This window comes from Struthio camelus, chromosome 5 (assembly GCF_040807025.1).
Source record: "Struthio camelus isolate bStrCam1 chromosome 5, bStrCam1.hap1, whole genome shotgun sequence".
Taxonomy (NCBI): domain Eukaryota; kingdom Metazoa; phylum Chordata; class Aves; order Struthioniformes; family Struthionidae; genus Struthio; species Struthio camelus.
In genome coordinates, this window is record NC_090946.1 from 41,624,188 (window position 1) to 41,765,779 (window position 141,592).

Here is a 141,592-nt window from a genome sequence, read left to right on the forward strand (position 1 = left end):
TTCATTATTCTTTTAATTCCTTCAGAAAGGTATGATACAGCAAAGTTACAGCCAGATACAGATACAGGTTTTACTTATTATGATTACTGAAAGCACTTGCACCTATATAAAAATGAAGATCAGCCTTCAGGCTGTCAACAGATAGTCTTAAACACACCGTTAGTGAACCTGGCTCAGAATGAATTTGTACAAAATGGAAACTCTCTTTCACGTTGAAAATGCTGGACTGAAAACATCTCCCTTGGCTGTAACACCTCCGATGAGCAGTATACTGTTCCTAAGATGGTGAAGTCGAAGACTGTCCTATTTTAGGTCTTTGAGCACTTATTAGAAAATAGGAACCACCAAAATAACGTGAATCTGCTCAGTTAGACCGACTGACTAAGTAGCCAAGAGTGACCCTGATTCTCACCTTATGATTGGACATTTTTCTACCAGCTGATTCTGGTGCAGGTGTTTCTCTTGCGTGATACAAGAACGTTGTGGCTGCTAGGCCTGGCAATTTGAGTAGATACTATCATTTCATCTGATAGCTGTAGGTGGCCCTAGCAGGAGGGATAAATGGAGCTGCTCTTAATTATATCTGTAGATTCCCAGAAGAGGAAAGAGACTCTCAGGAGTGTTTGGAGTGCTTTTCATGATTCTGCCCTGCCAGACTGCAGTTCATCCACTGACATAGCTTTGCTTTGCATTCCCTAAAGGAGCTGGAATGAAATTAAAGTTGAACCTAGTTCAGGGAGAGTAGTAACTGCTGAGAAATGCAATGCCCAATTCTCCATTTCACTGAAATCAACTGTTACCCTGCCATCAGCATCTGCCACTTAGTTTTACCATTCTTAGTTTCTGCTGGGATATTCTATTTTGGGATGGAGGAAACCATTTGGAATAATTGCTCACGTTGCTTGTAGGGAAACCTCAAGAGCAGCAGTTTCTAGTACTTTATCCATGAGACCATCTAACATTGCTAGTAGCTGAGGACTCTCTTGCTCCCACAGGTCTGGCTGACTGAAGTGAGAAGTTTTAATGGTCCCTTTGGTGCCTTGCTGGCTTCAGTGTATTGTTGCTTGTGGGTCAGCGAAGGTCCTGTAGGGCTGCTCTAAAATCTATTGAAATCAGTGGATTATGCCTCTGCTTCAGACAAGAAGTAGAACTTGGATTTTAGATTATTGCACTGTTTGTCTTTAGACTGGACAAGACAGCACCCTTGATTTTACAAAAGGGTTTGGCACTTACAGTGGTGTGGGTAGAAGACCTTTGGCCCTCTGAGGCTTTGCTCATTGTGGAACTTGAGAACAATTTGCCTTTGACCCTGATGAAGACATTTGGGTTGTGTTGCCTGCATATTAAGGCAGGGAAGCTGTGGTGTATGTTAACTGGTTGTACTGGCATATGTTTGGATTAAATGTTGAGGCTGTTTACAGGTGTTTACGAGTCTGAGCTGGACGGCAGGGAATATAATAACTATCTGTAAGGTTACTTTGACCTTACTAATCTCATTAGTATGGAAATAATGTAAATTAATTACTATTTATCTGGTGGGAAAAAAAAAACTCTAAAGGTATTATAGAATATTTGACCCTATGTATCTTTAATTGAATAAGTAAATAAAAAAGCTTGGGTCATAAAAGGACTTATTTGACGTAAGATTCATTGGAATGGTCCGCTATTCATCTTTTCCTCCTAGAGCTAGGAGATGTGCGTATGAGATACATAACCAATTGCTAGCAAAGTTTTGCTTTGCCCAAGCACTTCTCTGATTCTAATCATAAAAAATGTTAACATTGTCTCTTACTTTCTGCTGAAGTAAGCATGTACCTCTCTGTAATGTTTCTCATGTGCATGCCCAGCATTGAACCTTGCAAAAGTAACAAGTGTTATTTGAGTTGTTTCTAATCTGAAACTAATCTGAGATTCAACAAAGCATAACTGGTCAACATCTGCAGAGAGTAATCCTATCCTCAGAGCCCAGTGGTGTTCAAACCTAACAGCCATAAGAATTTTTCTTCTCTAATTTCTCTTATACTGACTGTACAAGTTCTGTAGCCACACAGAGTGACTGTTAGTGTGCATTTGAGGTGGACAAGTAATCTTTTTCATCAGAAAGATATAAAAATATACGCAGAATATATTCAATTTTAATTACTCCCAGGCAAGAATACTTCCTATCAAAACTGCCAGATTGTATGCATCTTTTTTTTCCACTACATTAATTATTTACCTTCAGTTTTAATAATACAGTCAAAGGCACTATATATAGCTTATGCTCTATCAATAAATCATGCTTGTGCGTCTTCATATTTATCCTATAAATTGTAAGTACCAACACACTTGCATGGATCTGCTAGGCTAATCTAGCAAAGGAATTCCCACTAGAGCATCTGTAAGAGTCATTGGAGGTGAAGTCAAACATTCCTCACTTAAGGAGAGCTATCTTACAAGATTTTAAAAGCTCTTCAGTCACATCACAAGCCCTGACAATCTCCCTTATGCCCTTCTTCTAGCTTGTCCCCAGCCCCTAGATTTACATACCTTTCTGGTAGATGTCGTTGGTCTTCCAAAGCAGAGTTGAGTATGACATCCTAAGACCATATGCTTTCTCTTTGGGTTGTAAAATGGAAGAGATAAGAACAACAGAGACATTATGGCAGTGGCCTCTGTCAGATTAGAAACGGTAAATCTGTAAAGGCACCAATATTATCTATCCTTTGTCCAAGAGACCATCTAACATTGCTGGTGGCTGAGGAATCTCTTGCTCCCACAGGCCTGGCTGACTGAAGTGAGAAGTTTTAACGGTCCCTTTGGTGCCTTGCTGGCCATTGCAGAGATGATAAATAATAGGATGAGTTGTCTAAGAAACAGGTGGCCAAGGAGGCAGATAGTCTTGGTGGTTTGTTGCGGGAAGACAGAAACTGAAGTCGAGAACAGAGTAGCTAGAGAGCAAGGTGGTGGGCAACATACAGGTTTGTTCGGGAATGGAGAACAGATGCTAATATGGGACTAGTTCAGGATAGAAGTCCTTACATATGTTCTCTTGTAAAAACGATAAGGCAAAATGTTCAGTCGTAAGTTGTCACCTGTGCTGTAGGACAACTCTGCAAGGAACAGCCTGAAAGTCAGAAGGAACAGTAATATATCAGCCCTCAAAGGAGTGGTCGCACTGTATGTCAGCACCAATCTCTACGTGAATCCAACCAGAAGAGTGAGAGCTCTGAGCCAACAAAGCAGGGAAATACACGCAGTGGTATAATGCAAAGCATGGGAGGAGTCTTCAAAGAAGTTACATGTGTTCTTAAATGTGTGTGCATGAGATCAAAACTGGATTGTGAGTAATCAATGGCAGCTTTCTTGCTGTTTGAAGAACGTGATAGACAAGCAGAGATGGTGTGTGTGCCCATATATGCTCAGAGATCAACCCACAGAGCTTTGGATGGCTTTTTTTGCAACTCTGGTCTACTTTTGGGGTGAAACCCTGCAATTCTGCAGCAAGAGCAGTTGCAACGTTCCACTGAACAAAGGCTGCTGTGGATTCCTAGCCCATGTGAACCAGGGATATTTTAAATCAAAGCTTTACTTGCTCACTGATAAAAAGCATGCATCCATGTTCAATGTGAATTGATTTAACCATGTAAGTGAGGGGGAAGGGTTGTGGGTTTCAAAAACCCAAGAACAGCAGAATATTTACTCATCTCTAGCAATGCATCTGCCAAACATGTTGGTTCTTGAGAGTTAGCATGGGACTTCCTCTTTGTTGTTTGTTTTATCAGTTTTTTCTATAGAAATGCCATTTTTATCAGACTAAATGAAAATATTCTGAAATAATGCACATCTTCAGTGGATGAAGACATTTCTCACTCAGCCTATGTAATGTATCCCTATCACACTGGGTTTTTCTCACCTCATTACAACCTCGATATAAAATCCAGCTAAAAATGAGCTGACATACAGCTAAAACTCCAGAGGACAGACTTCTCTGGAAATTAGACAGGGCATTCAAGCAAAAGTGTTTCGCAAGTCAGGTCATTCAGACATTACATCTAGAGAGTACTGCAGGTGAAAATCACTGCACAGGTGGTGAGTGCCCTGTCATTGGCATTGGCTGGTTCACAGGAGGCTTAAATGAAGATAGTCTCTGACCTGACTCTGGCTGGCAATGCCCCCTGCCCCAAATACCCGAGGGAAAAGCAAAATTTCTGGAATTCAGCTTCTTTGGGCTGAGGAAAGTGTCTCTAATGGCTGCTGTTGCTGGACTTGTCTGCCAAAATCTGAGCAATGCAGCGGATGCATTCAAATCTACTGAGGTAGATTTTAAAGGAAGCCTGTCAAAGAGCCTAAGACTGATATTTCACACACTTGAAGACAGTTTAAAGCACTGGATGTGCTCAGATGATTATCCTCTGGAAGACCTCCTGAAGAACTGGCTGTTTTGCTGGCATGTCAGAATGTGTTCCTTTCTTCTCTTCAGATTATTTCCTGTTGCATCATGGGGGAAAACCATATCTCTCTACATCAGAGCACGATGAGAGTGATGCATACAGGCTTTATCCAAATCCCGTCTGTACTAGCCAGAATATATACCAGCAGAAGTGCCTAGAGCATTCTCCCAGGCTGCAGCTCCCACACACTGGGAGCAGAAAGCGTAGCCTTTGCCATGCGCTCAGGCTTGGGAGCTCAAGATTCAGCATAAACCCCTGCATAGCAGCTAGCTTGTATTGCCAGCAGACTTGAGCCTTAAGTGCTTAGTACTTAACTCTAAATGGCTATGCTAATGCTGCTAGATCTGCCAAGAGTTTTTAACAGTGATGATCATGATGTCCTGGTAATTTAAGTGATCTGGCAGGACTAGCTGCAATTGCACAGAGTTGGATTTTCGCTTTCATCTTTGAAAACTTGCAGGGGCTGCAGTGGGCAGCTGCGTCTTGTCTTCACGGAGTACTTGTCCATGGAGCCTTATTAGGCCTGAGCTGGTTTCCTGTCTCCTCAGGGATGGTGTGAAATGCTGTGGGCTCTCAGAGGATTGTGCTAGTCGTATGCATTTCTCCTCAGTACATGGGGTATCTAGACATGGTGCTGCTGCATAATCTCAGCAGAAGTAACCAAATACATCAACTACACTAACATTTAAAAGCCCTCTCCTCAGTAACACAGTTACAGATAAAAAGCAGAAATCACACCAACAGTTGCTCAGTGTCACCATGTTGAAGCATTGATTGCTCAGATGCATGCCTGCACCTTTTCATTTTGGTTTGTCACTGAGGGCCATGATATTTAAAAAGTCTGTTTGGCACTGGACAACAGCTCTGAGTGCTGGCAGGCTGCCTTCTAGAGACGTACAGCAGCAGCAGCAATGGCCCAGCTTTCTTCCCATAAGACAGCACTGGGAACTCTCCAAATTATCGACTTGGCTCCAAAATGGCACTGCCCAGATGGCTATTTCTGCATCAGAAGCCTTGGGCTATGAAGGTCAATGGTAGGATGTGGGCTGCCAGTTTTAACTTGGGAAAGAAGTTGGCCAAGCCACATGATAGTTAGGCATTTCCTGCTAAGGACCAGAGATAGGTATTTACTCTACCTCCAGTGAGACATAACTTATTTGGTGCTTGGAGCCGCTGGTGAGTTGCCAGCCTAGGGTTGCTTCTCTGGTCAGTCACTGTGTCTAAAGGGCTCTCTTTCCTACCGAAGGTAACAGAATGTTGTCAACACATATGAGCAAATTCTGTTTCCTCTCTCTTCTTTCATTGCTACCCTTTGATCTACAAAGCCCTTCAGCACTGAGCAGAGATAATCCAGGGGCTAAGATTCCCCTTAGTTATCTGCAGCAGCCCATTGAAACTTAGATGTCCTTACAAAATTTGTGAAAGAGCTTTTGTCCTTGTTTGCTTCAAAACGTTATGCAAACACAATCTGGGTAGCACTAAGTTGAGCTACCAAGCCCTGCTGGAAATTAGGGTATGTCAGCTCAGGCTTGACGCAACACCAACAAAGTCATCGGCCTCAGAGAACTGCTGTGGGCATGCCCTTTTGCCCCTGCGTGACCCTCAGAGCATCTGTCTAGTTTTATGCAGGTATGTTCAGCATTAATGGAATAGGAAATGTCAACATCTGCACAAAACAAACCCCTGTGCACAGAGAAGGTCCCTCATGCTGGCCCTCGTGGCTTCTTATGCTCTTCCTAGGGCTGAGAGGACAGTCTCTGCTCTGTCTCTGTCTTTGGAGATTGGAGATGTCCTCCCTCAGCAGTTCCGAAGAAGAGGGGCAACAGTTTGAAGGAGCAGAAAGGAGAGAGATTGGAGGCTGCTGCCATACGATTACCAGAGGAATAGCCTTTGCTTATTCCTAAGTGCTTCTTGGGAGTGACTCAGTGGTGCAGCTCGTGGTGACAGTGATTGGGACAGAGCTGGGAAGGTTTCTCAGGACTTAAAGACTGAAAAAGCAGGGAAAGAAGTTGTGTGTGATGGTGAATGTTCAGGTATTGGAAGCAGCATGTCAGAAGGAGCAAGATAAGGGAAAGATAGAAATAGGAGACTGGGGCCAAATGTTGAAAGGCATGCACCAGAGGAGTAGAGAAGAAGGGAGAACATTTCATTCAGAGAGGAAGGAGCAAATGCCAGTGCAAATTCTGAAGAAAGGGCATATCTTCATGGGGCAATAACATTACAAAGCCTAAAGCATGAGAGCAGGCATCACTGCATCAAGGAAGGAGGCAATAGGAGGTAGGATAGGGACATCTCAGAGCACGGGAGGGAGATGGTATGAAAGAAAAACCTGGAAGTTGACTAATGAGGAGAAGACGGTGAGCAGTGCCAGGAGGTGATGATGGCATGAGGTGACAGGGAACGAGCACTTTGCGCCCCTCCAGACAGGGCACTTGTGATGGGCCTCACATCTGCGTGGGCGGCACCCAGGCTCTCCAGCCGCGTTGGGTCCCCCGAGGTTTTGTGCGGTGGATATTAAAACCCAGGCCTCTCCGCCAGCGAGGGGTCCCCGTGCTCCAGGAAAGGTACCCACACCCCCAGCTCATTTCACGCTCTTCACTGGAAAGACACCACACAACAACAGTCTGGTGGTTCTACCCCACTGTGCTGCCTGCCGCCGTGACCGTGACACCGAGAATCATTTACATTGTTTGAGTCAGAATACCCCCTAAATGAGGCATCCTTTCTCAGCACCAACACATTAGAGTATGCAAAGACTTTACAAAGCAAGAGACAATATTGCCTTTGTCCTCTTTTGCTCCAAGAGGCAGCAAACTACAAGCACCAGAGGATGTAATCCAAGTGCTAATAAATTATTGATGTTTCCCTTCAGCTTTTTATTTACTAAAAGGATATCGAAGCTCATTTTGTGAATGGTCCAGACAGATTCTCTTTTGCTATATCCACAATTTAATTCACAAATATTGCACTAATATTGAAGCAATGCAGTGTTCTCCCTTTACAAGCTTTGCAAAAGATAATGGACATTTTTCGGGCTATGCAAACTCGTAAACAAATATAGTGAAGGAAATGCCACTTGTGACTCAAAGAGATGTTTGGATTTGTAATTAAAAAATAAAGAGCTTGTTATTAACTAGAAATAAATGTTTTAAATACAAAGGGCCTGATCCAAAGCCTGTTGAAATCACTGGACGTAGTCCTGACAGATAGACTGTATAGTTCTTTGGCAGCTAACACAAGTCATGGAACAGTATGACTTACTTTGTACTTAGCAATAGTTCCTCTCTTCTAATATGTCTATTTGCATAAGTCAAGTTAAAAACCTTCTGTATTAGAAATACTCTGTCCGCTACTGTCAGCTTTGGGGCAGCCTGTGGCATTTCTTTAACAACATCTATCAATTCACACTATTTTCTGGAGAAGTAATTTGCAGTTGTAATACTGCATTTTCCCTAGTAGGAATCTCCCCTGGACGGAGCGCTTAATGTTTCTCTTTCAATAAAGTGCTCTGCAAGTTTTGATGGCCATAAGCAATCAGGATCTTGATAGCTGTCTCAACTGAAAGACAGACAACAAACTGCGTACTTGAAGTGGTATCACACCTTTGCAAATTTAGCCCAAAAGCTCTTACTAAAGAATAGAACAAAATTCGGCCTGATAAATTGGTGGAAAGGCCCAGCCAAGCTTAGAGAAAGGATTATCAACGTTTTACTGAGGCATGCTCTGAGTGACAGAGAGCTGCTTTTAAGCTGACACAAACTGCAATTCCTGACTGCACCAGTTTCTTCTTGTTCTGAATAGAGGAGCCAGTACTATAAATGCGTATTGTCTATGTTCTTTGCTAGCCATTTAGAAAGAGTGAGTGACCAGGCACAAAGCCCAGAAAAGAGAGCTAATTTTTACAATATGGTATACATGTTCTGCAAGCCAGCCTGCAAACTGCTTATCACATTTTTGGTGCTATGTACATAAATATTCATAATTAATGTGTGTTAGAATAGAGGGAAAAGCTTCTAAAGAATAAAAATAGCCCCTTCAGGCAGCTCACACCAGTGACACTGATCCTCGGCGTTTCTGAAATTAAAAAATGAGCTGCTTTGCACAGATTTTGCAGTACTTTCTAGAATTCCAGCTTCCTTTTTTTTTTTCCTGTTCCTTCAGGTTGTGAAGGCAACCTTGATAACAGAGATTGATGCACTAAATCTGGAGCTAGAGAGGTGGAAATAAAGGTACCAAGTCAGAGAGGACATTTCCAAAGCTTAAATCTCAGGGACAGCAACCTTCATTTTCTCTCCTCCAGGACTTCTTCATCTCTAGGTTTTTTTCCATGTTTCGGTTTCAGGTACCACCAGAATACCAGGTAGGAAGATGTGCAAGCCTATGCCTTTCTGGTCAAAAGCCCAAGCACAGCTGGGGACTACATCCCCCAGGAGACAGCATCATCCCTTAAAGATGGAAGGGCCAATTAGCCAGTCCGTGAGACTGCTTGCAGCCATAATCCAAGCATCAGCCAGGAGTGGCTTAGATTAAATAAATCACAGGTTATTCAACATCAGAAGTAAAGTGTATGTGGAAATGAAAGTAAATTAAAAACCTTCATGAAGGTGTTTAGGCTGCCCCAAAGCCCAGGGGGTAATTAGATGTATTTATTAAATAGAGACACCTATTCAGTATGGGACGGCAGACAAATCCGGCAGACTGAGCTCAGCCAGGTCTTTGTTTTCTGTCCTTGTCTGACTCAGCTTTTTAATTTGATGCCCTTTCTCCTGGGCTGCTTGGCTTGCCTGGCTGACACCTTTCCAGCTGCGCAGCCTCTCCCTGCTGTGTGTCTGCAGAAATGGGCTCCCCTACCTGGGAAAGCTGTGAACCCTTTCTGCCTTACCAAATGGGGGTGCTTCTTCACAGCTGCTTCATGGCACATTGAAAACCACTTCTTCTGCCTCCCTTCATTGCCTTTAGCTGTTGTTTTTTAACAGTTCCTACAAGTAAAATTTGGCGCTAGTATAACGTTCATTCCAGCTTTCTCAGCGCAGTTCTCTGGCTCGGCACGTTTATCCGAGCGCAGCACGCCCTCACGTCCCAGCACTACCACAGGCACCCTTGGTATAGCGTATGCACAAACTCACTGAAACCACCTAGACAAGCACACACAGGCTAACCATGCAGAACAGGTTTTTAGTTTCTCTCTTCCCCTGTACTTCTTTGTGGGGAAGTCACAGGCACTCCTTGTGCCCTTGGTACTGCTCCTTCCTGTGTCCCAGAGGTGATCCGATCCCCGCACATCTTGCTGATAACCTGTCCCCAAGAGTTCATTTCCCGTTGTGCCACTTACAGAAAGGAAACAGGGTATTTTAAATGTGCCTTTTTGTGTGTTTTCTAAACCTGCATTCCAGGTCTACTGTCTTCCACTACGTGCTACCTGCAGCTCCTCTCCAGGGCTGACAGGAGCAAAAGCCAGACAGACTACTTTGTACATATCTGTTGGATGCAGCCAAAAAAGCCGTTCCTGCCAGGAGTAGATGTGAGCAGGAGAGGAGAAGGCAAATGAGACTGTAGTTATAAAGGTTATGGTGTAGTTAGTGGTTATAGTTAGTGTGGTGTAGGGCTTACAGTTACAGTGTAGTTATAGTGTATGCACTGCAATGTGATCCAAAGCCATGGGAGCTGAAGAGAGTTTGTCAATTGTCTCTTACGGACTTCCTTCACCTCCAAAACAGCTGGGTTTTCCCATCCTGGATCAGCTAAGGTTTGGCCAATGCAATGAATGTCCTGAAAATTCAGCTTCAGCAGACTCCAGTACTTCTAGAAAATCCTGGCTTTGGGACTTTGTTGTATACAAGCATACATACCAATCACCGTTCCCTGCTTTACAGTCCTCTTGACCGAACCCTTGCACAGCCTGAGTGCCTTTAAACTGGAGTGGTGTTTTACAGAGCAGTATGCCTGAAAAGCAGCACACATGTGGCAGGAGTTGAGTGCAAATATTAAAGCTAAGGTTGATACTTCAAGTGTTCTCGTTTGCCTGTTTGCAAGATTTTACGAAGCATTTAAAATATATACTCCTCCAGGGCATAGAGAGAGAGAAACAAATCAGATGAGATGAGCCTCACAAGGCAAAGAGTGTAATGAAACATGAAGCAAACATGCAGAGATAAGATGGTGCAGTACACCAGCCCTGGTCAGCGGGAGAGCAGATAAAGCCTGGATGTGCTGAGCTCAGGATGCAGGCAGGAGGAGGAAATATTGACAGTGCAGGGAGTTTGCAGGAGGCTGCAGTTGTGCGGGGGGGGGGAGGGGGGGGTTGTGCTGGAGACAGATGAAACCGTTAAGAGAGGCTAAGGCAGCGGGGAGGGGAGGAAGAGCCAGGCAGGAGCACGGTGCCTCCATTTCCTCTGCCAAGTTGTCCTCCGGCGGGCGGAGGTGAAGGCGGGCAGCAGGGCCGGGGTGCTGCAGCAGCTCCGGCAAACAGCCCTGTCCGCGGGGCTGGGCCGGCTGCTGCCCGCGGGGCGGCCCCGCTGCCCCCGAGCCGGGCCGAGCCGAGCCGAGCCGAGCCGGGCCGGGCCGGCAGCTCCCGCCGCCCCGGGCAGGGGCGGCCAGCTGCGGGGAAGGAGGGCAGGAGCGCTTTCTGCAGGCGGCGCACGGGGAAGTTGGCCCGACTGCTCCGTGCGGGAGCCCTGTCCCAGAGGCAGCCTTCCTCCCTCTCCTCCTCCTCCTCGTCCTGGGCCATGTCCCGCCGAGCGGTGCCACCGCCAGCCGGGGCGAGGTGCGGCCGTTGGCAGGAGCAGGGAGAGGTGGCCGGGGCTGGGCTGGGGGCGGCGAAGGCTACAAGGTGCACTGGCGGGCCGCGGACGGCGAGGGGGCACGCCGGCAGGGGAAGGCGCACCCCGCAGAGAGTGGTAGGGGTCTGGAGGTGCACCCACCCCGGCGAGAGGGCAGAGGTAGGGGGATACTCCCGCCGGGGAGGGCGCACCCCGCCGGCTCAGCCCCCCGCAGAGGCGCGCCGGGAGCCGGGCGGTCGCCTGCCCACCTGGCGGGGCGGGGGCGAGCGGCGGGGGCAGCCCCTCCGCCTCGCCTTTCTCTCCTCCCTCCGCCGCCTCCCCGCCGCCCGCCTCCCTCCCCGCCTGCCTGGGATGCTGGAGGGAGCCGGGCGGACCCGGCGGGGCGGCCCTGGGCGCGGGGGGCGGCTCGCCCCGGCCCCGGCCCCAGCCCCGGCGCGGGGGGCGGCCCGCGGGGGACGCGCCGCCTCGGGGGCTCGCCGCCGCCGGCGGTGATGGCCAAGGATGTCCTCGGAGGTGGAAGCCGAGGCGGCTGCTGAGAGCGAGCCGGGCAGCGCCCCCGCGCCGGGGGCCGCCGCCGCCGCCGGGCGGGAGGAGGTGAGCGGCGGCGGGAGCAAGGGGCGGCGGCGGGCGGTGCGGTGCGGGGCGGTGCGGGGCGGGGGGCGGTGGGGCCCGGGCAGCTGGCGGCGGCGGCGGGAAGGTGCCCCGGCAGCCGCGGAGACGGGCGGGTTTCGCCCGCGAAGGGGAAGGAAGCGGTCGGGAAGCGACAGCGCTGCAGCCCGGCCGGGCTACCTGCAGCCCCGCCAGCCGGGGAGCCGCGCTGCCGCGGTGCGGTGCGCGGTGCGGTGTGTCCTGTCCCGCCGGGGCCGCGGGCGGGAGCGGCCGTCTCGGCGCCGCTGCCGGCCGGGCTTCCCCCGACGGGGCTCTGCTGCCAGCCCTGCCCGGGCGCTGGGCGAGCAGAGGTGGCGGCTCCGCGCAGGCTTGTGTCGCTGCTGGGGTCCCCTTCTGTTCAGCCGGTGACAAATAGCTCCTGGCAAGGCCTGGCCCTGCGAGAGCCGCGGGGAGACCCTCGGGTGGCTGTCCTCGCCCCTTGCCCACCCTCAACCGGTGCCCGTCGTCGCCTGGTGCCGGGCAGGCACCTCGCCTGGCAGGCTGGGTGCTGGGCTGGGTGCAGCTTGCAGCTTTGGTGAGTGGCTCTGCGCTGAAATGATGCAGTAGAGGAAACGGGGCCTGTCCAGTGGAAGTTTGTCTAAATTAACACCTCCGGTTTTGGCCTGGGAAAGCCTTCTGCTGCGCAAGGATTTTTGAAATGGTCGAGACAATTGCAGCTGTCTGAGCTGCTGGTGTAACTTGCGTGGAGAGGCACAGGGTGCACGGGAATGGGTCTGTACCCGGAGGCTCAGTGGCTTCCAAATATTTGGGGCCAACGGGCTGAGGTCCTCTCTCCCGTTTTCCGTTGGGATCCAGGCACTCCCGTGCCCAATCCGCAACAGAAAACACAGTTGAAAGCATGGCTTAATATGGTTCTGCAGATCAGCTGTGAACGCTTACCGGCGGCCTTGCAGATCATAGACGGGAAAGGACTGATGCGTCTGAGTGTTGACACAAAAAATATTGAGCCACGAGGCCTTGGCTAGACTGAACTACAGGGCTCTGTGGCAGTAAATGACAACTCATTTACATTGCTATATATTCGGGACAGCAAGCTGTCCTGCATTAGGAAGGCCTGAGATTTTCTTCTACACCTAATGCAGCCTTTGCTCCCAACTGTTTTGACAGGTCTGCCATTTACATTGCATAATCCATGTGTAAATCATGGAAGTGACAGACCTTTCTTCATACTATGGAATTAAAAACAAATGTACAGTGCTCCCAGGGATGCAGAGAGCAGCCTTAAAGTAGCCAGAGAGAACTGAAAAGAGAAGTGAAGGCAGACTTTCATTCATTTAAGCAAGTCTGCTTAATTCTTTTGTTAATAGGCCCCATGGCTCCTCAACAGTCTCCTGGTCCTGTAGCCGAAATACAGAAGCCTCAGTAAAGCCCAAGTGAAGCTGCAGTATAGTTAGGTTAAAACCAAACGGCACTTTTTAAAAACCCATAAGAGAAAATTGACTTTTCAGCTCGGGTTGAAAAAAACTGTCCTTGGTGGGTGAAAATTAAGGTTGTCTTCTCTCCAGTTGCTTCTTAAACACCTGCAACACCATTCACCATTAGGAGCTGTGGCCAGCTTCAGGATAGAGCTGCCAATAACGGTAGAACTCCCCAATGTAATTACAGCCCTGCAGAAGATCAATAGATGGTTAATGCTGGAAGGGATTTTTTGATTTATTTGGTCTATGACCATGAGCTACAGAAGGCTTTCCAATATATTAAGCTTACCATAAAAATGTCTAAGCCATTTCTAGACATGAGAGCACTTGATCTCTCTCCTAAGCACATTTTATCTTGCTTCACTCATTCTGTTCTCAGTTTTTCTTCAGTTCTAGTACAAACATTTCCGCATATGAGTCTATATCTCAAATGCCCATAACAGTGATGTCTTAATACTGCAGTCCTACATCACTGGTATCCTCTTCTTGCTTTCTCCACTCCGTCTAAATAGTCTTTTTGTGCTGGGCCTGCAGTTGCTCTTAAACGCCCAGTATTAAATGCGCATTTCATGGGCTTCCCTATTAGTCTTGTCATTTACGGATTTCACTTAGATCAAATGCATGGAATTAAATCTTGACAATGGCTGAAAATTGCCTTTATTGGATAATAAATCAATGTGAGATAGAATCCTGAGTGAGTATCAGAGAAGGTTTTTGAAGAGTAAGTCGTTCATCTCGAAAACAGCTCGAGTGAAGATGCAGCTGCAGAGCAAGGGGGAGGAGGCTGCTCAGTTCCCCGTTCCAGCCCTCGTCCTGTTCTGCGAAGGGCTACGTAGGTTTACTGCTGACTTTGCTGAGTGTCAGAGCAAGCCCTTGGACCATCTGATGATATTCTGTATTTTTTCTCTTGAGATTTCAACTGCTAGAGCTGGATGACCTGGGACAGTCATGATTTTGGTGATGTTTTAGAATTTTACTGTTTCATCAGCTGTCGTAAAAGAATGGCGATCTTTGAGGGGAGGGAATGGAAGAGAGATGTTTTTCCAAACATTTCAGAAGTAATTGCTGTAGATTGATTCTCTGGGCATGTTTTCCTTTACTTTCCTCCCTGAGTTAGCAGAACCTGCTGCTCTGCACTGTCCTTGTTAAGCTGTGGGCTGGCTGTTTTTCTTGTCTTAATTGTTACTGTGACAGCCTACACCTACACTGGAGTTGCCAGTGACTTTTATGCATTTCTGCCAGTTTACACTTCAGTCAGGAAATGGTCTTAAATATTTCAGTTTTTAAAAGTTTTTGGCTGATTTTTGTTTTCCAGCAAATTAAGGTTGGTACGCACAAACACCATTTATTTGCTACCAAAACTAAGTCATCACCAAAGACAGCTGAAAGCAGCAGCTGCATGGCATTTTGAAATATTTATTTGTCTGGTCTGTATTGACATAGCTAAACAGCAGTTGTCCGTGACTGCTTTTAACTTGTCTTTCATGTTTGAGAACTTTAATTGGGCATGACACAGTGTAATCAGTTAAGCTATCTAAATAAAAGAGAAAACCACAAGAAGCCATGGGTAGATGTTCCTGAACTCCATGGTCGTCAGGCTCCGTGATACAGTGGAGATGTTACAGAAGAAAGAGACCTATTAAAGCTGCTACTTGCTGCCAATGCAAAATGAGACAGGAGATCGTTTCAAAAGTGCTATTTGTGGTCACAACAGCACCAAAGGGTGATACAAGTTAAGAAGAGATAAATATCGCTTGCTTGTAGGCTACAGGTTTGCAGACTCTCAGAGTCAAAAGACAGCTGAGTCCTTTCCTCATAAGCATGCCACTGCACCCACTACTTGGGGCACTGACTATGTTTAGCTCTCCAGCTTTTTATCTCTTTTTCCTAATATAAATTTCAAACTCATTTTATTTGTCAAGGCTTATTTTATGGCATCAGAAATAACCTACGTAAGGTCCTTCATAGCTTGGCCTTGGTATCTTTAAAAGTCTCCTTGTGTGGGCTGCATCGTAGTCGTGGATGGCTGAAAGGAGGTTGAGGGGCTAGCAGGTGACTCTGAAAGAAGGTGGAGGGAGAAAGCAGGCGACCCTCGCAGAGGGCTCAGGCCTGCTCTAGGGGCCTTCAGCTTCCTCAGCCAGCAGATCCCCCTGCTCCGGTGAAAGCCTCCCCTCACAGGTCCACTGGAGACGTTTCTTCCCTGACGCCTCTCGGCTGCCTCCTTTTCCTGTAGTGGCTTATCGTCATGACGAAGATTTCTGTGCTCTTCACAGCAGAGCCAGGAGCAGAGGACAGAAAGGAGAGAAGGCCCAGGGGCTGGTAAGGATGAATGTTGCTCTCAGCTACCTTCTAAGCAGGAGCTTGGGAAGGACCACTGGGTGCCAGCCTCCAGAGCGGGGATGTTTCCCTGGTTAATCTGTCCCTCACAGAACTGCGCAGAGCCCTGATCCGACGGCCCCGAAACATGGGTCCTAGCAAAGCGGTTTTCCTTCCCTCAGCTCTTCTGAAAGACCTGTTCCTGTAACACCCTGAATAATAGTTGTAACTTAACCTGTGCCTTTACAGCATTATTGTCATCTTTTATTTTATATTATAGCCCTCTCCTAATGCAGTGTGCTGCGTGGTTTGGTTTGGGCATGGATTTTTAACCTGGATGCTCCCTACTAGGATGATATTTCCAAAATGGGGTCCTCCCATGTTGCTTTACTAAGTGGTTATGGTGGAAGACTGTCACAGTCCCAAGTGAGCTGGATTGACCATACTTTCTGTTTTTTTTTTTTTTTTTTTTTAAACAGTGCAATAGTCACCCTCTTGAGTGAGGGTCAAAGAGGAAAAGCCCTTTCTCCCCTTCCTGTCCACTCATTCAGCAAACATAAACCCTGGAGTGCAGCTCATTTCTTGATACGAGTTGTCTCCCTCGTAAAGATAAGGGAAAAAGTCAACAATAGTGGCATCACAGGAAGTGCAAAGCTTGCTCTCATGATTCCATAGTTCCAAGAAATATTTGCATTGTGGATCCTCTCTTAAGAAAATCTCTGCTGGGGTATCACATCTTCTTATGTTTTTGTTCTTTCCTTTGCCTTCATTCATCTTCTGATCACATGTCTGTTCTCAGTGCCCTGAGGTTGGCTCTCTTCTCTGTACTTTGCACCAAAAGCTGCCGAGAGTTTAAAAAAGATAGATAGAAAACATCAAATGGACGTGTCTGAGCTTTGAATGGCAGCCTGGACTTCAGCTGTGTGGGCTTCTGAGGGCAAAATCCGTCCTCCTCTTCGACGGACTGCGCTCCCTCACAAGCAGTGGCCTTGGCATGCAGGCAGCCTGGATCTCTGTGGTGGGGCTTTGCTGAAAGTACCGCTAGGAAATGGACCTGGGAAACAAGCGGGCACAACCGTGTGATCAAAGTTGTGCTCACTGTAATAAGCAGTGTTCCTTGTTGCTTCAATTTGGCTTATTCTGGACTAAAGTTAACTGTTCCTTCTAGCTGACTTTCCAAATTTTCTCCAGCAAGGGAATTTTTTCAACGGAGCAGTAGACGAGAGCAGTTGGGGAGCTTGTGGAGCTCCCCATCGTTGGAGGAATTTTTTGTGGATTTTAGGGATAATTTAGGCAACGAGCTGTTAAGTACATAGATGTTGCTTCATGAGAGTAGGAGAGACAAGGTGATCAGATGGTAGGTCCCCATCCAGGCCTGGTTTCTAACACGTTGCCTTCAGGGGGACAGGCTCTCAGCTGATACCAGCCGAAAAGCAATAGGTCTGCACACTGCTCTAAAGTCCCAAACATTTTCCTTGTTCTCCCTTTTCCGCATCAGAGACCCCAGATGACAATTTCCCTCCAGAAGGGAAGAGTGGACGTCAAAGCTGCTTTTCACCTCGGTAGAAGCCATTGCAAGATGGAGGTGGGAGGTGTCTTCTCCCTGGGAACAGAGCACAAGACTCCTTTTCATCTTTCTCTACACCTTGGAAGAAAATAGTTCAAGTCTTTACCAGCAGACTAGGGACATTGCAGAAATGGAGATTAAGAAGAATGAAATGTCCCAAATAGGCCATAAGGAGTAGGGCTGGTTTCTGGGTATATTCTAGCACGTTAGTGAGTTAAGACTGAAATATTAGATGCCGGGCTATCAGCACTGTAAGGTCCTTTCAGTTGTTAACAGTGACACTGTTGTGACACTATAGATAAGGCTGTGTTTGATCTTTCACTTAAAGCAGGAGTTCTACTTTTTGGAAAAGCACGGTTAAGTTGTTAATTAGCTTTTTAACTTCTAATCAAGGAAAATGTAGTTCACTGAAGAGTTGGCTTTCGGAGTATAATCATTCATCAGGCTCCTCAGAGCTTAAGATCTATAAAGTTAAAAATAGCTCATAGTAAAACTTTGTTGAGGCCACAGTTTTTACAGTGATGCTGTTAAGTAGCCAGAAGTCAGATGAGGTGACTTTATTTATGCAGCAGTGCAGAGAACAGCCCATCAGCTCCTACACCTGGGATACTGCTGGCAGCAGAGGCTGCAGGCTCCTGGTGAAAGAGGAGCTCCATGGTGCAGTGCGGGGGCAGAGGCTCCCTCTGAGAGCCGCCCCGGCGGGTGTGCATGCCACGTTGCGCGTGCGCTGTGACCTCTCTGCCCACAGCACATCTCATCCCAAGCCACAGAAGCAGGGAATGAAGGTGCCTGAACCTAACTGTGTAACAGTTTCCACTTTCTGTTCTTCCCCCACAAATACCAGCCCTAGAACAACTACCGTATGCTGCAGACAACACCTATCGCAACCTTAACTCTGCCCCAGCAGGGAGACCAGCTTTGAGCCCTCCTTGCTGCAAACACGAGCAAGCAAGATGTTCCAGGGATGGGCAGGAGCAGATGGTGAGTGGGAAGGCTGGAGGAGCCTGGCTGCGCGCCGTGCCGGGAGCTCGGCAGCCCCGCCAGGCTGGCAGCCTTCCCGGAGCAGAGTTAAGGCTGAGAAGAGGGGTCTGGTGTACATCGTTCTCATGGTGCTGTACCTGTCTCCGGGGAGAGATGGAGGGGGTTATGTCCCATGAAATGCCTGGCATTTTCACTTCTGTGGCTTTACAATAGGTGAATCCTCTCACATACACCGTTTTTATACGGGCAGTATTACACATCCTGGTTCAGCATCCAGCCAGCAGAGGCCTTATTAAGGAAAAAGCAATAATATTGGGCCTTGGGGAAGAGAGAGGCTGGAAACAGCTGGCCGATGAGAGAAGGGACCTGCAGGGTGGGAGCTGACAGCAAAGGGCAGAGAGCAGGTCCCAAAGGGTCCCACCCCTGTCCAGTAGGCTAATGGTAGGTAATCTGGGTAACTTGCAAATTTGGAGTCTGCATAGCATGACCATACCAGGAAAAGGGGTGGACTCTGTCGGAGACTCCTAGAGGTCACAGCATGTCTGGCTGCTGGGAAGCAGTGATTTGTGGCCATGCATTTATGACCAGAGGCTTGCAGGATGCTTTATTCATACCCATGCAGTTGATCGCCCTTAGGAGCTGGACTGGGAATTGCGGAGTACTTGATTAGTGTGAAGCTCCCTCTGAGGACCCAAAGGAAAGCAAACATCTCCCTGTGACTGCCCAGCGGTGAGGTGGCCAGCCAGAAGTGCAAGTACCTGGCGGAGGAAGCTGGGAGCAATGAAGGCACATTGTGAGAAGATGAGAGTGACAGTGTGTCTCCAGGTCTGAAGCATGCCTTGTTGCTGGCTCAGCCAGGCTCTTCAAGAGCAGGGCTGCCTTTTAGCAGGCTGGGGTGTAAGTTACATCCCGTGACTCCCACCAGAGTGGCAGGCTGTGACAGCTCCCAGGCAGATCAGCTGTCTTCCCAGAGGGTGCTGCTGTGATGCTCATTTGAAACCACTTCACAAATACTATTTTTTCAGGGTCTTCAGGAGGTATAGAAAGGTTTGCTGAAGTCATGCCATGGGTCAAAGTCAGACCAGGAAATAAAATCCAGGTGTCCTGGGTCCCGGGCTCCCTTTTAACCATTAGGTGTTTAAATGAATTTCCGGTGAAGTTTTCACATGCTGTGTTGTCACAGGTTATTGCAGAAGTGAGAGAGAAGTGATATTTATAACAAATTCTCTTTTCTCATAGGGGAGCATTAGCTGCTAGGATACGACCTCATCCTAACAGGAGCACCACTATAAAAAAATCTTACAGTGCTGAGGTCCCAGCTGTGTTGCAAAAGGTGCAGCAGGGAAATACACTCCCTCGAGCTGAGCTGCCCCTGCCAGAGCAGCTGAAGCCTGAGCAATGGCTGGGTGTTACTGTGAGGGATGCTCTGCTTCGCAGCGTGAGGGACCTGGCATGGCCACAGTCTGAGCCAGAGCAACCGAACACCCTGCTGCGAAAAGGTCCTTTGTCGCAGTCTGGCTGGCAAGGTCTTACTGGGAGGACACTCGCTTGGCAGGTGTTATGTAGGGGATGGGAAGGCAGGATATCGGGAAGTCAAGCCAGAGAGCCACATCGTTCTAGTTTTACTGATATCTGCGTAGGTAAACGGATGGCATTGCAAAAGAGCGAGAATAAAAAGAAACCTTCATGGTTCTGGACAAAGCTTGATTCACAGCTCACTTTGAAAGAATTCCAGACATCACCAGAATTTGGATCAGTTCTGTATGACAATTCTTCCGAGAATTTCAAAGATGCTTTCTATTTCCCATTTAAATCTCAAGGTGTTCCTTTAAAGTAAGGATTAAATGGTACTAATAATAATGAACTGTTTTTCTCATTTGTGAAGGCTGTCTAAATGGAGGCATTAAGTGACTAGACTACAAATAGCTAGTGAGGAACTAACAAGATCATACGCACAGCCTTGCAGATTTATCTTCTTCAGTGCTGTGCAAACAGCTAGCCTGCAGTAGAGGATGTGAGGGCCATAGTTAGGGCCATCGGGCTACTTGCTCTCTCTTCTCTTCCCTTAGAGAGCTGCATCTTGTGAGCCAAGGTGGGTGCAAAGTAGGTATTATAGGATTCCTGTTGAGACCAGCTAGGACTTTGTCTGCCACAGAGTCTAGCAGCTGACTAGTCTCCCCTTGTCCGTTTCCCACCATCCCTGTCCCTCCCAGTGCTCACAGGCAATGGAGCTGGTCCCACCAGTCCTCCTGTTCGCCCTTGGCTGGTGGCCGGCTGCCCCTTGCTCTCGTAGACGTTGGGCATGACAGAGCAGGCAAGTAGGATCCTGTAGGTGCCTCTTAGTGGGGCCTCAAGTCTGACCCTTAGGGGTCACTACTTCCCCTTCATTTTCTCTCGCACTTCAGCTGCCAAGACAGTAACTGCAGGGTCACCAGGGTGATGGGTCAAGCTGTTCATGGCTTCTCCAAGCCAAGCAGGAGGCAGCAGGGTCACTAGCAGAAGTGGTGGCCTAGCAGCCCCGCTTGTAGGTCTCACACCCACAAGAAACAAGCAGGCCAGATTGCTTGGCCTTTGCCAGGCTGGAGCCATTTGGCATTCAGGCCCTGAGCACCTTCCCAGGTGGGCTGGCACAGACAGCAGTGCCAGCAGGGGATCTGCCTCAGGCTGGAGCACGCTTTCTCCTGTGTGATGTGGGGGTAGCACATGGTGATATGCATTCTGGCCACAGCAAAAATGCTCTCAGGGAAGCCTGTAGCTGTGAACCCCATTCTATCTTCTCCTTGTCCACCGCCCAGGTAGCGTGGTTCAAGAATCTGTGAGGACCTGTGCTGCTCTGCAGTGCTCCCTGGAGCTGCAGCTGAGCCTGCCAATGGGGAAGGACCCCAGATGCCTGCCCTGAAACTCCCCGTGCGGTGGGGCCAGCCTCCTGCAGCGCCTGTGGGAGGCGAGCGGCAGGCTAGGCATAGGGCAAACTGTAAAATACTGAGAGGCACAGCCAAAGCTCCTGCCAGCACAAAAGCGCTTGGCCCTGCTCCTCTGGCAGCGATCAGGAACTTCACCCTAGGAGCTTTCCTGAGGATATGTGATGCTTTTACCAGTTGACTGATAATAACTGTTGGTGTAAGCCACATTGTTACACTAATAAAGCTTACCCTGTGTGTGTGTACTAGGAACCACCAGTGCTCAAGGATGAGGAGTGGGGAATGTGAATTAAGTCTGATAAGTAGGTCTGCTGAGTCAGAAGCCAGCAGCAGCAACATCAGCACTTTTTGGGAAAAGGGGTAATTTTGTTAGTGTAGTGTTCTGTGAGCTTGTAAAAAGCTGCCACTAAAATAGTCCAATTTTCTGTTTTGCAAATAGTGGCCACTTTGTTGCTAGGATTCCTTTGCTCTGAAGCTATGTAAGCGCGTGGCTTTTCTTGCAGCAGCGTTCGGGTGCATCACCAGAGGGTGGGGCAAGGGCCAAATTCTCCTGGCCCTCTCATCCACAACCTTGTATTTTAGGGGGCAATTTTCCCATCCTGCTGCTAATGTGCTGCATATATATTGGCTGGGATCCAAATGCCTTTTTATTTCCTAGGATTTCCTTTTTTCTGCTCGAAGAACTCAAAAGTACCCTGCAAGAGCTATTGCTGTATCTGATAGTTTAGAGGGCTGGAGGCTCCTTCTGTCCCAGCCTCTGCTTTTCTCTTCGTCAGATGCAGGCTTGAATGCTTGCATTCGTTAGGGTGAATGGTGTGAAGTGATACACTGGCTTTGTATGGTACTTCAGGAGGGTCCTATCATCTGAAATTCAGGCAAATCAGGTGCCTTTTTTGCAGTCTGTCATGTCCTGTGATAGGCTCTGCTGGGCAGAGAATGTCATGCCATTTCATTCTGGTTTGTGCACCTTTCCCCCCTGAGACGTTGCCTCTGACAGCTCCGTCTGACAGAAGGAAGACAGAAAGCTCTGCAGAGATCGAAAAAATCAGAAACCAAGCAATCCCTGTCCACCACAGGAGGGCTACCACAGAAGCAAATGCCTCCATGTTGGCGACACTTCAAAGAAGCGGAGTGCATGCAGGTTACTCTTTTTTTAAACCAAATAAAAGAACGTTTCTGCTCGGCATTGGCATTAGAGCCCCCTGGCATGGAGTTTTCATTCTGACAGGAGTTTCATGGCAGAAGAGCAAATGGTGTGTTCAAAACATATATGCAGAAACACATGCATGTTCAGGGGCTAGAGGGAAATTCTCCTTGATGCTAAATGGCTCTTTCCATTATGTTCTGTCCCTTATATTTCCCTTTCCATCAGTGCTGGCAGCCACGCCAAGAGCACTCTCTATTGGCTCAACATGAGGCTTCTTGCAGTTCAAGATGGATGGAAGGAGAGATTTTATTTCAGGCTCTCCAGGAGGGGATTTATGAGGTGACTATTGTAATATCTCTTTTCCCTCACCAGGCCTTATTATCAACGCCTCATGCAGTGCCCAGATGGGGTGACACAGTGGAGGAGTGCTTCTTCCCATCGCACACCAACATTATGGTTGAACACAGCCCTGCAGGCTCCTTCCTTGATATACTAATGAGTATCTGGCATAGCAGTTCATTTGGCACTGGAAGGCAATAAGAGGTTGTGCTCTGTCTCCAAATGCTTGATAATCAGTTTTCTTCTCCCTGGTCATCCCAGCCTCCTTGAGCCAGTCTTCACCAGGATCACCCCAGGACATGGAAGATGATGTCTGCACCCACACCTGTTGTGGCTGCTTGTGGAAAGGAGGTAGAGATCTACTTGCTGAGCTCTTGTTGCACAGCCCCCATGTTAACGGCACAAACAGTGAAGCCTTTCTCAGCACACCAGAAGTTGGTCCTGGTGCCCCTGAGGTCCGAGCTCACCTCAGTTATGGTTACTAGCACAGCCTCGGGCTTGCCTGGCAAGGACTTGCAGGTTGTCCATGTGTTATGTCCTGCCATGTCCATCAGGAGGTAAAACATTTTCCACTGTCCTCTCTTGACCAAGATGGAAGAGATCTCAGAGCCAAAAATCTACTTTCATCCAGGCAGGTCACCATCTGCCAAAACGTGTGATGTGTGGCTATTGATTATTCTATCCCTTTCATTTATCTCATTGAGAAACATTATCATGTGCATAAATCCACCCAGGCAAATGATTGGCATTAATTTATGTACTATTTTTGATTCTTGCTGCTCTATTTTCATTTCTTTTCTTCCATTCGTATGCCAGTTTTGCCAGTTTCTGACCCACTTTTTTTCCCCCACCGACAGGATGTTCTGACTAAAAAAGAATCTGGTAAGATAGACTCATGGCTCACATGAGCAATCCTGAGTGGGGTCATTTTGTTGTTGAAAAAGGCCATGAAGTCACCCTGACGCCCTGAAGTCAGATCTCAGGAGAGCAGGAGCAGGCTGTGATGCCAGACCATTGTGCACATCTATTCTTGCTGAGACACAGCTGCAGCGTCAGCAGTGCAGTGCGGTGTTACCACTGTGAGAGTCGCTGCCCGCATTGAGCACAACCTTGTCCCGCCACTCCAGGATGTGGGGAGGAGTTTATGGAGCTAGGTCTTTTTTTTCTCTCTCTCTTTAAAGAAGTTCCCACAAGTGAGAAAGACAGTCGTTCAGGAGTAGCTGCTTTCCAGATATAGATGGGCTGAGGGGACTGCTGGCTGATATGACACTTTGGTGCTGTCAAACTCAGTGCTTCCCCCCATTAATTCTTGCACAGGTCCTGTATCTGGGCTTAGTTCCCCTCTACTCTTGCGCAAGCTAGCTGCTGTCCTTGCTTGCCTGCCTGCGCCATTCCCTGCCTTGGTGGCATTTGCATTCGGAGCATGTCTGGGCTATCCTTTTCTCCCTGCCGCTTTCCTCCCCTTCCTTTCTCCTGTGTTTCCCTGTCATTTTTCTATTTCCATTCGGGCCACGTCTTCGTTACCCTCTGTTTTCTCTCATTCTTTCATTTTAGACATGATCACATTTTGCTTCAGCAAAATTGCAGCTCTTGAGGTCAGCCAGCAAGGGCGAACACATTTACACGTGGGGTTTAAAAGGACAGGAAATGCTTCTGGCGTGATATCCCTGAAGGAGAATTTTAATGCTTTTGATGCTTTTGGGGAACCCAGATATCTGCCTGAGAACCAGACAGAGACAGTGAAACTTGGGCCCCAAACTGTCCACAAAACAAATATTACAATACATTTATGCTATTGCAGCCTATTTTCTGCTTATACAGCTCATGCTGGAGTTCTCAAGGAGACTGATGCATGAAGTCTGGCAGAAGGGGAATAAGCCATTCTGTCAATAGAGAGCTGCAAAAAATTGTAAACATAAGGCAAAATTACGCATCAAATTTTGCAAGACTGTAACTCAAAAATCGTCGAGTCAGTTTCCTTTGAACTTTTCGGACTATTCCTCCCCCTCTATCAGGGTAAGTTTGGCAGCTTTTGGTTTGAATGTCTTTTGCCAATCAAAATTAAGAGTGGACAAAATATGAGGTTTATGATTGTCACCTTAACCATTTTCATGCCATAAGCAATATGTAGGCAGGTAGAAAAAGAAGAAATGCTTCTAGCCCACACTGCCATACAGCTACTTTTGGAGAAGAATACAACTACTGATTAGTAGCACACAGCAACAGAAAACTAGATAGTAATGTATTCCAGTGAAGCTGTGGGAGGGTTTGTGGCATAGCGTTGTATCTAGAACTGCACAAGGTGATTACACTTGGAGGTGAGCAGTGAAAGTGTGAGGAGCACCTCAGTGTCCACGTGAGACTCACAGCTTTGTTTTTATAACTGACCCTTCGCTTTATGAAGACATTTGTATTGCGTAAGTTAACAGGCTCTTCAGCCATTACATTGGTGGGGTTCTGCAGGAATCGTTACTAGACTTGATACTATCCACTGGAATTAAGTATAAAATCACTGCTGGTAATATTTACAGTAGGCACAAACATTATCAGGCGGGTATGTAATGATGAGACGAGAGCACAGTCATTCGAAGGGATCTGCTTCATTTGGTAATTCTGTTGCTCAAACCAAAGCCAAATCTGAGGTTACACATTTCAGGGCGGAGAGCGCAGCCAAGCCTGTAGCTATCCTCAGGAATAGTGGCTCAAAAAGTACCTAGGAGCAAAGAGGATGAATAGTTTAACATGCACTCCTAGGTAGGTGCAGGGCCAAAATCTGCTAACGTAGCTCTTGGAAATACAAAAAGGAGGGAATGGGAGGCAATGGGGAGGTGATTTTACCTTTTTGGTTCAATGCCAGTGAACTAAGTGCAGAGTCCTGTATCCATTTCCAAAGTACACCATTGAAGGAAGATCTCAAGGTGCTGGAGAGAATACAGAGCACAAAACAATCGTTTGAGGGCTGGAGAAGAGCTCTGCAATGAAGAATTTCCAGACCTGGACTCATTTAACTTGTCAAAAAGAAAACTGAGAGGCGTCCTCATTAGAATGGAGAAGTACCTTCAGAGAGAGAAAGCAGTAGTATGAACACAGTCTTTCTTCACATAGAGAAGGGATATCCACATTCCCACGAATCAGGGCTGAAGTGAGATGAAGTTACAATGCCAATAAAATTTCATCATCAGAACAAATTTCAAAGGGCATGAGCAGTTTCTTCATTTCCTCCTGTCTACTAAAAAAGCATCCTGTCTTTCGGGAAGATGAGCTTTTACCAAGCACCAGTTACTAGGCTGTACCTAGGACAGTATAGTGAAAATGCATTGCCTGTGAGATATAGGAGGTAAGGGGAAAGAGCCTAGAGTCTCTCCTGCTCTTAAGATCTAAATGTAGCTTGTGTTGTAACAGAAGTTCAAGCTTCCTGACCCAGAATAGCCTTGCAAAGTCAATAGGAGAGATTCCTATGACTGTGCGTAAGTACTCAAGAACCATTTAGCTGGTTATTATATCATAAAGATCCCAACTAATCATCTAGGAGCAGCCATGTGATTAGTGAGCAAGTCCTACTATCAGATATGCTCATATGCAGAAGTCAGCAAAAGCACTGAGCCATGTAAAATTGAAGGGCTAGAGTTTCAAGTTAGGGACGCAAAAACTTGGGCTTGTAAAATCAGTCGGGGCATCCAAGAGCATGGCTCTTCCCTTCTCCTGCCGACCTCCCGGTTTGCTGCAGGGAACGAGGGTGTCCGGCCAGCCCAGGCCTGAGCGCGGAGGAAATTCATTGGTTCTTACGTACCTGTCAGGAGGAAGGGACCTAGAGACAAAAGTCCTGATTTGTTCTGGTTCTCTAGCTTCAATCTTACATTTCAAATGTGCCTTTCAAAGAGAAATCAGGGTTTGGGAGAGGGAGTTAGGGTTTGGGATTTTTCGCCACCCTCAATGCAGTTGCTTGTCAGCTCACTTAGGATGGTTACAGCAAGTTACAGTTTACCTGCCTGCATTTTAATGCTGGTCAGTCGCAGGGATGAGTCTGAGTGCCACCAGCCCTGGCCATAGGAGCACCCTCCTTCCAGCAGGGAGAGAGTATGGGTCGGGCCGTGCTCTGCCCCTCTGCTTTCTTTCCACCCCTTTACACTATGCAAGAGTAACAGCCCAACTGTTACTCCATGCTGTTGCAGCACAAAGTGCTTTTTAATTACTTTAATTACTGTTGCTGCAACCAGCACCCAAACTGGGGCCAGAGGTGGGTGTGCCTGTGGGAAGGAGCTCTTTGGCCATACCTGCTTTTCGCCTTGGGGATCTGCCATCCTAGAGTGACTCTGAAGGCAATTGCTCTTTCAGTCACAGCTTGGGTATTTTGTCCTTTGCAAATGAAGTTTTGAACCAAACTTTCTTGAAAGAATAAAAATCTAAACGTTGCCAGCCTGGAAACTCCTGTCTGCTCTAGGTGTTAGTTGAAGTTCCTGTTCTCTGTCTGCAGTTAGGGCTTTCCAGACTACTTTCCAGCAACTGTGGCAACAAATTAAATAGCATGTATCATTTTGTGTCTTGGAAGACTTCACACCACCAGACAACAAGCAGACTAGGAGAGGGTGTGGAGCTGGCTGACAGATCCTGAGCTCTGTCTGTGCTTTTGGGAAATGACAGGACAAAAAACCCCAGCACAAATGCACCGAGTCCTTCAGTTGTTGCACGCTCTGCACGCCCTGCAGCTGTGTCGCCCCTTGCCCCCGCGCCACCTGCGCAGCCTGCGCTGCCCGTGCAGCCCCCGGCCCCTGCCCACGCACCCACAGCCCTCCCCAGCACCTGCTCGTGTGCCCCTCTCACCAGTGGTGGTGTTTTCCTCATCTTCTCTAAGAAGTGCTAAAAAATTTGGGAATTTTTCTTGATTTTTAGCTGTGGAAAATTAGAATGAAGTTTTGTTTACTAATAATTTGGGCAAGAATTAGCAGGAAGTTCAAATCCAATTAGATGAGGTAAGAAGTCAGGCCTCTGAATGCCGTTCGGCAGCGTGCCATAGGCGTAGTGAGACATTATTTACAACATATATTTTTAACCCACCTTGAAATTCATAAACAATAATAATGACAGCTCCATTGTGCTTCTTCATAGCATGCTGCCCAAAAACTAAAGATTTTTGCAATTGATACTGTCAGCAGAGCTGGCAGGAGCTTTTGGATGACACATTTGATTTGCCAAAGCCGTCATAGAAACAACGCAGTCTCATTTAAACTTTTGTCAGGAGATTTCTCAGATCAACGCTGGGCTCTCTGCTCAAAGCCAAGCCTCCAAAAAGCGGGAGTGGAAGGACACCTCACTTACTTTGGGTTAGAGACCCAAATCTGTGAGTCCTAGCTCTCGGGCAAAATGCCTGATGACTGTATTTTTGTCTATTCTGGGACAGTTTCTGTTTGGCTCTGACTTTCTGTCTTGGCTTTCCTCAATTATGTTTCTCTATTAAAATTTTCCAGGGTTTATTATTTTGTTCCACATCAAAACAACATAGAACCCACAACATTCCTCACTGAACGCAACTCTTGTTCTCTGACTAGCCCAAGCTATTGTGGAAATTGTTAGTTTCCTTAAGCGTTTATTGTATTCATCCAGAAATACAAGCTGACCCTGTTTCAATCCAAAATATTATGCGCAGAAAGGAGAATATGCCGCATAGTACCACAAACATCATGCTTGCAGGAAGGTGGTATGCTAATTAATAAAGTCTGAGAGCCTGGTTTAACATATTAATGAATTTGTTATGCAAAGAAAGATGGAAAGATACATTTCCTTATTAGATGTTATGTGTGTGATGCTTTTATCGTAATTATTTGTGATGCTTTTATTGTAATTATTTGTTATATTTCATATCTTTCTTACAAACACTGTCAAAATGCTTTACCATGTTTCTAACAGGATAACTGTATTAGATAATTCTTTCAGCAGAAGGAAGGAGCAATAAGGGGATATAGGCTGGATGAATATACTCAGAATTTGAGGTAAGATGGACAGCTGTGTGGGTAGGCACTAGAAGAGGGACCCTTTTATGACTGAGGACCTGCAGAGGGTGAGATCTCATAGCAACAAATGAGGGTATAAGATGGTGAGTCAGAAGGGCCGGAAGGAAAGAATCATGTTTTTCCCAAAGGGTTTTGAACATGAAGACCCTGCTGAAGTGGATTTCAGTGTGAATAGGGGGTCTCCCTGGAGTGGTCTGACTGTAGGCGCTACGGCTGCATGTCTTTGTTAATGCAAGGAGAGAAGAGATGCATTTTTCTATATGCTTCAGTGAAAATAGCGGAGGTACTCTGGCTTGGGAAGATCAAGCCTTTCCCGCACTGTGGGCTGCATGCTGTTTTTGAGGTGCCTCCAGAGGACACCTGCAGTAATGACCTGCCAGGCCTGTGAAGCTCGCGGCTGCTACCAGCCCAGCCCAGCCGCTGGTCTCAGCGTGGTGAGAGGGGAGCCACCTCTTCCTGCAGAGGGGAGGTGGCATTTCACAGCAAGGAGCACATCAGGAGGCATTTGCCAGCTTTCAGGCTCCAGTATGGCTGGTGATAACCCTGGGTGGGTTGAATCAGCCCTTGGGCAGGATCCAGCCTGTGGGCCGTGAGTTGGACGCTGGTGCTGCAGAGAGCCGAGAAGGTGTTAGTCAAAGGCCAGCGAGAGAAAGGACAGGCGGAGGCTGCAGCGCCTTGGGCAAATATTGCCTTAACGATCACGGGGCAGCCCTCGCGCACCGCTGTGCGCCGCGCCGGGCTGAGAGTGCCTTGAATACCTGAAGGAAAAGGTGGAGGTTCCCAGGCCTGCACGGAGTATTTCGGTGCACGCCTTACATTACAACCCCTTCAGGTCAGACCCCTTTAGCTGGGCCCACTGCGATGCTTTAGAGTATTTACCATGGGCAATTTTACATGAGAAGTACGTATGCAAACCTGCTGACTCAGGACTTAGTTCCCTTGGTAGAATATTGCCCAGCTGTTTTTTCTGCACAGTCCTTATGTTTGGTGCAAAGGTATTTTCAGTTTTAGAGTTTTCTTCATATGAGAAAAACAACCTCCAGGGGAAAAAAAGATGGATGTTTGCAATTCTTCACTACAGTGTATATTTTAGCATCACTACAGCACAGAAAAACTCTAGCTCCATACAAAGACCAGACAAGAAACAAAACATAGGTATTCCTAGTGCAGTTCCCAAGCGTCAGGAGAGCCTGGGGCTGTGAGCTGGGGGCAGTGTGCGGCCGAGGCAGAAGCCTGCACCAGGACAGTGACGGCACGCGGACAGAGCAGCAGGTATTGACAGAGTGTGCTGAGATGAAACTCTTCATGGCTGCAGGTAGCTTCAGGAATACACCCACAAAAGTCCTGCAGTTATTGTTCAGCTGATTTGGGGGCTGGCTGAAGCCATGTTATTGCTTTCCTTCAGGTTTTCTGGAAAAGGCTATGGAAAACAGCCTTATTCTTACCCATGCTCAGGTCTCTTCACTAACCTGCCTGCAGAAAAGGTATTTAACATGCCCTTTATAACCTGCTTAGCTTGTGTATACCCATTCGGCCACTGTTAGTGTGAATGGCCTTAGGAAGTAGAACTCAGCTCAGTATAATTCCTCTTTATTCCAACACATAAATATATATAAAATGTTTGCGATAAGAATGTGAATTCTTCAGAGATTCCTTCTGGAAGCATCAAGAGCCGGATCCTGCCCTTAGTCACTGTAGATAAATACTGGTGTAGCTCTGTAAAATCAGTGAAATTACTCTGCATTTACAGTGTCAGATTTGAAGCTATGAAATCAAAACCTAACCCCATGAAGTCTAGTTTGGCAGTGCTCACAGAGAACCATAACAACCTCTACAGTTACTTAGAAGTGGCTCTCTGTCCCAGAAAAAAAGCGATATTAAATTCTGATCTTATAGCTCTGCAAGGTTAGAAGCCAATGCTTCCACCTCATTGAGAAAATAGTAAACTTCTCTCTAGTGGCGCTGGGCTATTATTTCCTGGTCATAAGATGATAGTCCTTAAATTCCTGGCAGGCCCAAGTTTACTTACTGAATATTATGTGTAGTGGGTCTGAGATAAGCTGTATTGGGGGAGAATTTTATCCTTGCAGAAAGAAAGAGAAAACATTTCATAGCATCTGTTGGCATCTACTGAGTAGTTTGGTGCATTAGAGGTGGCCTCCTGGGAGAAAGAGTAACAGTGTGCTTCTATTTTTGCACAGAATAGGGCTAGGCACAGGGATAATGCATGAATACCGGTGTGTAGCTGGTCCCTCACTTATCATTTTCTCAGTATAAGGGGGAGGCAAAGGCTGGCAGTGACAAGCAGGAAGCAGACAGCCTTCAGCAATACCTGCCAGGTGGGCTGGGGGTCTTGCTTCGTGTACTTTCTACACGCAGATGGCTGCTAGCCAGTACTCTAAGTGATGCTGCTGCTGCTCTTTGCAGAGGGACAACGCTGTTTCTGCTAGCTGCTTGGCTTGATTTGGCCTTTTTTATTATAGCCCAGCATAGCATGACAACGCAGCTGATTCACTGCAACATCACGGGGGTAAGGATTGCAATCACATCGTCTCAGGAGAGGCAGGGGGAGGGCAGGAGTGCGAACTCCCTCTCTACTGCTCAGCCTGACTTTTGGGACTTGAAAGAAGAGAATTTGCTGCATTTTAAATATTCACGTATATACCCTTAATTTCAACACTTAAACTTTTTAGGCATTTTAGATAGGCGCTAGTCTTCTAGCCAGCCGGAAGCTATGCTGCACTGTACTGTAATCCTGTCACATTTTTAAATAAATATGCTTGAATTTAGTAATTTTCCTGATGGCTAGCCTCCAGCAAAACAGTGTCAGTCACTTGGTAGGTTTGAAGATGGGTCTGAGTCAGCTCTGAATCAGGTGGCAGCTCTGGCTCCACATGACACTGGTCCCCTGTGCTGCGCCAGGAGGACGCGCAGCCCCGACGTGGGAAACGGAGCTGGTGCTGTGCCCTGCCAGCACCCGCATGGCCAAGGCAGGGGGGGAGGCGGTAGCAGGCAGAGCGCGACTTGGCCGCTTTCTCACCTACGCCAGGGACCTCAGTGCAAAGGGAGCAGGGGCACACAGGGTGATAAGCTGCAGCAGCTCACTCCCGCTCAAAGGACTTCTCTCCCTGACGCAAGGAGGAGCAGGGAAGGACGTTTGTCCAGAGAGAGATCTCTGTCTAGGGTGCAGTGTTTCTGGGAAGGCCACATATATTCATATTTATATGGAACAGGGTGGTGTCCTAGTCCTCAGGCTGTCAGGAGCAAAACTAAAGTCTCAAAAGCAAAAGTTGTTATGTATGTTATGTAAAACAGTGAGACTGACAGGTTCTTCTCTCTCCATTTCTCTTTCTCTCTCTCCCCCGTTCCTGGTGGTGTGATTCAAAGCAACGCCCTGTGAAGCAGTCCCTGAGCGCTTGCATGTGCAGAGAGTCCCACTGGAAATGCCTCCTGCTCTCCGTCCTCATGTACGGCTGTCTGGGTGCGGTGGCCTGGTGTCAGTTGGCTCGGGTCACCAAGCTCAGCTTCGATAGCTCCTTCAAGGGCAAGTCCATGATCTACCATGACAGCCCATGCTCAGATGGCTACGTCTACATCCCATTGGCCTTCCTCTCCATGCTGTACGTGGTATACCTGGTGGAGTGCTGGCACTGCCACGTCAAGAGAGAGCTGCAGTACAAGGCCGATGTGGACAGTGTCTACGAATGCATCAACCGTATGCAGCAAGCCACCCCGTGCATCTGGTGGAAGGCCATCAGCTACCACTTTGTACGGCGTACCCGGCAGGTGACCCGGTACCGCAACGGTGATGCCTACACCACTACGCAAGTCTACCATGAGAGGGTCAACACCCATGTGGCTGAAGCTGAATTTGACTACTCTCACTGTGGATATAAGGACATCTCCAAGGAGCTCCTGGGCCTGGAGAGCTACACAGCCACCAAGCTGAGGTTCACAAAATGCTTCAGCTTTGCCAACATTGAGTCTGAGAACTCTTACCTGACTCAGAGGGCTCACTTTTTCACAGAGATCGAGGGGCTGGATGACTACATGGAAGTGAGGGAAGGCATGCAGCTCAAAAACGTGGACTTTAAGGAGCTTATGATGGCCTACGGGGATCCAGATCACCTCCCGTGGTACGTGTCCCACTATGCTTTCTGGGTGGCAGCTATCTTGATGATCTCCTGGCCACTTAGGGTACTCATAGAGTATCGGACTGCTTATGTTCACTACCACGTGGAGAAATTGCTAGGCCTGGAGTACACAGCACCCGCCGCAGCAGAGGAGCCCTTGTACAGGTACCGCATGCCCAGGGACACCACTCAGGACAGCACCGAGCTGGAGTGGCACATCTGCACCAATCGGCAGCTGATCCCCAGCTATTCGGAGGCCATGCTCATGGATCTGACGGACTCCCCAGCGTACAACAGCTATGCGGTGTGTCAGTACAGTGAAGCAGCCCACGGCTGTGAACGCTGCAACCACGCCTCCAGCACCTCGTCCATCTTCTCACGCCACGCTTTTCACAGCTGCAGCGGCAACTCCCGCCTCTCCCTCAACACCAGCCGCTTCTCCCTCTGCCGCATCCACGGCTCCCACAGGACAGGCCTTTGGAGGAGCCATAGCAGCAGCATTGCTGACCGGGGCTGCCACGATGAGCAGTGTTGCTCCTACTCCAGCCAGTTGGCTGTCAATGAAAACCCCCCAACCTACCATGACGCCCGCTTCTTTCCCGTGTTAATCGTGCACAGGCCTGAGGGGCATGACAGAAGGCATTTCTACATCAGACGCTCTTCCTGTCTAGAAACATCGCTGTGATCGGTCTGTATGGTTTCTTGGCTCCTCTGTCCTGGGACAGCTCCACCACAGTCTGCAGAGATGCCACCAGCAGGGATCCTGTAAGCTTCAGACTCCACAGTGGGTCTCCAAGACAAGTTTCTGATCTCAGTTCTTCTCCCTGCCATTGCAAGAGGATATATTCACGCTGACAAATAACTAACTTCATTTCCAAAAGCTTCTCTGCCTCCTTGAGGTGATCTCCTTATTCATGCTTTCCCCCTCCTCCTTTCATTCTTTTATTCCTCACCTTTTCTCTGTTCCTTGGTTCTCTGCCTCTCCTCCCATCCTGCTCTCAACCTTCTCCTTTACTTTAGTCCCAGTATTTGACAGCTGTTTCCACTGGAAGATTTTTAAAGCCTTTGCTTTGCAGCGTATTTGCTCTCTTGGATGCCCTGCAAGGTAAGAAACTTAGATACAACAAGGGCAAGTGAAACGCTGAAAGACGCATGGCCAGTCACTGTCAAGTCAGAAGGAGATTCAGATCTGAGTCACCTGCTGTAAACCCCAAAGTAGGCTTTTTTTCTCTCTTAACAAACTCTTTTTTCATCTTCTTCTCATTTATTCTTTCTTTTTTCACTTTCTTCTCTTCTCTCTTTACCCTCATCTTTCTTTTTTGGTTTTCTCACTTCTGCATTCCAATTTTTCTTAATATCTTTCTGGGTTTTCACCAGTGAGGGCATTTTTCAGGGCATAATTGGCTGCCATTGGCCAAAAAGAAGGTATTTGCAGCACAGATTTCACTGGCCACTGGCACAACCACAGGTAATGTCCCTGGAAAGTGCTGAAGACTTCCACCGCAGAGTAACAAAATGCACTGACAAAGCAAAAAGCATACCCTTTTCTAACCTTGCCCTGCTTGGCCTACAGTGGAGACAGTCTGCAACATTTCCAGCTGTAGGTAACCTCATTCTGCTCCACCAATGTCAGCAATTGTTGAGAGCCACTATGTAGATCAGTGCCCTGTTAGCACCACTGTTTTTAGGACTATGGGCCTGATTTGTGGTTATTTCATTCTTATCGCTCACTCAGAGCTGCAGGGGCTGGAAGAGAGGAGAGAGGCAGGGGAAGACAAGGTAAATATGGTATTAACCCACCATAACGTACCCACTGACAGTCTGGAGTTGTCAGGAAGATCTTCCACCCAGAGTGTATATGAGAGCAATCGCAGGACTGCTCTACTTTACCTTCCACTTCGTTGTGCCCCGGGGAAGGAGTTTTGGCTTGGAGCCTGCTGTTCCCATCCCACTCAGGCCATGGGTGCCCCTGGGGCAGGGGGCACAAGCCAGGAGCCAGCCCAAATGCCGCTCCTGCAGGGCTGCCCTTGAAGGAGGTGCAGAGCCTCCAATAAACTATTAGATTAGTCCCAGCAATGTCAAATCCAGAATAAGCCTGGTGCTGGCAGAGCAGACCTGGTGTTAGGCGGCGGGGCAAGCGCTCTGGACTCTCTCGGGGCCCTCCTGCCCCCCGGCTCTGCAATGTGGCATAGCAGGAATATTCCCTATTCTGGGTGCTAAGGACCAGCCCAGGAGCTTATGGCCATGCTCGGGACCTGCTAGGGACCTTGCAGACTGCCAGACCTGCATCCAGCAAGGGATAGTCATACGCTGAGCGAGCTCTGTGCAGTTTCATTGCGTGGATGGCAGAGATTATTAGCAATCATGACTCGCAGGAGAATGCAATACAATTGCCATACAATAACTTTCAAAACAAAGTGTTGTAACTCCCTACAGCAAGTAGGTAAGAAACTGTGTCCCCAGAGGAGCTGGCAACAAATGCTTCCTCCCAAGTCAGTTTTGTGTGTATCTACATGTAATATGAGATTTGTAAAGTCATATTAGTTTGTGTAGATTACATGTAACTGTGCATACTTATATGGTGATTTCTTATGGCATTGACTGTTGCACCATGTTAAATATATTTTGTTTTGGTTTGATGACTCTGTTTTGATGTACTGTATTTATTCCAACTCCAGAAACATAAACATTATTTCGCACTGGCAATACCTGGCTGACCTGCTGCAAATGACTGCATCGTCAGAAAGGTTGTTTAAATTTTTCTGAGTTGAACTTTTAAAATATAAATACTTTATGTAGGATTTATGTGACATTTTCATTCTGACAGCTTGGCATTTACTGCAAAAGATAGATAACACATATGATGTGTTAGTTTATCACCTCTAAAAAAGAATAACCTTCCCAGACATGCGGAGGAGCCATGTTTGGGCTTTGGGTAAGGTTTATAGCTAGACTGGGGCCAAAATCCTAAACTGGATAAAGGTCGAACCTAGAAAAAATACAAACTTAGATCCACCCTACAATGATCAGGTCACCATCCCCCATCCAAACTGTGCCTCCTACCACCCTCAAGTAGAGCTGAGAGAATCTGGGAACAAGGAAAGAATTAGATCTGAGCTCAAAGCTCAGACTCATCTCTAATTTACCTTTATTCTTAAAATGGAGTAAATGCAAGTCTTTAATATGGTTCCCTATCTTTACACTCACTCACATAGAAAGTTAAAACCAGCACATATGGAAGATTTCAAGCTGGAGGAGGCTGCAACTTCAAGAAACAGAGAGGCTGGAATATTTCAACATGATTTCTTATGGAAGGAGGTGGTAGGGAGGAAGACAAACAAGAAAGGAGAAAGGACGACATAGTAGAAAAATATCTGTTGAAAAAGAGCAGAGTTTAGATGCTGCTAAGATAATTCTCAAATGAGCAGCATACCTCAATTATGGCAGGCTTATCCCAGACGCAGGCAAGATGAGTTTCACGTCTTGTTGTGTAGCTGCTGCAGCCACCTGTGACTTGAAATACCATATCCAAAGTTTGGCATGGTTGGTTTGGCCCCACATGCATTTCAAGACTGTGTTATATCTGGGTCCTTAGAAGCAGCTGCACTAAAACAATGTTATTATCTGATGTGAACAAGCTCTAGCGATCCCATATTATGATGGGCTGGGCAGAGTATGGGAGATAGTTTATGCCAAGTCAATGAATTTAACCTTCTCGGTGTCCTCGAAAGCCACTGTAGTATCTGCCAGCTCTCAAAGGGTCCTTGGCAGGGTTTGAAAAGTCAGAGGATTTCTGCTTCCTCTCTCCTCCTGTTTTCACCTGGCTTTGGGACATATATTTGAGAACCCATCCCCAAGCTGTAAAAGCCCCCCCCCACACACACACACATAGGATAACCTTCGGGCTCCCTCCTGTCCCTTCGAGTATCTGATGGTGGTAACTGGAAAGCTGGGAGCAGCTCCCATCCTGGCCTGGGGCTGAATATGCTGTTTACAACACATTATCAGCTCAGGTGGCATATGAGCAGTCACCTGGGTTTCCTACATAGCAGAGCAGAGCTACTCCTGCGACCCTTGAATGTCACTCCATTGTCCCTCTTGCCATTACTTCAGCCTACTAATGCAATATGACAGATCTGTCCTTTCATGATGGAGGGAATAGCACTGCTCTTTGAATCCAGCATCAGAGAACAGAGAGGACACGATTCTCAAATTTGAGTGCAAACATGGCAGCTCTATGAAAAACACCCTGTACAAAACAAGGCGATTTTGCATCCCATTGCAGACAAACTGTTTCAGCAATGGAGTAGTGGGCACGAGCAGCTGTTGCTCCGCTGTTGCTGAGCTGTTAGGGTTCTGCTTCTGATGTACAATACGGGCACTTTGGGGTGCTTTCTGCGGATAACCCACCCTTGTCCTGTAGGATCTCAATAATTAGAAAAGGCTGAAAATCAGAGGAAGGTGAGGAAGTCCAGCAAACACTTTCCTCCTTCTCTCCTGTCCTTCCTCCTGACCTTCCTCCCTTCCTTCTTTCCTTTCTTCCCTTTTCTTTGTCCCCATCTAAAGAAATCTCCTATCACTGGGAATTCACTGCTGATTATTGTGCAGCCCTTTAGGCGTTTCCTAGGACGTGCCCATGCCACCCAACAAGTCCAGTGAGACATGACAGCACGCTGTCGCAACAGAAGAGGTACGGAGAGGAGGAAGGCACCAAGTTATTTATGAGCCACTACGCCATGTCCTTCGTCTGTGTGCAGAGAGCACTGTCACTAGTAGCCTGGCCGGGAGAACAAAGCTGAGTTGCTTCATTCAGTGACACTAAAGGCCAGGAGAATTTATTTGTCTTCAGCTCCTAAAAGCATTTCAGGATCACCAGTTCCTTTGATTTCTGCATGGTAATATTGCACTCCTCCGTAAGTTTTCCCATAGTAGTTTACACTCCAACTGGCAGTGCACACAGGATTTCAGTCCGATTTTCATGTGGTAAATGAAATGCCTATCACTTCCTGCCTATCACTGTTGACATAAAGCCCTTCTCAGAAGAGCTGAAGCCAGGATCCCTGCTAGTGAAAATTCACATTGTTCTACTGCTTCCAGCAAACCTGTGCTGACTTCTACCAGTCCAGAGCATGGCCTGTGTCATGCTACACAACCTTCCTGTCACATACTTCTCTTTGCACACAAACAAGCTCTTGTTGGTGTTGGATTCTTTGGTTTGCGTTGGGGCTTGGGGAGGTGGAATTAAAGCCAGTAATTAAAGCCAGTCAGAGGAGAGGAATGACTCTGATGGACATTCTCTGCCTTAAGAAATTTGTTGGCCTTTTAGCTGAAATTATCCTTTCTAAAAAATGGCGTGAAGGAAAGAGAGTAAATCACAGAATGAAAAGAAAGCCTTTCCTTATTCAAATAGCCATAAAAAGGGGTGGCACTCTCAGCACGAGCCTTACATTTGTCCTGTGAGGTTTGCTTCTCACTAATTAAATTCACAGCTGCTACTCAGGGACAGGGTAGGCAGCACCTCTGGGCTGTGCTCTAGTCTCTGTATCCCATGGAAAAGCCAAACAGGTTTACATGGAGGTTAATTCCCTAATATTGCAAAGCCCTGCCCTTCACTTCCCTTCCCACCTTTGGGATGATCATACATGACATTGGCATGAAACATAGCACGTTCCTTGAAGCACAGGCAAGCCCCGGGCATGCAGCGAGGAGTCGAGTCTCTCTCTCTGCCACTGACTCCCTGGATGGCGCTGGTCAAGTCCCACCACTTGCCTGTGCCTCCCCTTCCGTCTTTGCAAACTTGAGCTTCTCCCGAGCCCACAGGGCCAATATAGTGTAGTAAGCCTCTGTTATTGTAAGGCTGCTTGAAATCCTCAGATGAAAAATGCCACAGAAACACTGTTATTATAATGGTCACCACTTTGCTCATGAGGCAACTAAAATCTAAAAATGTAGCTTCTTTCTAGAAGCCACTATGCACATGAGTAAGTGCAGAAATAGGCAGCATACATACATGGATGAGTATATATGGGCACACGGGGGAGAGAGAGAGAGCAATGACAGTGAATGTGCTTTAAGCTTTTAGCAAACATGCGCAGAGCCTCGCAGCCCAAGAACCACCATGATGGCAGTGAAAGGTGTGTCACGACTCCCTGTCCCCCAGAGAACGGAGGCCTCCTGCGAGCTCCCAGGGGAGGGTGATTTGTCACTGTCTCCTCCTGGCCTCTTCATTGCAGCTTGAAGAACTGGGGAGGGAGTGACATTTCCATTCCAGTCATGAAATTTCCTTGGCATTGCTCCAAAATCCTAGGAATTCCTAGCAGAAATGCAAATGGCGGGGGGGGGGGGGGGGAATCAAAGCCCAGGACTTAGGATGGAATTATGTAATCGTGTTGTGCCTCGGTTTCTGCAGTCATCTAATGGGATCGACACCATTTTGCCACGCTCCTCAGCTTGCCCAGGTGTCCAGAGTACGGCAGGAGCCGCTAGGTAAGAGTCATACCCTCCCCGACTGCTACGGCAGGCCTGAAAACTGCATTCTGGTATAAGGATATTGCTCCTTGTGGTGTCTCTTCCAGCAGAGACTCTCACCATGTTCTCCATGGAAGGAGAGTGCCAGGAGATTTTGGGGGGAGGGGGAGTGAGGAGGGGGAAATTATTTCTCAGCGACTTTTTCCACCCCGTGCTAGCACCTTCCCAATAGAGGCTGGAAGCAGGCACCTCCTTCGCTCAGACCTCTCCCTACTCTCCCACACGCAGAAGAGAGGGCAAAGGCCAAGCGGCTCCTGCTTGAAGGACACCGGCTCCAAAGGCGCCTCGCCTCGGCTCCTGGCCCAGTCCCGCCCGCGGGACCCCCCCCCGTCCCCCCCGCCCCGGCGGGGCTGCCGCCGCGGGACTGTCGTCACTGTCCCCGGGGGGCCCCGGGGCGGCCGCTCCGGTATTTCCCACTTTCCGCCACGTCCCGGCGGCGGGCGGCGCCCGCGGCTGCATATTCATGAGCCGTGATGTCAGAGGGGCCCCGCCGCGGCGCGGCCGCCACATAGCGCCATTTCTTCCTCGGCCGAGCGGGGATCAGACCGAGCGGAGCAGGCGCCGAGCGGCCGCGCGCCGGCAGGGGGAGACCGTCCTGCGGCGCCGCCGCCGCGCCGGGACCGGGACCGGGACAGCGGCAGCGACCGGGACCAGGATCGGGATCGGGGCCGCCCCGCCGAGCGCGCCCTGCTGCCGCTCGCCCCCGGGGCCGCGGCCGAAGTTGTCGCGTCGCCGCCGCCGCCGCCGCCGCCTCCCGGGGGCTGCGGCCGCCCCCCGAGCCGGCGGGAGCTGAGGGGAGGATGGTGGAGCGGGAGAGATGGAGCTGAAGCGGAGCATGGCGATCCCGCGGCTCCTGTGGCTGGGACTGTGGGCTGCGGTGCTCCGGGACCTGGCCGCCGCCGCAGGTGAGGCGCTGACAGCCCGGCGGGGGGCGGCCGTTGGCCGGGGGCGACCGTTGGCCGGGGGGCGACCGTTGGCGGGAGGCCCCCCGCTGAGGGGCGGCGGCGGGGAGGGGGGGACCCTCTGCCGCGCCCGGCGCCGGCGGCCGCCCGCCCCGCGGGGCTGCGGTGCTGCCGGCGCCGCGGGGCCGGGGGCGGGGGGCTCGGCCCGCTCGCCGCCGCCGCGGCTACAGGTGGCCCGGGCGGGCGGCGCGGCGCGGCCTGGCGCTCGGTGGAGGCGCGGGGTCCCCGGGGGCCTGCCGGGGAGGCCGGGGGCGCCGCCGGCCTCCGTCCGCCGCGGGACATGTGGTCCCGCGGAGCCGCAGCGTGGGGGCTGTGCGCTGCCCCTCGGTACCCCCCGGCTCGGTGCCGCCGGGGAGAGGGGCCCGGCGGCGGCGGCACTCGCCTGCGTGGCCGCGCGGCGGGGAGCGGCGGGCAGCAGTCAAAATACTCTTGTCTCGTTGTTTGCAGAGGCGTTCTAGTATTTGCTTAGCTCAACGCGCCACGGAGGGAAGCCGGGCGCTAAGGCATTCCGGAGTGGCTTTTCGTTGGTTTTCCTTCTTAACTAATTCTCCGAAGTTTCACCTCTGAGTGGAGGCGGAAAGACGGGATGTGAAAGCCTTTCCATGCCTAAGCGGGTCTCCCACTGACTTCACGGGCAGTTCAGGCTCTGCGTTGCATGTGGAGCAAAATATGTGAAGGGACTTTGCTTTGGAAAGATTGCGTGATGAGTTTGATTGCTAGACTGGAGTCCTGAGACCTTTCGCTTAGTTTGCGTTGGTAGACATCTTCCTCTCACCATTCCACATATAACTTAAAAAAAAACCCTACTTCTGTTCCTGGTAATCAAAATATTCAGAGATGGCAAATCGAAAAAAAAAAAGTATGTTGCATATTTTGACAACCAGTGTGTTCAAATGCTGTCAATTCTGTCTGACAACTGGTTGATAAGGAATTTAATATAATTTTATTTCCTAGTAGTCAACTATGCATTTCAACTTCTGCAGCAATTACAGGTAGGCTTGGGGGAACCTATGTGGATGAGATTATTTCTTGCGCTGGCAAGAATGTTATCAGATGAGAAATCAGGAGTGAGAGAGTCGAAGGAGGGAAAGGGTGGAAATTAAAATCCATATTGATGTCCTGTGTGCTCCTTCCTGATACCTGCAGGAAAAGATGCTTCAGCTAAGACTAAACTTTTTTTAAAAATGTGTGAAATTTAGTAAAGATTCCTGACTGGTATTTCTTCCTTTCATTTAATCGTGATGGAGGGATTATAGCCGGGCAATGTAGAGAATTACAACCTAGGCTGTACATTTGTACTCTGTTTTAATTTCCACCCTCATTAATTTGTATGGGAACTGAAACCACAAAGACTCTCTAAAGACACTTCGTTGTTTAGTTTGTGGTTAACTCTTTCGGCAGAGCAGTCTAAGGAAAGCAAAGTAGTTTGCTGTTCCATTAAGGCACCTGTAATCAAAGTGTCTGTCAATTTTTGTGTGCATTTAGCATGCTGGCTGTGTTAGTCTTCTCTAATAAATACAGAGAGCACTGCTATGAAGCTTTCATGTTTTCTTCCAATGTTGTGAGTGGGGAAAGGGAGGATGCTTTCTGGCACACACTGGGACGTGTAATTTGTGTTACAGATGAGTTAAGTAATGCAAGGTTAGATCATCCTCACCCAAGGTGATTAAATCCTTAGCCCTGCAAAAGAGGTGCAGCAGCTAAACTGAAACGATCATCTTACCAGTTTTTCCATGTTTTTAGTGAATTTGCTAAGTTGGTAACAACAGACAGACGGGCAAAAGGCTGAGTGTTGGAAAACAGCCGTTAGTGGGCTGGGGGAACTCATTAAAAGAAGGAGTAAGGTCCTTCTGCTGGTGTGCTGCGATCACTCCCGAGCACTTGCTGCTGGAGACAGAGTGCTGGCTGGTCACTCAGTGCAGGCTCCCCCCCCCCCCCTCCCCCCGTCTCCCTGTTGTTACAACAAAGCTGCAAATGCCCTCAGCAGCTGCCGTACCCTGCAAGGCATGAGCACAGTGGCTGCAGGAGGGGATGTGTTGGCAAAGGGGAAGTGGCACAGCAGAACATCTCTGTATTCAATCCCGGTTCAAACTGTAACAGAGTTTGAGAAGAACAGGGGTGCTTAGTTCACAGCACTCTGGATTTCACAAGTGGCATTTTTCCATCTGGTTTTGTAGGCTAGCAAGATATCCTGTGGGAGAGCTGACCAGCCGGTGAACTGCATAAAGTTGTAATGTATTGTGATATACAGTTGCACGAAAGCAGTGGAATGATGGAATCCTTTTTTTTTTTTTTTAATAAAGGATGTGGAGGCCACTGCCAGCACTTATTATTGAACCAGACTAGACCTGTTCTGGTCTGTCAGTCCTGTACCACTGCATAGGAAATGGCCACTCTCCCTAAAAAAACTAGCTTTACATTTATTTTCCACCTTCCTGCTTTCCCACGGTCTCCTTTGATCCCCTCGTTCTTCCTTTGTATGCCCGTCTTTCTTAAATATACTTACACAGTTGGCTTCCGTGTTTTCTCATGGTAATGTGTTCCATATATTCACTTCTGCTTGAGGGAAACACTCCTCATCCACCCACGCATGCAACAGTGCTCTGGGCCAAATTCTGATCACTTCTGTGTCAATGTAAATCTGAGCAGCTCCACTGGCTCCAGCCCTGCTGCTTCAGAGTCACAACTACGTAACTCTGAGCAGAGCATGACTCTCTGACTGGGCTGAAGGATCAGGGAGGCTCATGCAAGCGTATGCCCACATCACGCAACAGAAGTATGTGTTCTGTAAATAGTTTTGCTCCTCTGTGAGGTGTGCTGTAAAATAGGCTTTGCTTTCATGGGTTTTGTAAATTGCAGACATGCTTTCTGTAATGCAGAGGAACAGGGTATCCTGAATAACGTGGCATAGTTGATTCTTTCTTGTATTCCTGCTCTTTACAAATGCACACAACAGAGCAAGCATAATGATTTCTTAGCAGCGCGGGAACACCCTAGATGAAATTTAAGCTGAGGGAGAGGGAGGTGTGGTACTGTGTTGAGAGGACCCAGTTAGCACTGCTGGATCGCTGGCACAGCGACGCTCCCAGCATTTCTGACCGGCTCTGCCTGGGCACTGCTCTGTGGAAGCGTACTGTGCTGCTGCATGAGTGAGCGCTGAATTGAAAAAAGCCCCAGGTATGGGCTGAGCCTCCACCTTTCTCTGGCAATTGTAATTTCAGTGCTTGCCTTGGATTATCACTTAACAAACACGGAAGAGCAGTGATGAGACTAGTAGACCTCTGTGCCATGTGTGCTGTTAGGGTATGTAATTCTAGACCACCAACCTAGAGTAATTTGCTGTACTCCAACCCCCCTTCTTCTGGGGGTGGGGCGGAGTAGTATTTTTTTTTTAGGTATGAAATTTACAGGATCTCCAATCAAATTAAAGGTGTCCCAGGGTCAACCCGTGAAACTAAATTGCAGCCTCGAGGGAATGGAAGATCCCGAGATGTTGTGGATCAAGGACGGAACAGTGGTGCAAAGCGTAGACCAGGTGTACATTCCAGTAGATGAAGAGCACTGGATCGGCTTCCTCAGGTACAACAGATGCAGAGAAGGAGGAATATCCTGGAATATAGAGTGTTCTGCTGTCAGCTCTATCTATGCAACTGCAGTGACCTCAGCAGGCCAGGGTCCTTAGGGTCTGCAGTTCAGAGTGCTGCATGAATATAACTGAGAGCAGAACTGAAGCCACCCCGGGCTGAGATTTTATGCGCTGGAACCTTATTGATTTCTTGACTACTGCAGTGACAGGTGCTTTGCTAATGCTCCTGATGCTTGAGACGTGACTTCAAGGTGAAGGGATGTTCTTGCCTTGTTTGTTCAACTTGTACTGCCGTGCAGCAGGAAGACTAAGATCTGACTTACATAAATAGGTTTTCTCTCTCATGCTCATTCAGTTTTCCTACTCTCCCTCTCTTGTGCTCTCAAGTCTGACTAAAGAGTGAGGCTTGCTAATTGAAATGAGATTCCCAAGACTACATCCCCTTTCTTAGGGAGGAGTGTTTGTCACCTGAACCACTCCTGAGTCATTTTTGTGAGAAACTTTCCTCATATATATACTTCACAAAGTATCAGGCCTGCCCTACTCAGAGGCTCAAAAACTCATTTCTGCAAAGCAATCTCTATGCCTTTATTTCAGCAGAAGTGGATGCCACTTAGTTCTGAAGGTACCAAGTTAAAACAGACCCCAGGTTCTGCTCTGGCCCTTTCTATACATAAAGAGAGCTTGTACAAGCAAGTATGACATCAGTGTGAGGGCTCGAAATGGCTAACTGACTGAGAATCAGTCATTTGTGAGCTCAGGCTTCATCCCCTCTTGGGCTTCTTGGACTAGCGTAGCTTGGAGTCCCTGATTCCAGGAGCCAAAAGTCTCTGTGATAAAGCTGGTCTCCAGTAAGCACTGATAATTTTACTGAGCACAGATTTTTCCTGCCTTGTAACATTGTTGTGGAAACAGTTCATCTTGAAACTGTACTATTTATCATTTACTTGAAACTTTACTATTTATCTCCTCTCTGTTCTGCTAGTTAAATCTCATTGCCTCTTGGAGTCTCCCAGTCTGATCTCCTTTCTTGCGTCTCATTTTCCTGCACTGAGAATTTTATGCAGCACCAGGGCTGAGTTGGGGTGCTCAATCTAGAGGTGTCCATATTTTTCTCCTTTTTCCTTTCTCCTTGTAAAGTGATCTTTTCTATCACCCACTGTGTGACTTTCTCCTGCGAGCGCTGTATTTCAGAACATGCGGCTGGACGGGCAGGACAGCTGATGCCATCTGAAGGTACAGCTCTGAAAATCAGGCTGTAGTGGGACCATTTTGTGCATTTCAGCAAGCACTCTCCCTTTTCTGTCTTCCATCCTGAGACATTCTCCCCCTTCCCCAAGACAGACTGCTAGCGTTAGAAGAGCGGGCATCAGATCTGCTCAGGATCCCTGCATGGCAGCAGACGCATGGCTGCACATCCCAAGGGGGGCAATCAGCATATGTTCATCAACAGATTCTCGAGTCCCACTGGTGCCTTTGGTAGCTGAGACCTTGCCACTTTGGGACCGAATTCTGCCCTTATTTACCTGTGCATAAGGCTAGCCTAGTGTTATTAAAGGCAGTGGAGCTACTGCAAGTTTATAGTGCTGGAACAAAGAGCAGAATTTCTCCCCTGAATGGGAAGCCTAAAACTTGAATACTAATCAGTCCCCATGACTGCCTTCACTTGCTTGGCAGTGTGAACTCCTCTCGGAAGAGGAGTTGTTGCTGAGCCAAAGAGGACACAGAAGGGTTCGTGGGGTGAGGTCCTGTGCTGGAATAGGCTAGCATAACCCCTTTGAAATCATGAATTGAGAGTCAGGCCCAAGAAATTTTGCCACGTGAAGTGCTCTTAGGAGGGTAACACTGAGTGCAGTCGGACTGCACTCAGTCCGACTGAGTGAGGGGAGCCATTTCTGACCCGTTTATTCCAGCGTGAGGCTGTTACCAGTCCTAGCCCCTAACCTAAGCAAAACTTGTTAGAGGTTTGTGATTTGGAGTTTCCTACTAGCTCAGACATTGTAGGCCAAGCTATTATTCTTGAAGACCAGCTAGAATCACAGTTCCAAATCCAGGAGATGAGCAACCCCTTCCTGTTTTCAGAGAACACAAATTATGGGTTTTCTGCGTGGATATTTCTGAGGAAGGCCTATCTGCTCTACTAAGGATTCCCTCCATTCACTCCAGAGAGGAGCCTCCTTCCTCCACTGGTTTGCTGCATGCTTTGTGCTGGTTGGCTGTTGCCCTCCTCCCCAGAGCTGGCTGCATTTCAGTGGGTGTTGTCTGTGCATCTGGTTGGCCAAACACTTGGAGGGTCCTTTGGGGCAAAAACATGCTTTATCCACGTAAAATATCGATATGGCTTTTGACTTTTTTCAGCTTGAAATCCGTCGAGCGGACAGATTCTGGGAAGTACTGGTGCCAGGTTGAGAACGGGGGGAAGAAGGAAGAATCACAGCAAGTGTGGCTCATAGTGGAAGGTAAGGAGGAGTAGTGCTGGTTTCCTTTCAGGACTGACCCACCGATATACTCTAGGTGGAAGCAGCGGTGAGAGCAGATTGCTCTGGCGACAGGCTTCATAGCTGTTAACCATTGCTGATGCTGCAAGGAGGCAGCTACAGAGCAGGAGTAAGAAATGAAGGGAGAGTGGCTTCAAGGAGAGGAGCTGTCAGTTTATGAGCTCTCTGGTTTCATTTATGCATATTAAGTAGTAAGTGGACGATCCTTTCATGCACTGATGTTTCTTCCCAGCCCCTCAATCCATTGTTGCTTTGGTGTCCAAATAATTCGTAGAATCATAGAATGACTTAGGTTTGAAGTGACCCATGGGGATCAGCTGGTTGAACACCCTTCTCAAAGCAGGGTCACAGGCTGGTTCTGTACATCAGCCAAGCAGGTCTTTGAGGACAAGGTCTAGTTTTTAGCCCTTTTCTCAGAGTTTCAGGGGAAGCACTTCATAGCCATGAATATTCCATGTGGCACTATTTTGCCCAAACGGCCTTCTCTGATGAAGAATAAGTTTTACAGAGTTGCCCAAAAATTGCAGAAGGCAGAGCTGATTGGTGGCTTCTTATTGCCTTATTTCATTTCCCTTGAGCCGTGGTCCTACCAGGCTCTCAGAAGCTGGTAGGAGGAGGATGGCTTAATATTTGGTGAGGAAGTTGACAGGAGCAGCGTATTTGGAGCAAGAACTGGTGTTTTGGACATAATTGGTAACATTCGTCTCTTTCGGCCAGAGCTGAATCAGCGCCCCTAAAAGGGAGGGTGGGACCGTGTGGCAGGAGATGGGGTGGGGTGGGTGAAGTTTTACAGCAAAAGTCTCAGCTGCTCAGAGCCATGAAAACATTCGTAGCAGTTCTCATGGGAAGAGCAACGCTTACCTGCTGTTCTCCTGAATTCCAGGGTTTTGTCCTCCTAAAATTTCAGGTGCAGTTTCAACTGGAGAATATTGTTTACAGTTTAAAATGTTTTCTATTGTGCAGAGTTGCTATTTCTGTTCCAGTTACTGTGGTCTGCTCCAGAGGTGGCTGTATTTGCATGGTGGGTGCTGGAAGAGTAATTGGTTAGCTCCGTGTGCTAAGCAATCTGAAAAACAAAGGAGCCCTTCTGGATATTACAGGCAAAAAATGTCAAAGTCAAAAGAAACAGCTGCAGCTAGATAAGGGGGAGTGATGAGAACGAAGGCCAAAGCTGACAGCAGAATCAGAAGCTGCAAAATGCAACTAGTCATTTTTTTATAAGAAAAACAAGTATGATAGAAGCTAGTTAAACTTGAACTGAGCATGTAATCATGTGAAATGGGAGTTAATGGAAAAAAACTTAACAATTAACAAGTAGTGGTAAGGAGTGGATTTTTAAAAGTATGTCGGCTGTTAGCTTAAGAAAATGCGGAGGAATCAAAAGCATATCAGTCCCACTGGTAGCTCCATACCTATTTCCTGCTTGGGCCTACCAGCTTTGTCTAGAAGCAGTTTACCTTAATAATAGCAATTGTTATATCTTCTCTCTTTGGTGAGAGAGGATCTTTATTCCGATCACATATGCAGTCTTCAGTAGGTTTTGATGTCTTTCAGTATGAGATAAAATACAAATGTAGACCACTGGTGATCTATTTAAAAGCAAGCTAGAATTGATTTCTATGCTATCAAATATCTGTTGCTTGAGATCCAGTTATGTCGTCCTTATCAGGCAGAATTTGTGTTGATGGAGTTTGACTGTGTCTGTAATACAGCTAAAGTGTTTGATCTGCTGAAACTCTCCTCAGAACTTACAAAGACACAGTGACTTTGAAACCAGTTCCAGTTTTGAAACTAGATTCTGGCCTTGTGGAAAACATGATAGCATTTGATACCTGGAGAAGTAATCTAAGAGGCATACTGCTGAGTGTGACCATCTTAAAAACTAGGATAATGTTTCTTCCAGAACTGTCCTGTTGAAATCACACCTCTCACTATGTGGCTGTTCCCCATGCTAGTCCCTGTTGTGGTTACAGAACCATTGCCCCAGCCAGTCCTGTGTGGACATGGCCCCTTGAGTTAACGCTGTCTGAACAATGAGATGTAGAAGAAAATTGGCCCAGTAGGACAGGTATTAACTTGGAAGAGGGACTACACTGGCTCATTTCTGGCAGTTGACTGCTCTGTGCGTCTACTGCGCAGCTGTGGAATGAGGGTGCCCTCTCTTCCTTCCCATACTAGGGACTTAGGCAGCTAAGTGTGTCATGGACTGCGCAGCACCCAGACAGCATTGCTATGGGGCGGTGCATGTGCCTGAGCTGCATGGATCAGCTGCACTCCCTGTGCCGTGAGAGTTAGTGTACTCACTGCGGCCTTGTCTGATCTGCACAATTGCTCCAGAAGTGGGAAAACCTGCTGCATGGGGCAGCATTCTCTTGAAGGCTCGCTCAAAGGGACAGCAGGCAGGAATCCTGCCCATGGGTAGAAGAGATGGTAACGTTTTCTCCTCAGAAAAGGAAGGCAAAGTGGGCGGAGGTGTCACAGCTAGTATCTGGAAAGTTTATTCACTTTTATTGTTTATATATGATGGCAATAAAAAAATAAAGTAATACATGTAAGCAAAAGAAGAACAGTAAATCATGATGATGGGTATACCTGTCCTGAGCATGAACCTTTGCACAAACAGGCATCATCATTCCTTTTCTAAGCAAAAATATTAAGTGACCTATTTTTAGGCCTATTTTAGTTTGTTCATTTACCTGCCACTCTAAAGAGGTGTGTGTAAAGGTGGAGAGGAAAACCCAAAGAAACTGTCACCTAAAAGATACAAACAGTGACTGGATGGTCAGCAGAAGACTAAAGACATTGCTTTCATTTGGGATGTAAGGGAAGTGTCAAGCATTAAGCTTCTAAATTTGTATTTAGACACTTATATTAATCATCTGCTTTCAGAGGTGCTCAGGATCTGCCATACTGACGGGAGCCACTTAAGGCTGTTGTCTTTGTGGCTAAAGACAGATAGTGTAAATGAAACACTCAAATGCACAATATCATTGGTTCCTCTGTTTCTCTGAGGTACTGTATCAACATTTTCAAAACAGTCTTTCCCCAGCTGAGAAAACTTTATCTTTCATTTTGGTGCAGACACAGTCAGTAGCTCGAAACTGAAAGTTTTGAGTATAAAGGGGACTCAGCATTGCTGTGGGCCTTCGGCTCTTCCACGGGTCACCAAAATGCACGACTGCAGCTCTGCAGGGTCAGCGTCCACTCTGGTGCCCGGTGAATTTTGTGTTGCTGCTCTGGAGCAGTAAAACCACAAGGGGTTTGGCATCGCCTGTGAGAAGAACCACATCACTTGCTGTGTTGAGTTATACTCAGCTATTACCAGTTTAGAAATGACCCGAGGCAGTGCTGCTGCATCTGCATTTTGCTCTGGATGGCTCTGATCTAAGGCCTGTTGTACCAAATCAGAATCTTTCCACCACAGTGAACAGATACTTATCAAGAGAGCGGTGTCCCTGAATAGCCCTCAGCTCTGTAACAAATTATCCCTAATTCCAAGGCAGCCTGCCTCTCTCGGTGTTTGGAGCATGCTGGAAGGTCATTCAATTAAGCTGTGAAGAAAGTACTGTAAATGATGCCTGTCTCACCAGGGGAATTCTTTCCTCCTTCATGGGTTTGTTACAGCAGCTAGTTCAACATGTTTACAAGATTCATTTTTTAAGGCATGGCAAGAAATATCTGGAGCTAGATTAGGTATCTTTTGAAAATGGTGACAGACACTGCTAGGATTCCTGGCTGTTGCCTGTGTAAACCCCAGTTTCTCCAACTGATAGAGAATAGAACCAATGCTGCCATTAAAAGCTCGTTTATAGGGGAGTTTTGAAGGAGACTCATTCAAAGTCAGATTTTTCAAAGGCATTTTGGAAAACAGGAGCGTTTCTTTCTCTGACTTCAGTGGCAGTGGTCATTCATGTCCTGAGGTTATGTAGCATATCTGACTGAGTATTTTTGTGAAGGGCTTGGAGAGAGTCAGATTAGGCGTAGGGGCAGATGGGTGTCCAATGCCCAACACTAGAGGAAATAAACAAGAGAGAGAAGGAACCTTTCCAGTTACTATCACTTGTCTGTTGCTTTTCTAGGTGTGCCTTACTTTACTGTGGAGCCTGAGGATGTGTCCGTGTCCCCTAATGTCCCATTTCATATGGCCTGTGCTGCTGTTGGTCCCCCTGAGCCAGTGACAATTGTCTGGTGGATGGGAGACTCTAGAGTGGGGCTTCCAGACATCTCCCCCTCCATCCTAAATGTGTCAGGTAAGGCTGCTGCTGATGCAGGAGATCTCTTGGAGTCTCAGGAGCGTGGAGAGGGAGAGGAGGAGAGAGTCTCGTTTCAGTACATGCCCAGGGACACTGGGTGGCCACATAGTGTGAGAATGGTCTTTAGCTTTACACTGAAGGCTGAGAGATTACAGTCTCATGCACAACCAGGTCACCTCCAGGGTTGATCATTTCCCAGTGTGTTTTGCGCTGGCATGTAGAGCACAAGCTCTTCAAGAGCCTGGGTGGGGCTGGCACTGTGATAAAGCTGCTACTGGAGAGGTGATGCGTGGTCACATTGACTTTTGTTGCTCCACCTCATGGAGGCTGATTTTGTTTTATTAAATGATTCTGCTGGTGACATGTGGCTTAGGAATCTAAAAGTCTGCACTTGTAAGAGGTGCTACTTCTTCCTTCCGTGCACAGCCATGACACATGCTGCTTTCCCCTCTTTCCTCTCTCTTCCCCCCTCCTCTGTTCTTGCAGGCACCTGGCCGCCTCATGTAGTTGTTTGACGCTTCTAGAGTGGCTGTATTGATGCTGAAGTGGGCTGATTGGTAGCCTCAGAGAACAGAGTTTGTTCCAGAGTGGGCATTAGGTGCATAGTTGGTAAGACTGCCTTCCGCGACAGCGTCTGCTGAAGTACTCAGGAGCCAGGACATGACTGTGCCTCTCTCCAAGGCTGCTCTTAGAGAAGGGACATGCATACCTATCAGGACCTGATTGCCCCTATTCTTGTAGTTGCCTCCTAAAGGTAACTTAATTCTAGTTGCCCAACAGCTATATGATGCTTCTTCTCTCTGCTGCTGTTTTACTATACTCAACAGCCCCAAGCCAAAGTTGAACCAGCAATTTAGAAAGAAAAGGTTTTATGACTCAGATTCATCTCTGGGGCCTCTTCATTAGTGTTAATACAGTTACACTCAGGAGGAGTTTGTTTCTGTACATCTTTGACCATCCCTTGAGCCACCCAATCCCATTAAGCCTTCCCTTAGAACCTAATTTATATGTAAATCAAAACTTGGTTTGTGATTTGCAATGGTTTTATCATCTGCTTCCTCTCTTGTGTTACCTCTCTATGCTGTTCCAAGTTGGAAATGAAAATTGCTCCCTTATGATATAATATCTGCCACTTGAAATGGAAACGGAAAAGATTGATAATCCAGAGGGGAAAGACAATAAAGAAAAGTCTGCCTTCCTCCACTGAACTCATCCCATGATGCCTCACAGAACTTTTGTTGTTGTGGGGCAGTGATACAGGGACCTGACAAAGACTCTTAAAGTGAGCTGCTGTTACATGTATTTTTCACTAGCATCTTTCTTTGCCCTTTTCTCTGCCGCTCCAAACACACAGGAGGCCTTGCTCATTCGGGATAACATTGTTCTGAGAGTTAAACTGGAACATGTCTAGCTATTTCTTGGCTGCAAGGGAATCCATGCATCTTCTTTTTGCACACAGCCTCAGTGGGTAGGAAGTTAGGTGCTGATGGATCTGAGATACCTAACCTCCGTTACGCAGAAGAGTGCACAGCTCTAATGCACTGAGGTGCTGGCTTTTTTTTTTTTTTTAACCAGGAGGAAGATTATAAAGTTAATAATCTTCTTGACTGGAAACTCCATTCTGAATTGCTTAGAAAATTGTCTCTGTAGCGTTCTTTGGGATTTCCTTTGAGTGGACCTTGTTTTTGCAACATAAAACATGTAACGGGGCACAAACTGGGTGGTCAAATTGCCAAAGCATGTCAAAAAAAGCCTATTGGTAGGAAAGCAGGCATTGCTGGCAAAAGAAAGTATCAACTTGTGAAGAAAATAATGATAAAATACTAGCTAGTAAGCAAATGTTTGAAAGGTTCGGCAAGCAGTTGGTTTGCTAAAAGGATTGCTGCGTTTGGAAAGTGGTGCTGACAAAAGGTGCCAGAGAGCAAGGGGATCTTGGTATATAGTGTGTTTTGCACCTTCTTCAGGGCTGGATTGCGTTTGGTTCAGTCTTTGGGATGTGCCTAGCATGTCAGGTGCTCCTCTGCTCTGCTGCCTTGCCTCCAGCCAGCTGGCATGCTTCTTCAACTCTGGTTCACTCGGGCTAGTGGAAGGAGCTACAATGTTTTGCTCTCGCTTTATAGCAGGCCCTCCTCTCTTCACTACGCCTTTTTTGCAATGCTATCAGTCTAAGGTACTTGGAAGATGAATCAAATGGCGAAGACAGACGCTGTGCAAGCTCCTCCATGCAGCTTTGAGAAAGCTTTTCCCTCCTAAACTGCGTGCCCAGCTAGTGTTTCCTGTCACTAACTTTTCTCACATAGAGCTCCATGAAGCAACTGAGGGCCGAGTAGAGTGAAGACAGATGCTAGATATGCTTTTCCAGGCAGCTTTGCAAATGCATCTCTATTCTGATTAATTACCAATACCACTTTGCATCTTGGAGCAACCAGACATCGGTATGATGCCATAGTCAGGCTCTAAGAGATAGCAGGTGCTCACTGGAGACAGGAAGCGTAACCCTCTCTTGTACTGTATGATCACTGGGAGGTGCCTCCATGCTGATGCAGTGGCATTTTATTTTTACTTCCATCGTGTGTTTGCAAAAATCAGATGCAAGGCAAGGGACAGGTGGGCATTACCTTGAAATGTGCAGCCTTTACTTGGAACCTCACTTGGGTTCGTAGCCCAGTGAGAAGATGGTTGTTGCTCAGGTTGTGGTGGTGCTCAGGTGGCAGGCTGATGTCTGGGTTGTATAAACGCCATTTATTTATACAGGCATTGTATAAACATACGGTGCAGCACAATCCTTGCGCCAGGGGAGCTCACCAAAATGGAGTGCAATGACCACCAAGAAACAAGGTGGAGGCTGAGTGCTGCAGTAATGAGAAATGGACATTCACTAACCAAGCGCTGTGATCTACTCTTCTGCTAGATTCATCCTTCTTTTTTAGTGCTTTCTGAAGCTCCGATGGAAGCTCTCCTACACTGTCACATTCTCTCCATTAAAAATGTAGTTGGCACATTAATTACATTCAAATCCACGTGCCTTTGATTGGCACCCTGCTCAGCCCTCCAATTGCCTGTATGGCATGAGCTGGATGTTGTACATAATTGAAATTCTGCTGAAGGTTTGAAGCTGGATTATATAGCTGTTTGTGTTTCTTTTCCTTTTCTTGGCTGATCTCCAGGTATTAATCAAAGCACAGTTTTCTCCTGCGAAGCTCACAACGTAAAGGGATTATCTTCATCTCGGACAGCCACTGTTCAAATTAAAGGTGAGCGAGTGCAAGAGCATGGGCAAAGGAGGAGGGATTTGCCCTGTGGGGAGGGAAAGGAAGGCTCCTTAATGCAGGGGGCTGTATCAGAGCTGCTTGTGAACAGCACTGGTTCAGTCGAAATGATACAGAGTGGTCTAATGGCTGCTTCCTGCTTGCTATGCAGGGCTGTATCCCTGTGGTGAAATTGGCTATTGAAAATAAAACACATCTGATTCAGGAATGGAAACATGATGTCAAATAACAGATTCTCCTCGAAAAGGAGAGAGTCAGAGCGTTGAAATTGTTCATGAGAGATGTAGCTGGATATGATCTAAACAGTAGCTGGGGAAATCTTTCCTTCTTGGAGATAGATGGGTCTTGTTAGAGCTAAAGAGGCCATTACGTCTGCTTGCTTCTACTGGCATCACGTTAGATGCTGAAAACAGACAGGAAAGTTGATCACCAGTGGCCAGTAAAACCCACCTATCCACATTGGTTTTATGGATTTTTTTTGTTCTTTGCCCTTTAGAAACTCATGCAAAACAAATAATTCCTAGCGCTTGTATGAGCAGCTGCCATTCTGAGTCCTTGAGCCGATGTCACATTTCCTCTGCTCAGCCAGGTGACTGAAACAGTGGGATAATCAGAACAGTCCTTCCCCTTCTCTTTGTGTTGGGATACTTCTGCATTTGAATTCTTAGTCATGCTTTAGTGTGCGTTACATGACATGATTATCAGTTCTAGGAGAGACATGTCACAAAAATCATTTGTTCCAAGTGGTAGCTTGTTGCTCAGCCTGAATAAGAGCAACCATTTATGTCTGTACCAGAACTCACAATTGTATTAGCTAATATGCATTAAAATATAGTTTAAAATCCAAGTGTAGATCTGCCGTTTCCAGGATGTATTTTTCTTCAGGACAAACATTGTGGTTACTGCTATGCCAAGAATGCAATACGCTGGATTAGTATGATTTATAACTTAATTTTAAAACATTTAGAGTTGTTGCCTTAAAGGCTTGTCAACACAGGGGAATTAGTTATTGTGGAATATATCTTCTATGGATATTTTTATTCTGGGATGGAGTTTAGTTCACAAAGCTATTATGCTTTAAATTCTCACCAATCCATGATCAGAAATAACATTTAGCATAAACAAGCATTTTTTCTTTTTTAATGTTAACACAGATTTTTAACCATTAATAAGATGATGGGGCAAAGGCCTCGGAATTCTCATATATTTCCTAGAAATTACATTTAGCCAAAAATGCTCCAAATGCTTCAGGGTCAATCATAGCTAATGAACCCACACAACCCACTTGAGAGAGACATAACCATCCCCCTGTTTTAGAGCTGAGGAGAGTGAGATTAAGTGATTTGCCAAATGTCACATCAGGATGTGACATCTCCTAGAGATTAAAAAAACAGGATTTTAAATGGCATGTCCTAGGCTGCAGTTACAGAGGTTCTAACCGTAATACCTCAAAGACACCTTTAAAAGAGTAGTTATAAACTTAGGGAAGTGAGGACATTCTTTTAAAGAACAGGAACTTGGAGATCCTGTCCAACTCATGTTAAAATTAAAGCAAAGCTCTCAGGGATGCATCAGTGGGAAGAGGAGTTGGCCCAGATAGTGCTCATTTAGTCCTTGATCCTATAAACATATGGAGACTTCAGTGGAATTACTCCTGGGAGTAGCTGTCTGTACATGCATGATCAGGGCCTTCCTCTCTTACACAGATTAATGTGCTAATGAGGACTCTGAAGTCTTTCTACAATTTATTAAACAATTTGTTTCTTCTGTGTTTCCAGAGGCAAACATTTTTGCTAGGACACTTTCAAACTGTTAACATTTCTTCAAGTTTGCTGCTGTTGTTGTTCATTATCTATTCTCTGTAGTGCCCACAATGTGCTGGGTGTACTCCAAGGAGAAAATTACTGTTATTGTAGCCCACAGTCCCTAGTTGTGTACAAAGGCCCATTGTTCCAGGCACTCTACAAACACACAGGAAGTTAACTGAAATTATCTTAACACTCAAGCTGCTGTTTTCGGACTGGCTATGCCCTCCTTCATGTGTGTGCCTGAGACTTTTAGGATCATAGCCCTTGTTTCACAGCACAGCAGAAAACACAGACAGTGAGAACTTTCTCCAGCCCCCAGTGGGGAAATGTGTCTGTCCCTTCTACACATAGCACAATTGTGAGAAGATGCTAGCAAACTAGCCCTCTTTAGGGGCTATGTGCGTTACAGAGTGGATGTGTTAGCAGTTGATTATTTGTTCTGGCGGGCATTATAGCCCATACCTCATTTGGGCTTGCGGTCCAGTGTTGAAGAGAACTTGTCACTACACTCGCAAGCTGTGAGTGTGTTTGCACAAGACTTGAATTAGGGGCAATATTTCAGTGATATTCAAGTTAGCATAGCTGTGAAAGTAAGCCTAAAACCAGCTTTTTTTTCTCCAAAGAGATTACCAACCTAAATACCCAAGATCAAAACGGAAAGAAATGAAACAACCCAGAAAAGCCTATGTTAATTCACAAAGACCTTTCACTGAAAGGCAGAGAAATCACTGCACCTCTCCTATCCTAGACCAGTGCTCCTCTCCCCTTCCGTACCGTGCACGCATGCACACACACCTCCCCACACCCCCCCCACCCCCCCCCACACACACCCCCACACCGAGGCACGCACACACACGTATACGTGCACACTAAAAAAGAACCAAAAGGTGAGGAGAGAGGTTGGTATTCATGAAGCTGGTAATTTTTTCAAGAGTGAGGTGGACTAAATCAAAAAAGAGATTCAGGAGTGAAAAAGAGATGTTGAGAAGAGGAGTAGATCAGGAAAATACAGAGTAACTGTGTGGAATTACAGTGGGAGGGAAAAGAGCAGAGGGAAACATTGTGGGATTCTATCAGTGAGTCAAGGAGATTGGATTAATGCAACAAAATCCTAATGGCCCCTGCAGAGATGGAGGTACCTGGACAGAGTGAGAGCAGAGGAGCAGCGCTTGGTGCTGCTGTGTGGCAGTACGAAGCGCAGACGTTTGATTAAATGGTCCTGACTCTGCCATTAATTTGTGGTGTGATACCAGCCACGTAATTTATACTCCCTTTGCCTCAAATTCCCCCTCTATAAAATCAAGAGTGCTTTCTGAGTTAGTCACCAGCCTGGAGAAAGCAGAGCTTTTAATTCCAGCTCTGGCCCAAAATGTTCTGGGAAGGGTTTGTAGTGGACACCTGGAGGCAGCAGTTTCACAGTCCAAAGTGGTCGGCTGCAAATCCAATTGGAAGGTATTCTGGTCACTTCAGTAAACCACCCTTCAGTTTGTGCTGGCAGAGCTGTTTTGGGGGCTGGACTGAGAGCCAGGGGAGGGATTTTGAAGCCCTAATTTGGTTCACAGTTTAGGTCCACAGACAGCCATGTCAGCAAGGCTGGGTCATGCATTGCAAGGTGTAGGGAAGAGGGCTGAATGGTGAAGGTGCAAACATCACACAAGAGCATTGCTATCAAAGAGGTCAATTGCTGTCTCTATGTATTGAGCAAGTGTGCTGGACTCCTAAAGAACGGATGCAATACTTGTTCAATGTTATGATAATAGTTTCATTCACAACACTCAGGGACACTCTCTGAAGATGTTATATTGCACCAGTTTTGTTGCTGTTTTCATTACCTGATTTCTAGCCTCAAGGCTCTGTCCATTTCCATGTGAATACCTGCTCCCTTCTGTGTATGCTGAAAAGCTTCTTTGTTTCCTTTATAGCCATGCCTCTCCCCCCTCTCAACGTAACTGTAAGCCAAGTCACCAGCAGCAATGCCAGTGTGGTGTGGGTGCCGGGATTCGATGGCCGCTCTCCCCTCCTCTCCTGCACTCTTCAGGTATGGGCCCTCCATGCTGCCCCTGCCCTGCAGGGAGAGCGGGACTCCCCTGACCACATCGCTGCTTGAGCTGTCTGTCACTCTCTTAAACTGTTTTGTAACAGCATTCAGATTCTCATTCCACAGTTTTAAAACACAGAAGCTTGACTGGATGCAACTTAGGGCGTGTGCAGCTGCCAAACAGCAGCGCTAGCTTTGAGCATGAGCTAACCAGCTAAGGTTTGAGACTGGCCTAATTCTCCTTCCCAGCAAGTTATCACATCAGTTGGTCCGTGGCAGCTGCTGCTATGCAGAGTCTCACACAGCAGCACATATAAAGCACATGTCACCCTATGGAAAGTGACTTTGCGTGGCTGCAGGGTGATTGCACGTTCTGTTGACTTGGAGCAACTAGCTCATGGTAACTTGTTCCAGTGCAGTGCAGTCATCTGAGGTGTTGTGCTACCTCAGCCCTGTGCTTTGCAATGCCAGAGGAAACGCTGGGATCCAACCATACTAATGAGCACAGGGGATGAGGACCTTGAGAATAGAGGGCCTGATACAGGGAAGATGGGGATGATGGAAGCAGGAGATAAGTTGAGCCCTTTGGAGACAGTCTGGCATATTTGCGTGTTTTAGAGCCCTGCCTCTAAATCTTGATTGGGTTTTACATTACCCAAGACCAGTTCTGCCCCAAAAATTCAAGGGTGATGAGATGCTTTAGCTCCAGCTGGTGCTGAGCGCCCAGCATTTCTGAAAAACTGCAGCACTTAACTGAGGTTCCTAGAAACAATGATACGTGTCCAACTTCAGGCAACGTTTGTTTCTCGCGTTACACACTTAACTGTAAAATCAGATCAAACGGCTTGTACCCGAGTCACAAAAAGAAATGGTGATTCCTGAAGCAAGCGGAACAAGGAGAGCCAGGCACATTCCCAGTGGGTTTATCTGTCAGGTGCCAGTAGTGGGCCCCTTTGCTTTCCCTACCTGATTACAGCACTAATGTGGGCTGGAGTGGAATTTCTGCGGGGGTGTTGCCAACTATGTAGACAAGGAAGGATTATAAGCACAAAATATGCTGGAAGCAGCCAAGCTAATTTACTTGCTCTCCTCTTTTATTGGGGGAGGTGGGGAGGAAACCAGAGATTTCATGCTCTGATGTTTATTCCCTTTCATAAGTAAAAGAAACCATCATCTTGATTTAACTCTCTGGCAGAAAGAATGCCTGAATATAGCTGGCCCCAGTCTCTGTTTTTTGTTGCTGCTTCTGTTTGTTTGCTGTTCAAAATGGTTTTCTTCCTCTATTTTACAATGCCGAGTTAGCTCCAGTTGGAACAGTCTATTCTCCCCGGTTGTCATGCTCTTCAGCTTAAGCAATGCTAATCTCCTGTGTTTTGAGCGTCTCCTCACACTTTTTTGGGCAGGGAGGAGGTACAGATGCAAAAGAGGCTGAATGAGAGCAGCTCAGATTCTGCCCGCTCAGCAGTCTCTCCCCCTTTTCTAAGGCACACAAACTTTTTCCTTCCATTTAGGAAGGATGAAGTGCCCGTGTTTGGATCTGGGGGCAGGTTAACTTGGCACTAATCCTCCATTGACAAAAAGCTGTGTTCCTTGTGGTGGTCTTTGGCAGCTTAAATGCCATGGTTCATCTTCACTGTCTCTCCCATGGCTCTGTTTCTGTGAGAGTCATTGACCCACATTTCCATGTGAAAACGCACATGCTCCTGGCTCCCAGTGAGAGATTGATTGTACTTCTGCTAGGAGCCCGCAGAAAGCCAAGGGGGTGGGGGTGAGGCTTGGCGCTGGTTCCCTGGCACTCAGCAATTGAAGCAGTGTCCCAGTGCAGCCCATGTTCAGATAGGCAGATTACCTCTGAGAGGGACAGGGTAGAAAGTCACCGTGTTGACTCACCTTTTGCACAAGCTGTATTCCAGGGAATAAGGGAGGAAGACGTAAGACTCCTGACAGAAGCACATTATCAAAGCGACAGAGTTGTATGCTAAAATCTAGTTGCTTTTTCTCTGCTTCGGATGACACTGATTGACAGTGAGAACAATATGTCTTTCCATTAGGAAACTTGAGATTCTTCCTTTTTATTAGCCAGATTAATCAGTGGGTCAAAGTATGTGTGAGAATGAGCAGAAGAACGGTAGGGAGAAAGACTGCTATAGTCTTAGAGAATAGAAAGTCCACGTGATTGTTTCACTTTTGTCAGTATACCTTGCCTTTACTCCCAGCTCTGCTCTTTCATATGCACTTCAGAGGAGAGAAAGGCTGAGTCTGGGAGCTATGCAGGAGACTTTTGTTCTTGTCAGTACAAAAGGAGGTGGAAATTGAACCTGTCTGTGCATTAAAAGCACACAGTGAGATCAAATGTAAGGTAACATTCATATCACTTAAAAATTCAGGTTTAAAAAAGAAAGGAAGGGTTGCAGGAGTGATAGCAAGTTTCTTTTCAGTTTAATTTGAAACAGTTGGGGTGAACCAAGCTACCTGTATCTGCTGTGTCTGTAATCCACTGTAAGACTGTACAAATATACAAACTTCTGGAAAAGGAGTTCAGAAAAAAAATGACAATAGGCAACAGGGAAGTTGATCTAACAATTTTCATTGTCCAAGCTTAGACAAGCCTAAGATGCAAACAGCCTGCACTCAGAGGAACGAGTACTTTTTTTTTTTTTAAGGAAATAATAATGTAGAATTTGCAACATAGGTAAGGGAATGTTTCAATATATGGAACCAAATTTTCAGCTGATAGAAAATCACTGTACTGCCAAAGCCAGAAGAGAGATGTCTCTTAAATGAAACAAAGGCATGGCTTGCGATTCTTAGTTTGACAACTCCCTTTCCAGCATTTTAAACACCACCAGTGCCATATCTGTTTTTACATGTTCCTGAGCTAACCGTGAAGCAATTATGGACCTATTATTCATATGGCTAATGGTAGCGACCTGCTCCCTTTCGCTCTTGGTGCAGGTGGCGGAGTCACCAGAAGGCTGGGAGGTCTCCATGGAGGTGTCCCCAGTGCCTCCCTTTGCCTACGGTGTGCAAGGTCTGAAGCATTCCACCAACTACAGTGTCCGCGTGCGCTGCAGCAATGAGATGGGCAGCTCTCCTTTCACAGACCGCGTGTATTTTCAGACTCTGGAGCTTGGTAAGCTCATAGCGGACAAGAGAAGGAAAGCAGATCTAAAGCTGACAAAGAGCTGATGATAGACTTCATAAACTTGTTAATTCACAAATGCAAGTCGTGTTGCATTTGCACTGTCAGACATGACACTGTGGGATTACCTGTCTGCTCTAAGGGTCTGCTAACACCCTGCCATTCTTATTTCTCTTACTGTGGGTGAAGCTGGGAATGGGGCGTTGTAGTCTCACATTTATTCTTTCCCAATGGCTTCCAGAACAAATTTTAGAAATTTGTAAGTAAAGACTTGGAAGGTATGAACTTCACTTAGGACCTAAAACCAATCATTTGGGTCAAAGACATCCTGATAATTCATTTCTGGGGTATCTCAACAGGCATCTGTGGAGTTGTCCTATGAGTGAATCAGACCCGTTTTGTTCTCTTTTCTGTCTTACCTTCAGTAAAATAAAATAATAATCTGTAGTCAAATGTGGTTAACAGCATGATGCATAAGACAGAAGTTGATCCAGCCACGGGCCTTCTAGGTGCTCTGTGTGTGTCCCATTGGGTCTGTGAGATCCTTGGGAAGAAGAGATAGCAGTCTTGGGAAGAAGAGTCTTGGGAAGAAGAGATAGCAGTCAAACAAGAGATGCTGGCTTAACCTTATTTTCTCCACTTGAAGCAAACATAGTGATTGGTGGCTTGCAGAAATTGTTTTCCCCTCTCACACATTCTCCTCTGGCTGATCTCAGGAAAGAGGGTGAAGTTGTCTTTTCAGCGATTTTCAGTGTGGATAGTACCTTATTTTGCTGCACTGAATGATTATGTTCTGTCCTCTGCCTTCAGCTCCAAGCAGCACCCCACAAAATCTCCATATTATCCAAAAGGAACCTGGTCTGATTTTGGAGTGGGAAGGTGTGGCTCCAGACATGCTGAAAGAAAATGTCCTGGGATACAGGCTGGAGTGGATTCAGGATAATGTAACTCAGGTAACAGATCCCGAGGGGAGCTCAGCCACTGAGCACAGAGGTGGAGAACGTACAGATTAAATCTTAAAGGTGCTGGGTCCCTCATCCCCTACCGAGACCAGGGGGCTAGGTTCCTGGCATTGCTTTTGTACAAATAGATCTATTCTGATTTGCAGCGCTGATGTTCTGGCCTCAGATGTTTGGGCCCAGTTCCACGTTCCTTGCACATTTAAAATGCTTTGCTTCGATGTTCATCTGCAGTCAGATCAGTTCCCAGCTGCTCCTGTACAGCAAGGACAATGGAGAGAGAGTTCAGTTCATTCCTCCCTCTTTCAAGTTCTGTCCCAAGAGCTGCTCAGACAGCGTGACAGGATCTGCACCTTCTCTCTCCTGTCACTTAGACTTGTGTTTTCAAATCCTAGCAGCACAGGTGTATTTAACAAGTGCAGGAGTTATACCGTAAATCACAATAAAATGTTGTGGATTCCTTTATTTCATTTACGATATGGAGGGAGCTTAAAGGGGCTGTGTCAGGGGAGAAGGCCTTTCATTTGTTCTTCAGTATTGACCTTTCACAAGTATCTGCCTTTGAAGTTCACAGCAATATTTCTTACGGTTTCTCACTTTTTCAAGGGTGTTTCACCGGTGATTATTAATGATGGAGGAGCCTGTAATAACAAATAGCTAGAGGGAAAAGGGACTTCCTTTCCTGCATGACCCGTTTCATACGAGGTCAGCCTCATTGACTCCCATTATAAATTCCCATTGAATTTACATTGTCAGCAGTGGCAACCAAATCTTCATGGGTTTATTGCAAATGACTTGTATCAAGAAGTTCCCCTAAATTACTGAAAATACGTTGGTCTTGTCCTCCTAAGTGAAAGTTGGCCATAAATTTCAGCAGCAGTTTTGAGTTTTGGTCAACAAGTTAAAACAGGCAGGCTCTTTCTTCGGATGAAAACTGTCAGATGCTTTGCAGTATGTTAGAGCATCTTTGTGTTTAAAACAGAAGCAGGAATTGTGTATTTTAACAGGAGGAAAAAAAAAACATTTCTATAGCAGCTTCCGTGGAAGGATCTCAAAGCAGGAAATCATTAAACCTCATATCTTCCCTATGCTCTGGTATGCTATTAGCAATCTTTGAGAAGAGAAACCCAAGATGACACCCCAAGGTAGCAGCAAAGCCGAGACTGGAACCTAGGAGTCAAAACTCCCAACCTGTTCTTTAGCACCAATAAAGTACGCAGTACTGATTTGTTTTAGCTTTAAAGTGAAGTTTTATACTAGATGCCTTTTAAGACAGTTTATTGTTTGTTGCTATTTGCTTTCAGGGGGAGATGGTCGTACAGGAGACAAAAGCTAATCTCACAATGTGGAATCCCCTCAAAGACCTGATCATCAGGGTATGCGTGCTGAACTCTGCAGGCTGCGGGCCCTGGAGTGAGCTCTTCCTGCTTGAAGCCCAGGAGGTTATGGGTGAGTTTTCACTGCCTGCCCATCGCCTTGGGGAAAAAAAGTCAGAAGTGCTGGAACTGCTCTGCTTCTCTGACTCTGCTCCTTTCAGCACTCACATCTGACTGAGCTGTGTGGCGTTGTACAACAACACATTTCATCAAGTAGAATGAAAATTAAATAACGTTTACAGAGCTGGTATAAACAAAACAGCTTCTAGTCACTGTTGTGTCTTCTTTAACAGGCTTTTGCTGTGCTTAGTGCAGAGCAGGATGAGGGGGGATGCAATAGAAAAGATGATACAAATGAAGTCTTGATATCCATCATTTGGGCTTAAGACACACACATTTACAAGAGTAAATGTGACAGAAAAATCCTCTAATGTAAATTCTCTTCTTTGTCTTAATTTGAAGTCATTCCTGACTAGTTTAAGCTGATTTAAAACATGGCCATGCAGCTTTTTGCAATGGTTTTACTGAAAGTGTTTATATTAAACCAGTGTAGCTCTTTCAGTGGAAAAGCCGAACTGCTGGTGTAAGTGTGAGATGACGGTACAGAAGCCATACTGTACAATTTGGACCCTGCAGAAGGGTGTGTTGGGAGGGAAGAACATGCGTGTGTGGAGAGCAGTCCTGGTAATAAAAGGGCAGTTAGGTCCGTCTGTGTTGATTTACTTGCCGCTAGAATTTCACAGTGAATGGGAAATAGGAGTCTGGCTAAAGAGAAGGGCAGGACAGTATACGGGGAGATGACTGGAAGAGAGGGAAAAATACTGATTGTGAAGGAAGCTGAAAAACAACTGAGAGGAAGAAGTTCAGAAACAAAATACAGATTAGTGATGAGAAGGCAATGAGATGTGAGTCTGCAAAAATCCCAAATCTGAGGTTCGGCTCCCAGCTGCTGTCATGGGGCAGGAAGCAATCTCTGCCCTCTGGTGCTGATCCATCTGTCGCTACTGCTTTCTCATGTCTTTTGGGGAATCGTGTGGACTTTGATTCCTCCTAATCCCTCCATGCTTGGGGGTGGTGGGCGGAACCTGGGCTGGGGTTCCCAGGCCAGCATGAGGTGGGGAAGAGGGGCAGAGTAGCTGGGAGAGAATGCAGCCCTAACTGCAGTAGTGCGTCTAATGGCAGTTTTGATGAGTAAGTTACTCAGAAAGGCCCTTTGGCCACTCGGTTCTTGTGCTGAAGTTACTAATGATGGTTATGTGTGAGCTCACAGTCACTGTGGGATCAAAGTCCCCAACTTGTTTAAAGCAGAATAAAGTGGTGCAGAGGTCCAGAGCTGACTCTTCTAGAGGGTAAGCATCCCCCCAGTTGATGTGTTTCTCCTGCTTTTTGCACAGGTATTATCTGTGACACCCAAAGTCAAAAGAAAAATACCTGAAAGGACTAGAAACTCTCTCTAGAAAATGGCCAACGCTGACAAGGAGCTCCAGGGAATGTATAGGGCTTCCATTTTACAGGGAGCTGGAACAGGGTAATCCTGAAAGCACAAAATGTTTGCTTTTGTTTGCAAACTCCTTCAAAAAAGTAGCATCAGGAGTGATGCTTGCTTTGGCCGAACACTGGCTGAAAGCACGTACATTTATTCACAGGCATGACAGCCTGGAAATAAAGGTTCACTGTGGAAAAGCTGACCGACCTTAAACAGCAGAGCTGCAGAAAGACTGTGGCTTTGTTTCAGGCCTGGTAGAAAATATAAGTTGCTTCGGTTCCTAAAATAGCAAGCTGGCACTAGTTGCTTTATGTGAGAAATGCCAGGGGTGGTTTCTGACCGGCTCCCAGTGCGGCAGTAAGGATGACTAAGCCTATATAAACTTTTAAGTCTTATTTGTCATCACAGCAAGCTAGTAGGAGCTCCACCCTGCATATGCAGAGATGTTGTGCACTATTGCAAAGATTATTTTAACATTTTCAGAAGCAAATGCTTTCATTTCTGGGAGAACTGAATGGTCTAATGATTTTTTTTTCTATCTATAATTTTTACGATCATACGCAGGAGAGGACTGTTGAATTATGTTTTTTTGCACACCTTGTGATAAAAGAACTGCTGCGGAAATAAAAAGGGTTGTCTCATCATCAAAGTACTCCTAACTACTCATTTAAGTTCATCTAATAATACTGTCTTCTGTCTGCTTTGCGCAGTCTTAAGGCATATGTTGTTGGAAGGGGGGAACACAAGAGATGGGAAAAAGACAGAGCTGGGGGAGGAGAGGCAACTCGGTCCTTACTTGGGCTGCAAGCCGTCCTCTCTAGTTCAGGGAAGAGTGGGAAGCAGTGATCGGTCGGGCAGAGGAAGAGGAGCAGTAGATTTCAGCATTCTGCTCCATTTCTGACATGCCTGTTAGAAACTGTGGGTGGCGTTACTTGGGCTCGATTCCCAGCGGTTTAGAGAGAGGGAGAATTGTTCTGGTTTGTTTTTCATCCATCCTCCTTTTGGAGGACTCCCCCCTCCCCCCAGAAGTGACCTAAATCCCTGCTATCTCACCAGGCCAGCTAGCAGAGACTGGGAAAACAATCTTTATGAAAGAGGTTTGTCTCACTGTAGGGGGAAGGGAAGCTTATCATTAACTATCAGAGAGGACCTTTTACATCAGTGCTGTTAACTGTTTCTCCCCTGATTGTTTGGCAGGAACTGCCCAAGTGATCAGCTGGAGAATTGTGGAGAGGGTTGGAGTTACCTTCCATTGTATTTTAGTTGCACTTCTGTTTCTGATCCCTTTCTGTCCTCACTGGCAGCCTCAGAGGCCAGGTCAAAAGGCACAGTAAAAAGTACACAGGGCCTGTAAAACCTGGGTGGGAAGAGATAAGTATGCTGACAAATGGGTGCTAGTGCTCTGATAGTTTTTTGCGAGAGGAGAAGTACTCGTTTGCTTCCTCAGTGGACTACTGTATTTGTGTTCTGTTTCCTTATGTTTTACCTGTCTAGACTAGTAATGCTTAAAAACTGGAATGACATGGCTTGAAAATGCAACTAGTAGTCAAGCCTTAGAAGCCCTTTGCCAGCCAGGGCTTTTCCAGCAAGAATGTCTGACTCCTTTTCACCCAGCGTATATCTAAGCAGAAGCTCCTCCAAATCTCAGCCCATTAACTGACGTCTCTTTCAAGAACCATGTGATAGGATTACTTACATCCTCAAAGATGATTCTTCCTTAGCTTCTAGTAAAGCACAATCAACTGTTGATTGGCAGCATCTTGATTTCTTCTACAGAGAAGAGAGTTTGTAGTCAAAAATATATATGCTTTGGAAGCAGATAATAGACTGGAATTGGAGCCTGAATTTTGGGCAGTTTCCTTCTTGACCAGTTGAGGACTTCTGAAAAATCAAGCTCCTCTCTGGTAGGTCCTACAACATTGAGAATCTTCAGCCTATACCAAGTTCCACAGGGTGCTTCTCTTTGTGGGAGAGGTGAGAGGGGAAATGTAAATATTTTCAACAGATTGCCATCAGGAGCTATTGTCTTTCAAAATGTTATCTGTATGGGAGTCAAGCAGCACCGTGTAGCTCTTTCACCTTGTCAAGACTCCCCTGACTGCCTCTGCTAGGGCAGAATGAAACCTGCATGCAAAATGCAACATTTCTGTCTTGAGACTCCACCTGAAAGAGCCCCATGTAATGATCTCATGTAAAATAATGTAATCCGGAGCAGCGTCTTTTACTTTGTTGGTGCTCAAAACTGAGAATAGTGTCTGATGACTGGATGCATCTGCTCTATTCTGTGAAACAGTTATTTTTCTGATGGTTAACTGAGTAGCTGTTTATGTCACGTTCCGGTGCGCAATGATCCATTGTGCACACCAAATTCAGCAGGATGGCTTTTCTGTTGAAAAGCAAAAAGAAGAAATAGCCCAGTACAGTCTATTTGCCACTGACAGTCTTCTGCTTTCTGACTGGTGGTTTCTCCTCCATCTAGGTGGCCAGAGACAACCTCCTTATGGGACATCCTGGGTTCCTGTGGCACTGGGCATTCTCACAGCCCTGGTCACAGCTGTTGCCCTGGCTCTTATTCTCCTTCGAAAGAGAAGAAAGGAAACTCGGTTTGGGTAAGGGAAGTTCTCTGTGTACCAGTTAAAGAGGTTGTCTCTTTCTCCTCCAGTATGGTTTCTGATTGACTGTTTTTCAGGAAATGTTATGGAGTAAGTGTTTCTTGTCCTTTCTTTGGATAACTGTTCACAAATATTGGGGGGTGACCCCGGGTTGGAGTCTGGCAGGAAAGTGCCCTGCCTTTTCTTCAAACTGAGAAGACCAAAAAACAGTAGAAGAATTGTCACCTTAATGGCTGGGCTTTATTAGAACACAGAAATATAAATTAGATCAATGTAACTGTTTAGGTACTTAGCACTGCTGCATAAGCAATTCAATGAAAAAAGACCTGCAAAGGAATCCCACCTTATCTTCTGTGCTCTCAGGGGTTGGGTCCTTTATGCCATGCTGCTTTCCAATCTAGCAAGGTTTGTAACTTCTCTGACTGCCCAGAATCCTTTGGACCCCAGGACAGTCTCCTTCTTCCATCACCTCTGAAGCATGGCTGTGGATTGCTTTCTGCTGCAAGCGAGGCTTTCCTTCTTTCCAGAGTCTCCCTGACCTCTTGCAGCTGCTTCCCTGCTTTTGCAGCTCTTGCAACCTGCCCCAACCTGCAGCTTCTCCCAGGTCCTCCCAGAGGAGGAGTGATTGACCCGCTTCCGAGGGTCCCATGTCCTCCAGAGTGCACCAGCAGGGCAGGGCAGTTCCCTCTTTCCACTGACCAGCTACACCCTTTTAAACAAAACAAGGCCTGTATTATTTATACAGCAAGTAGAGAACGATCATCATACCCTTTTAGCAGTGAATGGCTCAGGTCATCATGGCCCTGTGTGTCTTTTTTGCCTTCTAGCCATGCCTTCGGCAGCGTGGTTGGCCGAGGGGATCCAGCAGTCCATTTCAGAGCTGCCAGGTCTTTCAACAGGGAGGGTCCAGAGCTCATTGAAGCAACCTGTGAGTAAAATGCCCTGAGTTATTCTGCCTGAGAAGCCGTGTTCATGCTTGTACTGTGCTGTCTCTCTGTTTTGCCTAGAACTGATGTTTTTAGATCAAGAACATGGGATTAATTCACAGTGAGGCTCAGGCACTCTGTGCGTGGGTGGTAGGTGTGATTCGTTTAAAAATTCTCATAGCTAGTGAGTGCTCACTCCTTCTGTTATCTAGCCCGGGGAAGCGACCTCTCATAAGGCTGAACTGCCTTGTGGATGGATGTCCGTTACAGCCTAGACTGAAGCCATCCTGTTGCATTTGAGCTGTGGCTGACAGAGGTGAATGGGCAGAATTGCCATTGCCCTACCAGATACATAGTGCCGTTTGACTTGCCGTTTACAGCTACTGTCATAGTATATTTTAGTGCAAGGCATAAATTCAGCACTCCCTTGCTCCAGTGTCTGCACTGTCCCCTACAGTAGGGGACGGTGTAATAGTGAGATGGATATTACGTAATAATATGAGCAATACAATTTAAACTCAGTCTGCTGAACAGTACTGCAGATGTGATGAACCAGCTGATCAGTCCTGGGAGGCCAAGAATTGGTAACTTCTCAAATAGGAGATTGAGTCCCAGGAGTGTTCAGAGTTACGATGACACACTTCTGTCTCCTGGTTCGGGGAGGGCATGGCTCCCCATAGCAGTGTGGCATGGTGGGTTAGGGAGATGCTCCTGCTGTCTTGGACTTTGTTCTCCTAGGTTCAGAGATCTCTCCATTGATCTAGTGACCATGAGCTGTTGGATAGTATGTTGCCCATTCAGCCACGTACTGTATTTTAAATAATCTGAGGGCCAGTTGCTGAAAACTAGTATAGCTCCATCAACTTAAATGAAGCTGTATGAGCCCATGTTCTTCCAATCCCTTCTGGTCGGATTCTGTCTCTTCAGAGTTATTTACAGCAGTTCTGTATTCTAGTTGCTCGTGGTGTGGTTAAGGCAGGTGTTATGACAGCATCTCCCTTTCTGTACTGTTGGTGCTGAAAGAGACATTTTCTTGTGGTTGAAAGTTAGCGGCCTCTTATCTCTGGTAAGGCTAGAGGACGTGGAGGGGAGCTCTGCCTCTTTCAGATTTGCCTGCATGCATTAGGGGAATAGGATTGGAGATGGAGATTAGGGGGAAGGACAAACAGGGAGCTCTTAATGTTATAGTAGAGCATTTAATTATCTCTTATTTGACCCTTCTTTTCCTTTTTTCCAGTGGAGAGCGTGGGAATCAGTGATGAGCTGAAGACAAAACTCAAAGATGTGCTAATCCAGGAACAGCAGTTCACCTTGGGAAGGATGTTGGGCAAGGGTAAGAACCAAAACCTGAACAAGACTTTACGTTAGAAGTCTCCTTCGTATTACCAATACTGCTGAGTGGGGAAAAGCATTATAAGCAGTTTGTTTTCTCTCCTTCTGCTTGTAGATGGCAACTGAAATGGTACTTTCCCCTTCTGCTGGGATAAAACAGTTCCAAGGTTTGGCATAACTAAGAGGATATTGGCTAAGCCATACCTATAATGTGGCTCTACAGAGTCATGAGCTGTAGTGTATGCTCAGCTTTCCAAAGTGCTGTTGATTCATTGGTATGTGAATTTCTTTCAGAGGTTTAAACAAAGGAGTAATCAGTTAAACTTCCCCTGTTCTTTCTGCTTACCAAGTAGTGCTATGGGATTCTTTCCATTTACACAAGCAGGCATTCAAATGGCCTGAGACAATGCAGAGACAGAGATGATCCACCACAAACACTCCAAGCCCTCAAAATGTGTTGATTCAGTTTCAGATATTCTCAGTGTATGCGGTGGTTTGGCTCTAGATTGTATTTTGGGCTGTTAAAGAGGCATATTTAGAACAGGTGCTGAATTTTTCTGGCATTTATCCTCATTAGTTCATGCCCTTAGGTGCTCTTCTTACTAGGGTAGCTGGATCTCCCACACAGGTGCCCCTAACATTTCTCTGAGTTTTTTGGATCAGGAGGATGGGCAGAGTAAAGTTAGGCTCCTTGCCTAACTTTAGCTAAAAGGTTGGTCCAGAAACTCTCTTTGAAAATAGGGATTTGAATTTAGATTTCCCAAAATGCAGACTAATGTACTAGTTGTTGAATCATCTTTCTCTGTTTCTCAAGCTGTAGGCAATCTCTAGGAAGAGGTAAAAGCGTTTAATGATAAAACCAGTACCTAAGAGAGGAGCATAGGTCATAAGCAGGGGACCTGAAGTGCTTGGCTTCCTTTTTCTTTGTAATACTAGTTTTAGTGCAGTTCTCTGCACTAAAGTTCTCTGCTCCCCTGAGAGCATTCTTCCGCTCCAGCCCTTCCAGAACGAATGTGTTCCTGAAAGTCTCTTTCACAGCAGGAAGGTTGCCTTCCTGCAGAAGAGGTTTCGGAGTGCTTAACAATGCTAGGTGATTAAACAGTGTCAGCTCTTGGCCAGTTCCTGCTCCAGCCCTTCTGGGCTGGCCCCACGGCAGGTAATGAATGGAAATGGACTGCAGTGGCACCTTGGGGGATAGCTGTGGTGTGGGGATGCTGGCTGGTAGGGTCTGCTCTGTGCTGTCAACTCCATGCCCCCAACCCTATGCTCAGCATTCAGGTTAGAAAAGGCCACGGCTGTATTATCTTGGTCTCAGATGCAACTGAGCAACAATATGGAAGCAGTACAAAATGGCTTTGCTCCTTCGCTTTCTCCTCTTTTGCGGTCTGATCCGCTGCTTGTGCTTATTGTGTAATAAGCACACGCCATGCTGCAGCGAAGGACACTGGTGAAAAGCTAGTGGAAAGATAATGCTTTTGGGGTAGGTGTCATGAGCGTCATGTTTTGCTTCTTTCTCTTCAGTACCGTAATCCCTCGTATTAATGCACTTTGAATGGGGTAAGTAGTTACAAAATTAGAGAGAGAAAATCTAGAGTCAAAATTAATGCAAAGAGGCTTTTATGCCGTTGGTATAAAGCCACATCGGGCTAAAATAATTTGAAGAGGGTTTGGCCAGTTGCACTTCTTCTTGTCTCCCTTAGAGAAGATAGAGGGGTGAACACTTGCGCCAGTGAATTAATATACCACTCACGCACAAGTAAGTGTTTTATCTATTGTCTGGTCAGCAGTGAGTCATGGAAGTCATTCTTCAAATTTAGAGAGGCAAGGCCTGATTGTGTCTCAACTGATTGAATCCTGGCACCATTATTGCACTGTTAGCTGTGATAGCTGCCATTTCCTAGAGCTGCCAGTGCTGAGAACTTCCTCAGCCAACACATCCACTCACTGCTCCATCTAATAGCCCCCTTTCTGACCAGGCCCTCACTCAGCTGTATCCCTCACAGTATAGCTTCCCCAGAAATGTCTGCCTGGGATCCCAGCTAATGCACTGACTCTGCATCTGCAGCTGGTAGAGGATTGATGTCTCTCTCCCTTGTTCTCCTTTGCCTTCTAGACTGCCAGCACAGTGGCCTCTGTCTGCTGGTTCTGCTCTCTCTTCTAGGCACACGTATGCTAACAGCTGCTGGCTGGAACTGCAGAACAAAAAATGGAGCTGGAAACTGCATTTCTTATGGTTGTTCAGCTTCTTTCTCAGTGACTCCCAGAGTGAACCTGCTGTGAATCATACTTTCTTTGCTAGAAACTTTTCCCTCACTGCTTGCTCTGGTCATTTCACAGGGGAATTTGGGTCAGTTCGAGAGGCACTACTGAAGCTAGATGATGGCTCTTTCCAGAAAGTGGCAGTGAAGATGCTGAAAGGTAAGTGGGAGCAGGGCTACCTGAAGTATGTAAGAGGAAAGAGCTTGGAACGATTAAACACTGTCTGTCCTGTTCTCCAGCAGACATCCCCTGATGTTCTTCTTTGCTCCTCTCTGTGCTTCCTACCCAGCCACTTCACCTGTGTTCTCTGTCCCATCCCTTTCACATCAGTCTTTCAATCATGTAAGCTTTTCAGGGGAGAGTCCATACCGCCTTAGCTGGTCGTATAGCACCTACTACATGGAGAAGGTAACCAAAAGCAAGTTATAGCCACAGCTTCTTCTGTGTACAGAGGATCTCATTCAGTTACTCAATTCAACATAACACTGGATTCCTATGGTGTATGCAGCTCAGCCAGATCTGCTTAGCCCTAATAATTCAGCAGTGAAGGACTGTATTCGTTCAAGCATATATGTTAGAATAAACAGAAGAGTGTTTGGGCTGAATGCATTGACAAACAAACTTGTATCAATTAGGTGTAGGTGACAATGTAGTCTTTAACTCCCATCTGACCTGTCATTTGGTGAGTGTACATAACAAGGGCAAGTAACATGTTCATTAGGCCAGAAGTCTGTAACAGGAAGAATAATTAATAGACAGGCATAAGTCAAAGCAAATATGTGTATATATGTATGTTAACCTATGTTACTTCACCTCTGTTGCCCATAGAGCCAAAATTAACTGTGAATGTGACATAAAGCAAAGTCATACTTGCTTATCTCTACAGATGAATTTGGCCCCCACAGGATACAAGTTTGTACTAAATACACTAATACCACATTACTGTAAGTTGCATCATTCATTTTCTCCAATTTCAACAATAATTCTGATCAGTTTGCAAGCCCCTTTCTGGGTAGTCAAACTGTCTACCTTCAGGCATCTAACTTGGGAACTCTATATCGCCCTCCAGAGGTATCTTCCTTTCTCCATTGACTGTGAAAAGGGAATTTACTTTCATCCCCTGAATCATATTTAAATTACTTGCCTAAAGCAGATAAAGTGAATTCTCCCCTGTAAGTGAATCTGATCTTGCAGCAGGACTGGAGGACTCCCACTGAATTCAGCAGCAGCAGCAGCAGCAGCAGGGGAAGTAGCCCCCCTGGGGTAATTCCTGATTATATTAATATACTTCCATAAATCTGAAGTAGTAGCAATGAGAAATAATTTACGCCAGATTTATGCCGATTTATATCACTGCTGAATTTTGTGCAAGCTCTCCAGAACTGTGGGTACTTAAGAAATCTTAGCTCTTGCACATTAGAAGAATCAGGCATGCTAAGAGATGTAAAAGCTTTGATCTTTCATGCTATCCTGATCATGGATTAAATGGGTTCTGCCATGCTAGCCTGGGATTCCAGGCCATCCAGTCAGTTTCAACATTTTCTTTAATTTTGTGTGCTGTCTCCTCTCCCCCACCATTATCTTTTAGCTTCTTTTAGCTAATTAATTCTTACATCTTTAAGCCACATGCTTTCCAGGGCTTCCAAGGAAAGTTGTTGCTGAGAAAAGAGCTGCTAATCGGCAGGTCTTTTTTTCTGGCAAGAATCAGTTCACCAGATGTCCCTGATACATGTTTACTGCTGCCCATCGCAGGAGAAAGTGTCAGGCTCTGCTTTGTTGTAAACTGGCGGATCCAGCTGTAGGTCTGAAAGGATGTGCTATGCCTCAAAGAACAAACTTCCGATGATGATTATCTGTAATGCCCCTTGGAGCCGCTGACAGAGGTTATTGTCACTTCTTTCCAGCGGATATCTTCACCTCGACTGACATTGAGGAGTTCCTGCGAGAAGCTGCATGCATGAAGGAGTTTGACCACCCACACGTTACTAAACTGATTGGTGAGTGAGCTGCGCTGCTCTGTGGAGCCAAAAAGCATTTCCCATTCTGCAGGATCCCACGCAGCCTCACATGCTCACAGGCATTGCTGGCCAACAGCAGTGTTAGTGCAGGCACCTCTGGTACTGTAGAGAAAAAACACTTAGCAGGCTGGAGTCCTGTGTGTATCAGTGTTGCCCCTCCCGAGGCCTGGAGGGAGTTGGAGTGTGCAGAAGTGCTCACAACATGCACATGCACTCCTCATACACCTGTAATCAACCTCTCTTGTTTAAGCCATTTCTCTGGTTCTTACAAATGCTATGTTTGACTATCTGAGAGAGGTCTAAACTACTGTGAAATGTGGAGATGTGGACTGGTAGAAAGTAAGGGGACGGGAGATTTGCCCCTTCTGAAATACTGGGTAAGAAGCAAGACATCCATTGGGTGAGCACTGTGGAACATGGACAATCTCCAGAACGTGGAGATTGCTCTGCTGACCCAGGGGTTGGGGGCAGTCTGGTCTGGCGTGATCCTCGAAACACTTGTAGCCGGTCCTGCAAGAAGCTGAGAGGCACCGGGCACTTAGTGTTCCCTCTGAGGTGAACTGGGTTAGAGGTGGCTCAACGCCTCCTGGCATGAAGCCGTGCAAAGGAGCTTAAAGCATGGAATCTACCCTCCAAAGAGGCATATTTTCCTCCAGATTCTCAAGAGAAAGGCACGGCAGTCTGTAAGATTCCCCTTGGGACTGATCTATTTGCTAAAATCGCTTTGTTCTGTGTATCCTCATCAGGAGTCAGTCTACGAAGTCGTCCCAAGGGTCGGCTCCCAATTCCCATGGTGATCCTGCCTTTTATGAAGCATGGAGACCTTCATGCTTTTCTGTTGATGTCACGAATTGGGGAAAACCCTTTTGTAAGTCTTCCTTATTGTAGTATTCCTTCTGGGAGGCTGTACATTTTCAGAGGTCATACTTAGATCAGTTCAGGGTTGGTGTCCCAAAGCTGTTGGCAGATGACCAGACTCTGACACCAGTGGAAGTTGTGATTGGGATATGATGTGACTATACTTAATCCTACCCACTTTGAGGACCAACTCCTCCTTTCTGTCCCCTCTCTGTAGCACCCTGTTCCTGCTCAGTGAGCTAGCAGTAAATGTTGCAGTTTTGCCATGAGTTTCCAGGAACAGAATTTAAACTGTTATTTCTTTCAGAACTTGCCTGTTCAGACACTCCTCAAGTTCATGATTGACATTGCCAGTGGGATGGAGTATCTGAGCTCAAAAAACTTCATACACAGGGACCTTGCAGCTCGGAACTGCATGTAAGTGAACCACGAGCTTTTAGAGAAAACAGAGACTGGAGTGGCTGAGAGAGGGGTGAGAAGCCTTTTGCAGGACAGAAGTGGGGAGGGATCCTGTCCCAGGATGCCAGTCCTTGCATCTAAGTGATAGGCAGAGGGGAGCCATGGCCAGGCATGGCGGGGGTAGAAACTCCTAAGCCCCAACTGAGCTTCCGGATCACCCCTATTTATAGGGAACTATTCCAGCACTGGTTTGCACATGTGTCCGTAGGGTCCACTGCTGTATGTGTTTGTAAGTAGTCGCTCTGCTGTTTGTGTGTCAGCAGGGCATATGTGCTCCATATCATAAGGTAGCCAACGGGAGAGAATGGGTTTTGGCTGTGGTAGGAGTAAGGAACTTCCAGTAAACCCCAAAATCTGTATTCCTAATATCCATTATGTATTTTAGGACTTGATTATCACAGTGTAAGAAATGTAGAGATTCCCAGAAAGTAGGTGAAGGACTGCTTGCATGAAGAATGTATTCTGAAATAATTACATGGCTAGCACATTGTATGATCCCATACTGCTGCTCATGTCCCCAAACTGCCTTGCCTGCTTTGAAGAGAAGAAAGATCCTTTTTTTGTCCTTTTTCTCTGCTTCTTACCTGAGAATGGAGTGAGGAACAACCCATTATAGCAGATAGAACTCTGCCTCTGAAGAGAACCACAAGAACGAGTAAAATGTGGAATGAGACACCGGTTTCCAATGGCATTTAAACATGCAGATGTGCAGAGAGGAACCTGATAGTCATAATGGAAAAGGATGGGTTAGCCTACTTTGGCATTTCAGAGAAAGCCGTACTGATTTCCTGTTTTTAAATATTTAAAAATTATGTGGACCTCCTTTAGAGGAATCTGAGTGCCTCTTTCGTCACATCTCCTTTTGGGGAAAACAGGAGATCCTTTATGAGACCTGGGAGTATGAAGTCTGTTCCCTGAGGTAGCCGATAAATGCCTGCCTTAGTCGTTAAAACTTTCCCTTAGGTTGGATGAGAACATGAATGTGAGCGTTGCAGACTTTGGGCTTTCTAAGAAAATCTACAGTGGAGATTACTACCGTCAGGGCTGTGCTTCCAAGCTGCCAGTGAAGTGGCTTGCCCTGGAAAGTCTGGCTGATAATCTGTACACGACACACAGTGATGTGGTAAGTTTTGCTCTAATGCATTTGGGGCCTGCTTGTATTCCTGCAGAAGTGAAGGAATCCTTCTGTATTCACTGAGAATGGGAAAAGGCCCTGGTGATGGGAAAGGGACTTTGCCTGGTATCTTGTGTTTGAGGGACAGTGCCACCTCTGCTGTGGTTGCTCTCAGAGCTCAGGACCAAAAATATCTATGCCTGGTTTATGTACGGCACAAGAGATGAACCCCTTTCTCCTGCTCCTCTTGTGTTTCAGTCCTTCTTCATTCCTTGGTTCTTACCCCCATCCCTTCCTTCTGCCTCTTCCTCCTCCTTTTCCTCTCTCTTTGTGCAATCTCTTCTTACCCTTATTCTTTTTTCTTTCTCTTCTGCATTACAATTTGAAGGTGACCTGATCTCACACGCACATAACTTTGCTTTCATTTGTGCCTGTACATTCCCAGTAACCCAGAATCTGGCTCAGTGAATTGAGCAACTGATCTGTGAGCCTCAAAGCAAAATCTTCATGTAGCTCATACAGCACAAAACCCATACCACATACCTTCAAAAGCCATAAGCGAGAGATCCTTGGGAGAGGCTTGCAGGCAGGAGACAGCAGTAACTCTGAGAGGTCCTCCTGCTCCACTGAAGGGTTGCTCTGGGCAGGGCCTTCCGCTGTCTCCTGAGATCAAGTGTGAGCATCAGCAACATCTGCTGAGTCTTTTCTTTTTGTTTTCTAGCTAGAGTTTGGATAGCCCTTGCACTAGCAAAGCCCCATTGCTGCTCATGTGACATTACCCCAGGCTGGGAGGCACATTTGAAGTGTGCAAGAGTCACAGTCTGGCCCCACGCTGAGCATACCAAAACCCTACCCCAGCAAGCAGGGAACTGTCTGCTCACTAGCTCTGTTTGCTGTTCCCTTTCAGTGGGCGTTCGGGGTGACCATGTGGGAGATTGTGACCCGCGGGCAAACCCCTTACGCTGGCATTGAGAACGCAGAAATCTACAACTACCTCATCAGTGGGAACAGGCTGAAGCAGCCACCGGAGTGCCTGGAAGATGTGTGAGTACTTCCTCTCTTTGCTGACATTTGATTCCCTGAGAAGTTTGGCTTACTGGAAGGAAACAGGAGCAGCTGGCTAGGACTCTGAACTCAATCTATCCGCTTTCCAGTACACAGAGGCATTCACTAGAAAGTCACTGGGTTAGCTACCAAATATTCTGTGCTGGCACAGCTCCCTGGAACCTGTGGTAGCGTCATGAGGAGCTAACTTGGCTCAAGAGCATGAACAGTATCAACATCAGAGGCTCTTGGCTTTGTGGAAACTATAACTCCGTTTCCAGAAACTCACTGCTCCCTACGTCTCTCTCAAGCCAGCATCTAAGAAAAGAGATGAGTTTCGTGGCACATCCTGAAGGCTTAATGGACAAACAATCTAGTGAGATGATGAGGAAAGTAAATTGCAGAGCCAGTGGCTGGCACGTGTGTTTCAGAGCTAGATTTGTTTTTCAAAATCACATCTGCTAATCTCACCAAAAACAGCAGGATGAAAGAGAAGGGGTGGGGGGGCACACGGGGATCTAAAGCTATGTAGATCAGTGTCCCACCTTAAATTACAGGTGGACACAAAACCATGACAGTCTTTGGATATTGGCTTCAGATAGTTTCAGACTTGCAGGAAGGTTTCGTACAGCCACCTGGGGAGCAAGCAGGCAGCTCTGTGCTGCAGCCTCTGTGGCCTCTGAATAGTCAGGCCCACACTCCTGCCTTGCTGCAGCTGAGCACGTGCTCTTTGTCAGCAGGTGATGCAAAATGTTTGCTCAGGAACCACCGTTTCAAGGGTTGTGGCTGGAATAAGAATCCTAGAGTACACCCACAGGACTGAAATAGATGCCTAAACTGCATTGTCTGCTTTGATACTGCGGTAGCCTTTATATTTCCTTATCTCCATCTCTGAGAAGTCCTGAACAGTTTCTCTCTGTCGCCTAACTGAATCTGGAAACTCACAGCTAGCAGCCCACGCTGTCATCTCCCTTAGACCCAGGGAGTGTCATCACAGCTTTCCCAAGATAAAAGCTCGTCTATTCCAGACACGGTGAAATCATTTCACTGACTGCCCATCCAAGTCTCTATTTCCTCTGTGGCCTGTCCACTGCAAAACGTATCTACAAACACTGGCTTTAATGGCCTTTTCAAGCTATTCCTTGTGTATAGAAGGGACACGTGGAAGCACCCTTTTCCCCCCTTCCTCCTGCTATGATGGTGGAATATTTTATGTGGTTTCCTTTCTCCAGCCTTGTTTTCTATGTGAGGGAATAATCTGTAGTCCTTTTATTAAAGCTGTACACTTTTGTCTTCTCAGCAGTTCATTTTAACTGTTCCTAAACTTAAATGAAAATATCAATATACCACTGCTTAAATTCTGTAAGACTGTATCTCGACTACTGTGAGTAGCTTTGGCTCCAAGTTGTGGAGTTTATGGACACAGGATGTTATAGATGACAAAAATATAGAAGAGATTCAGAAAGCTACTAGGCATTGAAGAAAAACACATCAGAAATTACTGAAAAAAAAGAAAACCTCCACTTTGAGAGGCCCCTAAGCTCCAGATTGTGGAGATCTGAGAGGCTATGCCAGGAAGATCTCACTGTAGTGCTTGCCTTCACCTTATGTGCTTTTCCCAAGCTTCTGCTACTGGCCACTATCAAAGGCGGGATATTAGGGCAGATGAGCTTTTGGGCTGATTCAGTACAGCCACTTGTAGTTTTCTACCTTTTCCCTCAACTGAATTTCTGCTGTTGGCAGTGAGGGTTAAAGAGCTTATTTACTTTGGTGCTGCAGAGTAGAAAGTTTATATTTTATGTGGAGTGTTTTGAGTTATTTCTACCATTTCTGAGGGTAGGAAATCAGGATTAAGACAAGTGAAGCATTGAAGGTTTCTGTAAAACTAATGTGAGATCAAAAACAGGCTTACAAAGCTGATATCAGGCAAGGAACATAAAAGTAAAATAAAAGCCATCGTGAAATAAATGCTTTATTTCCCAGCAAAGGCCATATCAGATATTTTCCGTTTACAAGTCTAACTGAGGTTTGTTTGTCTGTAGAGCTTTTCAGTGCCAGCACTGTGAGATCGTGCTTTGTTCCTGTTCCCTGCAGAACTGGCAACAATAAAGAAGTAGGAAAGCAGCTGCCAATTTTGAGGATGATGCACAGAGAGGAAGACAACAGGCCTGGCCGGGCTCCAGCAAAACGAGCCCTGGAGGGAGGCCGGGCTGGCTGGAGCCCGGCGGAGCGCAGGCGCTCAGCTGGGCGCTGATATGTCGCCCACGAGGGCGGCGAGCAGAGGAGCTGAGCTCGTAGCCCCCTTTCCCAGCGCAGGCCGTCTGAGCCAGTGACTTGTCCTCATGCTGGCGTTCGGTCAGCGACAGCTGCAGTGACCACAGCTTCCAGCTGGCGTTTGTCCTCAGGAGAAACGTTGCCTATGTAACGCGGCTGCAAGTACGGCCCGTAACAGCACTGAGCACGTTCACTGCATTGAGGTGGTGTGTCTGTAGTAGAAGGGCCGTTTTAGTGCATCTCATCCAGCAATGAAGTTGCTCTCAGCCCCTTTGCAGCCCTTTACGCGAATCCGTTGTGCCGTTTCCCAGTCGCGCTGGCACTCTGTCATCCCGCAATAGCGGCATTATGCCTGGGGCCTTGACTTAACACATTTTGAGAAAGAAGGTTCTAGAAATAACTTGCGCCTCTTACAACTGGGTCTCTGCAGCATTTGCAGTGACAGCCTCAGCTGCAGCAGAGGTTATAAACTGGGACTTTTCTCATGAATAAATTCAAAAAGTATTACTAGCTGGTGTTTTACGCACAGTCCTATTCAGGCTCTCCAGAGAAAATGGAATAAGGTTTTTCCAAAAAGTTCAGCATCCTTTGACAGGATTTTTGATATTTTTGGTACCTTCTAAATTATTATTTTGAACAAAATTAGAATACTTCTGAAAATGGGAAGGAACAAGGAATGAGATCCGCAGTAACAGCCCATGTCCTGTCTCCTGTGCAAGCCCAAAGCCAATAAGTTTGGGGGAAAGTGACTGCGCTTTTCAATTGTCACTGCAAAAATACTGCATGTCTCTGAAGGTCTGTAATACCTCAGCGACATATGCAATCTAATTTTAAAAAAATAAGCACTGCAAATTCCAAGCAAATACATATATGCCAAAACTAGAATTTTTGCCAACCTCTGTTTTCTGTGCTCAGCCCACCCTTTGCCCTGAAGGAAGAGAAGATTAGAGCCTGTTTACCCAAGTTGTATGCGAGTCTCCCTGCAGTTAGGGATTTTGGCGGTCTGCAGGTAGCACTGCTCCTCCCTGACGCCGCTGGAGGGGTACCGAAGTGCACTAGCGTGGTATCGTAGGGGCAGGACGGAGCCCTTTTTCAGCACTGTTGCCTCTCTCTATTGCAGCTACGATCTCATGTGCAGATGCTGGCATCCTGAGCCCAAGCTACGCCCAAGCTTCGGGGTGCTCCGGTCCCAGCTGGAAATGATTCGAGGGAGGATGTCCGCGCTGTCTTCCAGTCAGGATCCTCTCTACGTCAACATTGGGAAGGACAAAGAGGCCCCTGCGAGTGACCCGGCCCTGCACACCTCCTTTGGGGATGTGGACAGCGAGGAGAGTGTGGCTGGGGCAGCAGCCGCTGTCACTAGTGACTATCGCTACATTATGAGCCCCCTGTGCCTTGGAGACGATGCCGAGGGTGAAAGGCATCCAGGTGTGGCGGAAGGGGAGGACAAAAGCCTTCTGTATGAGCTGGAGACAGAAGGAGAGAAAAGTTGCTAGTCTGTACATAACGGTGACGCTCTGCTTCCCTGGGACGGGATGTGTGCAGTCGCAGTGCCGCAGCGCCGGAGTCTCTGACGCCATGTCTGGGATGGCTTTGAGCAGCACAGAGTCCCCGGGCAGCTGCTGCAGCTTTCACCTTACGTGTGGGCTGCAGGGGTGGACAGCTCGGAAAGACCTCAGCCCTAACAACCCCGCAGATGTGGGGAACGAGAGCAGTAGGATTGCAGGTTGGTCGCATCCCACTGAAAGGAGTTTAACGCTAAGGCAGGTGGTCGGAGTCTGTGCTCTGCTCCTTCTCGCTGACTGCTGGAGCAGAGCCGAATGTGCCTGCTGTTCAGTCAGTGCTCGCTCTTGTGTAGATGTTGTCTTTGACCCTGGCTGCATGACTTTGGGACTGGTACCTGTGAAAACACCAGTGGGTATTTACAGCGTCATTCAGGACAGCAGGGCAAAATCCCTCTCGTGTTAACTCAGCAGTACTGCCTAGATTTGCTGCCTACCTCAGTGGTTCTCAAACTGCGATCTGCGGATCTGCTTCTCTCCAGCAATGAATTTGAACATTTGGTATTTTTCATGCAGTGACAGTTGCTGCTTCCTCAGGCCAGGGCTCTTTTAAGAGCTTTAGTGAATGCTTTGGTGAGTGATGAACTTAGAAACAAGGAAAATCCAGCATCCGTCTTCAACCCTTGTACCTCTTTTGTGTATTTCTTTGTCTCCTGTTTGATGCCAATTCAGGCCTGGGCAGACTTGCAGCTGGCATTAAAAAGTGAAGGGAGGGGGAGCAGCTGGCTTGTGTGAGGACAGGATCCAACTTCAAAGGAACTGAAAGGAAACAGTGTAGAGGAGACTTAAAAGCCGAACTGGGAAACAGTGCTGCTTAATGCGAAGTGCTGCCCTCCAGGACAGGAAGGAGACAGCCTAGACACAGAATGGCAGCCTGTAGACTTGCATCAGATTCAGTGGGAGCAGGATTCAGCATTTGCTTTAAAATAGGATTACTTTAATCTTTCACTTTAGTTGTCCTATTACTTTTTCAAATAACCACGTGCTGTAGCTGCTGTAGTGAAGGTGCGAAATCCGGTTTGTGAAGGTGTGTGTGCTGGGGGGGAAGGGATCCGCTTTGAGATCTCTTTCTAAAGAGAGGGTCCTCATTATGAAAAAGCTTGAGAACCACTGGCCGTCCTATTAAGGAGGTCTTCTGGCACGCTGTAAAAGCCACATGAGATCATAGGCTAGTATCACTGCAGCCTTCCATACAGGGCAAAATTAGTGTGCTTGCTCTTTGGGTTTTGTTTTGTTTTCCAGTCAGCATGTCTGACTCACTATAATTGCAAATGCTTGTATGGTTTTTAATAATTTAATATTTTAATGTAAATCAGCATTTTTTTGTGCAGTGGTTCTCAGCACTTGCAGTGAAGTGCAGTTACATCTTACTCTAATTATCCTAAATATTTGCTCGATCTTAATTTGTTTTTTTTCCAAAGCCCTGATAACTCAGCAGTAACACATGACTTAAAATTCCACATTGCTCTTCCTTAGAAGCAGATACCATAAATGTCATAATTTGCTGAGTTGTCAAAAGTGGGACCAATATGTTAAATTAGATGGTGGACTTTGTATCGGAACACTCCATGTTTCAATGCCCAATATTTGGTTGTTGACAGCTTGGGGGCTAACTACAAAATTCAGGTCCGATTTCAGCCCTTATTGTGAACACTTCCTAGGGAAGGGAAATTTCAGCCTGGGGTTTGGGCACGGGTCCTTTCTGTAAAGTTTCCTACTAAAAAACGATGTCCTACAGATGTCTGCAGAAGTTAGGTACAGTTTCTTGGTCACATATACAAACTGCACCTTCTTACACCCCAGGCAGTACAGGGTGTTCTCTTCTTTTGGCTGGAATGATGCTGTAAACGCAGGTGAGAAGATAACACCTAACAAAGCGTAACAAAAACCTGTGCCAGGGCACATGTTTGCCGGGAGGGTGGAAGGCTATGTTCTCTGCAGCTGCCTGGGAAGTGCAGATGTACATACAGACTCTAACTTTGGGAAGCATGTCATTAGTTTTTATGCATTTTTTTAATAATAAAACATGTACTGTGTCCGAGTTCCAGCTTTTTATGTGTGACGGAGTTTGTGGTGATGCTCTGGAAGGATTTTCTCACTTCCTGGGATCATTAGTAAAATTGGTTGGTCTCATAGTGAATCTCTCAGCCCCAACTAAAAGCAGTCTTTCTCCCTTCGTCACGCGTGATTAAGCTACTTCTTGGAGGCAGAGAACGTTTCTGGCCTTCACGGGTGGCAGGGTAATGCTGCATGGCTTTCACCCTGAGACTGTGAAGCCCCAACTGCAGTGGGCACTGGTGCTCCCCAAAGCACCAGGTTCTCCGGCTCCAGCTGTGCAGGAGCATGGGGAGAAGCCTTTACTGGGAAACGCTTCAACCTACACGGGAATGGAAAAACCTCTTTGTAAAACCTGTCTACACCCATCCAATTACCAGCAACGCTCTCTGTGGAAGAGTGGTTTGGAGGCGGTGGGTAAAATTCAGCTGCTGAGTCAAATGTTCCAAATGCAACATAAAAGAGCCCCTGGATTTCCAGCTCACTGAGAAGAAAAGGTGTACCTCACGCTTCTGTTCCTCATCAGCAAACAGCACATTGCACGCCCTCTGCCTGCCAGCTCACACAGAGAGGAAGAGCGATGGTAAACGGTATGAGCGCTCACCCCCCATCTGCAATGCAGGAAAAATGACTTCCCAAGCACCAAGTGGCTGATTTTGTTATTATTTTAAGGTTTCATTGCCCAGTGCTGTCCCTTGGATCTGGTTCAAATGATGATTTAATGCTTTTGCATGCTGGCCTGGTCAGACCAGGTACAACTGAGGCTGGGCTGTGGGTGGGAGAAGCAGCACCAAAAGAAGAGCTAGTGAGAAAAGAGAGAGGATGGAAAGAAATTTTGAAATGGGCACAGATAGAATGAGCTGCAAAAACAGCAAATGAAGGATTCATAAAGCAGAAACAGGGTATTTTTTATAAGGAGTATCAAAACAGAGAAAACATTGCCCCAGCTTGGACCAGGCAGGGTTCTGCGGCAGCCCAGGCACACTGCCTCTTTCCGCAGAGGCAGCCTCTGTCCCACGCAGGCTGGTAAGCCTGACCACCTGCCTCCTCCACCCACACCTCCCTAATGATGGGACACCATCTCCTCAGGCTCAAGCCCCTCAGGACAGTTGCCAGCCCGCCTGCAAGGCAGAGTGACCCCACGGTGCCCAGCGAGGGCATGGCACAATCTCGCAGGGCGGCCTGCGTCACGTACAGCTGGTCAATATGCGAGGAGAGGGGCTCCAGCACCAGAGTGGACTGCTCAGCCCCCGGCTGTGGGCAGCACTGGCTCCTCAGGCCAGAGACACGGGGATGCTCCAGCCCAATGTTTTAGACCTGGGCAGCGTGGGGAGCAGAGCGCTCTGCGCTGATTGTTCCGGAGTTGCTTGCGGTGCACGGACGTTCCCCAAAGCTAACGCACAACTATTACTGTACCTATGGCCATCTTCCTTTACCTGCGTTTGGATGGAAATCCAGCAGCCTTTACTGAGTAAAAAGACCCCCTCAAGTGAAATGCAATTAATTGGGAGTAAAAGTTTGCGTTCAGTTGAACAATGCAAGGCAGAATATTTGCACATAACATATTTTCCTGATTTACCTTCCAGTCATTTGGCACTATTCATTTTTCTCTACTGCTCAGACAGCTGCCAGCTTTTGCAAATTTGCATATTTTTTTACCAGGAATTTCTCTTGAGGCTATGCTGCGATACTTTCCAGGGACCGCATATAAAGTCCTAATTTTATACTGATTTCTTATTTAATATCCACTATGTTCCAGTTAAAATAGAAAGTTGTTTTCTTTGAACCCTTGGAACTAAGGAAGCCTGGTCTTTTGTGGATTTGCATCCCACTGTTGATTGCAAGTCCCAGATGAAGCTTTTCCCCAGTTGAGGCACTTTGAAGAGCTTTTCCTTCTGTGGATTTCCTGGCGTCCAGTAAGAAGTGAGCAAATGCTGCAGTTCTAGCTGTGGTGAAGGCAGTTACGTGGCGTTAATAGGGTCTTTCACATAGAGGCTATTTTTAGAAAACTTGTAGAAACTTAATTATCCTTCAGGCCTCTGTCAAATGTGACTGAAATTAGCTAGTGGATTCAAAAGTTACTAGGGACAACATGCGCAGACTGAGATCGGAAAGCCTTATTACTATAGGAAACTGGGCTAAATATCAATTGCTTGGTCCAAGAACAGAAAAGACTGATAGACATGATTTTTTGTTGCGTTTGCTTTTTCGTATAAAAGGAACTTGGCGTCAGTATGAATCAGACCTCAGCGACTGTGCTAAGGTCTAGTGACAAAACAAAGATGATACAGCCCTGGCTTACTCATTTCTCCACGGATCCTCAAGCTTGAGGCAGGCCAAGCCCGTTCACTTCTAAGTCTGAGTAGGCTGCAGAAATGTAAAATCTTTTGGTCATGTTCACAATGACACTGAAATTAGGAGAGGAGTATTTCAGCAGCGCTGTCGCCGTTCCCACTGAGCCTGGCTTTTGGGGCGGGCGGACGCACTCTGATGAACTTCCAGCCGTAGCTGCTAGCAGGCGGGCTCCAGCCGTGGCCTGCAAAGTAGCTCACCAGCTTTTGTTTCCTCCAGCTTCTGTTCACTAGCTTAAAACAGAACTAAAAGAAATGATTGACCTCAGGAAATGGATTGCACTTGTTAATTTAAGCGGTGGTGAGTTCAGTAGGGATTTAATGAGACTAGAATAGTTTCCAGAAGAGCCTTTATAGGAGCTGAATCTTACCAGGCTGCTGTGAGAGGAAACAGGAATTTGTGACAAGAAAAGAGGGTTTGTATGCATTAAAAAATCCAATTGGAAATATAATATATTGCACTACATCCTGATGAACACACAAAGCTGGCAAAAACTGGGAGTTGAGAGAAACTGTGGGACATTGGAGGGAACAGCGTTCTGTACGCAGCAACATGACAATTAGTGCAGCAAATTCAAAAGGTCACTTATTTCTTAGTTAATATATAAGACACCGATCCTGGTTGCTACCCTGTCATTAACCAAACTGCGTGGGAGACTGCTGCTGGCTCTTTACTTCTGCTCAGCCAATGAATGCCTTTGCAGTAGCTGCTCTTGCTTGCGGGATGCTGGTATCACCTAGAGCTGAGAGCACTTTGGTCACTCACTGCTGGCTCTCATTGTTTCTACTTGTTCGTTTACATTAAAAGAAGCTAAAAATAACAAGGGCCAAATCGCGAAACAATGTAAATCTGCATGGCTCCACTAACATCAAGTGCGGTTCAGGCCTAATAAATACATTTTCCAGTACTATTTGTCTACGTTATTCCTCCTCTTGCACAAAGATTTATAAATAGAAGCTGGTACAGAGATAGTTTGCAGATGTGTGGCTGGGCCTATGAGAAGCAACTGCGCTTTAATAGCTTTTCAGTGCCCGTGGACCTTGTACCTGTAGCAGTCTCTGAGGCAAAGGAGGACGCAAGCTGCAAGGTCGTGCAGGGATCTGGACTGAGCTCTGGGACGAAGCATCTTCCCACCGACCCACTGCGTGCCGTTACACAGCAGGGCTCAGACATGGGTCCTAAGCCGTGGACAAAACTGCGGTACTACACGAATTGTGTCACATCCAGGGCTTTGACCCGCATTTACTTAGCAAACAGCGGAGGCAGTTTAAAACGTAACCATCTTCCGAGTATTCGTTCACTCCCCGCCGTTGGCATTTGGGTTCCTGGCAGCCAGGACTGGCGATGGCCGGGCTGATCAAGGTGGGCTGAAGCGAAGGCAGCAGACGTTGCACGGAAGCGGATGAGGCATGGGCCCATGTTTCTACCAGCGCTGCTGTGGGGGTGGAAATCTCTGGCGGAGCAAGCCAGATAACTTCTCACACTCCCTCCCCCCCAGTCTGATTCACTCGAGCTTGTCTGCCAACACTCGCAACTATGCCAGTGCAATTCCATTGAAGCTGATACACAGGGTTGCACCTGAGGCAAAGATTTGGCTCGTTACTTGAAATATTTTCCATATTATTGAGGAAATTCCTCTGGGTCACCGCTTAAAATCCCCAGGGCTGTTGCCCTGCCTGTGGGCCATCTTCTTCTGCAGGCATGACTGGGCAAAATCCCAAATGAGAAGAGCTGAACCTGTTTATTATCAGAGAATTATATGGCTTGATATTTCTCTTTTTTCTCTCTTAATATACTCAGGGAAATATTCCCTGGCTGCTTGGTAAAGCAGTTTTGTAAAGCTGCAGTAGGGGGCTGCAATACTGTAATTGAAGACAACAGCTGGCCCACAGGGACTTTATTTGAGATTTATGCTCTTGCACTTGAAAATCACCGTATCACTCGAGCAGAACTTACACTAGAGGCCTGCTGCACAAAATGCCTGATTTTCCTTTTGCTTATACAGGTGCAAATCAATGAAATCATCCGAGAGAGATCCACAGAGATCATCGGAGGTTGGTTTCCCGGCACAAAAAAAAAACCAAACAAAAAAAAACAAAAACCAAAAACTATTGAGAGAAGAATTCAGCCTGTAATCTGGAAATTCACCCCATCTGCCTTCGTACCGTGTTCGGCCCTCTCTTGTGTGAAGATGATTTGCTGGGCCAGAGTCAGTTTTTCCTCCTCAGGCTTGCGCACCTGCTGAGGCGTCGTTTAGCACCAGCGAGCCCTGACGCCGACGGGGCAGCAGGGTCAGGGAGCAGCAGCTCCGCGGAAGTCAGTGGGATGATGCCATCACAAGACTGGCAAGAGTTCAAAATCGTGCTTTACAGCTTGCCTGTTTCTAGACCAAATTTTATTGGCAGGAGAAATCTGTGACTGTAGAAAATCTGCACTTGTCTCTGTTCCAAAGAGACTCTAAACTTTCATTAGAAAAATTAATTGATTTTTTTTTTCTCAGTAAACATCCTACAAATGGTCTGGGCAACAGAGCGTCACTGACAGTGAACTTTGCAAATAAAGAAAAAGATGTCCGTAGCTCAACGTTAGGGAGAACGTGGGTAAAATCTTAAAGAAGACAAGACTTTATAGTCTTCCCATGCATTAGCAGGGTGAGGTGTTTCCCCGATACCTGCTTTTAACCCGGACCTGTTAGCGCAGCTGGAAGCAAGGTGCTGCCCTGCCTTCAGCAGGTGTTGCGGAAGGGCAGGACCTACCTTGTCCTTGGCGCAGGTGCGCCCGCAGATAAGGTTTGCCATCGGTTTTCTTCCTGCTTGAACTTCTGGTTGCAGAGAGGATGTTGGAAACAGCAGCTGAACTTGCTGCACCAACTTTTGTGCTGTGACCCCCTCTGTGAGTATGCAAAGAAGCCCTAGGCCAGCGGGAAGTTGCCAAAGTTTCACTCTGAGGATGTTTGGGATGAAATTCTGTTCTGGTAACCCAGGGCTGGCTGCGGAGGGCCAAGCCAGGCAGCGGGGTCGGAGGGTGCAGGGCAAGAGCTGGGAAAGCTCAGAGGGGGCAGTGAGGGGTGACGAGCCCATCCGGGACATCTCTGCAGCATAAGATTTCTGTCTCTTATGAATGGCTGTCTGCCCTCATATAACAGAGGTTGGAGAGGCTCTAGAGATGAGGCCGAGAGCAGACTTTGCCCTGGTTTTCAAAATCCTTCACGTTTCATTATTTACTTTCCTCGAAAGTGGGCCTATAAATACAGTTAAATGTGGGCTTTTCGGATGTCTGAAGACATTCATTTAATGATCTGCAGATCTATATGTGATTTATATGTGGTCCTCCACAGTTAGCCAGTGGGTTATTTTTCCCCTGCGGATTTCCCCTTCCTGGCTGTTTGTCCATGAAAGCCTATTCTGCATGTAATCTGAACACCTCCCCTCGGTCGCGCTTTCCTTTCTTCTGCTGCCACAGCTCTGCCACTTTGGCGGTGTCACGCGGAGAGCTGCGGATCCTGCCCTCCGTGGGCCAGACCCAGCGCCAACGGCAGTCCCTGGCAGGGCTCCCAGGGCCTTCGGTGGGCTTTCGCTTGGCCCCGCGAGCCTTTCCATCCAGCAGGAAGCCGCACGTGCCTGGCTGGCACCCGTGCTTTGGCGACCGCTCACAGACCTTTCCCGGGATGCCCCAGTGGGTCTGGGGCGGTTTCCCGCGGGCCGGCCCGACGCAGCAGCCTCGCTGTCCTGCCGGCCTCACGGCGCTGCTCTGCTTAACGCGCTTGCCTGAGAGCACTGCATAGTAATCCTGCTTATGTTTCCAAATATATTTTTTAACACACTTCAGTTGTCAGTAAGGAACAATTTGATCATTTCTCTCTCTGTCATAACTGATAGAGAGAGAAAATTCTAGTCTCTGACTCCGCATGGTTTGAAAGCAGGGAGATATTCCTGGCCACACTTTTACTTCTCCTTAGTTATACTTGTCGACTTCTGCAAAACTATGGGAAGTAGCTCAAATTGGAATTTGGCCCCAAACTAGTCATTTTGCTTTGCGTTCACATTTGGTGCGTAAAAACTGAAGAGGTTTCTAGATGTGCAGTTGGTGGGTTCCTCTGTGCGGCCACCAGGGAAACAGGCTTGGAAGGGAAGCAGAAATGCCTTCTGCAAGCGCCAGCTTTCAGGCTGTGCACTGTTTGTTGGTTATTTACTTCCTCGGTTGTTTAAGCGGTTCTGTGATGTGGTTATGTTGTTTATCGGCAGCATCTCTGGGGAGGTTGTTTCACGTATTTCTTTGTTTTTTGGTGGTTGCGTTGTCTGTGCCATATCACAATGTCTCTGGAGGCATTTCAAGGAAATACGTAGCATGCTGAATAACGCTAGCTTTAAGTGGACGCCCTGGAGAACATCTGTATTAGTTTCCTCTGGCAGCAGGTTGCTTCAGGTAATAAAATTGCCCGTCCTGCTGCTTCATGTTGCCAGTGCCAGGCTCCTGGAGCCATGCCGGGTGCCGCTGTGGAGGAAGGCGAGGAGGGCGAGAGCAGGCGGCTGCCGCTGCTGCCTAAAGCCCCACATGGTTTAGGGCTCCAAAAGCTGTTTTGCATGACGATATTGCAGCATGAAAATTACTGGCTTCCCACATCTGAGAAACCATCAACAATTCCTATTTCCATGGAAATAATTCTAGGAAGCGACGAGCGGCTTTGGCACATGCAGAAAGGGCAGCCAGGGGCGTTTAGACAAGGTACCTCAGAAGCGGCAGCTCCTCGTGCACGGACGCTCGCCCACGCCGGCAAGCCGCTTCACAACCAGTGCTTGCAGCGGGATCTCCAGGGCAGCTCCTCGCTCCTGCGGGTGAAAAGCAAACGGCAGCGCAGGGGCCCGCGGCGGCGTCCCGGCGGTGCCCCCCTCGCGGGGCGGCTCCGCGCGTGGAGGACCAAGGCAGCGGCACGGCGAGGGGGACCGGCCCCGGGCCGTGCCGGAGGCCACCAGCGGCTGCCGGTACCCAGTGGCACGCAAAGTCTGCCTCTGCCTGCGCCGGGGGCCGAGGAAGGGACCCCCATCGCCGCCGGCATCCAAGGTCCCCCAGGCCGGAGCGGGGAAGGAGGAGGGAGACAAGCCCCAGGCGAGGGGGCAGCAGGCGCCTTCCCGCAACCAGCACGGCCGAGCTCGCCTGCAGCTCCTCCTCGGCTGCCGCAGCTCCCTAACCGAATATTTCAGGAAAGGTTTATTGCCCCCCACCCCCGCCTCTCCGCCGCTCCGGTTTATTAAAAGGTCTCCGATTTATTCTGTTGCGATAAGGATCTGCCCTCAGGGAATTGCGCCTGCAAGGAAGCATAATCCCTTTTTTTTTTTTTTTTTGCAGCACTGCATTGCTGGAGGAAGGCTTAACCCCTCGCTCTCAGAGTCACCCGTTACTTAACGAAGGAGCAGCACGAGGCCGTGTTTCCTGGCCCGCGCTGGCCGCTCAGGCAGGAAACGGTCTCTTTGGCCGCCCTGCCTTCAAAACGGAGGAGCAAAGGTACGGGGCTTGGCCGGGCTTGTTGCAGCTGGGGACTACGAACCTCCAGCGAATAAAGCAACCGGGAGAAGCGGCGGCGCGGTGCTGGGACGGCTGCTCGCCGGTCCCTGGGGGAGCCATCCTCTCCGGGCAGGAGCTGGCCCGCAGCGAAACCTCCCACCACAGGCGCGTCCCCAGGACGCTTCTGCCTTAAAGAAGCACCCGGCCGGGGGCCGAGCGGCGCGGCGAGGCGCTGCAGCCAGAAACTCGCCTCGTCCGAGCGCCGCAGCGCGGCTCCCCTCTGCCTTGTTGGCCCCGCGGAAGAGGCTGAAAGGCTGCCCCGTTTCGGCTCTTCCTTCTCGGGGCTGGGCAGGGCAGGGGCCGACGGACGCGGGCGCCTGGGAGAGGGGCTGCCGGGGGGAGCCGGCTGGGGACAAGTGAGCTGCCGGCAGGCTGCACTAAGCCCATGAAAGGAAAACGGCAACAAAGCTAGCGACAGGCCTTTCAGGGCGCCCGCCGCTTTTCGTTGCGGAATAACTGAAGAAGATCTGGAGAGGACTTCTTCCTGCCCTTGCCGTTCGGGTCTCAGCATCGGATCCCCGGCCTCAAGCTCTGGAAATAACTGCCTTTCCCTGCTGTACAGCCCCTGAGCTGCCTTTGCAGCTCCAGCGCTAGGCGTGCGGGGGCAACGTTCAGGCTTCGGGCGTGATGACGCTGCACAGCGGCAGTGGCTCCACGTGTAACCAAGACAACTGATCTTTCTCACAACTTTGCCCAATGAAAATAACATTAGGGGACTCTTAGAGAGGGACCCCCCCCCCCCATCTGTGAACCCTTCCTTCCTCCCATATCGTCAGATAAAGAAGCCCCTGCTGGGGATGCAAAATCAGCCCTAGAAAGGGAGTAAATGCCAGCTTTACAATTGTCTCCCATGTGCGTAATGCTGATTTCATGAAATATTCACACATTATTTTCTTCATATGAGCCTGACTCATGCAGTGCCCAGGAAGTTGCATCCTTAATTCTGACATTTTGTAGTCTTTCAGTGATTGACTTAAGAATTCAAATAACATACTTCAAGCATAGAAGGGGTGCTTGCTGTTAAATGCAATTATTGTTGTTCAAATGTAATTATTTTTACCTTATGACTAATTATAAATGGATGTTATTAATGGAAGAACAAAATGTGTTTATCAGGGTTTGAATTCTGCAGTCACTGGGAATAAACACACCAGGTAATGAATTTGGCAATAAAAGGCCAGCCTTAAGCGTAGACCAGATTTAGCACCTCCCTTTCTCATTGTATCATACTTCCTTCCTCCCACTAGTTCAGCCCACTCAAAACCTGTATAATTTCTTCCTATAAAAGGACATGCCTGTTTCTGCTCAGTTCTCTGAAGCATATGCCTTTATTTCCTAACTATGTTCCTCCGTGGGAACTCTCATGATGGGTTTATAGGGAGGGGTCAGAACGGGAGAGCTGAAGAGGTTCCAGTTTGGTGCAGAGCGAGTGGAGGGCGCGAGGTGAAGGAACAAATGCGTCTGCGAACAGGAGAGCAAGCGGAGAGAAACGGGATAATGAGTGGGTGCCTCTGGAGGAAGTAGTGATGGGAAAAAGCAGCACGTGCCCTGGGCAAACAGATCCATAGAAGAACAGGTACTGCTCTTCCCCAGTTTCCCCTTTTACAGATGTACTCAGGAAGGAAAGGAGTGGGAAAGGAGGAACACTCTTTTTCTCACCTATTCAGCTCCCTGATTCTCTCGCTAACTCTGCTGTCCCAACACTTAGCTTTCAAAAAAAGTCTGATTCGCCAACAAACAGAAGATAGTTTGTAGGCAACAAAAAGCGGAATGAGCAGCAATTTTTCTGCAAAACGTCACCACGTAGTTTGGTCATCTCTGCTTTAAATTGCATCTACCTTTTCAAAATGAAGATTTCCAAATCTGAATGGCGCAGGAAATTTTTCAGCAGAGCAATCCTAAGCTCTGGCTTCCTCTGATGAAGGAGGCTTTCTGTGCTTGGAGACCAAAACAACGCTTTTTTTTCCAGCCATACTGCATTCTTGGCTCATTTCTATGACATTCACAAACACCATAAGATTTCCTTCAAAACTCCTACATTCAAAATGTCTTTTTTCTCTGAAATAAATATCAATGATCTATTTCCCCTGCACGTATTATCTTTCGCTTGTCCATATCCCAGCATTTTTGGCTGCCTTTGTTTTTCTTCTTTGGTCTTTTTTGTATTTGCAACATCATTAAATTTAACGTCAAATTACAAATTTAATTTGCTTGCTGCTTTCTCTGTTTTTCCTGTTAACTAAAATGCATCTTACATCTAGGAATTGGGCATCGCATCTCTTGTTACAGTAGTAATAATTTCAAAGAAATAGTTGAAACTTGGTGGTTCCTTGACCTGCTCATGAACTCCAAATATACAGGACCTAACACCACCAGTGCTTTCTAATCTAGCTCCTAATGCTAACCTAACCCAAATGACTCCAAACGTTGATTATAAAATTGCAAAGACTCCACAAAGGTTTAGCTTATACTTGAATACATTTGTAAACTGTTTAAAAGGATTCCTCAACAAATAGTTCCCTAATAGGACAGAGAAGATACTTGCAAGCATCTCAGTGACCTAGCAACCAACCCCTCCATTCTCCTGAAATTCAAGTATAAACTAATGTTGACTAGAAAGGAAATTGAAAGGCCAGATTTTGCAAAAGTGTAAATGTATGCCTAACTAGATACTTCCCTTTTTACGTTTCTGGTTGGTCTCCTAAGTCGTATTGGCACAAATTCTCAGCAGTATTACGGTACCCAAGGAATGGTGATTCCTACGGTGACTAGGGACCTTTCAAAGCCTTGGCCTTCATCCCAGAAACGTTAGTCTAGGGCTGCAGACGCTCCTGCAGAACACATTGCAGTGCCTTTTATCACACCTTTTGTTTACAGTTTAAATTAGCTTTTGTTACATGTGACCTGCCTATAACCAAGTCAATCTGAAATGATTTTGCAAGATTTTGCAAGATGTTTAACTTTTTTTCATTAACGTATAGTTACCGTACTTTTTGTTCATTTCAGTTTTATTTACAATTGTCATCAAGTTCATCCAGTACTATCTATCTTTATGTACTGATGCGGCTTATAGCTCACGCTTTCTTCTCTGCTAAATGTTTACTTTTTTTTTTTTAACATTTGTTCCACTATTTCGCTATGGACTGAATATACATTTCCTAGATGGTAACTTCCAGAATCACTTTTTTTTCACCTACAAAAAATACAGGTGTTCTGTTTAGAGGTATTATTGAATACCTCCCACACTGAAGGTCATACAGCCTTTATTTGCTAAACTCTTTCAGCTTATGAATAACCACAGGCAACTTTGTGTTAACTCCGTAGTGAGCGCGAGTACAGTTCTACTCAACAAGCAAGCCTCACTGCAGCAGTCCTCTTGAAGCAATGAGGTTGTGCCTGAGAGACGCTGAAGAGGTACAAAAGTGTTTAGTCACGTGCAACGGCGTTTCACTTTGGGCAGTGGCTTTTTAAGTCAGCTTGATGTATGGCTGTTACTCCATCACGACCGACACATTATACCTTGGTGCAAATGAGTGCGTTTGTCTGGCCTTCGCAAATACCACAGAAAGTAAGAAAGAACAGCGGGCTGCGTATGTAAAGCCTGTTCCCCCCAGACGTTCATGCGGTTAGAGAAGGGTCCTACGCAGGCGTTTTACAGATTCGGTAACCGAGTTATCACAGCCAAGTCAGCGCGGCACGGATGACAGAATTCAGGGAAGACGCTGAGCCCTGCTAGGGGGAACCTTTAAGAGCGGCTTTGGAAACGTGCCTCCCCCAGTTTCGCCCCTTAAAATAAGCCTTAAAACACGAGTCGCACGGCGCAGCGGCAGCCGGCCCTGAAGACCCGAGAAGCGATGCTCGCTGCCTCGGCAGCTGCCCCTGTAGATGACAAAAAAGCCTCGCTAAAACACGAGGAACGTGCCCAGCGGCCGCGCTCGTCGATGCAGGACCGACCACGGCTTTTTCGGGCCGCTGCCGGACGCAGCAGCGAGGCTGAAGCCCTGCGACGGGGCTCGCCGCTGCCCCCCTGCCCGCTCCCCACCCACCCCGGCCGGCCGCTCCCCCGGCGCCCCTCGGCCGACCAGCGGCCCCCGGCGGCGGGCCCCGGGCGCGACGGGGCCGGCGGCGGCGGCGGCGGCGGCGGCGGCGGGGGGGGGGAAGGGGGAGGGGGCGCCGCCGCAGAGGCCGCAGCCCCCGCGCGCGGCCCGGCGCCGCAGGCAGCGGAGCGGGGCCGGGCCGGACCGGCGGGGCGGGGAAGGGAGGGGCGGGGGCGCCCCGGGGGCGGGGGCCGCTGCTCGCCGCCGCCGCGCCGCCGCGCCCCGCGGGACCGGCGCCCGGCAGCCAACGGCGATCGCGCGCCCGTGCGGCCCACGCGCGAGCGGCGTGTTTCCCTCGCGCAAGGGCGGGGGAGGGGCAGGAAGGGCGTGGCCTAGGCGGAGGGAGCGGAAGTGCGTCGGCGGGCGGCCCCAGCCAATCGGGAGGGCGCCGCTGGCGGGCGTCGCGAGGCAGCTTTGCCCCGGCCGCCACCGCCGCCGCCGCCTGCGCCCCCGCGAGCGCCGCGCACTGAACGCCGCCCGCCGGTACCGGCCGTGCGGGGGCGGCACCGCCGCGCGGCGAGCCGGAGGACGGGGGCGGGGGAGGCAGAGGAGGAGGAGGAGGAAAAAAAAAAAAAAAACCCGGGAGCGGCCCACGTGATGGGCTGTTGCAGCCAATGAAGACGGCAGGAGGTTGCGCGTGGCAGGCGAAGGCCTCCGGAGCTGCGAGCGGGGCGCGTGGGCTGGGGTGTTGCTGGGCGCCCGGCGCCGCGTGGAGCCGGCGGCGGGAGGCAGGTAGGAGTTGGCGGCCGCCTCGGGGCCTTGCCCGCGCGCTCCTGTCCCCTCCCCCCCCCCAGTTTTGAAGTTTTATTCGAGGAGGTGGCGTGAGGTGTGCGCGTCACGTGACCGCGGCGGCCCAATCACACGTGCGCTCTCCGTGCCTCTACGGCCCAGGGGGGCCGCGTTTGAGGCGAGGGGGCCGCGGGCGGGGGTGGCGCTGGGCTGCGGGTGCCCCTCTCTGTCCTCCCGGGCCCCCCCCCCCCGCCGTTTCCTCCGGGGTCGCGGCCGCGGGAGCGCGCGGGTGGGCAACTGGGGGGGGGGGTAAGTGCAGGCGGTCACGTGACGCGGGTCGGTTGGGGGGGGAGGGGGTTAAAGGGGCCGAGCAGCCTCGCGGCTCCGCATCCGGGTGCTGCGGCCCGGAGGGGCCGGGCCGGGCCGGGCCGGGCCGGGCTCCCGCGTCCCGGAGCCATCGCGCTCTCCGGGACCGTCCTCCGACGGAGGCGTGGCTGGTGCGAGCCGTGAGACGGGGTTGGGTTCCCCGCGCCTCGCCCTGCAGGCGGCTCCGTGCCGCCCAGGAGCCCTTTCCCCGGGAGCCGCGCGGGGAAGGAGGAGCAGGGCGGGGGCCTGCCCCAGTGCCTTGGGACGTCCACGCCCCCCTTCCCCCCCCCCCCCCCGCCCCGGCGCCGCTGGGGGCGGGCGGCGGGGCGGGGGGGGGAGGGAGAAGCGGGCGGCCGCAGGGCCCCGCGCCCTCCCTCGCCGTCCCTCCGCCGCGCGCGCTGGAGGCGGGGCGTAACGGCTCGAGGGAGGCGGCCGGCCCGCGGCGGCGCGCGTGCGCCTCGGCACGTCGCGTGAGGCTGCCGGGCGGCCGTTGGGGCCGCGCGGGGGCAGGGGCCGAGCCCGCGCCTCCGCCCCGCCGCCGCCGCTCCCCGCCAGCCCGTGTTTACGCGGCGTCTGGCTCCGTCGCTCCGCGCGCCGCCCGTTATTCTGGTAGTTTCCTGCCTTCCCCTAGTGGAGGTTGAACGCCGCGGAGCCGAGGCCGAGCTAACGTGGCTCCAGAGCCGGCTTCATGTGGCGGGTTTGCGCGTTCAGGGCTGTGGAGCCCGCCGGGGACTGTCACCGCCAGGCCCTGCAGGGCGTTCCCACGGAGGGCCGCCTCATAAATAAACAACAGCGCTTCCTTTGAGCGGTGGTGCACTGCAAGGATTGGGTTCTTCAGTTCTTGGTGGGTTTAGGTGCTAAGGTAGTTAACGGGAAGTTCGACAGGGAACTAAAAGCTGGGAAAGTAACCTTAAGTAGCAATTGGAAGGATAAGGCTTAGCAGGTGTTTCTTCAGCCTGGTAAGAAGAGTGGCTTCCAGCGATGTGGCTTGAGGTTTTTTTGCCTAGTTTCTTAAGACATCAAAGCTTATGCAGTCATGCTATCTTACTGCTCACGCACAACTTCTAAACTTGTGGGTTATCTTTAACCATGCTGGAGAGAGTGAGCCAAAGCGCTGAAGACTTGAAGTTGCTACAGACTTTGAAAACTGAAGTTTGCATAAAGAAGAGGCAAGGTGTGAATTAACTGTACAAAATGGCAATACCAATTCAAGGTGATCTGCCCTGCACAGCCACTCACTGTGATGCTGCAGTATCCTTCCAGTGCCTGCAAGCACAGTTGTTTGTGTGTCTGTACTGAGAATCAGAATGAGGAATTGATTCTGCTAGAAAATGTTTATATGGGTAGTGGTTTTTTTTTTTTAAATGTATGTGTGGGGGAAAAAACCATAGTTTTCAGTTCCAATTGAGATGGGCAGAATTCATTCACAGTGTAGTCCATCTAGCAGTAACTGGCCTTTAGTCATGCGTGCTGGTTGTCTGCTCAGTGTTGGTGCATGTGTTATAGTGTGAGTCATGGGAGGCAAACACACACTGGAGGGAAACCACTGTTAGTTTACTTATGAAGGCACTTATTTGATCACCTACTAGAAAAGAAATTCTTTCTGTTGTAGCTTTTGCTACCTTTTTATTTTAAAAGTGATTTAGTCAATTTGAATGTATGTGGTGGTGTTTGTTGGCTTTTTTTTTTTTTTTTTTTTGCCCAGTTTCCTAAGGGATTGGAAATACAATCCCTTCTTTCTCACAAACCCAGTGAAAAAAGATCTCCACCTAGAGGAATGGGAAAGAGCTCTTGCCTAAGAACAGGCTGTTGTCAGGTTGCTGCTTCATAAACAGCAGAAGATCTACTCAAATTCCGCCATGATACGCAATTAGAAAACAGTTCCATTGGCTGTGATAACAGCAAAGCTTACTTGATGTCTTGTTCTTCCACAATTAGGGATGATATTATTTACTATTTTTTACTGGGTGACTGAAGAACCAAGAGTCTAATGATGGTGGAGTTGCTCTTCTCTTTCCCCAGTAATATGGAGTACCCCTTTCATTGTTGCGTTTTGGCTGGTTTTAGTACCTACGATAAATCCTTGATATGCCTCTTTCTGAACTGGATAAGGAAGAATGATGTAAAAATGATATGGGTGAGAAGGTCTGTCACGAGACGAAGGTAGTCAGAAAAAATGAAGCCCAAACCAGAAAGGCAGTAAGGGACATTAACAGTACAGAAGACAGAAAATGAATGTGGGAGCCAGATAAAATACATCTACAGAAAAAGTATTTGTGTTCATTGCTACAGTCACTATCACCAGAAAAAGCCAATTGGGAAATGGCAAGACTATCACCTAATTACAGTTAAGCAAATACTTGTGATGATGGAATGATGTGCTGTTTTGCTAACTCTTGCAATACAGTGCATTTTGCTAGTATGGTGTGGTCTGCCTGACCACAGGGTAAGTCAGTAATGAAGATCGATGGAGATGGGTTCCAGATTTTAAATCTACCTAGTGCTTTAACTGGTGTTACTCTCCTTTTTACCATGGTCTAAAAGGGGCACAGAGATCTTGCTGGCAGCTATGACTTGATGGACTAGAGCTATAGGTGACTATGTAGGTATGATTGTTGCTATAAAACAGTAACTTTGTGTCCTGAGCTCAGATGAGGTCTTTTTTACTTTCTTGTCTTGTTTTGCCCAGCTTTCTTGTTTGTACCTTCATTTTTTTCTATGCTGTGGACAACACTTTCATCTGAAGATTCATGTACATTGTACAAGTTCTTCATGGTGGCTGTAAAAGGAGTGAAACTCATGAAATTTGTGTTATTCTTCTTGGTTGTGGCTTGCTTTTGCCAGTGTTGTATGGCAGAAAGCACAAAAGTTTGCTGTATGCTTTTATTTTATAACTTTTGGCTTTTGAAGTAATATATTGAAAAAATGTAGCAAGCTTGCATTGAGTGCTTGAGTAGTGGGCATATCAATGACTTGCTGATAGAATATGGGAAGCAATATGCAAAAATGTATTTAAAATGCCTAAATAGTAACATATCGTAGTTACCGATATAGTTTAAAAAAAAAAAAAAAGGTGATTATTTAGAGTGAAAACTGACTTTTCTGCCCTCCACCAAGTGATTCATACTTTATGTAAATAAATTGTATATTTCTATTCTTCAGTCTTCAGTGCTTGGAAAGATCTCTGTATTCCCCCCAAAAGTTTAGGTGACTCCTGGGGGATAGAGAACGACTGCATACTGTACATTGCAGGATCAATGCTATTAAGCAAAATAACTTTATTGGAGGACTGGAAGTTTTGACTCATGTAGGAAAATATTAGCACCGGAGAGCTGAAGCAGGTATTCCTCTTCCCCCCACAAAGTGCTTACCCTGTTCTGCAATAGAAACTGCTGCTCTTGCAAGGATGCGGCTGACAGTTTATGAAGCAGTTCCTGAACTGCTGCTACTTCATCCTAGAATACTCAGGGCCTCAAGTGTTAAGAAGTGAATTTGGACTTAGTATAAACTAGTGCTCTGGGTTGAAAACTGATGCCTTAGAAACTGTCATGCTTGCTGTGGGGATAGTAAGTTCTGTGTGGGGCTGGAGTGGGCAGCTGAGCCGGAGTCAGCTGCTGTTCAGAATGACCTACAAGTTACGTATTTTGGCACATCTGCATCAGCAAGAAAAGCTAGTTTTGGAAAAACTAATTTTTTTGCAAGTTAGTTTCTTACAATAAAATGGCTTTTTTATGTCAGACTTTTTGGCTAGATTCTGTCATCACTTACACCTTAATACTCTTCTTGACATCAGACTATACTTAATTAGTATAACCAAGGGAAGAACTTGCACTACTTTTATATTGTAAATAAAATATTGTAAACTTTTTAGTAGATTTAGACTGGGATTCTGCTACCCAAGCTTAGGAGTCCAGTGCCATTTTAGTGCTCTAGGTTATTTAAGACATCTGTGAACAGCAGACAAATTCAGCTCTAGAAGGCTGATGTTCTTCTGGAGTAGCAGTTGGAGACCAGTTGGATGACTAGTGATGTAGAAAATGGAATGATACGCCTTTGTTCAGGCAGCTTAATCCAACTCATAGTTTCAGAATTAACAGATTTCTTGTGGTGTGCTACTGTGCTAATGATTCTCCGAAGTGGCTAAAGAAAGGTGGTGTTTTTTTTGGTTACTCTTTTTCTAGTTTTAACTTTACACAACATATTTGACTGTGTTTGTTATTTTTAGCTAGTGAGTTTGTGAACTGAAAGCTTCCTCTATACTCCAGTAGTACTCCAGGAGTAATGCCTCTCAAGGTATACCATCTGACAGAAGTGTCCTGTTGTAGCTCTACTTGGTAGTAGAGATCTTTTTTTTTTCAAACCAAAAAGGAGATTGCTAACTAAAAATACAATCTCCACCTCTTTCATGTTCTCCACAGGTTTTCAGCTATGTCTGCAACATATGTTGCTCTTCCACATAGAGATTTTCAGCAAAGCCTGGGCCTTGTGACCCTCCAGCTGATGATCTGTTACTGACTCTCTTTTTTGAGGTAGGTTAGAAATACCAGTTTTTGAAGGACTCGGCTTTTTTCTAGAACTCTAACTAGCAACTTTGTGGACTATTGGTTGACGCCTAAGTTGCAGGCGGCAACTTTCTTGTACTGTGTAGGCTTAGAATTTGCACTTTTTGCTTGCAGGCACTACTGAAGGAAGGAATTACGATTTGCTAGATACCACTGGGAAATACAATTTGTAGAGACTGTAGGTCATGCTTTCAGGGTGCTGCAAAGCAGGGAGTATGTCTGAAAGGAGCATTTAGGGGGAAGAGGGAATACTTTTAGGTAGTAAACTTCAGAGTTTCAAAAACAACCATCACTTCACTAGTTACTGTAGGGTAGCTCCACTGATCATGGAGGGTAATATTCAGTTGGTATGAAACAGTTCATTTCTGTACTACCCAATGATGTTTAGCACAAACAAGGCTATCAGTGCAAACTGATATTTGTACAGATTAAATTGGAATGTAGCTCTTTAGTGGGTGTGTGTGTTTTTTTTTTTTTTTTTTGCTATGAACTGCTCAGAACTATAGAAAAATGTCAATTGGGAGGAACCTCAGCAAGTCATTGTCAAACTTCCTCAAAGCAAGACTGCCTTCAAAGTTAAATGAGACTGCTCTGGCTTCTACTGGTGAAGCTGTTCTGTTGATAAACTAGAGGTTCCACTTCTGTGCAGGCAAGGTTTTCTACTTGATTTAGGCCAAACAGTAGCAAAAACCTTGGCAATGTCTACTGCCTGGTGTTGCTTCTCCATTATCATTGGAACATGTAGCTCGTGGGCCACAAGCATGTCACTTTCTGCTATTTGATTTTGCTCAGCTGCCCTTGGTGGTACTAATAGCTGCCTTCTGGGGGAGGAAAAAAAAAAGGAAGAAAAAAAAAAAAGACATCCAGAAGTAAGAAACCTGAAAATTAGAAGAACTTTATTTTTGGAGAAAATAGGACAGCACAGAGAACATACCAAGGAAAGAGCAAACTTGAGAGCGAACAAAAAATGTTTCAGATATGCTTGCAGGATTCCTAGTAATTGACTAGGAATCCTTTGACTAGGATTACAGTACCTAGTCAAAGTGAACTAAAAAGTTACAGGTTGAATTATAATAGAGTTATAACTAAACTGGAATTTTTTTATAACTAAACTGGAATGCTTTCTTGGTTCCTTTCTTCCTCTTGCTTTCGTATAGCAAATGGGAAGTAGTTGGTTGTTATCCACTGCATACTAGGTAAGAAAGAGCTTTTCTTGTGCTGAGGTATTTTAGAAACTTGTGAGAGAGAATGGCCATGTGAAGGTATTTCAAAGACTATCTGAATGTGACCCATAACAAAAAGAATAACATCTCTCTGATATTCATATTTCCTCCCCTCTTAACTCCTCACTTCTGTCCCCACTTCCAAATGTGATGTTATACATGTTTGTGGTGCCTCTCCCCCCTGCACTTCCCCGGGACGATATCAAGTATATGAGGCTAAAGCCTTCCTGTCATCTCTATAAACTGCTAAAAGTACCACAATCACAATCTGATATGTTCTTTCATACTTGGAGAATTTTGTATTTAAGCAGCTTCTCTGTTCAGTGAGTGGGTTTAATCTTCAGTTTTTCCAGCCTGAGTCCATTCTTCTAGTTAAAAGGGAAAATAGTCCATGATTTTCTGCTACAAGCATACCTATGTCTGTAAGTTTTTCAACAATATACCTATGTTACTGTTTTGATGCATATTTTTCAAGAGTCTGAAAAACTTTTTTTTTTTTTTTTTAACTTAAGTGCTTTTGGGATGATCTCCCATAGCATAAATTTCTGATGCCAGTAAACCTTCAAAGGAGTGCTGGCCTTTGTAATACTGCTGGTTTTGACAATTTTCTGCTTTGTAACAGCAAAGACACAACTGTGCTGGTTAAACAGAGGAGCAGCCTTAATGAAGTTACGGTTCATCGTAGAGTGTAATCAGTACAAAATTCTGGTGTGCTGAGGACTCTGGAGTTTGTTCATTTCAATGCCTTGATTTTTTGGCACCAGTGTGTGAACATCTCTCCTTTGACCGTGGATGTAGTATTGTAAAATAAATAACCCTAACAGAAAGAGGGGGTAATCCAATTGGTATTTACCTGCAACCATACTGCATTTTGACATGAATTTCATTAGTATTCCCAGTTCTGTGTTACTGGGCCTATTCTCAGAAGCACCTGATTTAGAAAATGTAATAGTAATTCCTTTAACATGTGTAAGCGACCCCCGTTGTAGGGGATGGCTTGGAACAGTGTTTGTGTAGATGCCGAGTACAGGAAAACTGTAAGACCTAGGCTATGTTAAGCCAAGTTTTGTTTTTTATCTAGTTTGCCTAACCTCCATGGCATGATGGTCCTTCTTCAGCACTCGGGTAACTTAGGGCATGGTTTTGACAAGTTTATATTAGTTGTCTGAAGGTCATGTGGCACTTGTTAAGCTGTGGTGTTGTAGGGTCAAATTCTGACTCGTGCATTAGACTATTCTGTGGAACCTTGTGCAGAGCACTGGAGACTGATGCTGTTCCCTGCAGCGAGTGCAGTGTAGCCATGCTCAAGTTGCAAGTCTTGGGCTTTTGTCTTGTCCAAGTCACTTGGACTTGTGTCTTCTGTGCAGAAAAGAAAATTTGTGTTTTCTGAAAAAAACAAGCAAATAGAGACGCAGCCTCTGCCGCGGAGATGGCCACGCAAATGCTTTTCCTAGGTCTTGGGTCCGTCCGGGCGGGGGGGGGGGGTAGTGTCCGTTAACGCTTCCTGAGGGCCGTTGCGCGCAGGCTGCGGGGGAGCCCAGGGCTTCCTGGGTCTGCGGGAGGAGCCGGCCGGGGCCGGGGCCGGGCCGGGCCGGGAGCGGGGCGCGCCGGGGCTGCCCAGCCCGGGCGGGCGCTCCGTGCGCAGCGCGGGCGCGGAGCGCATCCTCCCGGCGCCGCTGCACGGCCGTCGCGTGTCGGCGCGGGCCGCGTCCCTGGCCGTGAGGGGCGGCGCGGCCGGGCCTCTCCCCGCCGGGGGGAGCAGTGCGAGCGGGCGCCTCGCCCGGTCCCGTTGCGCGGCAGGGGGCGGGGCCGCGGCGCTGCTGCTCGGAGCCCCGCGGGGCTTCGAAGGCGGCGGCGGCCGCCGGCCGTTTGCGCCGCCGCGGTACGCTCGGTGCGGCGCAGCACCGCGGCCGCGCCCGTTCGAGAAGCTTCTCCGCGCGCGGCCGGCGCGGCGCGGCGCCGGGCGGCCGGGCCCGGCGCTCGGCGCGGGCACGTGACGGGCAGGCGGGAGGGAGGGAGGGAGGGAGGGGGGCGCCAGCTCAGGGCGCGCGTGCGCGCGTTGCGGCGCGGTGACGTCAGCGCGGGTGCGCACGCACGTTGTCCCCAGCTGGCGGACACACGGTCCGTGTGAAGAGAAAGGAAGTGGGAGGCCCCTCGCCTCGCCGCACGGTAACTGCCGGGGAGCGGGGCCGGTCGGGGCCGCCGCCGCCCCCCCCCCCCCCCGTCTCGGCCGCGGTGCGCGTAACCTCCGCGTACCTCCCCCGCACCTCCTGCCGCCGCCCCAACTGCGAAAATTAACACCAGGCGCAGCCACGAGGCGACGAGCCCCGGGCCCGGCAGCGCGTGGGCGCGGGCCGCTTCCCGGTGGCGGCGCGAGGCGCCGCCTCGGGGCCGCGCCACGCGCGGGCGGGGCCGCCTCGGGAGTGCCGCGCCCCGGCCCCGGCCCGCGCCGGCCCTCACGTGCCGCGGCCGCTTCCCTTCGCTTCCAGCAGGGACCGCAGCGGCGGCGGTTCCGGCCGCTGCCGCTCCCGGAAAGGCGCGGGCGGCTCCCGGCGGCCGCCGCCTGCCCGACCCCGGGGCTTCCGGCTGGGGGCCGTTCCTCCCGGGGCGGGGGGGGGGGAAGTGGAGAAAAGCGACAAGTGCCGGGCTTGGCTCGTGGCTGGGGAGCCGCCCGCCCCGCGCGGGGAGGCACCGCCGCCTGCGGGCTGCCGGCGCCGCGGGGGTGGCGCGCCCGGGTGGCCCCGCCGGGGCGGGCGGCAGCGCGGCCGCGGGCTTGAACGGCAGCGCCGCCCGCTGCCATTGGGCGCGGCGCGGCGCTCCCGTCGGCAACGCGGCAGCGGCAGCTCCGGCTCTTGGCGGGCTGCGACATCGGCCCGCGGCTCGGCGGCCCCGCTTTGGCGCCTCTCGTGCTTTCTCGCAGGAGCGCTGAGATTTCTTCACCGGCTTTGCAGCCCTTACTGGTGTTTGCCCTTTGCAACAGAAAGTTGCGTATGCTGTGATGCTGTGATGCTGTGCCTGCGCGCATTGTACGTGTAAATCATGGTCTTGTCGGCAGAAGATTCTCTCGCAAGCAGGTCTTTCACATCTCGTCGTTTTCCTGCCTTTTTTGCACCTCCCGGTGCGACTTCAAACATTTTTGTCCTGTTTGCTTAGTTAGATGTCAGTTTTCAAATTTAAAGTCATAGCCTGTATCTGGATGGATAGGTGAAATATTTTTTGAAGCTGCTTAGAACTTCTTCAAATACACGTACTTGCCTTGGAATACTGTAGCAGAGGCTCTGTGCGATAATAAAATAGGTTAGCATGTATGACCAAGTGTAATAAGATGTGTGAAATTGTTCTTGTAATAGGCCATATTCGTGCAAAAATAACATAGCTTTCAGTTTTCTGTGCCATAATTGCACATAATCACGTTGTAATGGATGTTGCCTTGGACTTGTTTGGTAATGTGAGCATTGCTTGTGGTATAAATAACTAAAATAGTCCCATGTAAGAACTTTCAGCATTGGAAGACAAACAGACTCGGCAGCTCTTCATACACATGTAATTTTTGCTGAATGCATGATTGTTAAGTTCTTTTGAATTTATTTCTGGTGTTTGTGAGTTCTGCCTGAAATAGTTACAGTTACAGGCTTTCTGCATATCTTAAACTGTTGATTATAAACCATGTTGGTTGTGTATTTCCTTAATAAGCAGCTAGAATTTTGTTGTATATTGTACAGCACTAATTTGAACTTACTTTTTTGGTTGTATGTTTTATACAATAAGCATGCTGTATGTATATATAGAGATGGTAAGTTGATGGAAAATCACACACAACTTACTTGGGATGTGATTTCCTTCTCCATTCCACAGTTCTATGATTTTAACAAAGCTTTGTATCTCTATTGCATTTTTATCGGTAAACATTAAAAAGCTTTTTTGGGATACCCTTCTGTTTTTCAGTGCTTTATACAGGACTTCACATATGCTCTTTTGAAAAAGCAGGGCAGCATTCTTAAAATAGGAAATATACAGCTAGTTTTGAACAGCTAATTCATTTTGTGTGCCATACTCCTTAAAGTTTGGATATGTGGAAAAAATATTTTTGCTCATTAAAATAAAACAGAAAATTATCTTCTGACTTCCCAGGTCTCCAAACCTTTAGAGATTGCTTTTTCCCCCGATTTAATTTTTATATGATGTTCTAAAGTGCAAGGTTTAAAGTGTAGAACTAGGTGTTTCATGTTTACTAGGCGTCAAGAACATTCACCAAGGCGTTTAAATTCTCCACCTCCTGAGCTTTAAGGTCATTTCCCACATATGTATGGGAATTGTTTTACATAGAGAGGCGCTTTCTCCTACAGTAATTCAGTTCTAACAAAAATAAATACCACTAATGGAATACCTAATTCACTTAAAACTTGTGAATATGAGTTAATTTGAATATGATTGAATTTAAGCAACTGACTGCTGGTGATTTTTTTTTTTTTTTAACTTGTCCCAGGTTCCTGCTTCCTCCAGCTACACACTTGCATAGTATTTACTGAATCATTTTTTGTCAGTGCTGCATTTCATATGCAATAAGGTTAAAAGAAACCACACGTTTGAGTGTGGGAACGGCATTCTTGTCAGCTACTAAAAAACACTTAAACTTTTACATTGAAAAGTGTACAAAATGTTTAAGAATGAAGTTGTTTATGATCTTCTGTTAGAACGTTGACATAACAGTTACCTGTGGGGTAGAGGCACAATATTGGAATTGTGTATGTGCAGATAAAGGTAACTTTTTTTTTTCTAGTTCCCTAAACAGTGATAAGGCTAATGATAACAGTACAAATGTTTTCTGATTTCACGTATATTATTTCCATAATTTAGAAGACAGCGGTAGTTAAGATTGTCTGATGTTTTCCATTCAACCATTTAATCTTAGCTGCTTGGGTTTTTTGGAGGTTGGTTTGTTTATTTTTTCCCAATGCTTGCTCACTTGAATGACTTTTTTTTTTTTTTTCCTCTTCCATTCTTTCTTTGCCTTGGACTGACTTTGTAGAAGATCTTGGAGATATGTGGGGGAATCCCAAAGAAATCCCAACCACAAAAACTTGGTCTTTCTCAGCAAAGAAGTGTGGAGAAAAAGGTTTTAATTATTTTTTTCTCCCTTTCCCCTTTTTATCTTCAGAAATTCTAGATCTCTGGGACCTCCTTCTTTTTGGCAAGAGCAAATGACTTCTGTTTTTGTGTCAGAGATGTGCCATTTGCTCTTCTGAGAGCTTGTATGTTTTGCCAAATGCTGATGTTTCCTAAGTAAGTGACCTGAAAAGTTGAGACAGTATCAGAACAAAGAGCGCTCCAATGTAGTGAGCGAGTCAGGAAAATGCAGTTTAAAGGTGTCATAGCCCATGTGTCTGTAAGGCCTGCATTATATATGCACAGGTAACCTTGATTTGTTATCTCCTAATTGCGTTTGATGTTGTAGTACCGATTATCTTCTAAATATTTTTAACATGGAAAAATATTGAAAGATTTTTTCTTGACACTGAATTACTTTTCTAGAGAGACTGTATTTTAATAATTTTAACTTTGTTTCCCTTTTTTTCAGAATGGTGAACACAAGTAGAAGATTATCCAGAAGAACTGTATAGAATTTTCCTTTGATTTGAGAGCTTATAAGAGTGCTCATCATGGAGAAACAGCAGATTGTCTTGGGTAACCGGGATGGGGGGACTGTGTCAGGTGCAGCACCTGCTTTTTTTGTCATCTTGAAACAGCAGCAGGGAAATGGTAAAGCTGACCAAGGAATCCTAGTAGCAAACCGTGATGCTTGTGCCCTTGCCAGTAGTGTGTCAACTCCAGTAAAATCCAAAGTCAAGACCTGCCTCCCTGCTGACTGTGTCTCAGGGGGCATCACTGTAACCCTAGATAACAACAGTATGTGGAACGAATTCTACCATCGCAACACAGAGATGATTCTGACGAAGCAGGGGAGGCGCATGTTCCCGTACTGCCGATACTGGATTACGGGTCTGGATGCCAGTCAGAAATACATCCTAGTCATGGACATATCCCCCGTGGACAATCACCGATACAAATGGAACGGCCGTTGGTGGGAGCCCAGCGGGAAGGCAGAACCGCATGTTCTAGGGCGAGTGTTTATTCATCCAGAATCACCGTCCACTGGCCAGTACTGGATGCACCAGCCGGTATCCTTCTATAAACTCAAACTTACCAACAATACGCTGGACCAGGAGGGTCATATAATCTTGCATTCTATGCACCGCTATCTGCCCCGACTTCATCTGGTGCCTGCAGACAAAGCCACAGAAGTCATCCAGCTCAATGGCCCCGATGTCCATACTTTCACCTTTCCACAGACAGAGTTCTTTGCAGTTACAGCCTACCAGAACATCCAGATTACCCAGCTTAAAATAGATTACAACCCTTTTGCTAAAGGATTCAGAGATGATGGGTTGAACAGTCGACCTCAGCGTGATGTGAAACAAAACAGTAACTTAGAACTGGAAGGGGGTAGCGTTTCTAGCTCTCCCAGCCATCGTGGTCGCCCTGCTGAAGTTGATGCGTTGGATTTGCATCAGAGAAGTTTAGATTCTTCATTCATTGTTCAGAATCCATCAGATACTGATTTGGAAAAAGAATCCTTTAATGCAGAAAGGGACTTCCTGGGTTTCCTGGACACTGACCTGTCTTCGGGTGATGTGCCAAAGCTAAAACAAGAAGTCTCTGAAAGGTGAGGTAACGTTCTTCTTTTAGCCCAAAGACAGATCGAGTGAGTATTTGGGAAAACATCAAACAATGGGGTGCTCAGTAGGCAGTTTTATAGTTAAAATTTGCTTGACCTGAAATGACAGAACACACGTTATTGAAAGGTTCTCTTCGCTTAAGCAGTTATCTGTCAGTCTGGACTTTTTTTTTTTTTTTTTAATGCTTCCAAGGAGTGTAAGAGTTCAGGATTGTAATTTTTCTTATGTTGCTTTGACTCTGTAAAGAAGTGTCGAGGGATTGCTCTTAACCCCAGTAGTGTTTTAGAAGACGACGTTTAACTGTTAGTAGTTTTAAATTGAACGTATTTTGGTTATCAGAATGTTGCCTTTCTTTTTAGGGTTGCTTACCACCGCAACATGTTGTTTCTGTTTCCCCCAATTTCTGTAGTGGGTGGGTGAGGATGCGTGGCGTGTATGAGTATTGGGTTGGATATGCATGCAGAGTACCGCAAGGCAATTATAACTGGCAGCATGTCACTGTTTTGTCAATAATGGGTTGTGTTAATTCTTTTATTCCACAGATAAGTATGAGGTGGCCTGCCCGTTGCCTCATATTTGCTGTGAGGTAAGAGAATGTGCACCCAGGAAAGTACTTCAGAGTAGTTGCTGTGCTGTTACTTTCGGACCCTCGTTTACTCTGTGGCAGTCTTATGCCCACCTACTTATCCAGTCTTGACTTTTTGAAACGTCCTATTCATTTCACACAAGTAGTAGTAAAGCAGCCTAGTATATATTGAGAGTATTGAATCTCCTGGTATTTGGTAGTACTGATGAATGTTTGTGTTGGTCAAGTCTGGCCAAACCTATTGTTTTACAACACTCTGATATAGTTTCCAAAATCTAAGCAACAAAACAGAGCAGATTTATTTCACAGTTAATCTGTGTTGAGAGAATTTAGAAATGTTTTGAAGTGGATTGAGAAAACAAGGTTTATTTTCTGGCATGTTTCTTCCTGTCTGTTTGGGAATACTAAGATGTAATCTGCCAAAGATTCGGGGGAGAAAAAGCAGCCTTATGTAGATCAGTGCAGCAAGAAGTGATTTAACTGCAGGTAACTACTTCACTAATGTGACTAGGGTCACACTGAATGGTGCTAATGGTGTAATTAAAGGTCAGTTCTTAAAAGAAAAAACGTTGCACTTTATTAATAAGTTAGGACATAATTGTATAGTCTGTTTCAAAGACTGTACTACATTCACTGCATTTTAAAGAGAATAGGTTGCTTGTTTTCTGCAAGGAGGAAAAAAAAAAAATCTCCTGGCCTTTTGACTACCGGAAAAATTTTGAATTACACGTCAGTGCCATATTCTTTAAGACTTTCTTGAGTTTAATTATAATAATTCTCAAGAATGGTAGGATTGCTGTGGGATCTAGAGTATCCTCAGCTTTTTTTCACAGTATTTCCTACTGTTTAAGTGTTAGAACAGTGTCTTCTGAACCTCTGATATGTTCCAAAAATTTGTTGTAAGGCTCTTTAAGGCTAAAAGTAAACTGGTTTTAGAGAGGATTTTTTTTTTTTTTTTTTTAAGTTTTAAAGAGTACAGCATAGAGAAGTGTTGTTCATTCTAAATATTGCCAATAAATCGATAATGCTCGGGAAATCATAATTATGGACAGGTTCTACTGAAAAAAAAATTTTTTTTTCTTAAGTTATTTCTTTTTTCCCCTCCTTGGGGTCAGCTACAGTTAAAACAGCTTTAATTCCGCAATAGAGCGGATACTAAAAAGTTAACGGGGCTTTCAATCTTTTGCTGGCTATATTTTGCCAAGGCATTGAATGCATATTTTTTTGGCTGTGATAATGCCTTATGCAATCTTAGGCAGCATTACTCTGTTTTGATGCGAACTGCCCAAGATAAAAACAAATTTCTAGGTAGTCTTAAGTCCCTAACCTTGTAAAGTTTTGATAATGGTGTTATCATTTATTTTGTTTGCCCAAAGAGAATCATTGAGACAAATTATTTGAAGAGCTTTTCAAACTGGACAGCTTGTGTGTGTATGTGTGTTTTCTTCTCTGCCTTCCCCCCCCCCCCAACCCCCCATGCCCTTTTTTCCTGAAGGGCAAAAACCATGGTGCTGAAAGTGCAGATAATATTTTTGGCTGTTTTGAAATGAGTTACTCACCTTAAAAAAAGTCTTTTTAAGGACCCAAGGGCCTTCTTGAAGAACAGATGATACAAATTGGCAGACTTCATTTCTTCTGGTCCACAGCATGATAGCTGTCTGTCTTTGTTTCATCTCCAAGAGGATTTACCTCAGAAATGTGCTAAAAAAGGGAAATGTGCTGCAGAGAAAGGGAAAGACTGTAAAGGGTTTTTTTTCTTTTCTGAACGAGGAAATATCCATCTTCTGATGAACTACATGTTACCACAGTCATATACCTTCAGCCTTGTCCAGCTTTTTGTTTTATGTTGTTGTAACCTATAAGTAAAAGTCAAATTTTGTACTTGGAAGTAGAAGAATTGATTTCATCAAAGAGAGAGAAAGTTCTGCCATTTCTTGATGTGCTGGAGTTCTTCAGGACGTTACTGAAGAGATCAGAAGGGAAAGAGAGATCTTTAAAGGACAATGTTGGGCAAGTTGCATTTATCAAAATAGATATTAAGCATATTAATGGAAACCAGGCAATTCTTTATCATAGGCAAGATCTTACTACTAGTTGAAGGCACTGTCTTGATTGTATGCACTGTAGTGATTTCTGCTGAGTTTAGATTTTGGTAGGAGTCAGAAGTTGAGAGCTGCTGACTCTCAGATAATGCTCTCAAAAGGTTTTGACTCTGGAGTTCTTAGTGCTGCAATGTGTGATATTTCCCACTGATGTTACATTTTGCAGATCTCTGATGTAGAGGGTTGCCTTTCTGAGAATGGAACCATGTAAGAGGTTGCATATACCAGTGAACAGTTTTACTCTTAGTTAGTAATGATCTTTGGAAATATTATTTTATACAAGGTTGTAGGATTTTATTTTTTTTGGTTATATATTCAATTGAATCAGGAGTTTTTTAAGGAAAATACATTTCTATTTTTAATTGTGGACACTTCTAAACGAATATATTTGCATAGAACCATTCAGGTGTTGGGTGCATGGAGGGACCCCCAAGCAAAATGTACTGACTCTGAAGCCTACAGGCTACTACTGTACCTTCTTTCCCTTCTAGTCTTTTGAATTTCTTGATTCAAAGATACATATGCATTGGATTTTTTAACGTTCCACCTATGTTATTTTTCTAAGTTAGTTGTTTTCTGTTCCGTCTGACAGTTAACTTTTCTTCCCTCCTTGCCTTCCTTTTGGAAGAGCGCTATACTTGCCATCCTTGAAACTTCAGCCACAGAGATTGATAGGTTGTTAAAGAAACGAGATGTGTGTTCAATAGACAGTATATTTTAAAATAATCTACCTAGAAAAAAATGTGAATCTCAGTGCTTGCAGTCCCTGATAATTATTCCTATTCTTAAGAGGCAACTGACTAGTTTTTAATTTGGCAAAATAGAAGAGAATTATTTCTACGCAAATAATATATTACTTGGGGTGTGAGGAGGTTTGTGTAAATATGAACGTTGTCCTATCAGGTGGTGAAAGAACTTTTTAACAAGACATTCTCTCACCGTTTTTAGGTGATCTCAGATTAAACAGAGGATTTTGAGAGGACAAACTTGCATAGTTCATCTTCTGATGGCGTACAGGAAGATGTGTTTCTGTGACTGCTTATGTTGCAAATAATTAGTGGGCTTCACAAAATCAGGGCCAAATGAAATTACTTAAATGTTAGAAAGAAACTTTATTTTTTATGAAAAGTTGATTATTCAGTCTGAATTTAAAATCTCCAATTTTTTTTTTTAATGTGCAAATACGATCTTCATGCATACACATACATGCGTGATACCTCACTCTTGTCACCATCTGACCTTTGGTTTCAATATGCAGAGTGAAATAACATCCCTGTCTAGGAATTTCACTTGTCCAGCAGAACTCCTTTGTTTTGGGTACTGTACAGATCCTTGATAGAAAGGTATTCCTTAGCTTGAGTAGTAAATCTTGCAACAAATAAAGCAAAATGGCTAGAGAAATCCAGGCTTCTAGATTCATACCGTTGGAAGCAACAGAACTCAGACAAGAAATGTATTCTCAGCCTGCAAGGTCATTGGGATTTTTTTGTCTATTTTAAAGAAGTTTAAGGTAGAGGAGCAGATGAATCATACCTTCTTAAAAGCATTCACTTTAATTGTAGATCTGCTATGCTGAATAAACCTAGAGGTTTAATGCAACAGGATTTTGAGTTTTGTCCAGAACTCAAATGGATCAGCTTAGACCTTCTCTTACAGTAAGCTCCCTGAAGAAAGATAGGTTTTTTTTTTTTTAATCTTACATTTGACTTTTTTAATTAAATGAAGTCTAGACTTTTTTCTTTTTTTAATAGAAAGCTCAGTGATCAGAGAAGACAAAAGACGTTTAAAAGCCAGGACCTGCACGCAACTCTCCTGCTGCTAGCTGTTTCCCTCGCAAGGCAGGTTTTTGCTTCAAGCTTAATTCTGGTTACTCGATATCCTTCTGAATTGCAGCAGATTTTCTGCATTGGTCCTCTCCTTTTCCTAGGAATTTTATATGTAAATCTGTGTCCTGGCTATCTGCTCCCTGTTTTATGTTCCGATCCTCGTTTGTGAGCTGCAGTCTCCCAGCTCTGTTTTGTGACTTTTTTGTGCCCCGTATCCTGTGGCATCTGCAGGCACTTCTCCGTTAGGCATGCCTTCGGTGTACATGAGGCAGAAATAATCTCTTCCTCTTTCTCTTCCTCCCCCCCCCCCCCCCCCCCCCATGCAAAGAGAATATTGGAATACTGTCTGATATATTTAGTAAAGAAGTTCTAACTTATTTTCTGAGGTTCACTGTGGATAAGAGTTTCTGTTTTCATATCTCAGCTGTGTTTCCTTTAATGACTAAGTGCCAGCTTCTGATGTTCTTCACGGAACTGATGACTGCAGTTTTTTGACTAATTCCTCTGCTACTTGAAGCAGCCTATTCTTTGGGGATGTAACTGGCTGCACCATTAGTTTGTAGTGTCTACACTACAACATGTTAAATTTTGGTTATGTCAGTATTCAGACTAAGTGGAAAATGGAGCATAATTTGATAGGATACTAGCGTACAGTAAGTGTTAGAACAGCAGTTCTGTTTAAGAATTGTCTTTGTGAGAGTTCAGGATGAATTAATTTCAGTTAAATCATGTAAGTTGAAGTGCTTTAAGCACTCACTTGGCCTCTTCACAAGTGTAGTGGTACAGTGGCTTTACAAAGATGGCTTAATGAGATACCGCAAACTGAGGCCACTTATGGGCATTGAGTACATCATAACTTAGCATGAGTTCATGCTAAGCCTCACATAGAACTGCAAATGTCATTTTGGTATTACTTAGGAAAGGAAATAGTGCTGCTGCCTTCAGATAAGAAGTTGCATTGTTTTCACTGATGGTAAATGTTTTTGAAGGCTTACTTCTAAAAATGTAATCTTGTAAATGACAGCTTATTTAGAAGATGAAGCTTTGAGGCCTTTGACAGACTTGTATCTTGAAGCACCTTGGAAGTTGTTTACTGTATGTAACTAAGGATTATGGGAGATCATGAAACTCTGGTAAAAGAAGAGATTTGATAAAGATCTTGTATTTTTTTTTTTCCTTTAGTCCCATTGCTAGCAGTTACGAAAGCAGTTCCCGTGTGGCATCCCCATTGGATCCAAGTGGACACTTCAATGTAGTCATTAAAGAGGAACCAGTAGATGACTATGACTATGAATCGAGTATTTGCACGCAAGGAGTAAGTGTAAAACAAGAAGATACAGATGAAGAGACTGACGAATATTCCAACACAGATGAGGATGATCCCGCCCTAGAAAAACACCTGAGGAAACACAGTGATACGGACAGAAAAGATGGAGAATTCAGGCCTCGGAAGCGAGTACTCACCAGCCCTTCAGGTGTTGCCAGAGCAAAAATGTTAAAACTTGATAGCGGGAAGATGCCTGTAGTCTATTTAGAACCATGTGCAGTCACAAAGAGCACAGTGAAGATATCTGAGCTGCCTCAGACCATGCTAACTGCTTGCAAGAAAGATAAATCCCCTTTGAGTGCAATACTGGATTCCTTGCCTGTCTGTTTTGAAAATCACAAAGGTTCTTGCTTAACCACAGCCATTGTAACTGAGGAGTTAGCTATGAGAAAACAATCTCCTGGGAGTAAAATGTCGCAGAAATACTGTTCAATCAGAGAAGCCCAGTGGGCTCTATCTAAATCACCTAACTTTAGTCTCAGGGGTTCAGTCAGTTGTCACTTTTCAGCTAAAGAGGTCTGTGGAAGAAAAAAGGCTGGAATACTGAAGAATACTTTGTCTCAGAAAGGCTCTGGTACTGGTCAAAGTGCCCTCTCATCAGGTCCAAATAAAAGAGGAAGACCACGGAAACTGAAGATTTCTAAGGCTGGCCGACCACCTAAAGGTATAGGGAAAAGTGTAATAGGAAGCAAGAACACCTCTCTGGGGCCTGGGGGTATCCTTCCAGATGTGAAGCCGGATCTTGAAGATGTGGATGGAGTCCTTTTTGTGTCCTTTGCATCAAAGGTAATTCAATGTCCTTTATAATGTGTCATATTTAGTGACTACGCAGCTACAAACTGAAAGTAAACGGAGCTTTGAGATTTATCACAGAATAGCCAAGGTTGGAAGGGACCTCTGGCGATCATCTAGTCCAACCCCCCTGCTCAAGCAAGGTCCTCTAGAGCACGTTGCACAGGATCGCGTCGAGGCGGGTTTTGAATAACCCCAGGGAACCCCAGGGAAGGAGACTCCACAACCTCTCTGGGCAACCTGTTCCAGTGCTCAGTCACTCTCACAGGAAAGTTTTTCCTCATGTTCAGACGGAACTTCCTGTGTTTCAGAATTTATGACTTTTTTTTGGGGGGGGGCAAATCTGTTCCTACCTTGTCGCTGTGTTTTTCCTAATGTTTTTTGTACGTCTTAGTGACTTGGGAAGACGTACTGAGATCTGGAGTTCTATATGTAAAAGATATACTTCTTTATTAAACCGTCTCATGTTTAATGATATTTGTGGCCTAGTTTGCATCTGGGTTGGTGTTTTAAGGCATTCTATACTTACTTACTCAAAGCTCTTTATGTATGTAGGAAGCTCTTGACATACACACTGTTGACAGAGTTGGAGGAGAGGAATCACAGACTCTTCAGGCTCCTCTGTTAACTGCAAATGATCCAGGTACCTTTTTGTGTTCTCTGCAAGTGGATTTTCCTTCAACAAGGGAATGTGTAAAGTGCAGTGGAAGATGATCGTTTAGGTCAGTTTTTTGCATAGTAACTGATTTGTGTATATTCTCCCTTTATTTTTTGAGCAGACTGTCAAGCAAGAATACAAGTCCTGGAAAAGGAATTGATGGAAGAGCTGAAGACCTTGAGGCATAAGCAAGTAATACATCCTAGTCTTCAGGAAGGTAAGCATGCAGTGTACGTATTGTTGTGCCTGTATGTGGTGTTGTGTCTGAGTGCCTGAGCTGCACTCAGCTTAATCATACTGAATGCATAGTTTCCTACTGGATATAATACTGTCTGTGCTTAATACAGCTGGGACCTGGTTTTGGTGGTTTTTGCAAACACAGGTTATTGGAAAAACCTACGTGTATCTATGTGTGCCAGCTTGAGAATATGAAGGGAAGTGTGTCTGAAGCTCTGTTCAGTTTCCTTCTTGCAACTCATGACAGTGAGAGAGGATTTAGCACTTTTGACTGAGTTTTTTTCTTAGAGGCTTTAAAAGTAAATAACTGTTGATAAAGATGGTTATTTTTCACGCATATATTGATGATCATGTTGCAAGCTAGAAGAGGTGGAGGAGGCAAAATAATCACTCCTGAATCTTGCACAGAACAGCAAGAGGTTTCATGTTAATATATGCCTCTTGTTGAAGATGCTGAGCCTTCAGATTTTAGGCCCTGCCTGTTTTATAATGAGCTCATCTTTGTAGAGAGCACATGGAGCTCTTTTAACATCTGCGTAGAAAATAGCCAGATGCTGGTTCATGTTCTTTGTCCAGGATCTAGAAAGCCAGACACGTGTAACTCGGACTGCGTTTGCTATATCTGGGTCGTTATTTCTGAGTCACTCCAGATCCAGGTTCACCAGCCAAGCAGACTACTTCTAGCTTGTGGTTCTCATCTGTATACGCAGCAGAACTCATATTCTCTCTGTGGATGATGTCAAAAGTCTTCAGTGATGGCAGTCTTGAGACCAGTGGCTTGGACACAGGCATCAGAGCAGCTGACAAAGAAATTGATCCAGATGGGAGTGTGGTATCTTATGCGCTTGAGGTTCTGATCCTGAATTTTTTCGGACGTATTAATTGCAGTGTGTAGGGATTGAGATGCCAAATACTGATTTTTTTTTTTTTTTTTTTTTTTTTTTTTTTGCTCAGATACAAGTGATTCTCTTGGGTCCTGACAGAGCTTTTTCTGTGAGGAGTCCTGGATTGTTTCAAATGGTTTGTGCATTTGCTGAGAAGAGAGCTAGCCTAGCCAGATCTTTGCCCTCGTTTTAAAGTGGCAACATTTTGCTTCTTGCTAGTGTTGGACTGCCAGTGTTTAACTTCATAGAGCCACAGTTTTATATGGCATATTAACCTGAAGCTGAGATACCCAGCAGCCTGAGAACTTTTGATTGTAGCCACTCCTAAAAGCCAAGAACGTCACAAGTCAGGAAAAGCAGAAGTCCTAAATGGAAAAGTAATCCGATGCCATGCTGGTTTCTAGATCCAGCCCGTGTTTTCTGCCGAAGATTCTTGATGTTAATTGTACTTAAAACAGGCAAGGCTGGGGAGAATATATTGCTGATACCAGTATTAAATTTGGCCTTGAAAGCTGCAGGACTCTTGCTCTCTATCACTAGTGCAGTCTTTTTCCTTTGAATGTATCTGGTACCACATCACAAAGGTATATTACATTGTGCGCAGTAGTAAGGTGGATCCAAAACCGCTCCTTCTAATTTATGGTGACTTTTACTTGGCATTTGCCTATACAATAGTATTCAGTCACTTCTCATGTGATAGTGAAGTTGTTCTATACAGTTACTTATGTGATAGTAAATACTAAACTTGTGTGCTTGTCAGGAAATCTGTGGTTTTTATTTTTCCTCAGATCTGAGTAGTCTTCCTAACTCCAAACGGTATCTTTTGCGGAATGCTCATTTTACCCTTCTTTGGGAAGAAGGGAACTGTCTTCCTAGTGGCTCTCATTTTTGCTAGAAAACCTAATGAATTTCAGATGCTTGGTTAACATCGTGTGACATATAACATTACGTATAACATTAAGTGACACAAGAATAAAACGGTAAAAACTTTCTCTTGGAACTCATCACCTTTGGGAATTTGAAACAATTGGAATTTTTTTCCTTTCTGATGCATGCTGCAGTTTCAGGAAGAAAAGATTCATACAGACTTGATGAGTCCATGTCTTTTTTGTCTGGAGAGGATCAGAGTTCAATCCTCTCTCTCCTTTTGTTTTTTTTTTTTTTTTTTCCTTCCTTCTTTTCTCCCTGGCTATAAAGAGATGTTGTAAAAAATCATGCTGTCTTTACAAAGAAACAGGCAGCACTCCCCCTGCCCCCCCCCCCCCCCCCCCAGTTAAAAACACTGTGTGTTTTCAGCTGTTGAAGATAAGGCAATTTTTTAATGACCATACAGAAACATGGCAATATCTGAAAAGTGTAAAGTAGCAGCATGCAGTAACTTGCTGACCTGTTACCAGACAGCACACTTCAGCTGGATCTGCTGGGAAAAGGAGAAGGTTCTTAATTTGCTACTACTTGAGTACAGCAACTGAAACTTAGCAATACTTCTGAGATGATAGAAATGAAGCTTACCTGTATGGTGATTATGGTGATGTCTTTGCTGACATATACTTAATGTTGCAGTTCATTCTCTTTAGGTTGTTTGTGTTTTATTCCATGATGCGCTTGTTTGTTGGAGTCATTCTCTGCTCGTTATCAGGGTGTTTTTCACTTCGTGACCTTAAATTTAAATAATGAGTTTTGCATATGGGTGAAGTTCTTACTTTTGTTTGAGCGTTAAACAAAGCTAGGCTTCTTTTTGAAGGCAACAGAATAATTCAAGTGGAGCGTCAAGAAAAATAATCTCTGCTTTCTTTACTTATTTTTTTTAATGTAGTTTGAAAAGAGATGGATAGCATCTTGACATTTGACATGTTTCTTTACAAAATGGTAGATTCGTGTATTTACTGCTCGTTTTCTTATGCAGAGTTGAAAATTACTTCTCACAAGACTGTATTTGAAAAAGGAATCCAACAGATCTGAGATCTGTTCCCTGTCAGTTGTTTTTAGACTGCGAGTAATCAGGTGACTATGTTGCCAGTTACAAACATAAACGTGTACCACCAACACAAGATTTCTGCTATATGTGCAAATCTCGTTCTGTGTCCTTAAGCCTTGGCAAGTCATACAACACTTTTACTTTCAAAGCTCCATATTTAAAATGCAAATTCCCAGACTTGTTGGCAACAGGATCAACATTTGTAGATTTCTCTAGTTAAAATCCAAAATAGATGTTCTTGACTTCAGACTGTAAGATGACTGATCGACGACAGTCATTGCTTAAATTCACCGTATAACAGTATTTGACTTGTGCGTCTTCCAGAAAATACTGTTAAACGGTGGCAGCCAACAAGATGGATTGTTTAGTTTTCTAATAGCCTTCCCCCCGCCCCAGCTTCCTAAAAACAGAAGACAGACGAGAAGGCAGGCTAGACTCGATCATATCAGTAAGGACAGTCTGGAGAGAAAGCAAAACAAACAAACAGCTCCCCCCAAACAACCTACTGAGATCAGGATCATTTGGTGAACTAGTCCTGAGAGCTATCTGAATATAACTTGGTATCATTTTGTTTTCTTTTGCAGTTCTCCAGAACTGTAATGTAGTTTCTCTCGTCTCTTATTGCTGGTTGAAACTGAAGTATGGATGGCATGTGGTATATGTTTTTGCGCAAGAAAAGCTTTCAGTAGAGAAAGAAGGGAATTCTAGAAAAACTGGAAAACTAGAAAAGCCTATATATGACTTAGTGGCTTATTTTTTAATAAGAGTCTTGACTCTTTTTTTCCTAATCTCTCTTTACATTGAGACGTTTACTTGGTATTTGCCTCTTGTAGTGGGACTGAAGTTGAATTCTGTGGACCCAACGATGAGCATTGACTTGAAATACTTGGGTGTGCAGCTGCCTCTTTCCTACTCAAATTACTCTTTGTGGAACTATCTGGGAACCAATCCCAATTCTCCAGGTGGGTAGAATATGAATTTGCTGAAATCCCAAGTATTGTCTTTTTATTACTGACGATCAGAGGATGGGAATGGCCAGTTAGTTTGAAGAAGGGCCGCTCTCTCCAAAGAGATTAAAGCAGTATTACAGTAACAAAATGCAGTTTCTGGCCAAGTAGTCCTGGTTAATTTTGACCTGGTGATCTTCAGCCTTCCCTCTTTTGGTGTTGGTTGTAGTCCATTAAAAGAATCTGTCTGACTTACTTTATGCATGCATCTTTTATCTGTTGGACTTGGATTTTCTAAATGTAAACATACATCTTAGCACCCTCAGTGTGCTCAGAAAAAGCCCAGAAAGTCTACCCGTCTCTAATGTTGTCCACAGTTAAAACCAAAAAAGTTATCTCTTCCAGTTTTGAGCGTCAAACCTTTTCTTGAGACATAGAAGAGTCTGAAGTGCAACTTGAGGGCTAAACTAGAAATGTAATAGTGTGCCTATAAGGGGATTCACTTGCATGCTGCTGTTTATCTCTCCATGCTGCTGTTTATCTCTCTGGTCACATTTTGAAAGTACCTCTTGCTCTTTACAAGAGTCCTCTTTTATCCCCTCCTGCCTTTCTCTTTACCACTTCTTGGTTGTCTTGTTGGAAGCGGTGCGCTAGGGCCAGTGACTCCAGATCTGTGATAATCCTATTCTTCTGCTTAAAAAGATCTTTAAGAAGCGTCTACAGTAAAACATAGCCAAAGAGTACAGCATGCGTTTAACCTTGGCAACAGCAGTTTTTGCACCCATCCTGTCCTTCAGCAAGGAGTTATGTCTAGTCCTTGACAGCTGCATACTTTGGCATGTTAAGAGATTTAGCTTAGTATACATACAGAAATAAATAAATGAAGCCTTTCAGTTTGTTGTGCAAAAGTGAAAAAATGTTTTAGCTGGATCTTCGTATGTGCAAGACATCTTCCCTCTGTTACAATGGGTACTGTTCATTTTCACTGGGGCAGGTGAACTTGAAAGCCAAAAGCTCAGAAAATGAAAAGCAATCATGAGAAATCCTGGAGAAGGCATTTATTTCACTGATAATTGCTTGTTACAAACCTGTTGACCAGATGTGCTTTTTCTGGTTTTGTTTCCTGTTAAGTATCCAAACAAATGTGATGCCCATTATAATGTAACTTTGATTCTAATACTGTTGATAGGTACTGTTGATAATAATACACTTGTTTCTTGTACCAAGTACGGGAATACTTACTTACCTTCGGTCTCTTGCTCCTATTGTAATATTCCTGTCACCTTCTCTTTCCCCCTCTGCTGTTTTTGGGAGCTGGTAAAGAGGCAGAGCTTGTATCTCAGCTCTGTTTTTGCTGCAGAAGAGGCAGAGTGACTTCAGGAGACCTGTCAGTTCAGTGTCAAATTTCAATTGTTTCTAGCCTGGCAGGATGTAAAACAACCAGACAGAGCCCTATTAATTTCCTACAACATGACTTAGTCTCCAGAGCTGGTGGATAATTTGACAGAGCTGTCTTTGTTTGCGTTCTGTGATTCTTCCCTGTCACTATCCCTAATTCATAGTTAGCCAGATTTGGCCGAACAGTGAGTGTTCAGTGAAGTTTCGGCAGGTCTTGTAAAAGTCATTGGCTGAATTAAGAGGACAAATTCAAATTATTTCCTTTGTTGAGGGAGGCTGTAGTATGAGGTCAATATTTTCCTGTTCCCTTTTGTCCTGCTAAATAACTGAGCCTCCCATTTGTGTTTTGGAACCAACTGTTTGTACCCTTGATAAGGGAAGGTGGATAAAGCTGAAAATACAGCAGAAAACAGCTTTTTTGGGGGATAGGAAACGTGGGTACACAGGAGAGAACTGCACAGGAAACCAAGCTTTGTTAGTTTTTCTGTTGCTTTCTCTTTTTTTTTTTAACATAAGTTTTAAGTCTCCTTATTCTGGGTTTTGATTTAATGGTGTTCATATGTCTGAACAGTAATAAGCAGAGTTTGCCAGGACAATGATTACAGTCAAGCTTGATTTATAAACTGAGGCTAGCTTTCTTCTTTTCCAGATACTGGATTTCCTTTTGTTTCCAGGACAGGAAAGACAAATGATTTCACCAAGATTAAAGGCTGGAGAGGAAAACTTCATGGTGCTTCTAGAAATGAAGGTTAAAAAAATAAAAATAAATAAATAAAGAGAGAGGGAGAGAGAGGTCAATGTATATATTGCTAATACCCTTTTCTTGACCTGTCAATAGATCTTGCGGTTTGTTTACTGTGTGTGTCTTAATGAGAGTTTCTGTGTATGGTGGTGGTGTGTGTGGGGGTTTTTTTTTGTTTTTTTTTTTTTTTAATCAAAACTGTCATGAATAAAGAATTTATTGGTATTGCTTCCATGACCAGAAGGAAGGCTTATGGGCAGAAGGGAGAAAGTTAGAGTTATTTAATCTGAGTACGACAAAAATTACATTTACTCACTCCTTCTGTGTAAAATAGAATACAGCTCAAAGACAGCACTGAAATAGGTTTTTGTTTTGTTTGCTTATTTGTTTGTTTTTCTCTTCAGTGCTGTGCTTATTTGAGGAACTGTGGTTATTCCAGAATTTTGGTGCCCCCAAAGAACTTAATGAATGACAGTGATCTACTTTTTTTTTTTTTTTTAAATCAGTGCATTTTTAACTCATTTTAGAAAGGATATTCCTTGCATACTAGACTACTTTGTCCTGACTCAGAGGAAATAGATATTTGGCAATTTGCCACTTCTTATTTTGAATTTGTACATATACTGTAGCCTTCACACTTTAATACAGTATGGTGTGTGTAGAATTTCCACAAAAGCAGTTGTTCAGAGAGCTGGCTGTGTTTCAGAGAGGTTCATGATACTATTGTATAGATTAAAAAAAGATATATATGCATTTTTTAGAAATATGTTTACCTCTGTTTTTTGATTATTACTTGTCAGTGTACTTTCCCAGGAGTTAAAGGGCTCTTGAATTATGTCTTTTTTTAGGTGGTAGTTCAGAAGGTTCCTTGAAGAATCGTTCAGCCTTCTGCAGTGACAAGCTGGATGAGTACCTGGAAAATGAAGGGAAGTTGATGGAAACTAGTATGGGATTCTCTTCTAGCACTCCAACTTCTCCTGTGGTGTATCAGCTCCCCACCAAGAGTACTAGCTACGTGCGAACACTAGACAGTGTTTTAAAGAAACAATCCACCATAATTCCATCAACATCTTATTCATTCAAGCCTGTTTCTGTGTCATCTACCTCTAGAAAGACAAAGACTCAAAACAGACAAACATCTTCAAACAGAGTAAAATCATCCTACAAACCTATACTGCCTTCACCTTTTTCTGTAAAGCAGAAACATAGCCTTTCTGCATCAGGAGAAAAGGCTGCTAAGTCCCTCTCAAGTAGCGGTTTGACTAACCAAGCGGATAATTTTATGGTGCCAGCTCTAGATGAAAACATACTGCCAAAACAAATTAGTCTGCGCCATGCTCCGCAACAGCAACAAGCAGCTCGTCCACCAGGTTTGTCTAAATCTCAAGTGAAGTTAATGGACTTGGAAGACTGTGCTCTCTGGGATGGGAAACCACGGACTTATATTACAGAAGAACGAGCAGACATCTCTCTGGCAACTCTGCTCACCGCTCAGGTAAATCACAGTAGTTTCCTTCCTACTGTCACTTTTCCATGTCTGTTTACTTTCTAACATTGCTTATAGATGTACAAAATAAGGCTGAAGCTATTAAGGAGAAACCAAAGCATGTTTCTTTGACCAGTGAAAGATGGGAATTGCTGACTTAGTATAGTATATGGGGGGAAAAAACAACTCTGTTGATAGCGTATGTCCTTGAAGCATTCTTTATTCTTCTTGCCCTCTTCAGAGGAAGAAAAAAAAAGACTACTAATACAATTTCTCTTCAGTATCTTAGTTGCCTTGGAGGCAGTCTAGTTGAGCTTTTGATTATGTTCCTTCATTTGTTTTGTCCAGTAAGAAGGGGTTTATAACTCCTATGAGAACTTTGTAAATGCAGTGTTGAAAGTTAAGGAGAGTCATTAATTGTTAGTTATCTCAAATTTTCACTACAAAAAAAAATTCTAGTTAATCCGGTTTCTATTCACTAACTGCATTTCTTGACTATTTGTCACTTTTTTCCAGTAGCACTAACTGCAGAGAAATCCTAGTCGCGTAACTTGATTGTCATATGATAATCTCTTTTACTGTTTTCACAAGCAGTTTATTACCCAGATTGCTTAAATGTCTCAAACTGCCTCTCAGAAGACTTCAAATACAGAATCTCCTTTGTTCTGTTTTTCAGTATAGATGACAAATTATCGCATTAAAACTATATAGTTGCAGTGATTGTTCTGACTGAACTTCAAATAGTTAGATTTTGTATATGATTAATTTCATCGCATTAATATTTCCAGTGTGTACTTATTTTTTTTTTTTAAAAACTTTTTTAGGCTTCACTCAAAAACAAACCTATCCATAAAATAATAAGGCGGCGAGCACCTCCTTGCAATAACGATTTCTGTCGACTGGGTTGTATCTGTGCCAGTTTAGCACTGGAAAAGCGTCAGCCTACCCACTGCCGCAGGCCAGACTGTATGTTTGGTTGTACTTGCTTGAAGAGAAGAGTGTTACTGGTAAAAGGAGGATCAAAACATAAGAAAATACTGAAAAAAGCTGTGCGTGGAAATCTTGTGTTCTATGGAACACAAGAAGAGCAGCAAGAGGATGAAGATGTGGAAGAAGAGGGTGATGGGGAAGATGAACAGAAGCAGAAAGAAAAGAAGAGGAGAAAAAGGGTGGAATACAGTGAGTGCTGCTGGGCAAGAGTGTGGGGTGATTTTTTTTTTTTTTTTTTTTTTTAACAGCTTTGCGGAAATTACCTTACTTTGCAAGGGATTTTTGTTAGAATATAAAAGTAATCACATTACTAAATGCAGAAATGGAGGTGAGTTCCAAGAGATCTCTGCAGCATTTGCTATGGTATAACTGATTAGCAGCAAATCATGCTTTTACCTATCTGGTGAGCGTTTTTGGTGCTACTTAATTGTTTATCTTGATCAAATAGCTAGAATTTATTTTTGATAGTTTAAACTCATACTCAACTTTCCAAACCTCTGCAAAGTCTAAGAGTATGAGATACTTACATGGCTGTCAGTGGTGGTATTCTTCACTGCCATATTTGCAGCGTTCTCTCTTTCTCCTTGTATTTTCAATTGCAGTATATAGCTGCATAAGTTTGTTGACTTCAGTGGAAATATGATAGTTTATAGTAGTTTCAGGTTTGGCTTAAGGTATGCTCAGAAAGACAAAGTGGCAAAAATGAATTTAAATTTTCAGCTTCTTGCTACTAATATTTTTAGCAATATTTAGAAACAGTGCTGCCTAGTGTTAAATTCAAGGTAGCTTGTAGAATAACTTAGTTCTGCCATAGAACTCTGATAGAAGAGTCTGGTGTTTTTTTGTGTGTGTGTGTGGTTTTTTTTTTTTTTTTTTTTGACATGTTGAAGTATATTGCATCAGTGAAGAGCATCCATTCTGTAGCATTTTTCTTTATTTGCTATCATTGTACAAGTGAGAAATAGAAAACAGTGTAGTATCATTTTTATTTTCATTTCCTGTTGTTTGTGGAAAAAATCCCAGTCACTTTTGACTAGGATTTGAGCCAAGTAAAATCAACAGTAGTATTTTCTGGCAGTGTGAACTAGTGATTGCTGCATGACTAGATCTTAGGCTCAAAATAAAATTTGTTACTGCTGTATGAGATTATATTTCCACTTACAAGTAAACTGTTTATATTTTTCCTCTTTTTTCCAGCTATCTGTGACTCAGAGCCAGAACAACCTATTAGAAATTGTCCACTGTGGGTGAAAGTAGAAGGTGAAATAGATCCAGAGCCAATTTACATCCCAACACCATCTGTTATTGAACCAGTTAAACCTGTGGTATTGCCTAACCCAGAAGTCTCCCTTTCTAGTAAGCATAGATCTTCCGGTGGAATGAAATCGGGCAGAGTGTATACTCCTAAACCCAATCCAGTGGTAAGAAAGGAAGAGATATATGTGTTTGTTTTGTGGTTTTTTTTTTTTCTTTGCATTAAAAAAATAAGCACTGCCAAAAACTTCTGTACTAGGCTATTTTAGATAAAAATTTGAGATGAAAGGCCAAGATTTACTGCCGGCAGGTATGTTGGTAAGTTAGGATAGGACTGTGTGTAAATCTTTAACTGTCAGTCTCGTGTTGAGAATTTATTGTCGCAGTACACAGAACGAAAGATGACTGTGATTCCCTAAGAGCCTTTCATTTTAAAAACAATTCAATAATATATCTTATGTTTTGAAAATGATTGCTGATCCTGTATAATGTTTGTGTAACTTATTAGCTGCATAAAGTAGCCTAATTAGTGAATGACTTGCCAAACAAATTAGGATACACAGGGTATAGGGTAATTCTAGAAGCTTTTTTGTTCTTGTTTGAGGCTTCGCTGTCAATATTGAAAAAGTTTTCCTTTGCCTCTCCCCTCACCTTTATCTAACAAAAGTGACAACAGCAGTAGAAAAACTTCTTCAGGCGTGATGAGGCTCAACAGAGTTGCCATTTAACGCATACCAGATGAAGCTAACTAATGCCTGACGCTCAGGACTTTCTCTTGTTTACAAGAGTATCTAAACAGGGTTTGGTGCCCTTCCCGCTCCCAGATGTGGCCTGAGCTATGATATTGAGAAGGAGGATTGAGGCTGAAAAGCTGGAGCTTTCTTTTTTGATGGTTTCTGTCAAAGTGCTGTTAGAATGCAAAAGTGATTTATAACTCTTAATGTGTGTCTAGATGGGAGTGGTTTACTTCTCTCCTTTGGTAGATTCGAGAGGAGGACAAGGATCCTGTCTACTTGTATTTTGAAAGTATGATGACTTGTGCAAGGGTCCGAGCATATGAACGCAGGAAAGAGGAAAAAAAGCAACAGAAGGACCAATGCAATTCAAAGAGCTGTAGTACAAAGGTAAGAAATCACACGGCATCCAGCCTATATCAAATAATAGGCAGAAATACTGAAAACGTAAGTAATCTATTTGTTCCTGAAACTCATACCTGACCTGGGGGTCCGACTTGCCTTTGATTGTGATAGGACTGTGGATCCTGAAACATGCAGCAGTGCTGGTAAACTTTGCTTGTTACCATGATTGAATCTGTCTTGTCTTTGGAAGTTCCTGGCTCCCAAATGCATCATCGTGCAAGGCTGGAATATTTATTGTTCAGAGGCCTGTTCTGAGATGAGATTTGTATTATTGGCAAAGTTAAGATATGCTGTATGGTTCTGAATAATAGTATGATTAACTTGTTTATTTTATGATGTGATTTAGTATGGAAGAGGATACACAGGATGAATGTGTTTTTTCTTATGATTCTTTTCTCCTCCAGGAGCAGGAAGCAGACCTTCAGCCTCCTGAGAAAGCAACCTGTGAGATGGAAAAAGACACTGATAAATCGGGAGGTAAGAGCTAAGTCTTCAGTATACTTCAACCACTTGATAGTACCATGTGTTTGTGTTTTAAAAAAAAAAAAAAAAAAGTGGAGGTATTGATGAAAGAAAAGCCCATTTGCCGGGGGAGTTATTACAGTTGTCAATAAAAATTTTATCATGTGCTTGCAGTTGCCTGATTTCTTAAGCAGTTCTATATGTGTAATGTGGGAGGTACAACAGCCTAAATATCTGGTACCTACTGTTGCTCTAAGGTTAAAACGACCATTACTACCGTAGCTTGGTTAGCAATAAAAGATGTTATCACACAGCAGACTTGTGTTCAAGATACTGGGCAGGAATGGAGGTCACTGATTTTGTGTGTGTGTGTGTTATCGTTGTTGTCGTTGTTTTCTTACCATTGCTCTCTAGTTACTGAAAAATTAATAAATTTCCAAACAATGCTATGAGGCTGGGTCCTCATGTTCTCCACTTAGAATTGTGTGGGACAAGGAAGTGCCTATACTTTGGAGTTGTTTGATGTTGAATTCTTTAGTTCGAGTTGAAAGGTTGAATTGAATTTTTTGCCGCACGTTATGTACACTGGGTTTGAGTTTCTAGTTCATAAAGTAGGCTAGACCTCTGTGTTCTCTTTCAGTCTGAAGTGCCCCAAATCATGTTCTGAACTTTAACCTGAGACATTAAATAGAGGCGTTGTGTCATCCGCTAATGAAATATAGCTGCCTTTTTAAGCTGAAGCCTTTTACTGTTTAATGTATACAACAGCACTCTACATTTAAGGATGGGAATGGAAAAATAATACAACTAGCTGAAGATGTTGATGAATTGGTAGGTCAAAATTAAAACTTGACCAGGACACAGGGCTCAACATCCTTACAGTTTTGCAAAAAGTGCCATTGGATCTCTAATAACAACAAAAGGTCATGCTTCTATTTTACATCTTCTGCAAAAGACAGTTCTGCTAGCAGCATGTTTGCCCCTAATGCCATTATAGGACGCTGGTCCTTTTCTGACTCCAAGGGAAAAGCGCCATCTGTTGAATAACCAGTGATGCTTTCTACTGCATGTTGGTGTTGCGTGGAGGTCTTTCATCCATGTACTGAACCAACCCAACTTTGTTTAGCTTGTGAGATGCAATGGGATACAACCTGAGATGGTATGGCTGCAGGGAATGAATCGTGAGAAATAGTTTAGTCTTGCAGTGAATTTTCGCTTGCTTGTAAAACTCTGCAAAGGGAAGTGATGCTTTGAACAGATTTCATTTCTTTTTGTTCCTGTGCGGCTGAGACAAGGGTGGAGGTGGGCAGAATAAAACTGTTTGAAAAATCCAGGTGATTAAAATGCCATAGTATTGCAGAAACCTATTTCAATTCTTTCTCAGAGAAAAGCTGGTGGTCTTCCCGTAGTGAGGGGGATTCTTCCTCCACCTCCCATGTTCATCACACCACTCCAGGTGGACCAACCAAACTTATCGAGATTATCTCTGACTGCAACTGGGAGGAAGATCGCAATAAGATCTTGACCATCTTATCACAGCATATCAACAGTAACATGCCACAGTCCCTCAAAGTGGGTAGCTTCATTATTGAATTGGCTTCAGAACACAAAGCCTGGGATGAGAAGAGCCCTCCTGTCTACTCCTCCAGAGTGAAAATTTCAGTGCCGTCCTGCCAGGACAAGGATGAGAAGCCTGAGATACCTGTCTTGGAGACTCCCGATAGTGGAGTGCCATCACGCAAAACCCCAGAAAATCTAAAGTTCTTGCGGGCAGACACGTTGGACAAACTACGGGAGAAGTTGCATGGGGGTAAAGGCTTGCCTTTTTATACAGGGCTTTCTCCTGCAGGAAAGCTGGTTGCCTACAAACGCAAAGCTAATATGAGTCCCTCAGGCTTGATTCAGGTGGGTCCCTCTGCCTTTACTGTGAAGATTAGATTCAGTTTCTTCCAGTATCCCAGAAGCCCTTAAAAGGGAAAATAAACACACTACTTTTTTTTTTTTAACCCTAGTCTTTTGTCTATTCAAACAAGGATTCTTAGTATCTGGGAAGCATTCCTGCCTCTTCTATAAGCTTGTTCCTTTTAAGATTCACTCAGGAAATCTAATTCGAAATCTGAAGGCTGCTAGTTTAGATGGTCTTTTTGGCCATTTGGCTCTCGGTGGCCCAAGTGCAAAATCTTTCTCAAGTTCTTTCTGGTGCTTTGGAAAACTTACTGCAGATGCAGTTGACGGTTAATACTTTTAAATGAATGACTGTTGGAGGCCATAGAGTCTTTTTTTTTTTTTTTCCCCCCCTCCCTGAGAAAGCGTACACTGGGACAAAACTTTAAAAATAAATTATAGTCATTAAATTGCCTTTTGTTATAGCTTATTGTTAATCTTCACTAATAACCTGACTGCCTCCTCTTTGCAGCATATATGCTGGTCATCAAGAGACTTCGTAATCCTAAGTTTAAAATGAGTCATTTCACTGCAGTAACATGCTGCCAACTTGGTATTATCAGTTAATGGTAGATACTGTAGGGTTAAAGATGAAGATTTCTGCTTTTTCAGTCAAAGATATTTGAAGTTATAGTAATACTACTTCCAGGGAAGGCGTATGAATTGGAAAATGAGAGTAAAATTTGTTTTCATGACATTTTACAGATATGGTGCCCTTATAAAGAGAAGCTAGTGGAGGGGAAAATACAGGGGGAGAGATTTCCTGATTTGGATAGTTGATAAATTTAAAAAGAGTCCAGGCCAAGACTTTCAGGAGTGACTTCTGACCCTGGGTATTTTAAAAAAGAAAAAAAAAAAAAGAAAAAGAAACTGACTAATCAGTTCAGCATGTTTGATTTTACACTCTAAACAAATATTTAACAATTTGAAAGTAAAATGTGACATTACCAAAAAATAAGTGTAAAACTTCCCATTTTCTATTGACCACGAGGTTCAAAGCCTGATATGTAGAAAGATGCTGTGTTTTCTCTCTCCCAGGCAGCTGGTTACAACCACAACTCCGAATTTGAAGTTGGTCAACCTATTGTACCTTAATTAGCATATCAAATGACACTGCAGTTGACAGTATTTTTACAGGCTCTTTAGAGTTTTGTCCCACTGTGTATGGCATTAAGTATTCTTCTGTGATAAAATTCTCAAATCTAATGAATTTGTTATCTGAAATTGTCCTTAAATTTGAAAAAAATATTTTTACTGAGGAGTGAAGCATAAATAGAAGGGCAGGAAAAATATTTGCTAGCTTCACCCTAAGTTCAGTGACTGCTGGTGCTCCGTTGGACTCTTTGGTTCTGTATGAGAGTCTGAGTAGCATCTAAAATGTCAGTGTTTTAAAGCTATAATAGAGATACTTTGAATTACCTTGGGCGGAAAGGAAGTTTGTAGTTCCCATTTTGAATTGCAATGTTATTCTGAAAAGAAGACTTGGAAGTCCCATGGAATGAAACACCTCTCCAGAGGTGGTGAATTAGCTTTTCTTTTTTTCTTTTTTTCTTTTTTTTTTGCTTTTTTTTTCTCTTCACAAAATTTCCCTTTTCCACTTTTTTCAGGTTAATGGTAAAAGTTATCCTCAGGCCAAACTGCTTTTGGGACAGATGGGGGCATTACATCCCGCCAATCGGCTAGCTGCTTATATCACAGGCAGGCTGCGACCCACAGTACTTGATATCTCAACCCTCAGTACTGTGATCTCCAAAGTAGCATCCAATGCTAAAGCAGCTGCTTCCGGGACACCATCAGTCCAGGTGCCCACAACATCATCTCCCAAAACTACATCTTCCACCAGCACTACTTCAACCCCCACTGTGACGACTCTGAAAGCTCATGTCCCAGCACAGAGACAGATAGGTAGGTTGGAACTTATTACTGTATTTTAAATTGCGTGAAGCTGAAATAAAAAATGAGTGTACAGCGTTGCTGTTGATTTCTGTGCAACAGTGCATGCTGCCTTTGGCTAAGTTGCCTACCTAAACTGCCTCTGCAATAAATAACTTCTTTGTCTAAAACAGAAAGCTTTATTTTGACTTCAGAGATGTTGACTATTAGTTACTTTATTAATACCACTAGAGCATATTTTCAAGAGACGAGAGTGGATGGAGACAGTGACTGAATGTTAAGCTTGGATTTTTGTTTTGAGAATTTTCTATGATTTTTATTTGCTTTTCATCAGACTTTGGGAAGTTGTTAAGGTGAGGGTTAAAAGTAACAGGATGACTCTAATCTATGGTTCTTCACTGTTTGTTTTTCTGATGGTATTGCACTTGTAATTGGAATTCATGAAAACAGCAAAGATGCATGAAGCAACACAGTGAAAGACAAGATGATCCAAATCTGGATTAGGGAAACAACAGGTGGGCAGCCAATACCACACCAGCCTGTAATCTCATTGGATTTCACAAGCTAAACAGGGTTGGACTTAGTCAGCATTTGAATAGGAAACCCTCCAGAGTAATAAATCAATAAAGTATCAGAAGACGGATGTGGTACTCGTATCTGAGTTGGTACTGAAATGGTTACCCCAGCATGGCAAGAGAAGAAATTGCTCTTGAATGTTTCATTTTGCATGAGTTGTAAAATCTAGCACCCATCCACGCGATAATTTAAGATCTGAAGAAGCTTTGCAAGAGAAAAGGATGTTAACCTGTGTCCTGGCAAAACTCTAATTTTTGGTTAATTGTGTTGTTTTTCTGCCTAAATTTTCCTTGCAGTGTAAACAGAATGTGTTGCTTTCTCATCCTGTAATAAAACTTCTTGTATTATATGTTTACACAATATTAAAGAGGTCGCTGCATTTCATTGATGGGTGAAGTGATTGTTGCATACAGGACTTGCTAAGTGTTTTGGCACCTTCTGGGTTGAAGATGCTATGTGTATGAATAACTTGAATATTCAAGTGGGCCTTGCCCAATACTAATGCTCTGCGCTATACCCAGGTTCTGCTCCTCATCTGTAGGGGTCTGGAGTAATACAGACTCAGTGTTCTGATCCCTGGTGAGCAAGGGATGGGGAGAAGGAGCTTCCCAACAGTGATTACTTCCAGTTGGTTAATTTTGTCCCATCCAGTCCTCAGCTTCATGAATGCCCTTGCAAGGAGAAGGGGACTTGGCAAACCCTATTTTTCCCTCCTTCCCCCCCCCCCCCCCCGAAGTAGCTGTGTAACGTGTGGATACAATAACAGGGGGATGAAAACCAAGAAGCAGTGAAAGAGGAAGACTGCGCAAAGAAGCTGTTACAGGAAGAACTTGAGACTTAGAAAATATCTTATGAGCCCATTATCTCACTTAGCTATTTGTTTTCATGTACTGAAATTATAGTTTGCTGTTGGTAGTTTCACAATAAAGAACATAACCCCTTAAGACCCGATTCTTCTGTATGGCCAGAAGGAAGTGCAACAGAAAGCTGTAGAAATGGGATAAAACAGTTATATTTCTAATAATGTAAGGCATGTTCAGGACTGCCACGAAGGTTTCAATTTAATTACAGAGTGCCCTTTCAGAAAATAGGGGCCCAAATTCTTGCTGAAATGACTATTGTAGCACCTCATGAAAGGCAAAGAGGAAATCTATTAAAATTTTGACCTGCAAGTTTTTATTTGCAGCTGCCCGACCCTCACCTGGTGGTGTGTTCACGCAATTTGTGATGAATAAAGCCGGCGCCCTACAGCAGAAGATTCCTGGAGTGAGCACACCCCAGCCTTTGTCAGGGCCGCAGAAGTTCAGTATCAGGCCTACACCAATAATGGTTGTCACTCCTGTGGTTCCCTCAAGGCCATCTTCAGTTCACTGCAGTGTCTCTCCTGGGGTCACTACAGCCACTACCACTTCTCCAGTCACTGTAGAAAGTACCAGTGTGGCAGTATCTACCGTGACCACTGCCAGCCAAACAAGACCTAATGAAACTGCCTGCTCTCCTCCTGGAATTGCAGTCACAGGTGCTCCTGCAACTCCTGGAATTAACACCTGTACTGCTCCCTCACCCACCACACCTACTGCCGCAGTGAACGTAACAAAAGCAACTGGGATGGCTACACCAGTAGCAACCATATCATTCCCTAAAACTGTAGTAACCACCTCAGCAATTACTCGTCCTGTTCCCACAACGTCCACTTCCACAGTTGTACTGACAACAACTGCAACAGCTACATCTGTGGTGACCACACCAACTTCCTCTGTTGGCTCTGTTCCAATTATACTCTCTGGAGTTAATTCAAGTCCTACGCTGAATCCAAAACCAGGTAAGGCTGGGGTGCTTTGTGTTGTTACTGCAAACGCTTTTTTTTTTCTTGCCTTCTTTGTAGTTGGAATAAAGCCTGTAACCGTAGAACGCAATTTAAATGTAGATTTGCTCCCCTCATCCTTCTTTCCAAAATAGGATAAGAAATGTAATCTCTTAAGTTGCTTGTTTGAGTCCAGCCTAAGCCAGTAGAGAAGAAAAAAACGCAGCTAATTGTTCAGTGACTGCTATGAAATGAGTTGGAAGTCTCAGACCATTTCTTGGCCCGTAAAAATGTATAACATAATTATCACTGCAATGGCTAGAATTGTAGTACTGGCACAGAGTCCAAGAAATAGGTGTGGAGTTACCCTCTTACCTTTACATGCGAGTCTTCTGGGTCATGATTGAGAAATGTTGACAGAACAGTGAGGGGAAAACTGTAACTGGCCTGGTGCATCCTGTGTATGTTCTGTGAATAAAAAGATACTGATGTAACACGCTTTCAAGTAAGTTTGAAGAGAGCAGGTTGTTTCCAAAATGCTTATGCTTGTTCTTATTACAGATAGCGCCTGATTTGTAGGATGTTTCTTAAGCTGACTTTATATAACTTCTGAAATTTTTCAGAGGATGCTATTTCACAAGCTGCAAGTAAGACTCCCCCAAAAATGTCTCCTGGAGCAGAAAAGCGTGTAGGACCTCGACTGTTGTTGATTCCAGTGCATCAGACGTCTCCTGCTCTGCGACCGTTAAACAACATGCAGCTTCCGCAGAGACAGAGGATGATCCTTCAGCCTCTCAGGAGCCCTGGTGGTGTGAACCTGTTCAGACATCCTAATGGACAGATCATTCAGCTTGTCCCACTGCATCAGTTTCGAGCTGCTGGTGCCCAGCCCAACGTGCCGCCAGTAATGTTCCGCAATCCAGGTACAAAGTTCAAAGTTTGTCTTGACTGCCTAGCGTGTTGCCCAGGAACAGACCGTGCAGTAGATGTCTCTGTGATGCTTGTTTTCCGTCCTTAAAGTAATCGGATGGAGTGTAGTTTGGTTCTGTGCGAGTGGTTAAAGAGCACGAAGCATAATTATTCAGATGTAATGCAACTTAAACACCGTATGTCTAAAACGCAGAAAGTACAGTTAATAGCTAAGTCACTGAAATGTGGGTTTTTGTGCTGTAAGTAAAAGGGCCTGTGTTTGTGACAAAGGAACCGCGTGCTCTGTCTTGTCATCACTTCAAGGGAATTGTGTAGATCTGACTATTTAAAAATAATTCTTGTTGGATGTTCTTTTAAAAAGAAAGAGCTGTTACCTGTGCCTTGCTGTGGATGTATTGGCTTATTCCTGTTACGTTTCGTAGGTTTGTTAGTGCTCTTATGCTTGATGTTCGGATTGAATGTTACACTACAGTATAAAATTGCTGTTTTTTTCCTCCTAACAGTATGAGAAAAATGTATTTGATTTCTCAGATGTTTCTCTTTTTATAGTGAAGGCAGGATTGGAAAAGTTCCTTTGCTGTTAAAAAGGGGAAGAGGTAGAATTTGTAGGCATCTGACGGAATATAGGTAGGATGCTTGTTGAGAGTGTTGTACATGTTTACAAACAAAGCACATGTATAAATAAAACATACTTTAAATACGTTTTTACTTTCTGTCAAAATTTTTCTTCTGTTCTCTTCCTTATAAAGAGGCATCTTGAAGAGACGGAGGCAGAATGGGGTTGGAAATTGAGATGTGAGAGCAAACAGTAGCTAGCAAACGATGCGGGGAGAAGAGTAATGGGTCAGGTCACTTGCAGAGAAATACTCCTGTGCCCTCGCTGAGGTCTGAGCTTGAGATGTAGTAAATCAGTCAAAAAATGCATTAAAGTTCCTTTCTAGTTTTGGATGTTTGCTGTTACAGGAGAAACCTAGCTGCTAGTGGTTGTGTTTTTCCTCTTTGTTTTAAGGGTGTTCCTAGTAGGGGTCGAATGAATGAGTAGAAGAGCTCATTAAGGGGAAAAAGAGCATGATATAATCACTTAATCTTGTGGTAGTTCTTCTCTGTGAAATTCTTTTCCTGAAAAGTAGGGGTTTTAATTAAACATATTTTTCTTTTGCTTTGCTTGAGGAAAGTCCGTTTTCCCCATTTCTAATAAATGGGATAAAGTGACGGGTGAAAAGGGGGAAACCCTAACTAAATGCAATGCCTTTTTGATTAAAAATCTTAAAAGTGAAACTTGTCATTAAATCTCTGTCAGTTCTAGTAGCCACCCTCTGTGTTTTATAGGGGTATTTCATGTAAAAATTCCACGGTAAGCCTTTCTTTATGCAGAATCAGATTTTTCACTGAGAACTTGTGGTCAAATACCTGGTTGTATTGTGATCCTTGAGAACTCCACCTGCTTCTAGTACAGCATCACGTACTGAAACTAAAAGGAAAGACTGATTTGAGGAAGTATTAACTGGCATTTTATTTTCCTCACAGGATCAGTTGTAGGAATTCGGTTGCCTGCCCCTGCCAAGCCTTCTGAGTCACCTGTATCTCCCACTTCCTCTGGGTCTTCCACTTCTCCTGCCACAAATTCAGCCACACAAACTGCAGGACCAAAGTTATCCTCTACAGCTAATCTGACCACTCAAGCATCTTCTGTTCTTCCTTCGGTACCCAGTTTTGTCTCGCAGGCAGGCACTCTGACTTTAAGAATCTCTCCTCCCGCTGCTAGCAGCGTGGCAAATCAAACAGGCTCCGAGTCTAAGATAACCTGCAGCTCAGGTGGTCAACCCACTACTACTGCTAGTCTCATACCTTTACAATCCGGTAGTTTTGCTTTGCTTCAGCTCCCGGGACAGAAGACAGTGCCAAACTCCATTCTTCACCATTTTGCGTCTCTCCAGATGAAAAAAGATTCCAAGAATGTATTCCAGAAAGATGACTCAGGTGCTACTCAGCAGAAAGAGAATGGGAAGGCTTCACGCTCAGAGGAGGTTGAAGTTGTGGAGTCAGAGGTCACGGTGTCAGATAGCAAACCAGAAGAAAATGAGCTGTCAGTAAATCAGTCAGATAATGTTGAGGAGTCAGCATCCTGCACAGTCACACCTGACAGAAATTCCACTTCATTGGAGACAGCGGAGAAGGATTCAGAGGTGCTAGAGGGTTGTTCAGATGATGTTTCCTCTCTCCAGCATGATGTTTCTGCAGATGTTGTATCATCAGATCATTCGTACATCAGTGAGAAGCCAAACGATGAGCAAAACGATGTGGTTGCTGAGGAGAAAGAGGATTCTGTCCATTCTGAAGCTGCAGGAGAGGCTGTTTCAACTAACTCTGAAACCATTTGTAGATCATCGGATCAGTCTTTAGTTGCTCCTGTAGATAATGCACGCCCACAGAATCTCAAGAATCGGGAAACTACACAGCTGAAGAACCGTGCAAAGGAACAAACACGTGCTGAACACGCAGAGAAACGAGGAAAAGAACGAGAAAGAGATGCGCAGGCACAGATCAGAGACGGCGACAAGGCAAAGTCTGGGCAGCCCCAGAGTCAAAAAGAGCAAGGTGCACATCTGGAGAACAAGGAGAAGGAACAGAGAGGGGCTGAACCACCTCAGAGCAAAAAAGAACATCAGGACGATGCTTCTGTGCAGCCGGAAATGGAAAGGAAGGAGTACAAGGACTCTACCGAAGCGGAAAGTATGAGGGAGAAAAAAGGAAGGAAGCCTGAAATTGGTTCTGCAAAAGAGCAGGATAACGCTTCAGGAGAAAAGCAGACAGAACATACTGAGGAAGGCAAAAGAAGCATAGCCTCACAGGAAAGCAGTAACACCTCTTCCCGACAACAAGATGCTGTTGATTGTCAGGAAGAGTTGAAAGCAGTTAAAGATATTGTAATACATGCCAACAGTTCTTGGAGCAAAATATCGAGCATTGCACCTGCCCTGGAGAATAAAAGTGATGCAGATAACAAAGCTGACGTATCTGATAAAGATGACTTCCTGACACCAGAACAGAGGGCGCAAGAAGCCAAGCATCACAAAAAGGGTTATATGCCCACTATTGATATTACTGTTGATGATATGGAAGAGGAAGAGGAGGAAGATGATGATGAGGATGAGGAGGATGAAAAAACTGATGATTCTGCTGATGAGATGCTGGATGGTGGTTCTGACTTCCCAAGTGAAGAGGAAGTAGATGTTGAAAAAGTGGTAAGCATTTAACTGTTTATGAAGGGTTTTTGTTTTTTTTTTTTTTTTAAATTGAGCAACAAGCGTGTCAGGACCATGGATTTGGAAGACTCTGTATGATGTTTGTGTCCTAGCGTTTAGTTTCTTTAGAAAATCTAGATATGGGTTCCAAGTGAAAATATTTTTGATTTGTTAGTTAAATAGTTCTTCATCGTGAGCGTTATATGGCCTTCCAGACGTCTGTTTCTCGGGTAAGAACTGAGTGACATTGAGAAGGCTGTAATAGAATCATTGTGTGTTGTCTTCCTCCTGTATTGACTCAGGCAACTTGGTTCCTCGTAATGTGACTTAGGATCCTAAAACATAGCCAGTCCAGTATTTCCGCCATCCTAAGCTGTTTTCTTTTACCTAGATTTGTAGCCCTGACTAGTTAGCACCTATTTCTGGAAGGAATCTTTGAATTTATCCTTACATTCTCTTGAAATTTAGCTCTAAATTTGAGTGTCAAAGCTGTCATTCCATATTTAACAGAAAACAAAATTGATGCAGAAGTCACAGAACTATCGTAACAATGTAGTTAACATAGAAAAGTTATCTTTAGATATTAATGCTTTTTGAATTTCCATCAAATTCCATCCCAGACCTAAAACAAAACAATCCCACGCATACCTACTTGATATATTTGATAATGTCAGTTTGTGACTGAGAAACAGTGTATTGTTACCTGAAGTACCTGATGGTTCAGTTTTGGAAGTGATCCAAATGAATGCCAAAGTAAGATAGCCTTTTCTTAGTGTGAGATAAATGTGGAAAGAGAAAAACTAGAGTGGAGAAGAATTTAAAAGCAAATTAATTAAAATTTGAAGCAATTATGTTAGTGTTCAGGATTTTGAAAGTAAATAATTCTTTTAACCCTTTTGTATTAATGTAGTCCTTTCCTAGTTGAAAACCGGATTAGACTTCTTCCTCTTTTAAGCCCTATGCAGAGTTATTCAATTAAAAGCCAACAACTTTTGCTTTTAGAGAATCTGTTGTATTTAACTTCCAGAAAAGTTGACTAACTATTTAATGCTCCAGCTCACAAGTCTCAAGACTAAAGGATAGCAACTTGGCTGCGTGAGGGTGAGGGAACTGAAAACGACTATAATTTTTTGAAGTTCTTCCAAGGTTTGGGGTTGAAAACTGAACTGTTGTTGCCTTGTTTGTATAGGAGGGTGCTCACTTGGTGACAATTCTGTATGCTTCCATAACTTTCAGCAGGGTTATCATCCAGTATGAGAACGATGTTTAATATGTGCCAGACACCTGGTAAGCTTTTCAGACAAGGAAGTCTTAGGGATTTTTTGGTAAGCCCTTGAAACCGTAGTATTTGGGTCTGTTATCAGGGTTGATGTCAAAGATTATTTGTTTTGCTTGTTCTATATAGGATGAGGAAACTAAAAAATAATAATCATCAGAGATGATAGGAAATGTTTGTTTTGGAAGAATCTTAATGTAGAGGCTTTAGAAACTGCTTCATAAAATACATCTTTAAATGTTTTTTAGAATGGGATGGTAAACCGTATAGGGGTATGTCTTCACTGTTGCTCACACAAACTTGACTAAGCCAGCTCTGGTTTATAGAGCAGTAAAGGTGAGGAGCAACGTATCTCATAGTGGACTGTAGAGCCCATCTGGTTTTAAATCTAAAAATGTAAATCCCTGGCCCTTTTCCTTGAGAGAATACTTCAAAGTAAGGAGCTTGTCAGCGAGTGGATCATAATTTTATCACAAAGAACTGAAGGGGCCAGAGAGCCCTAAAGTTTGGGAGGATTGTAGGTAGGGAGATTCTTCCCTACTTGAAGATCTCAGAAGGTCCCGAGAAAGAGGAAAGCGCTTCTTGATTGTCTATTTGTCCTACGCTCCACAGGTCTACTTGTTATGATTGTTCCTTAGTTCATAAGGAGAGAGACCTGTTGCGATTAGGATCCATTGCAAAGAAAAAAAGAAACAGGGCACTGTTGGTTTCTCTCCTTGCTGCCTTCATGTTGTATCTTTGAGAGACCAGCTGCCTGAAACACTGCATCCCGCTGTGACTCTGGCAAGTCACCTCTGTATTGCATATACTTTCAGCACTTTTCCCTGCAATTTTAATGTCAAGCACCCAATGATTTGCGTGTTTGGAATAGCTTGGGACTTTAGGTGAGAGGTTTGTCTAATAAGTTAAGTTGGTTCTTTCCTGTTGTGGCCCCCCCCGCCTCCTCCACCCCCCCGCCTTTGGAACCTTGTGAGGTCCCTTAGGGTTTCCTCTCCCTTCAGCAATGGTAGCCCTTACAGTTAGGGAATTGTGAGCGGGACTAAAGAGTAATCAGCTCTCTGGTCAGAATTTGTGGAGGAAATGCATGTGATCGTGGGTAATAGAAGTCTGATTGTGCAGAGTATGAATAGGATCAAATGCATTCATCTCTTGTGCCTGAGATTTGGAGACAGCAAGTATGGGCTGAAAAGATGTCGTTAGTGGTCTGAAAATGTGTACTGCAGTAGGAATACAGCGTGAGGCAGCATTATCTTTACATCTTTTTGATTTGTGGCTATCGCACTGCTTTTAAGATTAGCATGGCTGATAGGCCTCAAAAGAGTGGGAGCTGTTCAGCTCTAAGAGTTGTTCTCAAGCTTGGTGGCTAATGTGATCTACATGTCAGTAAGTTAAGATACGATTTCCAAGGGGCAGTTTACAGAATTGGACAAACATCTCCGTCAAGAAAAAAACGATGCTTATTGAAGAAGGTCGATCCCTTACTGAAATTCTTGCTTTCCATAGCAATGAACCGTTAGACAGTGTTTACCCTAGTTCTAGTGGTTGGGAAGATCCACCTATTAGATGTATGTTTAGAGTAGTAGTCTACTGTTAGAGGACTAGAGCCCCTTTGTGTTCAGTCCTGGTCAGTGAGATGAGAGAAGATTTTCAAGCTACTTTTGTGTGCTCCTTTGGGGAGAAAGGTGCAGGATATTCCTGTTTCAAGGTAGAGGTAAACTTAAAACATTCTTACGTAAAGTAGAGGTCAACTTCAGGATCTTACTGGAGACCTTCAGGCCAGCCAGAAAAAAAAAAAACAACGCTGTTGAAGTACTCCTCTGACAAGAGATTACTTGTCAAGAATTGACCTTATTCCTCATTGTAGTGAGCCTCTTAAAGTTTGTCCATGCTTTTCAGGATACTCTGGGCAGCTGTGTTGTAGGGATTTTTTTTTTTTTTTCTTTTCTTCTCTCTGGCTTCTTTGACCCGTCCCATCCCTCCCCAAGTTGTATTAAATGTCAGATTACTTTGCATAGTCAAGTCCCTGGGGAGGCAGTGATGGAAAGGGAGAATACCCTGCTGGGGAGGGAGGGATTGGACCACATGATTTCCAGAGGTCCTGTCCAACCCTGACTGTTCTGTGGTTCTGTGAATATGCTTCTGGAAGTTTGCAGAAAACTCTTAAAAAATATATTGTTTAGCAGGTCTTTGGAACTGTCAGAACCATGCAAGTTTATCACAGAAGTTGAGATACTGACTGCCTCAAGTGACAGCAAGAATATGCTTCTCTTAAACCATTTGCACTCTTGCGTCAGCATGGTGTTTGCCTGCCGGGCTACGCCAGCATTGTTTGTCGGACCGGGTGAAGTCAATCCATATT

General features: G+C 45.6%; 3 protein-coding genes across 17 annotated transcripts in view; all 3 read left to right on the forward strand.

Annotated features, from left to right (window-relative positions):
- Positions 1 to 11,684: 11,684 nt before the first annotated feature.
- Positions 11,685 to 35,350, forward strand: LOC104150423 (transmembrane protein 151B). 2 transcript variants are annotated; one of them, XM_068945940.1, is made up of 2 exons: positions 11,685 to 11,806; positions 31,966 to 35,350. In XM_068945940.1, exons 1-2 carry the CDS (start codon positions 11,714 to 11,716, stop codon positions 33,394 to 33,396), a joined length of 1,524 nt encoding a protein of 507 aa, XP_068802041.1. In that variant the 5' UTR covers positions 11,685 to 11,713; the 3' UTR covers positions 33,397 to 35,350. The 2 variants fall into 2 exon arrangements, with proteins under 2 accessions (XP_068802041.1, XP_009682972.2); XM_009684677.2 differs by lacking the exon at positions 11,685 to 11,806 and adding an exon at positions 28,323 to 30,062.
- Positions 35,351 to 39,140: 3,790 nt separating this feature from the next.
- TYRO3 (TYRO3 protein tyrosine kinase) lies at positions 39,141 to 83,115 on the forward strand. Of its 6 annotated transcripts, none has more exons than XM_068945942.1 (19): positions 39,141 to 39,197; positions 43,597 to 43,780; positions 46,146 to 46,246; positions 50,365 to 50,535; positions 53,706 to 53,792; positions 57,538 to 57,653; positions 60,609 to 60,786; positions 61,606 to 61,748; positions 63,059 to 63,203; positions 67,096 to 67,225; positions 68,056 to 68,156; positions 69,392 to 69,487; positions 71,824 to 71,904; positions 73,650 to 73,742; positions 74,510 to 74,631; positions 74,929 to 75,038; positions 76,044 to 76,203; positions 77,102 to 77,238; positions 80,633 to 83,115. In XM_068945942.1, the coding sequence occupies exons 2-19, from the start codon at positions 43,599 to 43,601 to the stop codon at positions 81,006 to 81,008; spliced, it is 2,529 nt and encodes an 842-aa protein (XP_068802043.1). In that variant the 5' UTR covers positions 39,141 to 39,197; positions 43,597 to 43,598; the 3' UTR covers positions 81,009 to 83,115. The 6 variants fall into 6 exon arrangements, with proteins under 6 accessions (XP_068802043.1, XP_068802047.1, XP_068802042.1 ...); XM_068945941.1 differs by lacking the exon at positions 39,141 to 39,197 and adding an exon at positions 39,982 to 40,144; XM_068945943.1 differs by lacking the exon at positions 39,141 to 39,197 and adding an exon at positions 42,716 to 42,733 and having other exon boundaries at positions 43,632 to 43,780.
- A 12,527-nt stretch (positions 83,116 to 95,642) lies between these two features.
- The window catches only part of MGA (MAX dimerization protein MGA), a 65,323-nt gene continuing 19,373 nt past the window's right edge, over positions 95,643 to 141,592 (forward strand). For 6 of the 9 annotated variants that reach the window (XM_068945947.1, XM_068945952.1, XM_068945951.1 and 3 more), the window contains exons 1-17: positions 104,074 to 104,189; positions 107,599 to 108,744; positions 114,454 to 115,384; positions 115,946 to 116,033; positions 116,170 to 116,265; positions 119,981 to 120,109; positions 122,142 to 122,240; positions 123,083 to 123,729; positions 124,545 to 124,899; positions 125,908 to 126,131; positions 126,948 to 127,088; positions 127,508 to 127,580; positions 128,950 to 129,470; positions 131,117 to 131,414; positions 133,165 to 133,800; positions 134,406 to 134,705; positions 136,240 to 137,957. In XM_068945947.1, the coding sequence (XP_068802048.1) occupies positions 107,681 to 108,744; positions 114,454 to 115,384; positions 115,946 to 116,033; positions 116,170 to 116,265; positions 119,981 to 120,109; positions 122,142 to 122,240; positions 123,083 to 123,729; positions 124,545 to 124,899; positions 125,908 to 126,131; positions 126,948 to 127,088; positions 127,508 to 127,580; positions 128,950 to 129,470; positions 131,117 to 131,414; positions 133,165 to 133,800; positions 134,406 to 134,705; positions 136,240 to 137,957 (7,320 nt within the window). In that variant the 5' untranslated portion in view covers positions 104,074 to 104,189; positions 107,599 to 107,680. Of the gene's footprint in view, positions 95,873 to 104,073; positions 104,190 to 107,049; positions 107,137 to 107,598; positions 108,745 to 114,453; positions 115,385 to 115,945; positions 116,034 to 116,169; positions 116,266 to 119,980; positions 120,110 to 122,141; positions 122,241 to 123,082; positions 123,730 to 124,544; positions 124,900 to 125,907; positions 126,132 to 126,947; positions 127,089 to 127,507; positions 127,581 to 128,949; positions 129,471 to 131,116; positions 131,415 to 133,164; positions 133,801 to 134,405; positions 134,706 to 136,239; positions 137,958 to 141,592 lie in introns of those variants that run through there. The other 3 variants (XM_068945950.1, XM_068945949.1, XM_068945956.1) reach the window with 3 other exon arrangements.

Coding starts and splice junctions, on each gene's coding strand:
- LOC104150423 (XM_009684677.2), top strand. CDS start 29,964: ATGTTATTGCTTTCCTTCAGGTTTTCTGGAAAAGGCTATGGAAAACAG. Junction 30,063..31,965: donor CTAACCTGCCTGCAGAAAAG/GTATTTAACATG, acceptor TGTGATTCAAAG/CAACGCCCTGTGAAGCAGTC.
- TYRO3 (XM_068945941.1), top strand. CDS start 40,057: ATGGAGCTGAAGCGGAGCATGGCGATCCCGCGGCTCCTGTGGCTGGGA. Junction 40,145..43,596: donor GGACCTGGCCGCCGCCGCAG/GTGAGGCGCTGA, acceptor TTTTTTTTTTAG/GTATGAAATTTACAGGATCT. Junction 73,743..74,509: donor ACACGTTACTAAACTGATTG/GTGAGTGAGCTG, acceptor TATCCTCATCAG/GAGTCAGTCTACGAAGTCGT.